The sequence below is a fragment of the Saimiri boliviensis genome, chromosome 9, assembly GCF_048565385.1.
Source record: "Saimiri boliviensis isolate mSaiBol1 chromosome 9, mSaiBol1.pri, whole genome shotgun sequence".
Taxonomy (NCBI): domain Eukaryota; kingdom Metazoa; phylum Chordata; class Mammalia; order Primates; family Cebidae; genus Saimiri; species Saimiri boliviensis.
The window spans coordinates 113,492,701-113,633,896 of record NC_133457.1 but is presented as its reverse complement, the minus strand read 5'-3'; the positions used below and the strand labels follow the sequence as shown (position 1 = coordinate 113,633,896).

Below are 141,196 nucleotides of genomic sequence, written 5' to 3'. Positions count from 1 at the left end.
CACCGCCTGGTAGCCGAGGTAAGCGCGCAGCGCGTACGGGAAGCCCGCCGCCATGCCTGCGCCGCCGCCCGGCGCCCCGGCCTCCTCCTTCCGCTTGCAGTCCGCGGGCTCGAAGCCCGGCTCCGCCTTGAGCTCGGCGGGCGGCGGCGGCGGCGGGGGCGGCGGGTGCAGGGGCGCGAAGCAGCCGGGGTGCAGCGCGCCCTTGGCGGCCCCCAGGCGCCCCAGGCTCACGTAGCCGTACTCGGCTGGCTTCTTGCAGTTCTTGCCCCCGTAGTCGTCGGAGAAGAGGTCGGAGAGGAAGTCGTGGTGCTGCCCGGAGGAGGCGGGCGCGGGGGCGGGCGCGGGCGGAGCCGCCTCGAAGGTGTCCGTGGCCGTGGCGGGCGCCGGGGCCTGCGGCGCGCCCAGCGGCTCCAGGTACGGGCTGAAGTCAATGGCGCGCTCGTGGTCGCCGATGCTGCCCAGCTCGCCGGCGGGGGGGCGCGGCCCGGGTCTGGCCGCGGGGGGCGCCGCGGGGGCCGCCTTGCCGCCGTACGCAGCAGCCAAGCAGTCCGCCTCGTAGTAGAAGTTGGCCACTTCCATGGATTTAAAGGCAGGCGGCGGCGGCAGGGGGAGACATGCTGGGTCCCAGGCCACCAGGCGTTGCATGAACGCGGGTGCCCGGGGAGGGGGCCTGGGGCTGCCCGCTCCGGCCGGCCCGCAGGTGGCGCGGCCTCCCTGCTGTGAGCTGTCGCCGCTGCGTCGCTGCTGCTGCCGCCGCTGCCGAGGTGGCCGCTATTAGTGCGGGGGCTGGTGGCTGGACCCTCGGGTGGGTCCCCTTCCCAGTCCCGTGCGCGGCTCTGACTCGCTAAAGTTTCTCCTGAGCCCGGTTATTTATAAGGGCGGCCCGTAGCAACCGTGCGTCACGCCGGCCCCTCCCGCCGCCGCCACCGGGACGCGGAGGACACGGCCGCGGCCGCCCGAGACCCCCGGGAGGCCGGTGGCGGGGCGCAGCGGAGGAACCGGGCACCCGGAGCGCGTTTTCCGGGGGGTCCCCGGGCCGCGGAGGGGGCGGCCTCACGCCCCCTGCCCACCCGCGCTCGACCGCCCCGGGATTGGGAGCGAGAGGGGGCGGTGCGACCCCGCCCCCGGACCGCCCCTCTGGGCTGGAGGCTGCCCTGGAAGGCGGGGGAATCCGAGGAGGGGGCGACCTGAGCGCCTTCCCCCCCGAGACGCGGCCGCAGCCCGCCCCCTGCTGGAGGAGGCGGAGGTTTGAGGAGGGCCGAGCCGAGCCCCGACGGCCGACCGGTGGCCGCTCCCCGGGCCGCTCCCTGGAAACCCCAGGCCGCAGCTCTAGCTCCTGGAGAAGCGACCCATCCCCGTGGCCCTTCCTCTCCTAAACTCCCACCCCCTCCCCAGGTCCCCGGCTCTAGAAAGGAGACTCGAGGCCTGTGACGACTCCCGTCTTAAGCCACTACCAATATGAGGACCCCGGGGGTGGGGGGGGGAGGGGATGGGGGACAGGGCAGTAGCGCGCTCCGCTGGGGGCTGCACCCTGGTCGACGGCGCCCCGCCCCTGGCCCCGCCCACCGCACCTGCCGCCTGCTCTTGGCTTGGACACCCGGGTCTTCTCCCACCCCGCGCCGCGCCACCCCTCCTGGGCCCTGCGATGGGGGTGGAGTTGGGGGGCGCTCGGCCCTGCCACACTGTGTGACCTTGGGTGAGTCCCTTCACTTCTCCCAGCTGCAGTCCATGAAGTGTGTCCCTACTGTCAGCGGTGGTGGCGTTGTTCCCAGACTCCCAGACCTAACAGGCTTACGTTATAGGCTGCACATCGGAGAGAAAGGAACCCCCACGGATTGTGCCATTGGAGGCCCAGAGGGGGCACAGCATGGCATACCAAGGTCACGTGGCCTCATGTCTCCCATTCATCGCACACGAAATGCCTGCCCTCTCTGGGCCTAAGACCTATTGCCAGCCCCACAGGCCAAAAAGCTTCTGTTTCCGAAGCTGCTGTCAGGGGCTTAAGCCAGGCCTCACGGAGAGGGGTGGCATGCAGGAAAGAGAAGAGATGCCCCTGTTTTTACCAAGTCCCTGCCCTGTGCTCAGGGTAGGCCTGGACCTCAAGGTTCAACTTTTTTCACCCCACCAGGAAGATGCTTCTGCGGCCGCCGTTTCACAGACGGGAAAGTGACAAGCACCTGCCTGGAGGCCCTCTGACCACCGCCAGCCTCTGCTGGGTAGGCTCAGCTCAGAGGGCCCTTTGCCCTCCCGGACCCACTCCTAGGCCACTGGGGCAGCTCCCTGGACCCACCTCTCTGCCAGTCCTAGCCCAGGCTGCCCAGGTAGGAGCTTCCAGCCTGCCGGGGGCTGACCCCCGGCCCACTGACCCCAGCCCTGGCCCCGGCAGGCAGGCGGGCATTGCTCAACCTTCGGTGTTATCTGCCGAGCTGGGGTGACCTCTGCCCTCAAGAGCTGGAGAAATAACATTTCTGGGCACCCTTGGTGGGTAGGAGGCAGGGAGGGAGGGGGTAGAACGCTGGCCCAGCCTGCTGGCTTTCTGGGCCTTCCCAGCAACCTCTGAGCTGGCGAGGGATCGGGGCCCAGAGGGGTGCAGCAGGTTCCTCAGGGCCACCCAGCCAGGCCTTCCTCACTGCAAAATGGGACACTCAAGGCTGAGCTAGAGGCCACGGCTTCCGAGAGGCCCTCTCTGTCCCACCTGCTGGAGAAAGTCCTTCCCTGTCACCAGCCTCCGTTATCCTAGTGGTCTCTCTCAGTCTCCCTGCAGACTGCCACTCGGAGAGGGCTGGCCCACGAGGGACTCCTGGGCACAGCACGCTCAACATGGACCCGTGAATGAATGCATTTGCTGTTCCCAGTGCACCAAGAACACTGTCACCCCACCTCTGCCCAAGGCAACACCTCAGGTCTCAGCCCAAAGGCTGCCTCCTCCAGGAAACAGCCCCTGTCCAGTCTCCCCATGGGAAGCCCAGCCCCTCAGTCGCTCCTCTCACACCCACTGCTGTCGCCATTCTTACCAGGATCAGAATTATCTCACCTGCCCATCTTGCTGTCTGTTCCCGTGGCCTTCACTACTATGTCCCCGGTGCCTAGAACAGAGCCTGGGACACAGAAGGTGCTCAGTGAATGAATAATGGAGGAGGCTGAGAAGAAGGAGAGGTTCCTCATTAGCTGGCTATGTGACCTTAGGCAAAAAGGCTTCCCTCTCTGAGCCGCAGCACTCGCCCACATGCCCCCTTCTGGATTCTGAAGAGATGCAATGAGATTTGGGGAACTGAAGGTAATTGTAGGATCTGCTGTGTGTCCTCAGGCCAACCTTCCACCCTCTCTGAACCACATTCCAAGCTCTTTGCATGTATTAATTCATTTAATCTTCCTGATAATTTGAGGAGGCAGGTCTGTCTTTTTTCTTTTTCTATATTTTTCGATGTTTTGTAGAGATGGGTGTCTCACTATGTTGCCCAGGCTTTTCTCAAACCCCCGGCCTCAAGTGGCCCTCTTGCCTCAGCCTCCCAAAGTGCTGAAATTATGGGTGTGAGCCACTGTGCTGGGCCCGAGTCTTACCATCATCTCCACTTTACAGATAAGGACACTGAGGCCCAGAAGAACTAAGTGTGTCTGCCCCAAGTCACACGGAAGGATGAGAAGGAACAAAATCTGCCCAGCCCGACTTTCCCCCTTTGGGGTTGTCATTACAGGCCTGGCAATGTGAGTCCCACCTTCTGGAGAGGAAAACTGAGGCCCAGAGAAGAGTAGCCCAGAGGGTCTCACGCTGTGGGTTAAGTGTTACTCGGACCCTGAGGGCCAGCCCCCAAAGACCAGACTCAGCCCCGCAGGGGTCCAAGCCCTATGGCCTCCAGCGAGGAGCATGCTTGCCACCCTTCCCCGCCCTCCACCCCCTGCCGGGGATGACCCATCCCTTCTCAGGGCAGGTCCCACCCCGGTGCCACCCCAGGTGTCCTGCAGCAAAGCTGCAAGCTAGGATGACGTAAGCCCTTGTTTTTACAAGGCTGTTGCTCAACAGGCCCTGCCTGCTGCTTCCCTACCCCCAGCCCGGTCCTGTTCAGCCTTTCCTCAGGGAGGATGGTGGGAACTTGAGGGCCACCATCCCGGAGGCCCAGAGCATGTGAGTGGCTGTGTGGGCCCAGGAAGCCAGGATCCCCCTGGTGCCACCTCTCCCAGTCACCTGCCCTCAGAACCTAGAGCCGGAAAAGGTCTCCAACTGGCAGCCAGCAGCCCAGTCAAGACCAGGGATGGGTTCAGTGTGACCCCGGAGTGTTTTGTTTGATGTGTGTGTGTTTAAGTGAATTTACTGCCAACATTTAAAAATCAGGAGATTTCACATCAAAATTCAGATTTCCAGCTCCTCTTTTAAAACCTGAAGATGTGGGCTGGGCCCACGTGGCCACATGGTGGTGGGCAGAAGCCAGGCGGGGGTGGGGAAGGAACAGGCACTTTCCTACCTGGGACACACGTCCTCCTCTGCCCCCAAACTGCTTCTCAGAATTCCTCCTCCCTGTCCCTGCAGCTTTTCCCTAGCCCATTTTCAAGAGGGGAAAACTGAGGCAATTCACCAGGGGGAGACCCAGGGTGGCTGCTTTGACGGAGAGTGCTTTGCTGAGGGGCTTAGAAACCAGACAGCAGCGGCCAGGCACCGAGGCTCACGCCTGTAATCCCAACACTCTGGGAGGCCCGAGGTCAGGCGTTTGAGACTAGCCTGGCCAACATGGTGAAACCCCATCTCTACTAAGAATACAAAAAAAAAAATTAGCTGGGCTTGGTGGCGGGCACCTGTAATCCCAGCTACTCGGGGGGCTGAGGCAGGAGAATCGCTTAAAGCCAGGAGGTAGAGGTTGCAGTGAGCCAAGATCACGCCACTGCACTCCAGCCTGGGCAACAGAGCAAGACTCTGTCTCAGAAAAAAAAAAAAAAAAAAAATTAAAAAAAAGAAACCAGCCAGCAGGTCTGAAAATAAGGCCGAAAGGTGAACCATCAGACCATGAATGGGGGTGTCTCCAGTTGGTGTGGGGCGGGGGTGGCAGGGGATGGCAGGGGGTGGCAGGGGATGGCAGGGGTGGCAGGAGGTGGCAGAGGGTGGCAGGGAGGCAGGGGGCAGGGGGCAGGGAATGGCAGGGGGGTGGGGGGCAGGGGGCAGGGGGTGGTGGGGGGTGGCAGGGTGGATGGCAGGGGGGTGGCGGGGGTGGCAGAGTGGTGGCGGGGGGTGGTGGGGGTGGCAGGGGGTGGCAGGGGTGGCCTTTCATTCTACCTGGGCCGTCCATGCTGTGGCTGTCCAGCCGTGTCTGGTGTTCCCTTGGGCCTCAGTCCCTGGTCGATAAAATGGGGAGATAACATTATCTGGGGTTCTGGGCCTGCTGTTCCCCCTCACTGCTGGCCTTCCCAACACATGGGAGTGAATCACATGTCCCTTTCATTCCACAAAGCAGGCAGATGGGGAAACTGAGGCCCGAAGAGGGTTAGAACTTCCCACTTCACCCTCCAATTTCCCTTTGTGCCCTTGTGAATGGGGACAAGAGCCAGACTTAGCCAGATTCCCTGAGGCCAGTGTTTGAGATTTTCCGAATTATGCCTCCTCTCTGAGGCCTCAATTTCCCCATCTGCCAAATGGGGCTGGCAGAGGTAGATCCCTGAGGGCTGCCAGGCTCTGAGGTTCTGGGATCTAGGATTTTGGAGGCAGGAGGTGCCAGGCCTGGTGGTGAAACTTGCCTGAGTATATGCTGCCACCAGGTGGCAGGCTCTGGGACTGCAGGAACAATTCACATGCTTGAAGACCCACTGGGCACCCTTGCTCTGAATTCGGGGAAGCCAGTGCCATGGATGTGATAGAGGCATACAGGGCGTCAGCAGGCCACCGAGAGGAACCAAAGCATCCAACGAACAGAAAACAGTGCTCAATCTTCACATAGTCTTTCGTCAAATGTTCCTTGGCATATGCCGTAAATCTGGCCCTAGAGACGTATTCATGGACAAGACAAGCAATTCCTGTCCTCGTGGAGCTGAAATTCTCCTGGGGGAAAACAGCACTAAACAAGATCAATGATTACAGTATAGACTGTGAGGCCAGGCTCGGTGGCTCACGCCTGTAATCCCAGCACTTTGGGAAGCCAAGGCAGGCAGATCACAACGTCAGGAGTTCAAGACCAGCCTGGACAACGTGGTAAAACCCCGTCTCTAATAAAAATACAAAAATTAGCTGAGCATGGTGGTAGGCACTTGTAGTCCCAGCTACTCAGGAGGCTGAAGCAGGAGGATCACTTGAACCCAGGAGGTAGAAGTTGCAGTGAGCCAAGATTGCACCACTGCACTCCAGCCTGGGCAACAGAGTGAGACCCTGTCTCAAAAAATAAAAAAAAAGACTTGAGCCCAACACTGTCACGTTAGGTTGATCGGCCCAAAGGGAAGGGAGCGCACAAGCCCGTGCACACCAGGAGGCTGGTCATGGGCGCTGCTAAAGAGGCCGCCACAGGAGGGGTGGGTAGGGCGAAGGTTCACGGAGGAAGACCTATACCCTTTTTTAACTTTAAAATGTTTACCGCAGGGCTGGGTGTGGTGACTCAAGCCTGTAATACCAGCACTTTGGGAGGCTGAGGCAGGTGGATTGCTTGAGGTCAGGAGTTCAAGACCAGCCCAGCCCACATGGTGAAATCCATCTCTATTAAAAATGCAAAAAAAAATAGCCGGGTGTGTTGGTGCAAGCCTGTAGTCCAGCTACTGAGGAGGCTGAGGCACAAGAATCGCTTGAGCCCAGGAAGTGGAGGCTGCAGAGAGCTGAGATGGCCCTATCTCATTCCAGCCTGGGCGACAGAATAAGACCCTGTCTCAAAAAAAAAAAAACAGTTCACCATGGGGCCGACCGTGGTGGCTCACGCCTATAATCCCAACACTGGGAGGCTGAAGCAGGAGGATTGCTTGAGGCCAGGAGTTCAAGACTAGCCACTCAACATAGCGAGACCCCGTCTATATGAAAAAAATCAAAAATTAGCCAGGCATGGTGGTACACATCTGTAGTCCCAGATATTTAGGAGATTGAGGCAGGAGGACCTCTTGACCCTGAGAGGTCAAGGCTGCGGTGAGCCATGATTGCAGCACTGCCCTCCAGCCTGGGTGACAGAGCAAGATCCTGTCTCTTAAAAGAAAAAAAAAAAAAATGTTCACGTGGACATGTATTACCTTATGATTGGTTGGGTCCAGAACATTGCCCAGTGCTGCTTCCACACCTTGGTTGTGCTGTTCACCTGCCTCTCACACCCTTCCTTCCACCCCCAGCTGTAGAGATGCCCAGGGAAGCGTTCCCTGAATGCGCAAGTCCATTACTCTCTCCTCCAGGCTCCACCTGGACTTCAGGCCTCTGGACCTTTGCTGGGTCCAACCTACGGGACTTAATGTTGAGTAATTATCCTCTCCTGGGAACCCCTAAAGGCCTGCACAATCTAGGCCATCTCTGTCCACACACACAATGGGATCACGCAGGTGCTGAGTAGGTGCTCGGTGACTTCAGGGCCCAACCCAGGAAAATACACACTGGAGGGCCAGGTGTGCCTGTAATCTCAGCACCCTGGGAGGCTGAGGTGGGCAGATCACAAGGTCAGGAGTTCAAGATCAGCCTGACCAATATGGTGAAACCCCATCTCTACTAAAAATACAAAAATTGGCCAGGTGTGGTGGTGCGAACCTGTAGTCCCAGCTATTCAGGAGGCTGAAGCAGAAGAATTGCTTAAACCGGGGAAGCGGATGTTGCAGTGAGCCGAGATCGTGCCACTGTACTCCAGCCTGGGTGACAGAATGAGACTCTGTCTCAAAAAAAAAAAGTAAATAAAAAATAAAGGTAAAACAGACTCAGATTGACGAACAAACAGAGGGAGAGCCCCAACAATGCCGCTTTGAGAATCTATCCTGAGGAGCTCAGCATGGAAATAACTCAAGCCTGCTCCACACCACGCTTTCACTTAGGCGGTTTTTAGGTAGGCTCTCAGCAGCCCAGGCTCCAGTGCGTTTGCACCATCACAGCTCACTGCAGCCTCAACCCCCTCAAACTCAGGTGATCTTCTCTCCTCTGCCTCCCGAGTAGCTGAGACCACAGGCACACGCCACCATGCCAGGCTGATTTTGTTGTTTTGTTTTGTTTTGTTTTGTTTTTTGACACAAGGTATGTCACTCTGTCACCCAGGCTAGAGTGGCACAGTCATAGCTCACAGGCTAGTGGCACAGTCACGGCTCACTGCAACCACAGCCTCAAGTGACCCTCCCATCTCAGCCTCCCAAGTAGCTGGGACTACAGTCATATGCCACCACACCTGGCTTTTTTTTTTTTTTTTTTTTTTTTTTTTTTTGCAGATACAGGATTTTGCCATGTTTTCCAGGCTGGAGCTGTTCTCAACTCCTGGGCTCAAGCGATCCACCTACCTTGGCCTCCCAAAGTATTCAGATTACGGGCCTGAACCACCATGCCCAGCCTAAATTTTTTTTTTTTTTTTTTTTTTTTTTTGAGAAATGTGATCTCACTATGTTGCACAGGCTGGTCTCCAACTCCTGGGCTCGAGCGATCCTCTCACCTCAGCCTCCCGAAGTGCTGGGATTACAGACCTGAGCCAGCATGCCCGTCATTTAAACATTTGAATGATGAATACTGTGGAAACCAACTCAGTGCTCAGCGTTGCTGCCATCTCCACCAGAGCACCTGGGGACTCAGCCTGAGGCTGTGGGAGTCTCTGAAATGAAGGGGAAGATTGCACCTGGTCGCATTTGCTTTACTACAGGAAGAATTGTTCCAGCCTTCCTCCGGTTCTCAGGGCCGGGCCAGTGACCCCCACAGAGGTGAAGGCGCCTGGTCAGCTGGGTGCCCACCGGGTACTGACATGCCTACTTAGACCCCTCAAGAGGAAAGGGTGAGGCTGGTGGCTCACGCCTATAATCCCAGCACTTTTGGAGGCCAAGGCGGGTGGAACACGAGGTCAGGAGTTTGAGACCAACCTGGCCAATATGGTGAAACTGTCTCTACTAAAAATACAAAAATGAGCTGGGCATGGTGGTGCATGCTTGTAGTCCCAGCAACTCAGGAGACTGAGGCAGAAAAAATCGCTTGAACCTGGAAGGCAGAGGTTGCAATGAGCCAAGATTGTGCCACTGCACTACAGCCTGGTGACAGAGTGAGACTCCGTCTCAAAAAAAAAAAAAAAAAAAAAAGGAAAGGGTGGCCTCCTCCACCAGGAAGCCAGTGCTGGTCCCGGCCCTGCTGCCTGGAGCATGAGCAGCTGAGCCTGTTTCCTGGGCACTTAACGCTGTGCCAGGCACTGCCCAAGGGGGTCGTTTTTCTTCATGTATTTATTCCCTTCTCTTCCGGTACCTGCCACCCACCTCTTCTCACCCCGACTCGAAGGCAGACCTTCTGTCACTTTGTGTCTTTTTGCTGGAATGTGTCCCTGCAAAACACTTGTGGCTACTTTGTGGCATGAACGCTTGTGTGAAAGGTTTTGTGGCTGTGACTTATCCACGATCCTTTCTGTGTGCAGCCCCAATCTCAGCCGCCCAGTCCCTGGGGCAGACACCCAAGTGACCCCCACCTTCCCCCGCCCACACATAAGGTGAGCTGCCACCCTTGCACCCTCCAGGGCCGGCGTGAGGATGTCTCTGGGACTTTGGCTTGGGAGTGGGTCGTAGAGGCTGAGGGGACTAATTTGACTGAGTACGAGGTGCTCTACAGGAAGGCTGCCACCTGCTGTACCCAAGGGTTTTATATCTCACATCCTCCACCACCCCTTTCTACTATTCACTTTTTTTTTTTTTTTTTTTTTGGACGGTCTTGCTCTGTCACCCAGGCTGGAATGCAATGGCACAATCTCGGCTCACTGCAATCTCCACCTCCTAGATCAAGCACTTCTCGTGCCTCAACCTCCCGAGTAGCTGGGATCACCACACCCGGCTAATTTTTGTATTTTTAGTAGACATGGGGTTTCTCCACATTGGCCAGGCTGGTCTTGAACTCTTGACCTCAGGTGATCCACCTGCCTCGGCCTCCCAAAGTGCTGGGATTACAGGCGTGCACCACCACGCCCAACCCTATTCACCTTTTAAATGATTTTTTTTTTTATTTTTGAAATACTTTCAGACTTACAGAAAAGTTACAAATACTTCAAATATTTCCCAAATGTTTTCATTTTACTACATTTGACCTATCATATTCTCCTTCTCTCTTTCTCTCTCTCTCTCTCCACAGGCTGACACACATGCACACGCTCACACACACACGCACACGCACACGCATGGTGTTTTGTTTGTTCGTTTTTTGAGACAGGGTCTCTCTCTGTCACCCAGGCTGGAGTGCAGTGGCACAACCACAGCTCACAGCAAACCTGACCTGCTGAACTCGAGCAATCCTCCCACCTCAGCCTCCTGAGTCCACCACCCAGCTAATTTTTTAATTATTTGTAGAGTCAGAGATCTCCCTATGTTGCCCAGGTCTTAAACTCCTGGGCTCAGGCAGTCCTCCTGCCGTAGCCCCACAAAGTGCTAGGATTACAGGTATTTCTTTTTGGTTTTGGGTTGTTGGGTTTTTTTTTAAGAGATGAGGTCTTGCTGTGTTGTCCAGGCTGGTCTGGAACTCTAGACCTCGAGTCATCCTCCAGCCTTGGCCTCCCAAATTGCTAGGATTACAGGCATGAGCCACCATGCCCAGCCTACAATTTTTAAAAACCATTCAAGAGTAAGTTGCAGACATCATGCACCTTTATCCCCAAATACCTTGGGGTAGATTTTCTTTTCTTTTCTTTTCTTTTGAGACAGAGTTTCACTATTCTTGCCCAGACTGGAGTGCAGTGACACAATCTCTGCCTCCCAGGTTCAAGGGATTGTCCTGCCACAGCCTCCTGAGTAGCTGGGATTACAGGCATGGGTCACCATGGCCAGCTAATGTTTGTGTTTTTAGTAGAGATGGGGTTTCTCCATGTTGGTCAGGCTAGTCTCGAACTCCCAATCTCAGGTGATCCTCTCACCTCAGCCTCCCAAAGTGCTGGGATTACAGGCGTGACCCACCGAGCCCAGCCCCTTGGGGTATATTTTCTAACAGTAAGGACATTCTTTTTTTTTTTTTTTTTTTTTCCTTGAGATGGAGTCTTGCTCTGTTGCCCAGGCTGGAGTGCAGTGGTGTGATCTCAGCTCACTACAACCTCTGCCTCCTAGGTTCGAGTGAGTCTTCTGCCTCCCCATCTCTACTAAAAATATAAAAATTACCTGGGTGTGGTGGTGCACGCCTGAAATCCCAGCTACTTGGGAGGCTGAGATGGGAATCACTTGAACCCAGGAGGCAGAGGTTGCAAGGAGCCAAGATCACACCACTACACTCCAACCAGGGCAACAGAGCAAGACTCTGTCTTTAAAAAAAAGAAAAGAAAAAGATGTCAGCTGGGACTACAGCTATTCGAAGGATCAGCTGGGCTTAAAGTAGTATTGTCCAAGAGAAATATAATGTGAGCTGTAGGCCAGGTACAGTGCTCACACCTGTAATCCCAGCACTTTAGGAGGCTGATGAGGGCAGATCACGTGAGGTCAGGTTGGAGACCAGCCTGGCCAACACAGTGAAACTCCGCCTCCACTAAAAATACAAAAAATTAGCTGGACGTGATGGTGCACATCTGTAATCGCAGTTACTCAGGAGGCCGAGACACCAGAATCGCTTGAACCCAAAAAGCTAGGGTTGCAGTGAGCCGAGATCACACCACTGCACTCCAACCTGGGCAACAGAGTGAGACTCTGTCTCAATCAATCAGTCAATAATGTGAGCTATAAATGTGAGTTACATATTTAATTTAAAATTTTCTAGACTGACTAGCCTGTGCAACGTAGCGAGGCCCCATCTCTACAAACAATTTTAAAAATTAACTGGACATAGTGGTGCCTGCCTGTAGTCTCAGATACTTGGGAGGCTGAGGCAGGAGGATTGCTTGAGTCTGGGAGTTCAAGGCTCCAGTGAGCTATGATTGCACCACTGCACTCCAGCCTGGGCCACAGAGCAAGACCTTGTCTCTAAAAATAAATAAATCATTTTTAAAGGAAAAAATATAATTTTCACAAATTTTTTCTAGGCCAGGCACAGTGGCTCATGCCTATAATCTCAGCATTTGAGGCCAGGAGTTTGAGATCAGCCTGGGCAACGAGTGAGACTACCTTCTCTTCAAATAAAAATAACCAAGTATGGTGGTGTGCACCTGTAATCTTAGCTACTTGGGAGCCTGAGAGGGGAGGATTGTTTGGGCCTGGGAGTTCAAGGTTGCAGTAGGCTATGATGGTGCCACTGCACCTAAGCTTGGACAAACAGGGCAAGATCTGCTCTCAAAAAATAAAAATAAGGCTGGCGTGGTGGCTCACACCTGTAATCCCAGCATTTTGGGAGGCTGAGGCAGATGGATCACCTGAGGTCAGGAGTTCAAGACCAGCATGGCCAATAAGGTGAAACCCTGTCTTTATTAAAAATACAAAATTTGGCCATGAGTGGTGGCTCACACCTATAATCCCAGCACTTTGGGAGGCCAAGGTGGGTGGATCATGAGGTCAGGAGTTCAAGACCAGCCTGGCCAATATGGTGAAACCCCGTCTCTACTAAAAATACAAAAATTAGCTGGGCGTGGTGTCGCACGCCTGTAGTCCCAGCTACTCAGGAGGCTGAGGCAGGAGAATCACTTGAACCCGGGAGGCAGAGGTTGCAGTGAGCCGAAATCTCAACACTGCACTCCCGCCTGGGTGACAGGGTGAAACTCTGTCTCAAAATTAAAAATAAAACTTTCTAGTAACCACATTTTAAAAAGAAAAAGAAAAAGTGAGGAAATTCATTTAATAGTACATTTTCATCTAACCCATTTCAACATGCTATCAATATTCAAAAATATTAGATACTTGACATTTTGTGTGTGTGTGTGTTATGCTGTCTTTAAAACCCAGGGTGTACATTCCAGCTGGGACGAGCCGCGCTGCAAACGCTCAAAAGCCACGTGTGCTTAGTGGCTGCTGGATTGACAGCGCTAAACTGAAGGATCTACCGCAAGATGGCGCACTCGTGCGGTTGCTGGCGGGAGGCCTCAGCTACTCGCTACTGAACGTCTTCACGGGGCTGCTGAGGGTCCTCATGGCATGGACGCTGTCTTCCCCCAGAGAGAGCGCAAGCAGAAAGCAGAGTGCCTTTGTGACCGTCTTCAGACGCACCGTCACTTCGACCACGTTGTTCTTTAGAATCAAGTCATAAGCCCCGCCCCTTCAGAAGGGGAAATGAACGCGACTCACCTGTTGAAAGGAAGAACGGCTGGGTGCCATGACTCATGCCGGTAATCCCAGCACTTTGGGAGGCCGAGGCAGGTGGATCACGAGGTCAAGAGTTCAAGACCAGCCTGGCCAAGATGGTGAAACCCCGTCTCTACTAAAAATACAAAAATTAGCCAGGCATGGTGGCGGGCACCTGTAATCCCAGCTACTCGGGAGGCTGAGGCAGAGAATTGCTTGAACCTGGGAGGTGGAGGTTGCAGTGAGCCAAGATCATGCCATCGCACTCCAGCCTGGGTCACAGAGCAAGACTCCATCTCACATTTAAAAAAAAAAAAAAAAAAAAAAAAAAAAAAAAAAAGGAAAAACGTCAAACAATCTGCAGACTTGCAGACTTTTTTTTTTTTTTTTTTTTTTTTTTGGCCAGATCTGGCTCTGTTGCCCAGGCTGGAGTACAGCGGTGCCATCATGGCTCACTGCAGCCTTGAATTCCTGGGTTCAAGTGATCCTTCCACCTCAGCCTCCTGAGTACCTGGGACTATAGGTGTGCACCACAATGCATGGCTAATTTTTATATTTTTTGTAGACACGAGTTATCTCTGTCTGTCTCTATTGCTCAATCTGGTCTTGAACCCCTGACCTCAAGCAGTCCTCCTGCCTCAGCCTCCCAAAGTGCTGCAATTACAGTCATAAGCCACCACACCTGGCCTTTGTGGACATATTTTAAAATCACACTCCCATTTATGTGTGTACCTGTTTATATCAGTATGGACTCGGGGATTCTACTTTATCCCATGATTTATAAATCCATGACTACCAGTATTTATGTTGATGCTCAAATTGACCCAGTGTTGGCCTGTATGGGCCCCTCGGGCTGACTCCAGGGTCCTTTCAATGTGTCCCCAACATTCTTTTGTGTTTTGAGACGGAGTTATGCTCTGCCACCCAGGCTGGAGTGCAGTGGGGCAATCTTGGCTCACTGCAACCTCCGTCTCCCAGGTTCAAGCGATTCTCCTGCCTCAGCCTCCCAAGAACAGACATGCACCACAAGGCCCAGAGAATTTTTTTTTTTTCTTTTTTTAGATGGAGTCTCACTCTGTCACCAGGCCAGAGTGTGCAGTGGTGTGTTCTCGGCTCACTGCAACCTCCAACTCCCTGGTTCAAGCGATTCTCCTGCCTTAGCCTCCAGAGTAGCTGGGATTACAGGCATGTGCCACCAAGTCCAGCTAATTTTTGTATTTTTAGTAGAGATGAGGTTTCACTATGTTGGCCAGGATGGTCTCGATCCCTTGACCTCATGATCTGCCTGCCTCAGCCTCCCAAAGTGCTGGTATTACAGGCATGAGCCACCATGCATGGCCCAGGGTTGTTTTTTTTTTTTTTTATTGTGGTAAAATATTTAACAGAATATTTACCGTTTTTAACATTATTAAGTGTACAATTCAGTGGCATTAAATACATTTATGCCAAGCACAGTGGCTCACACCTGAAATCCCAGCATTTTGGGAGGCCAAGGCACGAGAATTCCTTGAGCCAAGGTATTCAAGACCAGCCTGCGTCACAGTGATACCCCCATCACTACCAAAAAAAAATACAAAAAAATCAGCCAGGCACGGTGGCACGAACCTGTAGTCCCAACTACTTGGGAGGCTGAGGTGGATGAGGAATCGCTGGAGTCCGGAAGTCGAAGCGGCAGCAAGCTTAGATTGCACCACTGCAGTCCAGCCTGGGCAAACACGGTAAGATTTTTTCACCAAAAAAAAAAAAAAAAAAAATTAAATCTCAATGCCGTATACTCGTCATCCCTCTCCCTATGCAAAACTTTTCCATCACCCCCAGCATAAACTCCATCCTCATTAAACAGTTGCCCCCCTCTCCAGGTAACCTCTGTTCTCTCCATCTCTCTGAATCTGCCCTCCTACGTAACTCTTACATTTCCTTCTGTGTCTGGCTTCTTTCACTTGGCACAGTGTTTTCTTTTTTTTTTTTTTTTTTTTTTTTTTTGAGACGGAGTTTCGCTCTTGTTACCCAGGCTGGAGTGCAATGGCGCGATCTCGGCTCACCGCAACCTCCGCCTCCTGGGTTCAGGCAATTCTCCTGCCTCAGCCTCCTGAGTAGCTGGGATTACAGGCACGCGCCACCATGCCCAGCTAATTTTTTGTATTTTTAGTAGAGACGGGGTTTCACCATGTCGACCAGGATGGTCTCGATCTCTTGACCTTATGATCCACCCGCCTCGGCCTCCCAAAGTGCTGGGATTACAGGCTTGAGCCACCGCGCCCGGCCTTGGCACAGTGTTTTCAAGGTCCATCCGCGTGGTGGCCTGTGTCGGAATTTTCTTCCTGGGACAAAATGAGACCTGAGTCCGGGGCTGCCCCCGGAACCCCACGCCCACCGCCCCTCCCCTCCGCAGGCCTCCGTGCTTTCGTCTGCAGGAAGGGGAGGGCTGGGGGCCCTGCTGGGCTGGTCGCCTGCCACCTGGCCGTCAGCACCTTCCGGCACGTTAATCACTGTTCAGCCAGGAAACCGAAACCCCTGAACACTGCAACAGGGACGTTGCCACAGGGAACGGGTTACAGAGACAACAGTGGAGCCGAGGCCGAACGGGATGGGGAGGACGCTCCAGGAAAGACATCGCAGCCGCAGAGAGCCACTGCCACGTCTGAGCTGGAGGGGCTGGTGAGGCTGCAGTAGCCCAGGGCCTGTGCCACTCGGCAAAGCGAGAGGCCTAGGGGCCTGTCCCGGGCGCTGGACCACGGAGGAGCCACCACTAGGAATTCATCGGATGAGAGCCTGGGACCGGCAGCTGCGGCTCAGCTCTGGGATCCCCGGAGCAGAGCTGCAGAGGGCTGGAGGCAAAGAGCCCACGCCCCCGCCCGACTGGCCCTCCCTCCCTGGTCAGCTCCCTACCTGGCAGCCCCCACTGTGGCCCCAGCCTTGGCTTCTGAGACCCGGCAGTCCTGCAGCTTCCTTGTGTCCCGCTGGCCTAGGGCGGAGCGCCTCCCGCTGTGGCCAGTGTCTCGGCTCTTCTGCCTCTCGGCTCGGCCATCCGCTGTGGAAGCGATGCTGTCCCTTCTGCTGAAATGCCTGCAGTGGTTTCCCTCTTCCAGACTGGCCCCCAGTGAGACACCAGCGGTCATTTACGGAGTGGCCACAGTGCTACCACGGGAGGTTTGTGGATGGCTGAGTCATGAACCAGGAAGGAGGGCAGAAGGGAAGTGAGATGGGTGCCCAAGGCAGGGCCACTCCGTGGTAAGTGCAGGATCTCAGGGCAGACCCAGAGCTCTGCAGAGACCCCCAGTTCAGCCAGTGGATGGGCTCCATGTGACACTGGGCTGAAGAAACCAGCCTCCACTGAGGGCCTGCTGTGTGCCCACTAGACTCTCATATCGCCCCCATCTCAGCTTTCGGGGCTCACCGTAACAGAGTACTGCAGACTCTGTGGCTTAAACAACAGGAGATTGTTGTCAAGGTATCGGGGGCTGGTTTCTCCCGCAGCCGCTCTCCACAGCTTGTAGATGGCCGCCGCCTTCTCTATTTGTGTCCAAATTTCCTCTTCCTATGAAGACAATAATTATATTGGATTAGGGTCCCTAATGACTTCATTTTTACTTAATTACGTCTTTTTCCTTTTTTCAAGAGGAATCTTCACTCTGTGGCCCAGGCTGGAGAGCAGCGGCGCGATCTCAGTTGACTGTAACCTCCACCTCCCAGGTTCCAGCAATTTTCCCGCCTCAACCTCCCCAGTAGCTAGAATTACAGGTGTGCACCACCATGCCCAACTAATTTTTGAATTTTTCATAGAGATGGGGTTTCACCATGTTGGCTGGGCTGGTCTCTACTGACCTCAAGTAATCTGCCCACCTCAGTCTCCCAAAGCACTGGGATTACAGGCATGAGCCACTGTGCCTGGCCACTTCATTACCTCTTTAAAGCCCTTTTTTCCAAATACGGTAACATTCTGAGGTACTGGGGGTTAGAATCTCAACATAATGATTAAGAAGGGGTCATCATTCAGCCCGTGACATGCCCCAATTTCACAAAGTGAGCATTATTGACCCTGTTTTCCAAATGAGGAAACTGAGGCCCAGACAGTGGCTCACCAAGACCACCCAAGCTGCAATTCCCCAGGTTTAGGGTTTCCCATGCCCCATGCCATGAGCAGCACTGCTGCTCCACCTGCCAGCCCAGGGAACCTTCTGTCACCGTTTGTAATTGCCACAGACCCTGGGAAATGGATTCCCATCCCTCCCTTCCTTTCGCTCCCCCTGATGTGTGTAATAAGATGATCATCCACAGTTTATTGACCCTTTCCTATGTGTGAGGCTCTTCCCACTAGCATTTCACACGCATTCCACATGCACATTGGACACGGCTCGTCTGGGCTCTGCTGAAGCCTCCTCAGAGACGCCCTCTCCACATTCCCCACTTGGAACAATGCCTCCACCCACACCAACACACCTCCTTCTTTATTTCCTTCATCGTGTCCTCAATACCCGAAATGAGGCTGGGCGCGGTGGCTCACACCTGTAATCCCAGCACTCTGGGAGGCCGAGATGGGCAGGAGTTAGAGAGTGGCCTGGGCAACGTGGCAAAACCCCATCTCTACTAAAAATATAAAAATTAGTCGGCGTGGTGGTGTGTACCTATAGTCCCAGCCCACTTGGCGAGCTGAGGCATGAGAATCTCTGGAACCCAGGAGACGAAGGCAGCAGTGAGCCGAGATGGTGCCACTGCACTCCAGCCTGGGTGACAGAGCAAGACTCTGTTTCTAAATAAATAAATAACTGTAATACCTGAAATTGGCCGGGCGCATTGGTGCACGCCTGTAATCCCAGCACTTTGGGAGGCCAAGGCAAGCAGATCACAAGGTCAAGATATCGAGATCATCCTGGCCAACATGGTGAAAACCCGTCTCTATTAAAAATACAAAAAATAGCTGGGTGTGGTGGTGTGCGCCTGTGTTCCCAACTACTCAGGAGACTGAGGCAGGAGAATTGCTGAAAGCCGGGAGGCACCAGTTGCAGTGAGTCGAGATCATGCCACTGCACTCCAGCCTAGCAACACAGTGAGACTCTGTCTCTCAAATGATAATAATAATAATACCTGAAATTATCTTATATGCATACTTATTGGTTATTGTGTTCTCCACACTAGACAGTAAGCTCCAGGAAGGCAGGGCCCAGGCCTCATCCCCTGCTATATCCCTGGCACCTAGATGAGATTGTCAGTCACTGACATCTTAGGTGTGCAGTGTTGTTTCAATAAATGATTCAATGAACTCTTTCACCCAGCCCTCACCAATCATCTGTAACACAGGCCTTAGGATCTTTTATTTTTTTCTGAGATGGAGTTTTGCTCTTGTTGCCCAGGCTAGAGTGCAATGGTGCGATCTCGGCTCACCATAACCTCCACCTCCCGGAGTCAAGCAATTTTCCTGCCTCAGCCTCCCAAGTAGCTGGGATTATAGGTATGTGCCACCATGCCTGGCTAATTTTGTATTTTTAGTGGAGACAGGGTTTCTCCATGTTGGTCAGGCTGGTCTTGAACTCCCGACCTAATGTGATCTGCCCACCTTGGCCTCCCAAAGTGCTGGGATTATAGGCATGAGCCACAGCACCTGGCCAGGATCCTTATTTTATAGAAGAAGAAAGTGAGGCTCAGAGAAAGTCCCAAATCCACCCAGGCTCACCCAGCTAGTAAATAGTGAAGCTGGAATTCGAACCCAAGTCTGCGCTTGCAACTACCACACCCAGGCCACCTCCTTGCCTTGACCTTCCTTCCAAATCTCTCCCTGTTCTGTGCTTTCCCAAACCACCCTCACACAATTGCCCCGAACCTCTCTTATTCTAGAAATTCCCTTGGAAGTAATTCCCTTGGAAGGCCAAGGTGGACAAATCACTTGAGCCCAAGAGTTCGAGACAAGCCCGGTATAATGAAACCTTGTCTCTATAAAAGATACAGAAAAATAATCAACCAGGCACGGTGGCACATGCCTGTAATCCTAGCACTTTTGGAGACCAAGGTGGGCAGATTACTTGAGTCCTAGAGGTTGAGACCAGCCTGGGCAACATAGCAAGACCACATCTCCATATAAAATGCCAAAATGTGTGTGTGTGTGTGTCGTGTGTGTGTGTGTGTGTGTGTGTGTGTGTGTGTGTATGTATCCAGGTGTGGCACACATCTGTAGTTCCAGCTACTCAGGAGCCTGAAGTGAGAGGACTGCTGGAGCCCAAGAGGTCAAGACTGCCGTGAGCCGTGATCACACCACTGCACTCCAGCCTGGGCAAGAGAGTGAGACCCTGTATCAAAAATAACTAGCCTCCAGCCATGAATATTTCTACTGCACCCGGACGTTGCTCCCAGCCAGGCTAAGGCAGAGTCTTTGTGCATGAATCTGTATAAGGGCCTGGATCTTTGGTTATTCAATCCTCCACGTATTCATTAGACAAACCGGAATGGTGGGATACAGGCTTCATGCTGTAAGAAAGGTTCAGATAACAACTGTCTCCTAGTCAAAAGAAAAAGTTTGTTTTCCTCTCTCCTATTAATCTGAATGAAAGCAGTCCAGAGCTGCATGGTGGCTTTACAGTGTCAGGAACCCAGTCTTCTTCTATCTTGTGATCTTTTTCTTCTTGAAGACAACTGGTAGTTTTCATCTCATGGTGCAAAATGGCTGCCCACGGTGGCACATGCCTGGAATCCCAGCACTTTAGGAGGCCAAGGTGGGTGGACCACTTGAGCCCAGAAGTTGGAGACCAGCCTGGGCAACATAATGAAACCTCATCTCTAGAAAAAAAAATTAACCAAGTGTGGTGGCAGGTGCCTATAGTCCCAGCTACTCGGGAGAGTGGGTGGGAGGAACACTTGAACCCGGGAGGCAGACGTTGCAGTGAGCGGCGATTGCACCGTTACATTCCAGCCTGGGCGACAAAGTGACTATGTTGACTTCTAGTCCACGTAGTACTGGTAGTTCTAACCAGAGCAATTAGAAATGAAAAAGAAATCAAAGGTATTCAAATTGAAAGGAAGAAGTAAAATAATCTCTGCTCTCCAATAACATGATGGGTTTTTTTTTGAGACAGAGACTTGCTCTGTTGCCCAGGCTGGAGTGCAGAGGTGCAATCTCGGCTCACCACAACCCTCCGTCTCCCAGGTTCAAGTGATTCTCCTGCCTCAGCCTCTTGAGTAGCTGGGATTACAGGTTCGCACCACCACGCCCGGCTCATTTTTGTATTTTTAGTAGAGACAGGGTTTCATTCATGTTAGTCATACTGGTCTCAAACTGCTGACCTCATGATCTGCCCACCTCAGCCTCCCAAAGTGCTGGGATTACAGGCATGAGCCACCACGCCTGGCCAGTGATATGATCTTATATGTAGAAACCCTAAAGATTTCACAAACTAAGAACAAACTGTTAGAATTAATAAATGAATTCAGCAAAATAGCAAAACAAAATGTCAGCACACAAAAGTCAGTTACATTTCTCTCAACTAACAGTGAGTGATTTGAAACAAAAATTATAAAAACAATTTCATTTACAATAGCGTCAAAAAGAAGAAAATCCTTAGGAATTAATCCAGAAAGTGAAAAACTTGTACAATGAGAACTACAAAACAGGCCAGCCTCGGTGGCTCGTGCCTCTAATCCCAGTACTTTGGGAGGCCAAGGCAGGCAGATCACCTGATGTCAGGAGTTCAAGACCAGCCTGGCCAACAAGGTGAAACCTTGTCTCTACTAAAAATACAAAAAATTAGCCAGGTGTGGTGACACACACCTGCAGTCCCAGCTACTCAGGAGGCTCTGAGGCAAGAGAATGGCTTGAACCTGGGAGGTGGAGGTTGCAGTGAACAGACATAGTGCCACTGCACTCCAGCCTTGGTAACAGAGTGAAACTCCATCTCCAGATAATAATAATAATAATAATAATAATAATAATAATAACAACAACAACAAGTTTTGGTGAGGATGTAGAGAAATTGGAAACCTTGTGTGCTGTTGGAGTATAAAATGGAATAGCCAGGCCAGGCGCAGTGGCTCATGCCTGTAATTTCAGCACTTTGGGAGGCCAAGACAGGTGGATCACTTGAGGTCAGGCGCTCAAAACCAGCCTGACCAACATGATGAAACCCTGTCTCTATTAAAAATACAAAACTTAGCCAGGCATGGTGGCACACACCTGCAATCCCAGCTATTCAGGTGGCTGAGGCAGGAGAATGTCTTGAACCGGGGCGGCGGAGGTTGCAGTGAGCCGAGATCGCGCCACTGCTCTCCAGCCTGGGTGACAGCGAGTCTCAAAAATGAATAAATAAATAAAATTTAAAAATGGAACAGCCACTGTGGAAAACAGCATGGCGGTTCCTCAAAAAATTAAACACAGAAATTACCATATGATCCAGCAGTTCCACTTCTGGGTATATACCCAAAAGGACTGAAAGCAAGATCTTGAAGGAATCTTTGCACAGCCATGTTCATTAGCACCTTAGCAACAGTATTTATGAGAGCCAGAAAGTGGCAGCGACCCAAATGTCCATCATCATCGTGTGAACAAACAAGCCAAATATGGTCCTTCAGCCTTAAAAAGGAAGGAAGTTCTGACTCATGCTGTAATGTCCGTGAAACTTGAGGATTTTATGCTAAGTGAAATAGGTCAGTCACGAGAAGACAGATGCTACACAATTCTCCTTTAGAGGATACCTTGAATGGTCGAGTTAGCAGGCACAGAAAGTAAAATGGTTGTCAGGGCACGAGGGCTTATGCCTGTAATCCCAGTACTTTAGGAGGCTAAAGCAGACAGATCACTTGAGCTCAGGAGTTTTTTGTTTTCTATGTTTGAGATGAAGTCTCTCTCTGTAGCCCAGGCTGGAGTGCAGTGGTGCAATCTGGGCTCACTGAAACCTCTGCCTCCCAGATTCAACCCATTCTCCTGCCTCAGCCTCCCATGTAACTGGGATTACAGGTGCCCGCCACCACACTCGGATAATTTTTGTATTTTTAATAGAGACAGGGTTTCACCATGTTGGCTAGGCTGGTATCGAACTCCTAACCTTAGGTGATCCACCCATCTTGGCCTCTCAAAGTGTTGGGATTACAGGTGTGAGTCATCCTCTCAGGAGTTTGAGAACAGCCTGGCAACACAGCAAGACTCTGTCTCTACAAAAAATACCAAAAAAAAAAAAAATGGAGGTCAGGGCTGCAGTGAGCCATGGCTGTGCCACTGCACTCCAGCCTGGGTGACATAGCGAGACCCTATGTCCCCCCCACAAAAAAAAAGAAAAGTAGTATGGTGGTCGTCAGGGGCTGGGGGGAGGGAATGATGAGTTACTGTTTAATGGAGACAAGGTGTTAGTTTTTCTAGATGAAAAGGGTTCTGGAGATAGATGGTGGGGATGGTTGAACACTGTGAATATATTTTATACCACTGAAAGGTACACTTAAAAATGGTGAAGATGGTAAGTTTTGTGTTGAGTATTTTCCCAAGTTAAAAAAAAAAAAAAATAGGAAAAAGTCGGGGTACAGTAGCTCACGCTTGTAATCCCAGAATTTTGCGAGGCCAAGGCAGGTGGATCACTTGAGGTCAGGAGTTTGAGACCAGCCTAGCCAACATGCTGAAACTCTGTCTCTACTAAAAATACAAAAAATTAGCCAGGAGTGGCAGCACATGCCTATAATCCCAGCTACTCAAGAGGCTGAGGCAGGAGAATTGCTTGAACCTGCGAGGCGGAGGTTGCGGTGAGCCGAGATTGTGCCACTGCATCACTCCAGCCTGGGGGAAAGAGTGAGATTCTGCGCCCCCCCCCCCAAAAAAAAAACGAAATGGCAGCTGCTTTTAAAATGAGTTGAGCCTGAGCCAGGCTTCTAGGAGCCAGAGGTGACTCAACAGAGGCCCCACCCTCAATTCCCAAGGAGAGGCATTCCAGGACAGCCTCCTGCTGACGTACCTTGGCACATAATCACAAAGAGCCAATCACGCGTGAGTCAGAAGCAGTTATGTCCCTAAGTCACAAAGCAGCAGCTAGGCCCAAGATTGCTGGCAGCCTTCCAATCCCACCTCTCCCGCCCTATTTACCCAGGAGCAAAAGAAGTGGAGGGAAGCAACATAGACAATGTGACTCGGTTCTTTATCTGTCTCCTCCCAATGAGCATGCAGGTCGGTTCCGATTTCCAGCCATCCTAAACACACTTGGCTGGACCTCCCTGTGCCTGCAGAGGTGGGATTTTGCAACACAAGTGGGGAGAAATGAATTGCTAGGGTGAATTGTAGATCCAGGGGAGCTCCATTGCAACAGAAAAAGGCCTGTCTCTTTAATTTACTTATAGGTCAGGATTTCTAAACTTGACGCCATTGGCATCCTGGACTTGGTCATTCTTGGTTGTTGCAGGGGCAGGGGGAGACGGTCCTCTGCAATGTAGGATGTTTACCAGCATCCATGGCTTCTACCCACTATATGGCAGTAAATCACCACCCCCATTTGTAACCACCAAAAATTTCTCCAGACGTTGCCAAATATCCCCTGGGAGTCAAAATCACCCCCAACTGAGAACCATTGCTATAACTGTATAGAGCTTATGAGTAGGATTTCTAACCACAGGTTCTTTAAGCGGGTTTTATGTGTTATTGAGTTTCTTCTCTTTGGTCAGAAGGGCATTTTGCCTCCTTAGAAGAGGTGCAATGACATGGGTAGTCACTAGTTTAAGAATGAGATGTCCTTTGCAAGCAGACTCAGAGGAAAAACAAAAGTCGAAGGTCCTAACTGGGATAACGAGATTTGAATCTCGACCATAGAAATTAAATTATAGGCCAGGCGTGGTGGCTCATGCCTCTAATCCTAGCACTTTAGGAGACGGAGGCAAGTGGATCACCAGAGGCCGGGAGTTCTAGAGCAGCCTGTAATCCCAGCACTTTGGGTGGCTGAGGTGGGTGGATCACCGGAGGTCTGGAGTTGGAGACTAGCCTGACCAACAAGGAGAAACCCAGTCTCTACTAAAAATGCAAAATTAGCCGGGCCTGATGACACATGCCTGTAATCCCAGCTACTCGGGAGACTGAGGCAGGAGAATCGCTTGAACCTGGGAGGTGGAGATTTCGGTGAGCCAAGATTGCACCACTGCACTCCAGTCTGGGCAACAAGAGTGAAACTCTTAAAAACCAAACAAAAAAAAAAATTAAATTATAACATTGTATCAATATGAAATTTTCTGATTTTAAAAACTATACAGAGTTCCTGTAAGAGAATGTCCTTGTTCTTAAGAATTACACACTGAAGAATTTAGGGTAAAAAGGCAATATGTCTGAAACTGACTCTCAAGTGGTTCTGGAAAATGGCACACACAGAGACAAAGAAGGATAAATAACATGTAGCAAAATGTTGACAGTTAGGGTATCTGTGGGAAAAGGATGCGAGAGTTTACTGTACTGTTCTTACAACTTTTCTGTACATTTGAAAAAATTTGAATTATTATTATTATGATTATTTGAGACAGAGTCTTGCTCTGTCACCCAGGCTGGAGGGCAGTGGTGTAATCTCAGCTCACTGCAGCCTCCGCCTCCTGGGTTCCATCAGTTCTCCTGCCTCAGCCTCCCGAGTAGCTGGGATTACAGGAGCACGCCACAACACCCAGCTAATTTTTGTATTTTTAGTAGAGACGGGGTTTCACCGTGTTGGCCAGCTGGTCTCAAACTCCCGACCTCAGGTGATTCACTCGCCTTGGCCTCCCAAAGTGCTGAGATTACAGGCATGAGCCACCATGCCCGGCCAAATTATTATTTTTTAAGGGCTTTTTTTTTTTTTTTTAAGAAACTCGCTTATATTTTATTCTAGTTTTGAAAGCATAGCTTTGATCTGTCATTCCCACCTGCTCCCAGGAAAAGGAAGAAAATCATTGTATAATTGTTTCCAGGATCTGAGCATAATTAGGGCACAGTCCCAAGAGGCTTCTGGAAAAGGGTTCTCAGGGTAAATGTGGCAGGCAGGAAGATCCCTTTCGTATATCTGTAAAACTCCTGGAAAGAAATTCCACAAAACATTAACAGTGGGCGGTGATGGTCCTGTTGTTTTTTGTATACCCTGTAACCACCCTGCACCTACCCCTCCCCAGTTTTGTTCAAACGTCCACCCCTTCCCCAGGCAGCCCAGGTGCCTCAGGGAAGTCACCCCATCCCCCACCCCACCTTGAAGGGCCAGATGAGTCAAAAGGTAATCTTATCCCTGTGCTAGTGAGTACAAATGAAGTCTGTGGGCCAGTAGCAAGCAAGGTGCAGTTTCCTGGAAGAAGCCCTGGGCTGGCGTTTGACTTGCTTTGAGACAGAGCAAATGGGAGAATGTGACTTTATGGAACATCTGGGCCTAGGGCTCCTGCATGCTTCACTGAAAACACCACGTACAGAAGCCAGTCTAATCTTCTGGATGATAAGAGCCCAGATGTGGCACTGAGATGCCCCAGCCAATAATTGGCTGTTATCTGAATCCCAGCAGAATCCCATCTGAACCCCATGTCACCATGAATGAGGCCACCTTGGCCCTGCCAGCAAGGCTGAAAGCCAGAAGCAGCTGCATGCTGGAGCCCAGGTGAAGCCCACAGAGGAACCACCAGCCAACACACAGACTCACCAGAAATAACAACTCTGTTTTTAAGCAACTACGTTTAAGAAATAATTTTAAAATGAGCCAGGCCCTGAGCCACGCGTCCAGGGGATGCCTGGGGATGAATGTGAAGGTTCAGTAAGGTTATAACATGGCCTGGCATGCAGTAAGTGCTCAATAAATGCTCACCATTGTTGTTGGTCATGCATTTCTGCTCTCATTCCCTATGCCATTCACTATGAGGGCTCATGATGACAGACAAGAAACAAGTAATTTACTAAGGAAATAACTGGGGAACTCGCAGGAACAGCAAGACAGCTAGAGAGCCTAGGAAAGCAGTTCAGACACTGGAGGCCAAAAAGAAGGACTCGTGTCTGCCACGCGTGCAGCAGAGGCTTCCGAGTATCAACTATTCATAATACTTTTGTTCTTATTGTTAATAGACCCCCAGCTTTTTAATTTGTCTCCACGGAGGATAACTACATTCTCCAGCCTCCTGCATAGCAGAGAGGAGGCCGTATGACCAAGACCAAGTTCTAACCAGTGGAATCAAAGCAGGGAAGTGTTGTCTTCTTTGCCCCTTCCTGCTGGCTGGAATATGCCAGGCACTCTTCTGACAACTATATATGCATTAACTTATTTATCTTTGTAACAACCCTATGAAGCAAGCATTCTGCTAGAATCCCACCCCCCAATCTTTTTTTTTTTTTTTTTTTTTTTGAGACAGAGTCTTGCTCTGTCACCCAGGCTGGAGTATGGTGGTGCAATCTTGGCTCACTGCAACCTCCTTCTCCAGGGTTCAAGAAGATTCTCCTGTCTCAGCCTCCTGAGTAGCTGGGATTACAGGTGCATGCCACCATGCCTGGCTAATTTTTGTGGTTTTAGAAGAGATGGGGTTTCAACATGCTGGCCAGGCTGGTCTTGAACTCCTGACCCCATGATCTGCCCACCTCAGCCTCCCAAAGTGCTGGGATTACAGGCGTGAGCCACTGTGCCCGGTCAGGATGCCTATTTTTACAGGAGGAAACTGACATCCTGAGAGAATAAATAATTTGCCCATGGTCACACAGCACACAAGTGGTGGAGCCGAGACTTAACCTAAGTCTGTGACTGGAAAGGTATAGGTCTGCTTTCAGGTGAAGCTTGATCCAGCCATTCAAAGGTCTTAGCAAGGACATGGTTTCTCTTGGTATCTCTTTTTTGCTTCCTCTAATGTTGAACTCACCCTGCGGCTCATGTCCTCATGGCTGCCAGCAGATTCTGATGAGACTTGCTTCCTTATTCACATCCAAATTCCCTACCAGGATCCTGAAGTCCTCTATGATTGGACCATTCTAAAGTCACATCCTCATCCCCGAAACAATCTCTGCATTCCAGGGGACTGGACAATGTTGCCAGGCTTGTGCTAAATTCAGGGGCTGAGAACAGGGGCAGCAAGAGAGAGTCCTCCAAAAATTCAGGGTATTATTTCTATGAAGGAGCGGGAATGGATGTGGGCAGCCAGAAACGGATATCCACATGCCTGTGACTCACAGGTACAACCAGATGTTTCAAAATGAACATTGTGGGGAAAAGAGGAAGTTTGGTTTGGGGACAGCTGTGCCATAGCCCAGACATGCAACATCTGGTTCTGGTCAGCCCGTCCAGGACACCACCCCAGGGAAGGAAGCCTTCCTGTCCACACCTTCTGCAACAGGGCCAGAGTACTGCCTGGAGCACTTCCTGCTAGGTAGGAGGCCCTGCTGGGGGTGAGGAGTTGTGCTCAGTGACCGGCTCAGGGCGCAGGTGGCTCTGCTGGGCACACACGGCCTCTCAGGAGCCCCCGACATCCTCCCCACTTGGCCATCCCTGCTGCCTCTGAGGCTCTTCTCGAAGCCTGGTATACTCTCTGAGGCCCCCTGGTCCTTCTACCAGGCTATGGCCTGGGTTTTTTAAAATTTCCGTGGGCTCCAAGCCCACTACTTAGCAGCCCACATATTCAGTCTGATTAAAATGCATCTGCAGCCGGGCGCGGTGGCTCACGCCTGTAATCCCAGCACTTTGGGAGGCCGAGGCGGGTGGATCACGAGGTCAAGAGATCGAGACCATCCTGGTCAACATGGTGAAACCCCGTCTCTACTAAAAATGCAAAAAAAAAAAAAAAAAAAAAAAAATTAGCTGGGCATGGTGGCGCGTGCCTGTAATCCCAGCTACTCAGGAGGCTGAGGCAGGAGAATTGCCTGAACCCAGGAGGCGGAGGTTGTGGTGAGCTGAGATCGCGCCATTGCACTCCAGCCTGGGTAACAAGAGGGAAACTCCGTCTTTGAGACAGAGTCTCCATCTGTCACCAGGCTGGAGTGCAGTGGTTCGATCTTGGCTCACTGCAACCTCTGCCTCCCAGGTTCAAGCGATCCTCCTGCCTCAACCTCCCAAGTAGCTGGGACTACAGGTGCCCACAACACCCAGCTAATTTTTGTATTTTTGGTAAAGATGGGGTTTCACCATGTTGGCCAGGATGGTCTCGATCTCTTGACCTTGTGATCCGCCTGCCTCGGCCTCCCAAAGTGCTAGGATTATAGACCTGAGCCACTGCACCCAGCTGCAACAGAGGATTTTTAGGGCAGTGAAACTACTCTGTCTGATAACAACAGTGGTGGATCCATGTCATTGCACATTTTCCCAAGCCTGCAGAATATACACCGAGACTGAACCCTAATGGGAATTATGAACTTTCAGTGATAATGGAGTGTCAATGTAGGTTTGTCAGTTAACAAATGTACCACTCGGCGGCCAGGCACAGTGTCTCACACCTGTAACCCCAGCACTTTGGGAAGCTGGGGAGGTTCACTTGAGCCCAGGAGTTCAAGACCAGCCTGGGCAACATAGTGAGGCCCCATCTCTACAAAAAATAACCAGGCATGGTGCTGTGTCCCTGTAATCCGAGCTACTTGGGAGTAGCTCTCTCTGTTTGTCTTTCTGGTTGGAATACAGTGGCACAATCATGACTCACTGTAACCTCAACCTCTTAGGCTCAAATGATCCTCCTGCCTCAGTGACACTGAAGTCTAGGCCACCAGAGCGAAACTTCATCTCAAAAAAAAAAAAAAAAAGTTAAAAGACAACCGACAGAAAGAGAGAAAATATGTTATAAATTCTATATCCGATAAAGGATTAATATCCATAATATATCAAGAACCCTTACAATTCAAGAAAAATACCAATAACTGAATTTGAAAAAGGGCAAAGGATTTGTTTGTTTGTTTGGGGAACAAACAAACAGGGGCTGGGGAAAGAGCGAAGTAGGGAGTCATTGATCATGGACACGGGATTTCTTTTTTTTTTTTTAATTTCCATATTTGAGCTAGGTATTTAATTTTTTTTTTTTTTGCATTTTAGGTTTTGGGGTACATGTGAAGAACATGCAAGATTGTTGCATAGGTACACACATGGCAGTGGTTTGCTGCCTTCCTTCCCCTCGCCTGTATCTGTCATTTCTCCCCATGCTATCTCTTCCCACCTCCCCCCCCGCCCCTCCCCCGTTTCCCCCCAACGGACCCCAGTGTGTAGTGCTCCCCTCCCTGTGTCCATGTGTTCTCATTGTTCAACACTCGCCTATGAGTGAGAACATGCGGTGTTTGATTTTCTGCTCTTGTGTCAGTTTGCTGAGAATGATGGTTTCCAGGTTCATCCATGTCCCTACAAAGGACGCGAACTCATTGTTTTTGACGGCTGTGTAATATTCCATGGTGTATATGTACCACATTTTCCCTATCCAGTCTATCATCGATGGGCATTTGGGTTGGTTCCAGGTCTTTGCTATTATAAACAGTGCTGCAATGAACATTCGTGTGCATGGGACACGGGATTTCTTTTGGGGCTACTGAAAATGTTCTGGAGCTAGATAGTCATGATGATCACACAACGTTGTGGATATACTAAAAACCACAGCATTTGCTTTAATAGGGTTTGCCTTAAAAGGTATGAAATTTTTATCTCATAAAACAGAGGACATAGGCTGCACGCAGTGGCTCATGCCTATAATCCCCAGCATTTTGGGAGTCCGAGGCGGGCGGATTACAAGGTCAAGCGATCGAGACCATCCTGGACTACATGTCGAAACCCCATTTCTACTAAAAATACAAAAATTAGCTGGGCGTGGTGGTGTGCCTGTAGTCCCAGCTACTTGGGAGGCTGAGGCAGGAGGATGGCTTGAACCAAGAAGGCAGAGGTTGCAGTAAGCCAAGATCACACCACTGCACTCCAGCATGGTGACAGAGCAAGACTCCATCTCAAAAAAAAAAAAAAAAAAAAAAAAAAAGTAAGTCAGATCATGTCATTCTTGTACTCAAAACCCCACAAGGAAAGGACTCCCCAGCTCATTTTAAGTTAGTGGCTCTCCCATGTTTTTTAGGTCTGGGATCCAATGGCATTTTCTTTTATTTATTTATTTATTTTATTTAAAGATGGGGTTTCACCATGTTGGTCAGGCTGGTCTTGAACTCCCGACCTCAGGTGATCCGCCCACCTTGGCCTCCAAAGTACTTGGATTACAGGCATGAGCCACCATGCCCGGCCAATGTCATTTTCTTGAACAGGACTTCCCTAACCTCCACCCACACTTCCCAAAACAGCAAGGATTCTGTCATGTTCCTCTTCCCTGTTGTTTTCCTGGGTCAGGTTGGTGTTTAATACACGTGTTCAGTGAATGAATGAAGAAATGAGCTGTCCCAGGCAGTCTGTCCATCAACCATCTGGTGCTGGCCACTGAGAGAGTCTCCAGATACCAGCAGTAACCAGCCACCTTATCCCGTTTGGAGGCTGTGGGACACAAGCAGAGAGTTTTAGGTGTTTACCTGAAATCTGACACCCAGCGCCCACCAAAGCCACCACCCCCTGCCTTAAGCTCCTGGGTTAAAAACTCCAACTGTTGAATTAACCCAGCTGTTAATAAATCATGCAAGACTAGCCAGGCTCCGTGGCTCATGCCTATAATCCCAGCACTTTGGGAGGCTGAGACAGGAGAATCACCTGAGATCAAGAGTGCAAAACCAGCCTGGCCAACATGGCGAAACTCCGTGTCTACTAAAAATACAAAAATTAGCCGGGTGCAATGGTGGGCACCTGTAATCCCAGCTACTCGGGAGGCCGAGGCCAAGAATTGCTTGAGCCTGGGAGGCGGACGTTGCAGTGAATCGAGATCACACCACGGCACTCCAGTCTGGGCAACAGAGCAAGACTCCATCTCAAAATAATAATAATAATAATTAATTAATAAATCATGCAAGACCAGACAGCTTCACCAGAATTCACCAGGACTGGGGCTGCAACCCGTCCCTGCCACTGGAAAGTAGCTTTTCCTTCCTGGGAGAAAGTGTGGGAGAGAAACGGAGGGAGCATAGCATAAGAAACGCGGGCTCTGATTGGCTGTGGCTGTCCTGGGGGAGAATCTGGATTCTGGAAGGGATTTTACCTCCCCTCTCTGCTCCCCACGGCACCTCTCAGGACCTTCCACAGCCTCTAGGGTGGCTCCTATATGATCATACTGTATGGATTTTTCTTTTTTTCTTTTCTTTTTTTTTTTTTTTTTTTTTTTTTTACAGTTTTGCTCTCGTCGCCCAGGCTGGAGTGCAATGATACAATCTCAGCTCACCGCAACCTTCACCTCCCGGGTTCAAGCGATTCTCCTGCCTCAGTCTCCCGAGTGGCTGGAATTACAGGCATGCGCTGCAACACCCGGCTAATTTTTGTATTATTATTATTTTATTTTATTTTATTTTATTTTATTTTGAGACTGAGCTTCGCTCTTGTTACCCAGGCTGGAGTGCAATGGCGCGATCTCGGCTCACCGCAACCTCTGTCTTCTGGGTTCAAGCAATTCTCCTGCCTCAGCCTCCCGAGTAGCTGGGACTACAAGCGTGCGCCATCATGCCCAGCTAGTTTTTGTATTTTTAGTAGAGACGGGGTTTCACCATGTTGACCAGGATGGTCTCGATCTCTTGACCTCGTGATCCACCCGCCTCGGCCTCCCAAAGTGCTGTGATTATAGGCGCCCGGCCTAATTTTTGTGTTTGTAGTAGAGACAGGGTTTCACCACGTTGGCCAGGCTGATCATAACCTCAGGTAGTCCACCAGCCTCGGCCTCCCAAAGTGCTGGGATTACAGGCTTGAGCCACCCACCGCGCCAGGCCTGTATGGAATTTCTATGCGCAATTATTGTGTACTTTGTTGTCGGTTAGACCTGGGGTAACTCCCTGCTGCTGTCATTTATCTGCTGAAGTATTAAAGACATCTGGCTGAGCCTTAATTCATTCAACAAGCATTGATTGAGCTCTACCATGTTCCAGTCCCGATCCTGACACGGGGCTCAGCTGTCAGCAAAGCTGTTCTCTGCTCTCAGGAGCTTGCTCTCTGATGGGAGAGACAGGGACTGCAAGCTCATCGCCCACCACAAGCGCTGTGAGGACAAAACAGGGTGATGTCACAGTGACTGGAGGAGGGGGCACCTTTGAGCAGTGTGGTGGTGGGGTGCTCTCTGAGGAGGCAGTACCATCGATGTTTAAGGGTCAAAGAAATGTTGCTCGTCTAGCTCTTGGTCGAGCGCCTGACAGATATTAAGCGCTCAGCACATCTCATAGTGACCCCAGCTGTCCTTTTCACAAGTGTACTGTCCTCTCCATCGGCAGAACGTGAACTGGTGGGGAATGCGGGGCAGGCTCGAGGTTTCCCTGTGCGCACAGCACAGAGTTGGCACACAGCTGATGAACACACGGCCACCGAAACCTCTGCACACAGTAGGACTTGATAAACCAGCCCACGACCCTTTGGCCTCCCTAGAGAGCACTGTACAAAGCGCGAGCCAAACACTCCCTGGCCTCGGCCCCCGTCCTGGGCCGGCGCCCTGCCCTCGCGTTCCTTGTACACAGTGGGCGCTTAACGCTGCGGGCTCAAGAAATGCCCATCTCTGGGCCCAGCTTCGGCCCATTGCATGGGCCCGTGAACCGAGGCCGAGGTGGGCGGTAACACGCTGCGAGCTCCCGCCGGGGCTGGACCCGGCCCGGCCGGGGCGGAGCGGGGCAGGCGTGCACGCGCCTCGGCGCCACGCTCCCGCGCCCAGCTGCGTCCAGCTGTGGCCCAGCCTCCGGCTCGCCGCGGTTGGCTGAGGCTCAGCGGCATCCGATTGGCCAGCGCGGCTCGGGCGCGGGCCCCGATTGGCTGTGACGCGCGGCCGAGCGAGGACCCCACCCGCGTCGCCGCCGCGCCCGGCGCTGGGCGGTCATTGGGCGGCGTGATCTCGCCGCGGTTCCGCGGCCCTGCCGCCGCCGCCAGCAGAGCGCACCGGGCGGGTCGGGCGGGTGGCCATGGCGGGCGCCGAGGACGGGCCGGGCCAGCAGCTGGAGCTGGACGAGGACGACGCGGCCTATTGCCGCTGGGGCGCGCAGCACGCCGGGGCCCGCGAGCTGGCTGCGCTGTACTCGCCAGGTAAGACCTCCGAGCCCCCTCCAGGCCTGCGGTCACCAGCCCGGGCTGCGGACAGCGACCCCAGATCGGAGCCCCAACCTCGGGCCCAGATGCCGAACTCCAGCCCGGGCTTCTAACTTGCAAATAGCGCCCCTGAGTCCGGGGACCCCACCCCAGCGTCCCTTCCAAACCCAAGCCAGAACCTTGGCCCCGGCGGTTCCTGACTGCAAAGAGACTCCCCAGATCAAGAAACTACCCTGAGCTCCCCGGGCGACAAACGGAACTCTCTTCGGACCCGCAGATACGGAATCCTAGCCCCGGGGCATTCTCGATTGCGAAGAGGGCTTCTAGACTTAGAACCCCACCTCCCATCCCCCCAGGACCCATTCCAAGCCCAAAGCGGCCCTTCAGTTATAAGCACTGCCCTCCGGCCCCTAAAAGTGACACCTCATCCCGGGTTTCTCAGATCTGGAATCTACACCCTAGTGTCTCCTCTGTGCCCTAGCCCAGGCCCTCGCTGCAAACAGGGGAATGTCAGCCCCTCTGCCCAGGGAACCCTACCTCAGGGGCTCTCAGCTTCAGAGTGCCCCCCACACCCTTCCCCCAAAACCCCATCCTAGTGATAGCTTCAGTGGCTACAGACGGAGATCCTTTCCCCAACCCTCAGTGGGGAGCATCAGCCCTCACCCATATTCCTGGGTCCCAGGCAGTGAGGGGACTGAACGTCCCCCGTGTAAGCTCTCCTATATATAAGCCCCAACTCCAGTTCTTTTCCCTCTCACGCATCCGTGTATTAGCACCTTCCTTAGGACTTGGGACTGGAACCCCCATATTCCCCGTACCGGATCATAAGTTGGAGTTCACGTCTCCCTCAGGCCACGGTTTCTCCTTGGCTTCTTCCTGCTTTGCTCACTGTATATGCTTCAGCAAGCACTCCCCACCCCCATCTTCTCTGACTCCTCTGTGAGCCCTGGCTTTATTGTTTGGCCTCAGGAGGGCCCTGTATCCCCAGGGGTTAAGGAAGTGCCTTTGAGAGCTCCAGATTCAGGTGACTGGGAGGCCCCTCTGCCTGGGTGTCACCATCGATTCAAGCTTTGTTTGTCAAACATTCTGGCATCCTTCCTTTTGCTGTGGGGCAGCCACCAAGCAGCACACACAGCCCTTGCCTGGGGTGGGCCTGGGGTCACTAGCACCTTAGCCTCCTGCCCTCACTGGCTTGGGTTGCATGCTGTCCCTTCCTTAAGAGGCAGCATGACCATGGGCCATTTGTGTTTCCTCACTGGGTCCTAGACCACTCTCTGTATGTGATTCTTCAGGCCTGGTCCGTACCACCATGGTTTCTTCAGGCCTATACCCAAGACACCCAGCCTGTGGACTTAAAACCTCCTCCTCTCCTGGGGGTAGGCCAGGGTGACCATCCTGACTCTGTGACTCAGCTGTGTGACCTGGTCCAAGCCACTTTCCGTCTCTGTTTCCCCTTGGTTTTCTTGCAAATTGAAGTTTACCTGTCCCTTCGTGTCAGGAAGTGGAAGTGAGATGACCCGCTGGTGCAGCGCCTGGCATTCAGTAGGCACTCCCTGTTGTTAATGCAGTCATCTGACCTTTGCTGTGGGGGATCTGCCTCACCTCTCTGGTCCTCAAACTTCCCACCGGGGAATTGAGGGTAAGGATGCAAGGGTCTCCCTCTTCAGTGGCCAGCTCTGCCTGCTCCTGTGAACCCCACCTACTTTCAGGTAGCCCAAATCATTCCCAGGCATTCCCAGCCTCCCCAGGGACTGCCGTCTCCCCACTCCACCACGGCCCATTGCGTATCTGTCCATTTCTGGTTTCCCCAGGTACCCTTCACTCTCTGAAGAACAGCCATGCCTGAATCAGAGTCTGCAGACAGCCTGATGCCCCAAATCTGCAGTCAGAGTCCTTTATCTCTTCCAGACCTGGAGGTGGAAGAGGCAACTTGCCAAACTAGTTTCTCCAAATTTCTTTTCACTGGGCTCTCTGCTTCTGTCCCCTCACTGTGTGATCTTGGGGAAGTACTTGACCCCCCTGGGCCTGAGAAAATGAGAGACCAGGTTCAATGTTTATTGAACACCTATGTTCTAGGCTCTGGGGGCAGAGTGGTGAACAAGACAGAAAAAAATGGAGCTGGTCAGGTGCGGTGGCTCACTACTATAATCCCAGCACTTCGGGAGGCCAAGGCAGGCGGATCACTTTAGGTCAGGAGTTCGAGACCAGCCTGGGCAAAACCCCAACTCTACTAAAAATACAGAAATTAGCTGGATGTGGTGGCAGATGCCCGTAATCCCAGCTACTTGTGAGGCTGAGGCAGGAGACTCACTTGAACCTAGGAGATAGAGTTTGCAGTGAGCCGAGACCACACCACAGCACTCCAGCCTGGATGACAGGGAGAGAGACTCTGTCTCAAAAAAAAAAGAAAAAGCAAAAAAACGGAGCTGGCAGTTTAGTAGAGAGCCAGGCAATAAACTCAGCAGATAACGATCTCACATGCCCAGTGGTGGCAAGCGCCATGGAACAAATGTGTAGCTGGAGAGGGGGACCTGAAATGTCGGGGAAGGGCTGACATTTTAGAGCGGGGGCAGTGAAGGCCTTCCTTAGCAGGTGATATTGACACGGAGGCCTGAAGGGAGGAAGGCAGGAGGGAGGGGGCTCCGAAGATACTTGAGGAAGGGTTGGTCCAGACCAGGGAAAGAGCAAATGCAAAGGCCCTGAGTCGGGAACCTGCTGGGTGCGTTTAGGGAACTTGGAGGACACGTGTAGGCTGGTGGGAAGAGTGGGAGAAGTTCCTGGGTTCTAGGAGCGGAATGTTGGAGATTACTGGGGCCGGAGGTGGTTTGGCACTGTGACAGCTGACAGCCATAGTCATGGCAATCAACACAGCAAGAGTTTGACTGGGCCCTCGCTGTGCTGGGCCTTTTCCTCCCCTGCTCCCAGTGCATCCTGTCTACAACTGTGAGAGCCGTACCCTGATATTAACCCCATCCACAGAGGAGGAGGCTGCAACCCTCCCAACCCCCACCCCATACATGCTCTTCCTAAAGCTCGCCCTGATCGGGGCTAGGCCTGCATCTGCCCTTGCCTGATGGGAAGGCCGGCAGGACGGGGACTGAACCGATTTGGTTTGTTTGAGGTGCTTGGCCCCTCATGAGCACCCAGCGCACCTTTGCCGGAACATTTCCCGAGGCTTAGAAAATGGGAGGGGCTGCCTGAGGTCACAGGGCAGGGCAGCAGCAGGGCTCGGCCCGGAACCCTAGACACGGGGATGGGGCGGAGTGGGGGTGTACTAGGTTTTATGTTGTTTCACCTCACTATCGAAGTCAGCCAGCTGGGGGAGAGTGTGCAGGAGTCCGTGGGGGCAGGTATTCAGGCCATCAGAACAGCGTGTGTGCAGGGCAGGAGGCAGAGAATGGGCCTACTGTGTATAGGGAGCTGTGAGTCGTTGAAACAGAGCGGCATGGGGTGGAGGGAATGGTGACAGGTGTAGCAGGGAAGCGGCCTCTGCCTGATTCCACAGGCCCCAGGTGTCTGGCCCAGCAGTTGAGACCTGGTACAGAGCCACGAAGGGTTCTGTTCTGGGCTTGAGTTTCACAGCAGCAGCCCACCTCATGCCAGATGCTAGGGTTTGTGACAGGCCTGGCCAGCTTGGCAGGCCAGAGGGTGAGGCAGGTATCCAGCTTCCCAGGAGGTCCCAGCTGAAAGGCCATGTGTGTGCCACTTCTCAGGTGCCCCAGGCTTCAAGGGTGGAGCCTGGGGGTCCTTGATCCACCTGTCCCCCACCCAGGCCAACTGGGGGTGCCCCCTGCCCTGGGGATTACAGAGGGTCTTGGCACAGTGGGAGGGAATGGTGGAGGGTGTCAGGAGCGCTGGGCGAGAGTCCTGGCCTGTACTCCCGAAGCTGAGCCTAGGGGTTCAGTCCCCCAAACGGGCCTTCTGGCTGTTTTTTGTTCCTTTCGTCTCTGTTTCTCATCTTTGTTGCTTTTGTTGTTGTTGTTGTTTTCGAGACATGGTTTTGTTCTGTTACCCAGGCTAAAGTGCAGTGGAGCAGTTATAGCTCATTGCAGCCTGAAACTTGTGAGTTCAAGTGATCCTCCTGCCTCGGCCTCCCAAAGTACTGAGATTACAGGTGTGAGCCACCATGCCCAGCAAATTTTTATTTTTGTTTTTGTAGAGACAAGGTCTGGTTATGTTGCCCAGGCTGGTCTCCCAACTCCTGGCCTCAAAGGATCCTCCTACCTTTGCCTCCTAAAGTTCTGGGATTACAGACATGAGCTGCGGTGCTCAGCCTGTTTCTCATCTTCACATGACTCTGATTCCTTATTTGTCTCTCATCTCTTTTTTTTTTTTTTTTTTTGAGACGGAGTTTCGCTCTTGTTACCCAGGCTGGAGTGCAATGGCACGATCTTGGCTCACCGCAACGTCCGCCTCCTGAGTTCAAGCAACTCTCTTTGCCTCAGCCTCCTGAGTAGCTGGGATTACAGGCACGTGCCACCATGCCCAGCTAATTTTTTGTATTTTTAGTAGAGACGGGGTTTCACCATGTTGACCAGGATGGTGTCGATCTCTCGACCTCGTGATCCACCCGCCTCGGCCTCCCAAAGTGCTGGGATTACAGGCTTGAGCCACCGCGCCCGGCTGGTCTCGAACTCTTGACCTCATGATCCGCCCACCTCAACCTCCCAAAGTGCTGGGATTGCAGGCATGAGCCACCTCGCCCGGCCGTTGTATATGTATTTTTTATGGATCAGAATTAAGGTATTGGGTCTGCGGAAGGATCCAGCTTTCCAGAGGCCAATGGGAGATGGAGTTCAGATGGAAAAATACTCAGATTTGGAGGGCTTTTCTCCATGGTGTGGGGAGAGAGCTGGATCGTCTTTGGTTTCAGGACACCCCAAACGTCCAGGCTAACGTGTCTCATTTATGAGTCTGGGATCCAAACCCAGCTCTGAACCTCAGTTTCCTTGTCTATGAGATCACTCAGTTCCTTCCTTGAGGGGCTGAGACTTGAATGAGAGACTGTGCCTCGCGCTCAAAAACTCAGATGACTGCAGGGGCCCAGCCAGGGCCGCCACCAAATCAGGCCACCCAGTGTGAGACCACAGGGAGGGGAGAGGACGAGGGTGAACCTGGAGCTCGTACCCCATCGGATGGGGGTCGCCACGACTGTTCAGGCCTAGGTAGCCTGTGTTCTTGAGTGAAGCAGGAAATCAGGAGTTTTATCTGACTTTTAAATGTAGCTCACTTTTTAAAACTGAAGGCAAAACGTGCCAGAGGAGGCCAGTTTGCAACCACTCCGATATGGGCCACACCCCAGCACATGACAGGCCTCAGGGGCTGTCGGCCGTGGTTAGGGTAGCTGTTAGTTGATTGTATTGCAGTCAGCTCTGCCCACTTCCTGCCCCTGCGTGCTGTGGGGCAGGCGTGCTGATGGAGAGGGCTCACCTGTTCTTTCCTTCTCGCTCTCCCGTGTCCTCCCACCCCACTCGCTCAGGGCTTTCTGCTTCTGAGCCCTGAGCCTTGGCTACAAACAGGAACCAGAAGGGGGAAGGCCTTGTGGGGCCTGATCATGGTGATCCCCAGGCTGGGGCAGCTGCTGGGGCAGTGGGGGTGCTGCATACCCGAGGGAAACAGCCGTTGCCTGAGAATTGGGAAACGGGGAGATCTAGGCCTCTGACCTCTGACCTCTGCTCTGTGACCTCTGTTGAGTTCCTTGTCCTTCCTGGGCTTCAATGTCCTTTTCTGTACAAAAAGGGCCAAGGGGATGTGACCCTGGTGTGTCCCCTCTCCTTTCTAAGCCTTGGTCTTTTCATGGGCCAGGGGAGGATAGCTGTCCTGGTTCCGGTTCAGGATAGGTCAGGAGCAGCTTGCTGCTCTCCCCAAGAGCAAGGCCCTCTCCCTCCCTGAGCCTTAGTTTCCCTGTCAGGACAAATGGGAGCCAGTACTTCTTTCCAAGGTGTGTAGATGAGCAGCACCCAGAGACAAAGCCTTGGAGTCGTCTGGACAAGGCCGTCTCCCTCCCTGAGCATCAGTTTCCCTATCAGGACAAATGGGGAGCCCAATACTACCTTCCCAAGGTGTGTCAGTGAGCAGTACCCAGAGGTAAAGCCTTGGAGCTGTCCTTTAGGATTGTGGTTGGGAATTTGTTCATTCTGCAAGCATTTATGGAGGCAGAGCCCTGGTGAGTGAGCCACCCATGGTTTCTGGGCCTCCCGACTTCACATTTAGGAAGGGGAAGACAAACATAGACAAGGCCACAGGCGTGAGCAATGGGCCTCATGTTGAGGGAGCGTAGAGTCAGAGGAGGCATCGTGGATGGCTTCCTGGGGATGGAGGTTTCCAAGGTGAGATCTACAGGAGCAGTGTCAGGTGTACAGGGAGTGACGGAAGCAGCATGCACAAACCTAGAAAGAAGCAAGGATGGGCCAGGTGTGGTGACTCATGCCTTTAATCCCAGCACTTTGGGAGGCCAAGGCTGGCAGATCACCTGAGGTCAGGAGTTCAAGACCAGCCTGACCAACATGGAGAAACCCTGTCTCTACTAAAAAAAAATACAAAAATTAGCCAGGCCTGGTGGCACATGCCTGTAATCCCAACTACTCGGGAGGCTGAGGCAGGAGGATCGCTTGAACCCGGGGGGGCGGAGGTTGTGGTGAGCCAAGATCGTGCCATTGCACTCCAGCCTGGGCAACAAGAGTGAAACTCCATCTCAAAAAAAAAAAGAAAAAGAGAGGACAGGAGCAGGAGGAGCCCTTCTTACCTGCTCTGGCCCTGACCCCTTCACAGGGACCTGTCTGACCCCCTGACCCAGAATGTCGTCAAGGTGACAGGGTGATGGGGAATAGAGGGAGGGATGAGGGGCAGCAGGAACAGGATGGAGCAGGGTGAGAGCAGGGTCTTAGGAGGCATACCCGCTGGCCGTGAAATTCTGGTCTGTGCTGACTAGTTGGGGTGGCTTTGGGCTACTTCTTCGACCACGCTGTCAGTTTTCTCATCCGCAAACGGGCATCACTTCAGCAGGCACCCAGCAAGTACTAACTGCTCAGTATTTTCAACACTCATGATAAGATTATTGTCATTAAAGGTCTTCTGTGCCTTTTGTAGTAGCTGCCTAGGGCATACCCTAGTCACATGGTCACCCACATGGTGTTTTTTTCTTTCTTTCTTTCTTTTTCTTTTTTTTTTTTTTTTTTTTTTTTTTTTTTTTTGAGATGGAGTCTCTTTCTGTTGCCTAGGCTGGAGTGCAATGGTGCGATCTTGGCTCACGGTGACCTCTGCCGATCTTGGCTCACTGCGACCTCTGCCTTCCGGTTTCAAGTGATTCTCCTGTCTCAACCTCCCAAGAAGCTGGGACTACAGGTGTGCACCACCATGCTCGGCTAATTTTTTGTATTTTTAGTAGAGACGGAGTTTCACTGTGTTAGCCAGGATGGTCTCGATCTCCTGACCTCGTGATCCACCTGCCTCAGCCTCCCAAAGTCCTGGGATTACAGGCATGAGCCACTGTGCCTGGCCTTTATTTCCTTTACTTTTTTTTTTTTTTTTTTTTTGAGAAGGAGTTTTGCTCTTGTCTGTCACCCAGGCTGGAGTGCAGTGGCGCCATCTTGTCTCACTGCAATATCCACCTCCCAGGTTCAAGCGATTCTCCTGCCTCAGCCTCCCAAGTAGCTGGATTACAGGTACCTGCCACCACACCTGGCTAGTGTCAAACTCCTGATGACTTCAGGTGATCCACCCAACTCGGCCTCCCTAAATGCTGGGATTACGTGTGGGAGCCACCGTGCTCAGCCTTATTTCATTTAATTTTTTAAAATTTTTGTTTTGTTTTAATAAAGACAGGATCTTGCTTTGTTTCCCAGGCTGGCCGTGAACTCCTGGGCTCAAGCAGTCCTCCTGCCTCAGTTTCCCAAAGTGCTTAGATTACAGGGGTGAACCACTGGGCCTAACCCCTTTTATTTTATTTTTACTTTAGTTTTTGTTTTTTGAGATGGAGTTTCACTCTGCCGCCCAGGTGGTGCCATCTTGGCTCACTGCAACCTCCGCCTCCTGGATTCAAGCAATTCTGCTGTCTCAGCCTCCTGAATAGCTGGGATTACAGGCACCTGCCACCACACCAGCCTAATTTTTGTTGTTGTTGTTGTTGTTTGGGTGTTTTTTAGTAGAGATGATGTTTCACCATGTTGGCCAGGCTGGTCTCGAACTCCTGGTCTCAAGTGGTCCTCCTGCCTCGGCCTCCCAAAGTGCTGGGATTACAGATGTGTGAGCCACCATGCACAGCCCCCTTTTATTTATTTTAATTTATAATTAAAAGAAAAAAATACGATATGCTAGTACTTTAAAAGGGAATAAGGGAAAAGCCAGTCTTAACTATATAGATTTTTTTTAACATAAATGGCTGCTGTTTGGCACTTTGCTTTTTGCATTTACCAAGATGTCCTGGACCCCTCTCCACGTCCCCTTATAGATAACTGCCCAGGCGTGTTCCCAGCTTCGGATAACGTGGACCGAATTCATTTGGCCAGTCCCCAGGCAATGGCCACTTAGGTTATTTACCAAGTTTTGACACCACAAACAAAGCTGCAGCTTGTGAGTTCACATGCCTTTGAAAAGTATATGGCTAGCTGGGCGCGGTGGCTCACGCCTAGAATCCCAGCACTCTGGAAGGCCGAGGTGAGCAAATCACCTGACGTCGGGAGTTTAAGACCAGCCTGACCAACATGGAGAAACCCCGTCTCTACAAATGTACATAATTAGCTGGGCATGGTGGCGCGTGCCTGTAATCCCGCTACTCGGGAGGCTGAGGCAAGAGAATTGCTTGAACCTGGAGGCAAAGGTTGCTGTCAGCCTAGATCATGCCATGGTACTCTAGCCTGGGCAACAAGAGCAAAACTCCATCTCAAAAACAATAATAAATAAATAAAATGAAAAAAAAAAAAAAAACTGTGGCAATACTTAAACAGATTTCACACCCAAAGCCTGACTTCCGGCTGCTCTTAGGAATCAGCAGCTCTGGCTCCCTGGCTCACACATCAGCCAGATCGTGGCCATCCTTTCAGAAGCCCCACCATCCCCAGAGCCCTGTTTGTCCATGAATTCCTGACTCATTGTCTGGAGCCTGCTTCAGGGAGGCTAGGCAGGGTGTGAGCCACCAGGATTAAAGATTGTTTGTAGCTTCTACCTCCAAATAATTACCTACGAAAGGGGACAGGTGAAACCACAAAGATTCTAGTTTAAAAAAAGAAAAGAAGCTCATTAAAGTTCCCTTAGGCGTCTCCCGAGAGAGCCCAGAGGGGCCCAGGAGACCAGAGTTCTGGTCCTGTCTGTCAAAGAATTGATCTATCAAAGAATTTGGCCCCTCTCTGAAGGGCCCTATTCTTGGTTTAATGCATCCAGCCCCAACTATTTGACCTTGGGCAGGGCCTCAGTGACATCATCTGTGAAATAGGTACAGTCCGTAAGCTCAGCTTGGGGTTGGCACTGTAGACGCATTGAATGCAGTTGTAAAGCGCCTGTAGGGCCCTGCTCTGCCTGGCTTTGACCCTCCACCTGTTCCCTGTCGCCTCTACTCCTTGCAGGCAAGCGCTTCCAGGAGTGGTGCTGCGTGGTCCTGTGCTTCAGCCTCATCGCCCACAACCTGGTCCACCTCCTGCTGCTGGCGCGCTGGGAGCACACGCCCCTCGTCATACTGGGTGTCGGTGAGTGCCCGAGGCACTGCTGCCTGCCTCAACTTCCCATGCATGTGTCTGCCTGCATGGATGTGTGTGATCGTGTCCAGTGTGTGCCTTGAGTACCCCGCCTCCCTCTCTCGGTCGGCGGCACCTCCCTGCGGCCTGTCCATTGGGCCCCAAACCTGAACATGATCCTCAGTTCTTCTCTTCCTCTTACGTTCCACATCCAAACCATCAGCAAACGCTGTTCGCTCTACTTCAGACTGCACGAGGAGTCCAGCCATTGCCCCGTATCCTCATGGGCCCCACGCTGGTCCAGCCACCAGCCCCTCCCGCCTGGGCTGTTGGAGGAGCCTCCTTCCTGGTCCCCCTGCCTTCCCCTTGGGCCTGTGCTGTGCAGTCTCCACTCAGCTAGTGGGAGCCTGCCAGAGCCCCAGGCAGATCATGCCACTCCCCGACTCTCATCTGCGGACACCTGCAGCTGTATAGAACAGCCAGTCCTCAGTGTACCTGCCCCAGTGTCCTCTCTCCACCCTCATGCTGGGTCACCCTGCACCTGCCACACTGGCCTCCTGGCTGTGCCTCCACCACCTCCTCTTGGATGCATTCCTACTTCAGGGCTTTTGCATGTGCAGAAGTTCTCTATGCCTAGAACTCTTCCGAGCAGACACCTACATGGTTCACTCCAGGTCTCTGCTGAGAGGTCACCTCCTCAGGGAAGCCCTCCCTGATTGCCCTACAAAAAATAGCAGCCCTGGCCGGGGGCGGTGGCTCATGACTGTAATCTCAGCACTTTGGGAGGGAGATCACTTGCTCTGGGCAACAGAGCAAGACTCCTGTCTCAAAATAGCAGCCCTGTCACACACTATCCCCTTTTCTGTTGTTACACTGTATCCACGGTGTCTTTATTTGTTTACCATCTATCTCTCCCAACTAAATTCACTGCTGCATCCCTAGCTCCAAGCCCCAGGCCTGGCACACAGCCGGCGCTCAGTGGTGTTTGAATCAGTGAGTGAGTGAATGAGGGAGCTGCTGTTTATTAGGACCTCCTGGCTGTTTTTTCATTGGTCACTCCTTAGGCTAAGGTTGTCATCATTTTCCAGATGAGGAAACTGAGGCTCAGAGAAGGGACCAGCCCAGAGTCACACTTTAAGCTAGAGTACAACATAGTTTTTAGTATGCCGCCTCCACTCCCAGGCCCTGGATGACTCAGTTTCCTTCCTCTCCATGCACCACCCGTCACCTCCGCATCCCAGGCTTCCAGACTGAAGCGGGTGGCTGTGCCCTCGGTCCTGCCTGGCCCTCCCTAAGGGTTCAACTCCCACAATCTCATTAAAAGCATTCTGGCCGCCTAAGCCAATAGTGTTCAGGCCAGCTAATTGAGCCATCTGGGTCTGGTGGGGTTGGCATATGCTGGGGGCGGGAGTCGTACCAGTTGGAGGGGAGTGAAATTAACCTGTCCCTTGCTGAGAAGCCTGGCCTGCAGGAGCCAGCCCGTCCCCTGCCCCCAGGGATGGGAGGGACTTGTACCACCGGCCTTTCTGCCTCAAGCCCCGAATTCAAGGGCAGGAGTATAGACAGCCTGAGCCTTGGAGCCTCATCTGGGGGTGGTTACGAGCAGGCCTCAGCAGAGCTGGGTTCATGTCCCAGCTCCACCACCTCCTGGCTGTGTGGCCTTGGGCAAGTGTCACTGCACCTCTGAGCCTCATTTTCCACGGTGTAAAATAAGGCTACTGGCAGTACCCGCCTCCTAAGGCTGTTGTGAGGACAAAATGCAGGTGTGCCGAGGTGCTGAGAAAGCCAGTGACTAAGCAGGGGTGGGGAGGGGACGGCACCTGCCAGACCACTGATCCAGCTTGCACCTCAGCCTCGCTGGTCGGTTTAGTGATGGGTGTTTTGTGAGCACCTACACTTTTCACTCTGTGCCACCCCAGTGAGGAGGTCGCCATCAGCATCTGAGAGGCCAAGTAAATCACATAACTGGTCCTCCCCCAGGCAGCAGCAGAGTCAGAGATGGCAAACCTGGGCCTGCCTGGCTCTCTAATGCAGACTTCCCCCCAGGGCCTGTATAGCCTCCAGTTAACGTTGGGAGGCCAGGCTGTTCGCGGCAGCAGGCCCAGCCGGGGCAATGGGTGGGCTGGGTCAGAGACCAGGTATGTGCTCTGCAGGCTAGGAGGGTGGATGTCCCAGCAGGTCACTGTCTCTCTTCCCTGGTTGGGACCTGAGCTTCCAGCCACAGCCCAGGAAATCTCTGGCTTTCGAGGCTGCACAGCGCCAGCTTCCTCATCCCACACCTTTCCCTTTGGGCTGATAAGAGCAGACAATCCCCTGATAGTGGTGTTTGCACAGTCCCTGATCGATTTAAATAGCCGCCTGATTTGTGTGTTAACATGTAGACACTCAGGGCACCGTGCCAGCCTGCAGAGCCTGCCCCCTGCCCCTCACTATCTCCCCAGAGGTTCCGTTGTCCCAGGCAGGCCCCAGGAATCAAGGAAGGCTGAAGCATGTAAAGGTGTCAAGTTAGTAAATACAGACACACGTGATGCAACACTGGCACGCAAGATCGAGCTAAGGGAGCAGGCAGGGAAGGCCTCTCTGAAGAGAGACCTGAAGGAGGTGAGGGAGGGGTTGTGCAGAGATCTGGGGGAGGGGCACAATAGGCACAGGGAAGAGCAAACGCAAAGGCCCCGAGGTTGGCACGTGCCTCGTGTGCTTGGGGAGTAGAGCAAGGCCATTGTGGCTGGAGGAAACTGATCAAAGGAAAATTGTGGCAGCCCAGAGAGGCATTGGAAGCAGATGTTGTGGGGACTTGAGGGCGTCGGTCTGGATGTGGGATCATGAAAAGCCACTGGTGAGTTTCCCACAGGGAGCTGACGTCACTGGATACAGAAGGGAAGATGGCCGGGGGTGGGGACAGCCAGGGAGGAAGTGCCTGCCATGGTCCAGCCATGTGAAGATGGCAGCCCAGACCCGAGGGCAGCCCAGACCTGGGTCTGGGAGGTGGTGATGAGTTGTCAAGTTCTGGATGAGCTGTGAAAGGTGAGCTGCCAGGATGTGCTTCCAGGTTGGCTGTGGTGGCGAGAAAGGGAAGAGTTAGCTTGACTCAAGGTTTTTCTCGTAAGAGATGGACGGGATGAAGCTGTCATTCACAGAGATGGAGAGAGGTTGGCAGGGCAGGCCTGAGGGAGATGCTTGAGATGGCCGCTGGTGAGCTAAGGAGAGATGTCGCGCAGCAAACTGGAAATCCAGGTCTGGAGGCAGGGAGAGGTGGCTGGAAATGGCAATCTAGGGGTCCGACCTGGTGCGGTGTTTCACGCCTGTCATCCAGCACTTTGGGACAGTAAAACCCGGTCTCCACTAAAAGTACAAAAATTAGCTGGGCACAGTGGTGGGTGCCTATAATCCCAGCTACCTGGGAGGCTGAGGCAGGGGAATCACTTGAACCCGGGAGGTGGAGGTTGCAGTGAGCCAAGATCGTGCCACTGTACTCCAGCCTGGGAGACGGAGCAAGACTCCATTTGGGAAAAAAAAAAAAAGAGGCCAGGCTCAGTGGCTCACCCCTGTAATCCCAGCACTTTGGGTGGCTGAGGTGGGCGGATCACCTGATGTCCGGAGTTCGAGACCAGCCTGACCAACATGGAGAGACTCATCTCTACTAAAAATACAAAATTAGCCAGGCATGGTGGCACATGCCTATAATCCCAGCTACTCAGGAGGGATTACACTCCAGCCTGGGCAACAAGAGGGAAACTCCGACTCCAAAAAGAATAAAAAAAGAAATCTGGGGGGTCATCTATGTCGAGGTGGACCTCTTCATCTAGGCTAGCTGAGCACCCCCAGGGGCTGAGTCTCCAGGGTTTCCAGGCTGGGGAGGAGGAAGAGCCAGCAATGGAGGCTGGGATGGCACTGCCAGGGAGACCAGGGAGGTCGAGGGAGAACCAGGGAGGGCTTGCAGGGGCCAAAAGAAGAATGTGTTTCCAGAAGTCTTAGGGGTCAACTGGGAACAGCCACCGAGTGGACCAGCAAGGTAGGCAGTAAAGGAACCTTTGAATTTAGCCACGTGGAGGTCATCAGCCCCCTTGACAAGCACCTCATTGTTATGAATGAGTGGGTGAACAAGTGAAGGCCGTGGGAGCCCTGAGCTTTGGTTCCACGTGGAGGAGGGGCGGAAGAGTGTTTGTGTTGTGAGTCAGCCCTTAAAGAGCAGAGTCTTCCGTGGACCTTGGGAGAGGGTGTTCTGGGCAGAGGGCACAGTGAGTTCACAGGTCGGAGAGGGAGTCAGAGAAGTCAGGAGGCCTCGGGTGGCGGCCCACCCTGTGGGTGGAGGTGGCGTCTGGATCTGACTAAGCTGAAAGGCAGTGAAGACAGGACTGGGACCCAGGACCACAGCCCCTGGACTTGCCCTCAGGGCATTCACTTGTGCCCTCAGTCACGCTTTCCATGTCCATGCGAGGCCTTTGAGGTGGGCAGGGAGGGGTGAGGCAGTCCCAGCTGGGTGACCTCTGGGGAAGTGGAAGCCCCCAGGTGCCCAGAGTCTGCCTCAAGGTCCCCCGTGAGTCAGATTAGCCTGGGGTGAGCCATCTCCCATCCCTCTCCTTGTCTCAGTGTTCTGCAGGGAGGGGTGGTAACCAGGCCAAAGCTGTCCCAGGGGGAGCCGGTTGCCAGCTGCTACCACCCCAGAGCTGGGACAAAGAGCCTTCTGTGTGCCTGTGTGCCGCCCCTGCCCCCATTAAAGCAGCCTCGGACAGCAGCCCGGAGTCACTGCCACCAGCAGAGGCCCCAGGATCACGAAACCAGAGGGAGGGATCCTCAACTCCTAAAATAATTCCTGCCTTCTGTCCAAAGCACTCGCCCCTCCCTGCTGGGCAGCCTGCAGGCACCTGGGCCTGGCCATTGGACAGATGGCAAGACCGAGGCTCAGCAGAGAACTCACTGGAGCTGTGTCCGGGGATGCTTGCTGCATCACAGAACCCACCGGGCTCTTTACCCAGTGGCCCGTTTTATTAACTTCTCGTAGTGAAGGGAGGTAAATGTCCCCATCCTCCATTCCTGGGTGTGAAGGCTCCCTAACCCTAACCCTAAGGCTGCCTCATCCGGAATGACTCTAGCGAGTCTCTGGCTACTCACCAGCAGCTCTGCCTTGCCCCTGCCACCGTGTGACCTTGGCCAGTCCTTACCCTCCTCTGGAAGGTCGGGATGGGGTGGGGCCTGTTACTGTGGACATGAAGTGAGATCATGCACTTTTTGAAAAATAGACTTTATTTTTTAGAGCAAGTTTTCAATTTATAGAAAGACAGGGCTGATAGTACGGAGAGTCCCCATAAGTCTGGGCACGGGCTTCCTTCATTATTCACATCTGAAATCTTACTTTAATGGGGCACATTTGTTACAGTGTGCGCCGGTGTTGATACATTTTCCCGCTGGAGTCCGTAGCTTATTCAGACTGCGTTCATTCTTTCCTAACGTCGTCCTTCTGTCCCTGGATCCCACCCGGGGTACCACGTGGCATTTAGTGGTCATGTCCCTTCAGGCTCCTCTTGTCCGTGAGTTTCCAAGACTTGCCTTCTTTTCAGTGACCTTGACGGTTTTGGGGAGTGCTAGTCGGGTGTGTTGCAGGCCGCCCTCCTGTTGGCAGCTGTCTGATGTTTTTCTCATGATTAGACTGGGTTTATGGGTTATGAGGAAAGTTCAGAAGTAAAGTGCCATCGTCATCACATCCTAGCAAAAGTACAGGCTGTCAACATGACTTATCACTGTGATGACTTTGGTCCCCTGGCTAAGGTAGCAGACGTCAGAGTACTCCACAGTAAAGTTATGCTCGGCCACATGCAGTGGCTGGTGGCCTGTAATCCCAGCACTTTGGGAGGCACTTCAGGATTTGTGGGTGGTCACGAGCTCAGGAGTTCACTGCTCAGTCTGGACAACATAGTGAGACCCTTGTCACTACAGACAATTTTAAAAATTAGCAGAGTGTGGTGGCACATGCCTGTAGTCCCAGCTATTCCGGAGGCTGAGGCCCGGAAGGTCAAGGCTGTGATGGCCCCACCACACTCCAGTCTGGGCCACAGTGGGAGACCCTGTCACAATAAAACAAACAAAAAAAGTTACTCTGCTCCCCTCGACCCACCTTTTCTTTTGAGGTGAAGTCTTCCTCTGTCACCCAGGCTGGAGTGCGGTGACTCGGTCACAACTCACTGCAACCTCAACCTTCCAGGCTCAAGCAGTCCTCCCACATCAGCCTCCAGCTAGGACCACAGGCACCTGCTACCACACCTGGCTAATTTTCTTATTTTATGTACAGACAGGGTTTCGATATGTCAGTGTTGAACTCTGGGACTCAAGCAATCCTCCCACCTTGGCCTCCCAAAGTGCTGAGATTATAGGCATGAGCCACTGTACCCAGCCTTCCTTCCCTTAGTTTTTGTTTTTTTTTTTTTTCTTTTCTGTTTTTTTATGAGACGGCGTCTCGCTCTGTCACCCAGGCTGGAGTGCAGTGGCGCAATCTCGGCTCACTGCAACCTCAACCTCCCGGGTTCAAGGGATTCTCCTGCCTCAGTCTCCCGAATAGCTGGGACTACAGGCACACACCACCATGCCCAGCTAATTTTTGTGTTTTTAGTAGAGACGGAGTTTGACCATGTTGCCCAGGATGGTCTCAATCTCTTGACCTCATGATCCCCCTTCACCTTGGCCTCCCAAAGTGCTGGGATTACAGGTGTGAGCCACTGTGCCCAGCCCCCTCTTTTTTGAGACGGAGTCTCACCCTGTTGCCCAGGCTGGACTGTAATGGCACGATCTTGGCTCACTGCTACCTCTTCCTCCCAGGTTCAAGCAGTTCTCCTGCCTCAGCCTCCCAAGTAGCTGAGATTACAGGCCTGTGTCACCATGGCCCAGCTAATTTTTGTATTTTTAGTAGAAAGGGGATTTCACCATGTAGGCCATCTGGTCTAGAACTCTAGACCTCAAGTGACCTGGCCGCCTCAGCCTCCCAAAGTGCTGGGATTCCAGGTATGAGCCCCCATGCCTGGCCTCCCTCTTCCATCATCCTGTGTTCTGTTTGGACGGCTGCTGTACACAGCCCACACTTAAGGAATGGGAAGCTATGCTCCCAGCAGTGCACTTTGTACCACTTGACAAAGCCCCGGTACACAGTGTTAACCCAAGTACTGTTTTCTCATCTGTATCGTTGTTATTATCCTCAGCTTTCTCATTATCTGTGAGGATTAAGTGTTTAGGATGATTAAGGAGATAAGACGTGGCCTAGGCCAGGCCTTAGTGCCACTCAGCGATTAAAGGAAATAAAACATTTAAGGCATTGGCACGAGGCCTGGTAGTTATAAGTGCTCAATAAATATCAGGTTTGTTTTTTTAAAAAATAGTTGACATCTTAACCCAAAGGAAATGAGGGTGGAAGTCCACATGTAGATTTGTACACCAGCATTCATTGCAGCGTGATTCAAAACAGCCCCAAACTGGAAACGGCCCCAGTGTCCAACCGTGCTAGGTGGATAAATGCATCATTGTACGTCCAGATAGTGGGATGCTCATCAGCCCTAAAAATGAGGAACCGCTACTGACCACACGACTGCATGACCCACACCAGAAGCGTTACACTAGTAACAGAAGCCAGGCTCCAAAGAGCACCTACCATATGAATCCGTTTACATAAAGTTCTAGGCAAAATCAGTCTCTGCTGATGGGAGGCAGCTCTGTGGTTGCAGGGAACAGGGTTGGAAGGGAGCGTAGGGGAACGGGGAGCCTGCTGCAGGGCTAGAAATGTTTTCTGTCGGGGTCAGCACACTATGGCCTGAGGACCAAAAATACTTGTAAACAAGTATTCTGGGAATGCCGTTGATGTCTGCCTTCACACTACAGCTGCAGAGTGGGGGAGTTGCAGTGGAGACTGCCTGGCCTGCCAACCCCAAAATATTTACTGTCTGTCTGTCTGTTTATTTATTTATTTTTAAGATGGAGTCTCAGTCAGTCGCAATAGAGCCTGCAGGGCCTGCAAAGCCCAAAATATTTACTGTCCATTTATTTATTTATTTATGAGATGGAGTCTCCATCCATTGCCCAGGCTGGAGTGCAGTGGCACGAGCTCTGCTCACTGCAGCCTCTGCCTCCCAGGTTCAAGCGATTCTCCTGCCTCAGCCTCCTGAGTAGCTGGGACTACAGGTACGCACCACCATACCCGGCTAATTTTTTTGTGTTTTTAGTAGAGACGGAGTTTTGCCATGTTGGTCAGGCTGGTCTTGAACTCCTGACCTCAGGTGATCCACCCGCCTTGGCCTCCAAAGTGCTTGGATTACAGGCGTGAGCCACGACGCCCGGCCTTAGAATCTCTTTCTTAACCTGGGGGGTGGTGGGTGGTCAGACAGGTGTGTCTATGTATGTAAAGGCTGTGAGCTGTGCGAGGCCTATGGCCTTTACTGTTTGTAGGTTATATTCTGTCCCCATCTCACCAGGAGCCCAGAATGCGGGGAACAAGGAACATGGACTCGGAATCCCTTGCAAGGCCCCACCCCTATGACATCCAGTCGCTTCTCCTCTATCCAGTAGCTATTCCTTTCATGAAGGCAGCATTTTTTAATTAATTTATTTATTTTTGAGACAGAGTTTTGCCCTTGTTGTCCAGGCTGGAGTACAACGACACAATCTCAGCTCACTGTAACCTCCGACTCCCGTGTTCAAGCCATTCTCCTACCTCAGCCTCCTGAGTAGCTGGGATTACAGGTGCCTGCCACCACGCCTGGCTAATGTTCGTATTTTTAGTAGAGACGGGTTTCACCACGTTGGCCAGGCTGGTCTAGAACTTCTGACCTCAGGTGATCCGCCCACCTCAGCCTCCCAAAGTGCTGGGATTATAGGTGTGAGCCACCACGCCTGGCCTAAAGGCAGTATTTAGAGATGTCATTAGTCAGAGCTATGGGGACAGGGCTTTGAGATCCTCAGTTGACCTTGTTAAGCAGGTAAGGATGCTGAGGCCTAGATTAGGCACAGTGTCACACAGCAATATGGTGACTTGATCTAGCTCTGTCATAGCTCTTGGCCACATGGCCTCTTGTCCCTCCTGGTAGACAGAGGCAGTGCATACACGGCATCCCAAAGTATGCAGTAGGAGCGCTAATAATGCCGTGGACCTTCTGCAGTGCAGATAAAGGGCATGAAAGGGTGCTGGTAGACAGGCCCCTTGTCATCGCATAGCTGCCACTTGACTGGGAGGCAGTGGTTCTCTTTGTTCATCCAAGAGGTGGGGATTACAAATGAGGCCATCTCAGGGTAAGACACATGCTATGAAAGAAAGAAAGCAGGGGGACTGGACTTGGTGGTTCATGCCTGTAATCCCAGCACTTTGGGAGGCTGAGATGGGCGGATCACCTGAGGTCAGGAGTTCGAGACCAGCCTGAACAACCTGGAGAAACCCCATCTCTACTAAAAATACAAAAAAATTAGCCGGGCCTGGTGGCAGGCACCTGTAATCCCAGCTACTTGGGAGGCTGAGGCAGGAGAATCACTTGACCCCGGGAAGCGGAGGTTGCAGTGACCTGAGATTGCGCCATTGCCCTTCAGCCTAGGCAACAAGAGTGAAACTCCATCTCAATAATCATAATAAAGCAGGGCGATGTGAGCGAGAGCAGCTGCCTGGGAGGATGACTTCAGCCAGGAGGGTTGGCTGACCTTCACTCTGAGTGAGAAGGCTGAGGAGCCAGCACAGGGGATCTGGAGTGGGGGTGAGTGCTGGGTAGAGGAACAGCAAACGCAGAAGCCCTTCTCAGGCTTACACCTGCCTCGCCTTCTACACCCCCTCCCCTGCCCCGGCCTGGATCCACCCTCCCCATCACCAAGGAGCAGGACTGCCCAGACCAGAGCAGAGCCACTGGGTGCCCAGGCTCTGGGGCCTTGCTGACCCCAGACCCTTTCCCTCAGCCCAGCCACCATGCAGTGACACACTTCAGCCTGTCCTTAAGCATCTGTGTGCTAGGAGCTATAGCTGCCACCTGTGCCCACCTGCCCTCCCATCCTCATCACCAGGAACTTGCAGGTGCTTTCGTGAAACTGTGCTGCCCCAACCTCCACCACCCCTCCCATGCTTGGCATCTGTGATGGACGCCACAGGGCCTCTGAAAGTCTTCGTCAAGCGGCTGCCCCTCACCCCGGGCTCGGGCATCAGGATTGCCCATCTACAGTGACTGGCATGCTTACTTTTGTCCCTTCAACCACAAGGCTCACCCAGGAGGCATCCAGGGGCTTTTCTGCAGTCTCCACAGTGCCCCAAGAGCCTGGTCCCCTGTCACCAAGGGGCTGAGGGCACCAGCAGAACTCAGAACCTCAGACAACGAGTTGACACAGACAAACTGAGTCTGGGGAGGGGCGGGAAAGAAGCCCCAGGAGCCAAGGCTGCACGTGTCGTCACTCACAGCTGCCGTCGTCCCCTGCTGGGAGCTCAGTGTCTGACATGTTTCTGTCCCTAGAGCTTAGCACACAGTAGGTCTTCGTAGATTGTTGCTTAGTTGATTGACTGAATGACAGCAACAGTAATATGTCCTGAGAGCCTACTGTGTGCCAAGCACTGCACTTAGTGCACTACTGAGTTCCGCACAGGTGCCAGGAGCCGGGATACAGCCACAAACAAAAGAGACTAAAGCCCTAGCCATGGTGGAGCCGCCATCCTAGTCAGGGGAGAAAATAAACCAGCAGAAGAGCAGTCAGAGATGCTGAGTGCGTGGAGAACAATATACGTAGGAGGTCAGAAATGCTGGAAGATGAGGTGATTACAATTTTCCATCAGGTGTCCAGGGAGGACATTTGAGTAAGCATCTGAAGGAGGTGAGGGAGTGAGCTGTGATGAAGATGAAGATCTGGGGAAAGTATGTTCCAGGCAGAGAGAACAGCAGATGCAAAGGCCCCGAGTTGCATAAGGGTGTGTGCAAGGGAAGGGGATAAGCCAGTAGACCTGGGCTGCAGGGAAAGAGGAGAGTGACGGGAGGCGGCATGGGGTGGGAGCCTCAGTTTCCATCTCTACAAAGTGGGAATAAAAATGCTACCAACTTGGCCGGGCGCGGTGGCTCAAGCCTGTAATCCCAGCACTTTGGGAGGCCGAGGCAGGTGGATCATGAGGTCAAGAGATCGAGACCATCCTGGTCAACATGGTGAAACCCCGTCTCTACTAAAAATACAAAAAATTAGCTGGGCATGGTGGCGCGTGCCTGTAATCCCAGCTACTCAGGAGGCTGAGGCAGGAGAATTGCCTGAACCCAGGAGGCAGAGGTTGCGGTGAGCCGAGATCGTGCCATTGCACTCCAGCCTGGGTAACAAGAGTGAAACTCTGTCTCAAAAAAAAAAAAAAAAAAAAAATGCTACCAACTTATAAGAAATGGTGAGAATTCATCCAGATCTAGCCTGTAAAGCCCTTGTGCCTGGCATTGAGAAAATGCTCATAAATGTTAGCATCATTCCTTTTTTTTTTTTTTTTGGAGACAGAGTCTTGCCATGTCTGGCAGGCTGGACTACAGTGGCATAATCTTGGCTCACTGGAACCTACGTCTCCCAGGCTCAAGCAGTTCTCCCACCTCAGCCTCACCAGTAGCTGGGATTACAGGCATGTGCCACCATGCCTGGCTAATTCTTGTATTTTTAATAGAGATGGGGTTTCACCATGTTGGCCAGGCTGGTCTCAAACTCCTGACCTCACAATCCCCCCGCCTCAGCCTCCTAAAGTTCTGGGATTACAGTCATGAGCCACCACACCCGGCCGTATCTTTCCCATTTTACAAGATGAAACTGGGCACAGAGAGGCTAAATAACGTGTGCAGTGTCACGGCTAGTGACAGTGTCACAGCTAGTGAGTGACAGAACTGGAATTTGAGTCCAAATCTACTGAACCCTCAAGTGAGTGCATGGTGTTGGAGGGAACCCTAATCTGGTTCCGAACAGATTGAGAACAGAAACAAGGAAAAGGCTGCTGGACACCAAATGATCACATATATTACTGATAAAAGGGCTGGGGTGGGGGTGGAGCAGTGAGGCTTCTATCTGCAGGGAAGGTACTTTTTTTTTTTTTTTTTTTTTTTTTTTGAGACGGAGTTTGGCTTTTGTTACCCGGGCTGGAGTGCAATGGCGCCATCTCAGCTCACCGCAACCTCCGCCTCCTGGGTTCAGACAATTCTCCTGCCTCAGCCTCCTGAGTAGCTGGGATTACAGGTGAGCACCACCATGCCCAGCTAATTTTTTGTATTTTTAGTAGAGACGGGGTTTCACCATGTTGACCAAGATGGTCTCGATCTCTCGACCTCGTGATCCACCCGCCTCGGCCTCCCAAAGTGCTGGGATTAAAGGCGTGAGCCACCGCGCCCGGCCGGAAGGTACTTTCTTTCTAACACCAAACCTAGAAGGCCATTGCTCCAGTTCCAGGCAACACTGGTGCAGAGCAGGCTTCCCTATGTTGGGCAGAGAGAAGGGCACAGCCGGCTCCTAATAGGGAACGATTGGGCTGATGTGAGCATGCCCAGTTTATGCTCTTCAGACTCTCCAAGCAGATGAGTCTTGGCATCTCCCCTGGGGCGCAGCAAGTGACAAGCAGGAGTGTTCTGCCTGAGGCTTCATCTTCAGGGAAGATAACATCCCCAGTAGAGAAGGGATACTTTCCCCTCCTGATAAATGAATGAGCAGACAAATGAGTAAATGAATGAGGGACTGTGATTGGGGGAGGTGCAGGGATGTCCCTTCACTCACCCACTTCTTGTCCACAGTTGCAGGAGCTCTCATTGCTGACTTCTTATCTGGCCTGGTGCACTGGGGTGCTGACACGTGGGGCTCCGTGGAGCTGCCTGTTGTGGGGAAGGTTCGTATGTTGACCCAACCATGTCCTCCAGAAGGAGGTTGGGCTATATGGCCTTGGGTAGTCCCCTTTCCTCTCTAAGATTGTTTCCCTGTCTGAAAGAAGGCACCTGTCCCCCACCCCCATCCTGCAAGACTAGAACAGGAGTCCGTTGGGATTTTGGAAGCAAAAGCATCAGGCTTGGGATGGTCCAAGAGTTTAGATATGTGCCTGCCTCGCCAGAACCCCTGAATTTGGGGGCCACATCTTGCTTTTCCATTGTCTCCCTGCTGCTCCTTGCTTTTTCAGCTGCATTTTATTTTGTATTAGTCGGGTTTTGACAGAAAATCTAAACTGGCTTAGGAAAACAAGGATACTGATTCATGTAACTGAAAATTTCAGGGTTAAAGCCAAATTAAGGTATGGCTGCGTCCAGCAGGGCAGACAGACCACATTCTTCAGGCTTATTCTTCTTCCATCTCTGTCTCTACTTTTACCTAATGAGGTGGCCAGTGTGGCTTCTCACTGCCCAGACACGCATCCTTCCAGCTCCTAGGAAAAGAGAACAGTCCTCCTCCCAGGAAAACAGCATTTCTCCTTTCCCATCGTTTCCACCAACCAAAGTCTCATGGCTCACTCCCATTGGCCCAGATTGGGTCACGTTCTGGGCCCTCAGCCAGTTACTGTGGCTAGAAGAGGGGAGATGCTGTGATTGGCCAGGCCTGGTCACATGTTCTTTCTCAGCCAAGGGGCGCGGTCAGCCCAATCAGAAGCGCTTGGATTAAGGAGGGGAGGCTGTTACCCCAGGAGGTGCACGGCGTCCAAAGGGTCCCCATCTGTTAGTTAGAGGGGCCTCCTCAGCTGCCTTGGGGTAGGGAGGAAGGGCAGATGTCTCCAAGCCCCCTCACAGCACAGGTGGGGAGACTGAGGCCCAGAGGCAGATAGTGCCAACCCACGGTCCCTCCAGGGTCATTTCGCTTATCTCCCCAAAGGCTGGATGAGGTCTGTGTCCAGCAGTGGGTGGGGTGGGAATGTTCAGGCCTCCCGGGTGGAGGGAAGTTAGGAGCAAAGGCGGGAGGCGAGCCCAGGGTGAGTGTGTTTAGGGGTCCATGAGAGCGGCTGACCACTGTGGGGTGACTCCTGGGGCTGTGTTCCCCCCAACCCCAGGCTTTCATCCGCCCCTTCCGGGAGCACCACATTGATCCCACAGCTATCACACGGCACGACTTCATCGAGACCAACGGGGACAACTGCCTGGTGACATTGCTCCCGCTGCTAAACATGGCCTACAAGTTCCGCGCCCGGAGCCCTGGTGAGGCGCCCAGCGAGCAGTGGGCCGGGAGGGGGCCGTGGGGGCAGAGGCCCACCCCCAGGAGCTTCCTGGGGCTTGTGTGTTTGGCTCCTTGCGGTGTTTTAAAAGATTTCTCATTCATCGTCTTCATGTAAAATCAGGAAACCTGACATAAAGATCGGGGTTTCCAGCTTCTCTTGCACAATCTGCTCTGGCCCCGCTGGGTCCGTGTTCCCACCTGGCCTCACCGGGTGGGAGCTGAACTGCAGCCACTGCCTTTGACAGGACACGGCTTTCCAGTTTACCACCGTCCCCACCGCTTGCTGCCCTGTACCCGACCCACCTTGTTCATTTGTGTTACCTGCCTGGCAGGGCTTCTGGGTTTTTTTGTTTTTTGTGTTTTTTTGAGATGGAGTTTCGCTCATTACCCAGGCTGGAGTGCAATGGCGTGATCTCGGCTCACCGCAACCTCCGCCTCCTGGGTTCAGGCAATTCTCCTGCCTCAGCCTCCTGAGTAGCTGGGATTACAGGCACGCGCCACCATGCCCAGCTGATTTTTTGTATTTTTAGTAGAGATGGGGTTTCACCATGTTGACTAGGATGGTTTCGATCTCTTGACCCCGTGATCCACCCGTCTTGGCCTCCCAAAGTGCTGGGATTACAGGCTTGAGCCACCGCGCCCGGCCCGGGCTTCTGGTTTTGCTACCATGGCTTAGTAGAAAACATCTAGGCTGCAAAAATAGGCCCTACCTATTTTTAGAGGGACTTGACCCAAAGCAAGTGATTTCACCACTCTGAGTCTCAGTTGCCTTATCTGTCAGGTGGAGGTAAGGTGGGGCCCGGTCCTGTTCCGGCACCTTCACACCCATTGGTTCTTCGGGCAGCCTCCCGTGGGTAGAGTTGCTGAGGATGTGTATGCAGTGGGTGCTGTGGCACCCTACCCATCCCCTTCCCTGGGGGTGCACCGATCCTCTGCTCCCGTGAGTGGTGGCTGCTGACAGCTCCCAGCTGCTCCAAAAGTGGAGCGGAGGTCCTGCCTCTCCCCCTGCGATAAGCCTGGAGCCAGTGACTGAACGGCCTCCTAGGGCAGTCCCTTTCTAAAGAGCCATTAACACCTCGGGGAGCTTCGAGCAGGAACGGCCTGAGGCAGGGCGCCACCCACCTCAGCTTTGCTCTGCTCTGGCCCCGCCCTGTCTGGCTTCCCTCCGTTGATAAATCACAGACACAGGAACCTGTTTCAGGCTCTGCTCGTAGGGAACCTGGGTGAAGGCATTATTCCCATTTTCCTGATGAGGAAATTAAGCCTGTAAGAGGCAGCCACCAGGTGTCCCCAAACTTTTTACACAGGGGGCCAGTTCACTGTCCCTCAGACCATTGGAGGGCCGCCACATACTGTGCTCCTCTCACTGACCGCCATTGAAAGAGGTGCCCCTTCGTGAAGTGCAGCGTGGGGCCGGATAAATGGCCTCAGGGGGCCGCATGCGGCCCGCGGGGCCCGTAGTTTGGGGACGCCTGCTCTAGCTCCTACTGCCAAGAAATGTCGGCAGGGATCGGAACCCAGCTCCAGCTCACTCCTGTCCACTTTCCCAGCCATTATCCTATTGCCATTTCGCCTGCTTCCTGAGCAGGAGGAAAGCCTGAAGCCCAGGGCAGCACCTGAGCTCGCCTGCAGCCCTGCAGGGGGTGGGAAAGAATCCAGTGTGCTTGCACCGTGCAGGAGCCCCCAGGGGCAGGTGGTGAGGGCCGGTAGTGGGGGGTTCCCTGTCCGAGTGACAGCTGTGCCGGCCCTCCCTCTCCCCAACCTGCAGAAGCCCTGGAGCAGCTGTACTACCCCTGGGAGTGCTTCGTCTTCTGCCTGATCATCTTCGGCACCTTCACCAACCAGATCCACAAGTGGTCGCACACGTACTTTGGGCTGCCGCGCTGGGTCACCCTCCTGCAGGACTGGCATGTCATCCTGCCACGTAAACACCATCGTATCCACCACGTCTCGCCCCACGAGACCTACTTCTGCATCACCACAGGTGCGGCCAGCGGCGGCATGGAATGGGCTTTCCCCACCCCAGCCACCACACCATCTTCGAGGTCAGGAGGGCAGAGATCACAGCGGGAGGTCACACAGTCCTTGCCCTCTGGAACGGTCTCTCAGAATGTGCATTTATTGAGCATCTACTGTGTGCCAGGCACTCTTCTAGGTGCTGAGGACGCAGTAAATAAGACAGACAAAGCTCTCTCCCCTGACTTCATGGCATTGTGATTCCAGCCACCCATCATCCTGTATTTATTGAGCACCTACCACATGCCACAGTGCTCTGGGCTTAGGCTCCTGCAGCAAACAAAACAGCAGGAATCAGCCAGGCGAACATCCCAGCACTTTGGGAGGCCGAAGTGGGTGGATCACTTGAGGTCAGGAGTTGGAGACCAGCCTGGCCAACATGGTGAAACCCCATCTCTACTAAAAACACACAAAAAATTAGCCAGGTATGGTGGCAGCTGCCCATAGCCCCAGCTATTCAGAAGGCTGAGGCACGAGAATTGCTTGCACTGGGGAGGCAGAGGTTGCAGTGAGCTGATATTGCACAATTGCACTCCAGCCTGGGCAACAAGACACACACACACACACACACACACACACACACACACACCCTGGGCAACAAGAGTGGGTCTGTCTCACACACACACACACACACACCCTGGGCAACAAGAGTGGGTCTGTCTCACAGACACACACACACCCCCCCTGGATCCTTGCCCTCGTGGCACTCACCGTCTAGTGAGGAAGAGGGAACAAATGAATAAAATATATAGTGTAGCTGATGCTGCTAACTTGCTGTCTGCTATGAAGGAAGATAAAGCAGGGGGCGGGAGAAGGAAGTGGGGGATTTTGCCTTTTAAGTGGGATGGTCAGGGAGGTGACACTTGGCCAAAGACCCAAGGAGCTGAGGGAGAAAGCCGAAAAGACCTCTGTGGGAGTGGCACTCCAGGCAGCAGGAACAGTAGGTTCGAAGGCCCTGAGGCTGGCCTGTGCTTGCTTCGGGTGTTTCCAGCGTGGCAGAGAGGCTCGTGCCTGGCGTGGAGGGAGCTGGGGGCAGAGCAATGGAAGGGGGAAGAGAGAAGCGTGGGAGGGCCTGCAGATAGATGGTCCCAGATGAGAGCAAAGGAAGCAGGAAGCACGCAGGCCGGAGGCAGGAGCGCGCCAGGTGCAAGGAGGGATGGAAAGGAGGCGCACGTGCCAGGCTCGGTTAGCGGCCAGTGCGGAAGAGGCAGGGTGAACCGAGCAGTCTCTCTGGGGCCAGCTGGGCTTCGTTCAAGGTTGAGTGTGTCAGAGGCTGTCAGGTCGGGCCAACTCAGGCCTAACTTGCAGCTTCTCCATATATGTCTGAGGAAACTCACGAACCTCCCTGGGGACCACTTTTCTCCTCCACAAAATATGGCTGAAGCCCCTCCTTCATATAACACCTTCTCGGGGGAGTGGCAAATGCAGTGTTTGGTGTATAGTAGGTACTTGATAAATTACAGCTACTTTTTTTTTTTTTCTTTAAGTCTTTCTGGAAACAGAACTGAGAACCACAAAAAAATATTCTTTTTCATGTCGTCAATTTGTGCTCCTTGGAGCACAAGTGGAGGGGTTAGAATTTAGACTATTTAGGAGATGGGTTAGCTACTTAAGCAGGCCTGGGTTCCAATCCTGGTTTGGCCACCTGCTAACTGGGAAACTCTTCTCTAGCCTCAGTGTGCTCATGTGGAAAATGGGACTGATATTAGTGTCGACCTCATGGTGAGCTGGAAGGCTGTCAGACTGTGAGCAGTATTTATTGAGCACCTCCTGTGTGCCTGGCTGTTATCTAGGTACTGAGGATCAGCAGTGGAAGAACACGGTGTTTTGCATTTTGAGGCTGATATTCTAGTTGGGGATTGGGAGGTAAACAAACTCAGAACAGGAAAATAGAGAATTAACGAAGATGATTACAGGTTATCATACAGGCTATAAAGAAATGAAAGAGGGTGGCCTGTCACGGTATCTCATGCCTGTAATCCCAGCATTTTAGGAAGCCAAGGTGAGAGGATTGAGCCCAGGAGTTCAAGACCAGCCTGTATAAGATAAGACCCCATGACAAGACCCCCATCTGTATTAAAAGTAGAAATAAATAAAGGATAATTCGAGAAACCTGGGGTGCTGCTTAAGTGAGTGATCAGGGAAGGCTTCCTGGCAGAGGTAGCATTTGAGCTGAGTGATAAGGCGACTGCAGTGCCTGGTACGTAGTAAGTGCTCAAATACAAGTTAGTGTGTGGTATATAGTAAGAAAGTAGTTGAATAAGGGGGTTGGAGGCCTGAGTGGCCCCCAGGCCGATTGGTTGGAGGCCCCGACTTCCAGTTCCCTGGTCAGTCCCTGTGTCCTATCCTGTGCAGACTCACTCCACACTGGGCCCCTCCAGCCCAGCGAAGGGCAGCTCTTTCCCAATGTCCCCTTGACTGTTGCTCTCCCATTCAACCTCCCGGTGCCATTTCTACTGCAGGCTGGCTCAACTACCCTCTGGAGAAGATAGGCTTCTGGCGACGCCTGGAGGACCTCATCCAGGGCCTGACGGGCGAGAAGCCTCGGGCAGATGACATGAAATGGGCCCAGAAGATCAAATAACCTCTCCGAGCCTGCTACCTGGCTGCCAACCTTCCCTAGCCCCCAAATCGAAGCCATCTGCCAAATGCCAGCCTCTTCGAGCTAGCCCCTCCAGATGGAGAGGACAGATCCTGGGCTGGGCCCGGGTACCCCCAGCCCCCCTACCATGACACAGTATACTTGAGCCACTGATTTTTCATTTTCTTTTTTCATTTTCTTTCCTCGACCCCTCCTCAGCCACCTGAGCTGTTCTGTCTGCAAGCCTAACTCTGCAGAAAAGGGAGCCCCCACCCTGCCAGCCTCCCCTGCTAGAGAGGAGGTTTACCCACTCCCTGCACGCCTGCCGCCCCTGCCCCGCTGGGCAGTCCTTCAGTGTGGCTGGCGTTGGGGGCCACTGAGTTGCCTCTATCTTTCCCTCCTTGTCTGGCCCCAGTGGTCTGGGGAGCCCCCAGGCACCTGAGCATCTCGGAGCATTTTTCTGCCACGGCCCTGCATACTGACCCCGGAAGGCTGGGCAGGTGGACAGCCCCAGCCTGTCTCCCAAGGATGGCGAAGCTCAGCAGGGGTCTGAGGGCAGCCAGCCAGAAGAGGCTGGCACCTCCTGCCCAAGTCTAGACACCTACTTCTCCGCTGCCCCCACCCTGCCGGAGCTGATGTTTCCAATACCGGATGTCTTCACAGGGTACAGCCCCTATAGAGGGTCTTGGTCATTTGGAAGAGGACACAGTATCCCCTCTGGCCAAAGTATGTCCGAGAAGGAAGAGTAGGGCTTTTTTGTTTTGTTTTTTTTTTTAAAGGTGCTTGCTTGTTTAATGTAAATAATAGAAAGCCTTAATATCTTTTCTGTAACACGGAGTAATATTTTAATGTCATGTTTTGGATGTACATAATATATTTATAACAAAGCAGCAAGAGTCTACTTAACCTTGGCTGCCTCGTGATGTTTCCTGGCTGGGTGGGGTGGGGGGGTATCAAGGAGCCTGGGGCATGAGGCCCCACTCTCACCCTATTCCCAGCTCCCCCCAACCCTGGCCTTAGGATGGGAGCTGTCACCAGAGACAGTGAATTAATGTTGACATCTCCAGAGACTTTTGGAGGGGGTTGGGTGGGTACAGTGGTCTTTTTTGTTGGTCATGATGATGAAATAGTGATGGCTGATCCCTATTTGTGATTTCCTTCCGCAAATATTCACTGGTACCCAGTGTGTGCCAGGCTCTGTCCTGTACACAGGTACAGCGGCAGAGAACCAACAACGGCCTGCCCTGGTGGAGCTGACCTCCTGGGGAAGAGACAATAAACAAATAAATGCACATGGAAATGCAGGTGGTGATTTGTGAAGAAAATCAAACAGGACAGAACCACATCGGAAAGGCAGGGTCTTCACTGCTTTGGCAGGGCAGTCATGGAGGGCCTCTGAACTGAGACCTGGAGGAGGAGATGAGGCCAGCCAGGAAAGAAGTGAGGAAACAGGCCTCTTGATGGGACAGCAAGGGCACAGGCCCTGAGGCAAGAACAAGCTTGGGACTTTAAGAGATGGTGAGGCAGCTACTGTGGCTGGACTAGAGTGAGCTAAGGAAAAATGGAAGACGAGGTTGGGAACACATGGACTTGTGATACAGAGACTCAGGCTGACGTCAGTGGGGAGCTGGCTGGTCGTTTCATTTATTTTTACTTATTACTATTTTTTTAGAGACACGGTCATGCTTTGTCACCCAGCCTAAAGTGCAGAGGTGTGATAATAGCTCACTGCAACCTTGAACTCCTGGACACAAACAGTCCTCCCAAATGGCTGGGACTAGCATGTACCACCACGCCTGGCTTGGCTTTTTTTTTTAAGAAATGGAGTATCACTATGTTGTCCAGGTTGGTCTTGAACTCCTAGCCTCAAGGGATCCTCCCGCCATGGCCTTCCAAAGTGCAGAGATTACAGGTATAGGTATGAGCCACTGCACCTGGCCAGGACATTGTCGACAAATTAGTAATTTGTTTATTCATTGTGCAAGCAATTATAAGGTATCGCCTATGAAATAGGTACTGTGATTCTGTAGTGAACACTACAGAGATAGTCAGTGTCTTGTCTAGGTAGTTTCTACAATATTAGCCAGAAAAAAAGAAAGCCTGTTGGGAACAGGGAGATGCCTAAAAGATTGCAAAGCAATCACAAATAATGACATTTTTTTGAGATGGAGTTTCACTCTTGTTGCCCAGGCTGGAGTTCGGTGGCACAATCTCAGCTCACTGCATCCTCTGCCTCCCGGTTCAAGCCATTTTCCTGCCTCAGCCTTCCAAGTAGCTGGGACTATCGGTGCTAGCCGTTATGCATGGCTAATTTTTTGTATTTTTAGTAGAGATGGGGTTTCAGCATGTTGGCCAGCCTAGTCTCGAACTCCTGACCTCAGGTGATCCAACCACCTCGGCCTCCCAAAGTGCTGGGATTACAGGCGTGAGCCACCAGTCTCAGCTATGACTTAAAAAAAAAAAAAAAACGACCCATAATGCCATTTTTCTTTGCCCACCACTAGACTTTTGATTTGTGACTATGCCTGAGGGGACCAGACAAGCAAGGGTATTAGAATTCAACACCTCATAAATGACAGAAAACTAAAGCAGAAGTTAACAGCTAAAATAATTGTATCAGCTCACAAAACGCTAAAGTCCACAGGTGTTCTGACTTAAGGTTTGGCAGGACCCAGGAGCTCACGTGATTCATCAAAACGTCTCTCTAAGCTCTGTTTTTCTGAGTCGAGACTTACTGGACGAGCTCAGCAATCTCAGTAGAAAGGGCATTTCCAGTAGCTGCAGTGGAAGTCCCAGGGCAGGCTCTCATTGGTCTGGACTAGGCCAATCACATTGGCCAATGGGATGAAACAATCTGGTTGCCCGGGGCTGAAAAATGTCCACCTGGATTTGCAGGATTGCAGTGACCTCTTCCTAAGCCACAGGAGAGAGGGAGGTTCCTAGATCAAAATTAAGGCATTACCGCGAAAGGAAGTCTATAGTGGATGGGACAGGCAGCTAAATTCTTCAGAGGTCAAGGCTCACAACTGTGGTGTTGGTTTCCAGGCCCTACCAATCTGTGTCAGTTCCCCTGGAGCCAGCAAAAACCCTTAGCCTGAATCCAGAGAGGTTAAGTGACTCCCCACAAGGTCCCATAGTTAGTAAGAGTAGGGCAGGCTTCAGACTCAAGACTATTTCACTTCTGAATCCTGGGGGCTGGGGGAAAAAATCCATCTCAAAACCAGAAGAAGGTGTGCATTGGGTCTGAGAGTGTTGGGACCGCTTGTGAGATCAGGGACTTGCAAATAAGTGCCTATGAGGGCCAGACAGGGAAAAATCCTACTTAATATTACTGAGCACTTAACCTTGTGTCAGACTGCAGAGAGCTCTCGCATGGGTCCTGTCAAGCAGTCCCTGCAGCTCTGAGAAGTGAGTACTCTTTGGGAGACTGAGGCACAGAGGTCCTGTAACATGCCCAAGGTCACACAGCTGGCAGGTGGCAGAATCAGGATTTGAGCCAAGGTCCGACCCAAAGCCCATGCGCTTTAACGCTCCCATTGTGGAGAGGGAGGTGAGAAGGGGGCAGGTGGGGAATGTGGCCACAATGAGGCCACTGCAGCATGCCTGAGAATGGGCAGCTGACGCTGGGGACCGGGAGGACCTGAAGCCGTAAGGCCCCAAAGGGCAGCTGCTACTCACAGCAGCTGCTTAAACAGGAGGTGGAAATCTAAACTTTAAAAATGCTGGCTCCATGTTTGAAACGTACTGTGGGCAAAACAAAACGGGTGCATGCCTGCAGCCTCCCTCCCAGCTGGTGCAGGACGGCTGGTTTTAGGTGGGCATGTGCTGCTATCTGGTGGTGGCACAGGGTAGGTGGCATGCAGGGCAAACAGATGGGTTTCCAGCTCCACCGGGGGGCTGCAGTGAACTTGTATACCCCCCTGTGCTCACTATTCTTTAGAGGAGGCCTGAGGACACACCTCGGGGCACTTGCCCCTGACTTCAACTCCATCACCCCGCCTTTTTTCCCTTGAGACAGGGTCTCGCTCTGTCACCCAGGCTGGAGTACAGAGTCATGATCCTCACTCACTGCCGCCTCAACCTCCCAGGTTCAAGCAATCCTCCCACTTCAGCCGCTCGAATAGCTGGGATGACAGACACGTGCCACCACCCCCAGCTAATTTCATTTTGTATTTTCTGCAGAGACAGGGTTTCACCATGTTGCCCAGGCTGGTCTCAAACTCCTGAGCTCAAGCAATCTGCCCACCTCGGCCTTCCAAAGTGCTGAGATGACAGGCGTGAATCACCGAACCCAGCCAACCCCCTTTTGATAAACAAAAAATAATTTTCAAGCTACCCTTTTCTATATATATATATCTCTCTTTTTTGCAATAGGCAGTGTTTGCATAGGTAAAGAATAAGAATCATGTCAGGTACAGTGGCTCATATCAAATAATATAAAAGGGGCTAGAGCAGGTATTAGCTGACCCTGGCCAGTGGGCCAAATCCAGCCCACTTCCTTTTCTATAGCTTAGAAGCTTTTGTGGGTTGTTTATTTTTTTTAGAGACAGGGCCTTGCCGTGTTGCCCAGGCTGGAATACAGTGGCACAATCACAGCTCACTGTAACCTCAAACTCCTGGGCTCAAGTGATCCTCCCACCTCAGCCTACCCAGTAGCTAAAACTACAGGTGCACACCACCACACCCAGCTAATTTTTTTTTTTAGAGAAGGGGTCTTGCTACGTTGCCCAGGGTTGTCTCAAACTCCTGGCCTCAAGTGATCCTCCCACCTCAGCCTCCGAAAGCACTGGGATTACAGGTGTGAGCCACCATGCCAGCCACGAGCAGTTTTTAAGCGGGGAACAACATTTCCTAACACAGGAAATTCAAATTCTAGTTTGTAAAGCTGAATTGGCACACAGCCCTGCCCCTCATTTACATATCGTCCAAGGCTGTTTTTGCAGTGCAGCAGCAGAGTTCATAGTTGCATCAGAGACCAAATGGTCCACACAGCCTAAAATATTTACTATCTGGCCCTTTCCAGAGAAAAGTTACCAACCCCTCCCTGGTCTAGAATGAAGAGTAAACTGCTCCCAGTCATGTTCCCTGAAGTACTTAGTTCCCCTCCTTAGAGGCCATCACTTTGACAAGACACTTGCAGTCCGTTATGCAGGCGAAGAGGGATGTGTCTGCCCCATTCCTTTTCACACAGTATGTCGGATATTATGCACACGGTTCTGCACCTTGCCTTTTTTCACTTAATATATTTTGGAGACAGTGTTATCATCAATGTTCACAAAATCATTCTTCTTCTTATTATTATTATTTTTTTTTGAGACGGAGTTTCGCCCTTGTTACCCAGGCTGGAGTGCAATGGCACGATCTCGGCTCACCGCAACCTCCATCTCCTGGGTTCAGGCAATTCTCCTGCCTCAGCCTCCTGAGTAGCTGGGATTACAGGCACACGCCACCATGCCCAGCTAGTTTTTTGTATTTTTAGTAGAGACGGGGTTTCACCATGTTGACCAGGATGGTCTCGATCTCTCGACCTCGTGATCCACCCGCCTCGGCCTCCCAAAGTGCTGGGATTACAGGCTTGAGCCACCACGCCTGGCTCTTATTATTTTTTTACAGCTGCTTAGTGTTCCACCAACTTCAGGATGGAATGGACCTTTCTTTTCTTTTTTCTTTTCTTTTCTTTTTTTTTTTGAGACAAGGTCTTGGCTCTGTTGCCCGGGCTAGAGTGCAATGGTTCAATCCCAGCTCACTGCAGCCTCTGCCTCCTGGGTTAAGCTATCATCCTCCCTTAGCCCCCCATCCCAGGTAGTTGGGACTACAGGTGCATGCCACTATGCTCAGCTAATTTTTTTATTATTATTATTCGTAGAGGTGAGGGTCTTGCTTTGTTGCCCAGGCTGGTCTCAAACTCCTGTGCTCAAGTAGTCCTCCCGCCTCAGCCTCCCAAAGTGCTGGGATTACAGGTTAACACCACCACACCTGGCTGAATGTGTTTTACATTTCGATAGTGCATACCAAATTGTCTTCCACAGAGGCCATGCCCATTTAAGTTCACAATTTTCAGAGTCCCTGTTTCCTCACACCCTTGTCAACCCAGTGTGTGATCAAATGTTTTGTCCTTTGCCAATCTGATAGGTGGTTGTAATTTGCATTTCTCTTACTGTATTTCATTGAATCCGAGATGTCACTGATTCTAAGATGCATCCTGATTTCAGAGATGTTTAAATGTAAAAATGTGTATCTTAGAATCGCTAAAATACAATATATTGAGTGAGTTTAAAAGGCATTTGCATTTCTTCATCTGTTCATGTCCTCTTCCTGTTTTTCTTGGAAGACAGGGTAGTAGTGGTTAACAGAGTAGGGTTCAAATCCCAGTTCTGCCACTTACAAGCTTGTGACTTTGGGCAAGTTACTTAACCATTCTGTGTCTCATCTGTAAAATGGGGATAATAATGGTACCTACCTCATAGGATAGGTGTGAAGATTAAATACATTAGTATATGCAAAATACCATGTTCTTAGAATATAGCAAATGCTCAATAAATATTTGCTATGACTATCTTTCGAGTTCTTTTTTTTTTTTTGAGACAGAGTCTTACTCTGCAGTGGTGCGATCTCGGCTCACTGCAACTTCTTCTGCTTCCCGGGTTCAAGCGATTCTCCTGCCTCAGCCTCCCGAGTAGCTGGGAGTACTGGCACATGCCACCACGCCCAGCTAATTTTTGTATTTTTAGTAGAGACAGGGTTTCACCATGTTGGCCAGGCTGGTCTTGAACTCCTGACCTCGTGATCCACCCACCTTGTCCTCCCAAAGTTCTGGGATTACAGGCGTGAGCCACTGCGCCTGGCCCAAGTTATTTTTTCTTAATGAGTTGCAAGGGCTTTTTTTTTTTTTTTTTTTGAAACGGCGTTTCGCTCTTGTTACCCAGGCTGGAGTGCAATGGCGCAATCTTGGCTCACCGCAACCTCCGCCTCCTGGGTTCAGGCAATTCTCCTGCCTCAGCCTCCTGAGTAGCTGGGATTACAGGCACACGCCACCATGCCCAGCTAATTTTTTGTATTTTTAGTAGAGACGGAGTTTCACCATGTTGACCAGGATGGTCTTGATCTCTTGACCTTGTGATCCACCCGCCTCGGCCTCCCAAAGTACTGGGGTTACAGGCGTGAGCCACTGCGCCCAGCGCAAGGGCTCTTTATAAGTTGAGGAAACATCTTTTTTGTTTCTGCCCCAAACCCCTAGTTTTCATTCCTTTTTCCCTGACCACAAAAGTAACATATAATGCAAAATTCAGATATTACAAAAAGTGTATCAGAAGAAGCCAGTGGAAACAACTCAGATGTCCACTGATAGAGTGAGTTATTGAAGTGTACTAAAGACCCCCTGCCCACCCACTCCCACTTCTTTTTGACTATATATTTCAGAAACTACATCAGACATTAAATAAGATGTCTCAATGCAATGGCTAGACACACCTTAGGGAGCCATGACTCCACATATGTGCCACAGAATTTCACCAGCAAATGTATCACACACCCTGTTTTGTTTTGTTTTGGTTCTTTTGAGATGGAGTCTCGATCTGCTGCCCAGGCTGGAGTGCAGTGATGGCAACCTCCGCTTCCCAGGTTCAGGCGATTCTCCTGCTTCAGCCTCCCAAGTAGCTGAGATTACAGGCATATGCCACTGCACCCAGCTAAGTTTTGTATTTTTAGTAGAGACAGGGTTTCGCCATGTTGGCCAGGCTTGTCTCAAGCTCCTGACCTCAGGTGAACCACCTGCCTCAGCCCCCCAGAGTGCTGGGATTACAGGTGTGAGCCACTGCGCCCAGCCTCATCGCACATCCTGTTAACCACACATCCCTTCCCAGGGATTTTCCTGTGTTCAGCAAGTCCACAGCCCTTCCTGTCAACAGTTTGTCAGCTTTACTTTCTGTAGCTTGTGTTATAAAAACTGTAGCACAAGGTTGGGGTTTTCCCTTAACTATAAATAGGAAATATCAAGGTTGTGGATAACATTATATATAATTTTTTTTTCAACCTTCAAATATACTTTTTCTAAGTCTATTCGTGCCTTTTACATCCCAGAGATTCCAAACCAGCCCGATTGTTTTCCCACTTGAGAACAGAGTTCATAAATGAACACTGCAGAACAATCAGGTCTATTTGTCTCTCCACTGAACCACCGCATCAGCTTCCTGTATCTATTAGGTATGCTTTCTGCGGTAGGTAGCAAAAACCTACCTTTAAGAACAGCTTAAGTTAACAGGCACATTATCTCACGTCTTCAGAAGTCTGCAGGTGGGCGGCCCGCGATCCCTTCAGCAGCTCAGCCACATCACCCAGGCAGCCCCAACCATCACAGCCTCAGGAAGGGATCAAAAATAGGCTTTTTCTTCAGCTTGTTTGTTTTGTTTTGAGACGGAGTCTCGCTCTGTCCAGGCTGGAGTGCAGTGGGGCGATCTCGGCTCACTGCTACCTCTGCCTTCCTGCTTCAAGCGGGTCTTGTGCCTCAGCCTCCTGAGTAGCTGGAATTATAGGCGCCTGCCGCCACGCCTGGCTAATTCTTGTATTTTTAGTAGAGATGGGGTTTCTCCATGTTGGCCAAGCGGGTCTCGAACTCCCAACCTCAGGTGATCTGCCCGCCTCGGCCTCCCACAGCGCTGGGATTACAGGCGTAAGCCAAAGGAGGGAAAGTTTCCAAACACCCACCCTGCTATGTGGGGACATGGTGACCGGACTGGCAGTAAACGGTACCCAACACACCGCTGTGGGTTCCCTGCCACCAATATTGCTGCTTTTCAGTTGGGTGTCCTCGCCCTGTCTCCTCCTGACAACCAGGATGCACTTTGTAAAAACATAAACCTGCCCACATTTTGCTTAAAACCTAGGCTCCGCTTCCCTCCTCACAGGGGAGCCAGCAGGTGACACAGGGTAAAAAGAATTGGATTCCAAAACTGATTTTACTCCTTCCTTGTTGTGTTACCTTGGAAAAGCCAGCTAGCTCCTCTGTGCCTCAGTTTTCTCATCTCACAAATGGAAATAACAGCTACTTTGCAAGGGTCACTGAGGATTAAGTAATAATGGTGGCTAATACTTATATTACACTTAGTGTCAAGCCCTCTTCTAAATTCTCTCGTTCTATTAACCATTTTAATCTTCCCCAAAATCCGATAAAACAGGACTCTTATCCCGATCAGCGGAGTTTATCAGCTCAAGCGCAGAGCAGAGATCAGGTGCAGGCGCCAGGAGGACTCCCGCTCTGGGGACCGGCTGTGACGTCCAGGGACGGGGCGGAACTTCTCCGAGGGAGCGTGTGCGCAGGATATACTACAATTTGCAGCAGGCATCGCGTCACCGCTAGACTACAATAACCAGAATGCCTCGGACTGTCCCGCCTAACCTCTGCTTCCTGCGATGCGGTCTGCGCTGAAATTCTTATTGTCAATTTTACTTGCAAGAAGTTTTCTACAAGAGCCAAAGAATTCGTGCGAGTAAACATTTACGGGCATCATGGATAAAAGGCTTGTGTTTTAATCCTCATCCTCCACCTGTTAGCTTTTGTCTCCGCTTTCTCATCTCTAAAATGGGGATATTCCTAGGAGTTGCTGCATCAAGTTGTGAGGATTAAAAGCTGGATGTAACAGCTTGATAAATATCAGCTCTTCTGGTGTCCCTTCCTCCTCCCTGTGCCAAGGAGTTTTAGGAAAGTATTTTATATCCACAGAAATCCCATGAGGTTGATACTACTATCCTCATAGAAGGGGAAACTGATGCCAGGAGAGGTTCAAGCGTCTTACCTGAAGTCACAAAGCAAAATGAGTGATGAAGGAAGGCTTGAACCCAGAAAATTTCACTGCAAAGGTGAGTCCACCTTAGGAAACCAAATGCTTCCACTTGCTACCGATGCTTTACAGTGACCTCAAGTCCAGGGCAAGTATTTTCTGTGCTCCCCAAAGCAAACTTGTATCACGTGATACCCGAAAAGTCAAGTTGCTTCACTTATAGCCAGTGCTGGCAACGAGGAACACCTGGCACTTTGAGAGCTAATTATAGCTGAATTTGATGTGGTTGGAGGAATCGAGGAAGGCTTCCCTGAGGGGGTGGTCCTGGATCTGAGAACTGAAGAGTGGGAACAACACAGACAAAGCCCCTGAAGTGGGAGAGGGCATGTGTTCAGGGGCCTTGCACTCCCGAACTTCTGACCTCAGGTGATCCACTCGCCTCCACCTCCCAGAGTGCAGGGATTACAGGCCTGAGCCACCATGCCCAGCCCTGGGGTGCAGATTTTAAGAAGGCACTCACCTGCAGGGTTGTGTAAGTGCAGAGTTAGGACCGGAGTGAAAGCCTCCTTAAATCTGATGGCCCCATCCTAGTCCCAGCCCTGGGTGCAGAGCCTTGTGCACATGTGTCCAGGCATCCTGGTTTGCCCTGGAGAGCCCTGGTTTCCACTTTTCCTGGTGAGATTATAATCGGTCCTCTTTTAATCTGATGAGTCACCTCATTAGGTGATAATTCTATGGTCACTCAACTTGCAGTTTGTAGTTTATCCAGAGGGAATGGGAAGCCATTGAAGGTTTAGTTGGAGGGTGTTCTGAGCAGATGTTGGCTGCCATAGGGAGAATGGACCATGGAGGAGAGAATGGAGGCTGCTGGGCTCTTCCAGCTTGCCCTGAGTGAAGAAGTGAACGGAGTGGAGAGATGCTGAGTGGGCCTTGTTGTCAGAAAAAGGTGACGAATTGGATGAGCTGGGTGAGGACTTCCAGCTTCCTTGTCCCTCTATAGCGAGAGTCCTGGTCCTTCTGCCAATATTTTGCTCTGTGACCTTAAGCCTGTCCCTTCACTTCTTTCAGCCTCAGTGTCTATATCCATATAAGGGCTTCTCAGAGACAATTTCTAATAAAGGAGGAGTAACTTCTTGGGTTTATCATTTATTTGCAGATACGTTTCCTGAGGGCCTTTGCACAAGCTGTTCCCTCTATCTCCTCATTGTTAGGGTCTCTGTTGAAATATGACCACTTTAGGAGGCCCTTCCTGACCATCTGCTGCTGCTCTTTTCTTGGTTTATTCTCTATCAGACTTATGCTTTCCTGTTTGTTTACTTGCTGTCTGTCTACGACTAGAATGTAAGCCCCTGAAAGCAAAGATTTGGCTCTTCAGAGATGTCTATCCATCCCCAGCGCCTAGCACAGTGTCTGGTACATAGTGTTTAATATTTGTGTTTGGTTGGCTGAATGAATGAATGGATTGTGTCGATGGTTAGCAAATGCTTTCCCTGCCATCTTAACGTCCCTAAATCATTTAGCTGCACCACTCCAAGCCTTCTCTGGCCAGGGAGCATCAATCTTAGAAGCAGGATCATCTGACCGGGAAGGTGGTGATTCAAATTCAAATCCGAACCCGGAGGTTCAAATTCGGTCTGTCTCTGCCACTTAACAGCTGGGTTTAGATAAATCGCTTTTTCTCGGCTTCATTTTTCACATGAATCCTGAACTTGTGGAGCTGTGGTGAGGATCTAGATAGGAACTACATAGGAAAAACCCCAAGCGAATTCAGCGCTTTTGTTTTTGAAGCGATCTTTTCTTTTTCTTCCACCATCGCGCCTTCCCAAGCCTCGTCACCCCTGCCCTTCTCATCAGAACGTCAGTACCTCCCTCGCAGCCGATCTGGGGGGGCTCGCAGGTGGCCGAGCCCCGGAGCACGCAGACACTTCCTCTCTCTAAAAGGGAAGGAGAAGAGCCTCCCCGGCCGCGGGTCGCGCCGGTCCCGGGAGCGGGCGTCAGCGGCGGCGTCCGTGCGTGCCCGCGCGCCTGCGCGTCAGGACAGGGGACGGCGGGGGGTGAAGAAGGGGCCGGCCTTCAAGCGACAGCGACGCAAGATGGCAGCCACCACGGGCTCGGGTGAGCGGGGGCGCCGGGCTCGGCCGGCCGAGGGGGCGCGGGCTTGGGCCGGGGGCCGGGGACTCTCAAAGGCTCTTGCGGCGGGGCCAGGGTCCCCGCGCCGCCTCTGTCCGCTGGGCTCCGCGACAGCCACCCGCGCGGCGGCCTGACCGGGGGAGGAGGAGCAGGCGGTGGCCGGAAGCACGGGCGGGGGCCTGAGGGGCCTGTGGGCGGCGCGGCGAGGCCCTGAGGCTCCCCCGGGAGGCGTGAGGGCCCCGCTGCGCTGCCGGGGGGGAGCCGGAGTGGGTGAGGAGCGAGCTCCGAGGCACTCCTGAGGATACCGGGGCTGGCGATTCCTTAGAGGCGATAGAGGGGTCCCCTAGAGAGGGAGGCGCCCCACAGCGGATGGACGTCCCGTACTGGGTGCCAGGGGTGCGGCTGAGCGGGGCCTGGGGATGTCTGGAGGGGACATCAGAGAAGCCCCTTCGGCTGGATGGGAGGAGGAAACGGGATCCTGAGGGGGTGACTTGAGAGGATCCCCTATTGGTGGAGGGGACGGCCCCGGCGTTAGTTGTAAGAGATGGGGTTAGCTGAGGAAATACCTGGGCTGACTAGAGAGGAGGAGCCTTGGAGCGGCTGCATTTGGGGAGAATGAAGGGGATCGCCGCAGAATAAAGTGAGAGGGAAGAAAAGGATTCAGATGCCAAAGGGACCCGATTGGAGTGATGGTGAAATGACCCCATCATTACCAGTCCCCTCCCTGTTCGAGGAGACAGACGGATGGCTCCAAGTGAGGTTTCAGGGGGCAAGGTCCAAGTGGGGCCCTTGGTGGAAGACTCTGATATTGGATGAGGAAGAACTGGTGAATTGAGAACCCCGAGGGTATCTCTTCGGGAGTGGGGATTCAACTGAGGGAAGCCCCTGAAATGAGTGTGTGGGAAAAGGTCGGGTTCCAGAGATGTTTCTTGTAAAGGAGAAGTCTCCCCTTCTCGAATTGAGTGAGGGAAGCGTATCCTAGAAGTGTCTTTTCTGTGGAGACGCTCACTCTCATCCACTCCTTTGATAATTGGGACAGATACGTGGCTGATGGGAGTAGGGAAATGAACAAATGAAATGGGAACTCTTGGGTGGGGCTGCACCCTCAGGTGCCTGGCAGTGAAGTTGGCCAAGGAGGCTCTCTCAGATGGGGTGAAGATGGGTTACCTCTGATGGAGGAAGCAAACAGGGCCACAGTGTCCCCCACTAGGAGCCTGCAGGGACACCAGCCTGCACTTGGACACTGCTGTCTAGTGGAATACAAGAGCGCTTGGGGTGGTTTAGATAACATAGAACAGGCTTTGAGGTGCCCGAAAATGGACTTCCCAAAATTCTTGTGTCTGTTTATTCAACAGATATTTACTGAGGGCCTATTGTGTCCCATCGTGGATAGCAAACAAAATGGACACAGTCTCTGTCCTTCAGAAGGCTGTTAAGGAGTTAATAATAAGACAATTTCAGATAGCAGTAAGTGCTACGGAGGCAATTGCGTGAGATGGTAAAGAGTGTATGGAGAGCCGGGGTACAGCCATCATTGGGGCATTTTAAGGCCACAGCAGCAGCTTCCCACAGTGTTGGGAGGGAATTGGTGATCCAAGGGAAATAGGGGGAGGGGAATTCTTTGCAAATGTTGCTCCTCTGTGGTCTCAAGGAGCCTCACGTGTCGGATGGTTGGGGTGAGAATAAAAGAAATTGAATGTAGGGGATCTGACTGAAGTGATGCACCACAAGCTGCCATTTGCATTTCAAACAATGGGGTCTTCTTGCAGCACGGGGGAGACCATGAATCCTTTAACTCGCTTTTGGTTTCAGCTGGAACAGTGCTGAGTCAAGTCATTTACCATTACCCAGGCACTCCCAGAAGAGGGAATCGGAGTCAGTCCAGACTGCTGGGGAAACTTCTCACCAGAATAACACTCCTGCCCAGTGGTAATGAAACGAGAGGCCCGGTGTGCTGGTGGTAACCGGCAATAAGGTGCCGTTGAAGCTCAGCCCTGTTTGCAGTCACTCGGGTGGCTACCTACAATCTGGGTTCATAGCTGCCCAATTCTAACTTCTTGAGACCCTGACAGTTGAAGAGCGAGTGCTTCACAAATAGCTATGGTGACCAGATAAAATGTCAGCTGCTGTCTAGTGGAATCCAAGAGCACTTGGGATGGTTTAGATAATGTCGAACAGGCTTTGAGGTGCCTTAAAAGGGACTTCCCAAAATTCTTTTGTCCATTTCTTCAACAGGTATTTACTGAGGGCCTATTGCGTCCCATCGTGGATAGCAAACAAAATGGACACAGTCTCTGTCCTTCAGAAGGCTGTTAAGGAGTTAATAATAAGACAATTTCAGATAGCAGTAAGTGCTACGGAGGCAATTGTGTGAGATGATACACAGTGTCTGGAGAGGTGGCCAGGGAAGGCTTCTCTGAGAAAGTGGCATTTCAACTGAGGCAAATAATGGAAAGAGCCAACCTTACAGTGTCATAGGCAGGAGAGAGGGCGGACTGTGAGTGCAAAGGCCCTTTGGTGGACTGAGCTTGGCATGTTGAAAAAACAGAATAAAAGGCCTTAATGTGCAAGCAAGGCTTGTTGAGGAGATGAGTTGGAGAGACTTGGCTTTGGATTTTGCTTGGTGTGAGGGGAAGCCATCAAACAAGTGGCGGGTATGAAGTAAGCACTCAGTAAATATTTGTTGAATGAATGAATAAGAGTCTTAAAAAGAGGGGTATGACAAGGTCTGACCTTCCTCTAGGCAGTGAAAAGAGTGCCAGGTGCTGAGTGAAGCAGACCTTACCTGGGTTAAACTAAAATGAGTTATAGGCCTCTTCGCTTTCTAGCCCTGAGAAGTCTTCCGGGTGTGGTCAGGGGCCCTGAGGCCTTCCTTAGTCAGGTTTAGAGTGGGGCTCTTGATTAATCTGTGCCTCTGGTTGCCAGGAAACAGCTGTGAAGCCTTTGAGTTCCTGTAAGGGCTGAACTTAGTTTTTTATGGTCACTGCTTTCAGCTTTTGGCCACACCACCTTCCCACTTCCTTTGGTTCTGCAATGTGTGGTATCTGCATATGTCTTAGAGGGTGGAACTGTGAGAAGCCCACCACAGATCCTCAGAATGCCCGTGTTGTGACAGGTGACTTCCTCCTGCCTCGGCCAGGATTGCAGCACATCAAATAGTGGCCCTTGGTTGCCAGGCCCTTCCTCTCGCTCAGCAGCCCATGGGCTTGCCTGACATTTAATCAGAAAGTAAATGCCAGAGGGGTAAGCCCTGGTGGGGCTTGATTTTAAATTTGCATACACTGAAGTGACCTCGTATGCACATTCATCTTATCAAAACTTAACCATGTGGGCGGCGGAGATTAGTCTTCCCATCTATTCGGGAGTCTTCTCCAGAGAGAGCTGGAAATGAATGAAAACTCATAGTCCTTTAGTTGTTCTCAGTTCCCCTGTGTCTCTATGTGAGCACCTTATGCCAGTTGGAATTAAGTGCCTTTTGTACAACATGGGCACTACTCTCAAGAGAACAGCTTCACATTGTGCTCAGCCAAAGAAATAGCAGCCTGCCCCAGTGATGGAGGGGAAACTGGCTTTGTTGGAGTAGTATAAGCTATTATTTTCTTAAGGGATTACCAAGATTAATTTTGATGATCATAATTTCCCCCTCCACATTCACTTCAAACCACTCTGTTTCCCTCACCATGTTCTCTTTTCTCTTCATATTTCTGTCCCTCCCACCTCCTCCCAAAATGTAGCTCTGTAGTAATCTGATAAAAGTTGAATACAAAATACGAAGTCAGGAATCCTCTGCCCACCTCCCCGCAAATTGTAGCTCTATAGTAATTTGATAAAAGTTGAACACAAAATACAAAATCAGGAATCCTCTGCTTAATTTTGTTTGTTGTTGTTGTTATTGTGGTTAGATAACAGCACTATAGGAACTTTGGGCTCTGCTTAATTTTGAGGGGCTGCAGTGAAGTTTAGAGCAGCACATTTGACGAAGTAAATATTTGAATACTATTACTTTTATATTGTGGATAGTGCTTTAGAGTGCCCCACAGACTTTGACTTACCTGTGATGTTGTCTCATTTAACTCTCCACAGCCCAGTCACCAGCCAGGGGGCCGGTATCCACCCCACAGGATTACTGAGGGAAGAGCCAAAAGCCAGGAAAGACTGGTGATGCTCCCACTAGGGCCCAGGCTTTTTTTTTTTTTTTTTTTTTGAGATGGAGTTTCACTCTTGTTGCCCAGGGTGGAGTGCAATGGCTCAATCTCAGCCCACCCCAACCTCTGCCTCCTGGGTTCAAGCGATTCTCCTGCCTCAGCCTCCCCAGTAGCTGGGATTACAAGCATGCACCACCATGCCCAGCTAATTTTACATTTTTAGTAGAGACGGGGTTTCTCCATGTTGGTCAGGCTGGTCTCAAACTCCCGACCTCAGGTGATCCGCTCACCTTAGCCTCCCAAAGTGCTGGGGTTACAGGCATGAGCTGCTGCACCTGGCCCTCAAGCCCAGGCATCTGTTACTCTGGTTCCCTCCCCAGCCTGCTCCACTACCTTAAGAAGGAAATAGAAAAAGCGTGGATTTAGGGATATGTTCTTCTTAGGTCTTGGAGTGTTTAATCATGGAGAGAGAAAGGGCTTTAATAAAAAGTGTCAGGAACCCTTTTATAGCATCTCTGGCCACTATTTGTCCTCTTCTGGGTTATATGCTATTGAAGGAAAGAGAGGTCCATTTTTAAGGAAGCATTTGCTTACATTTTATACTGAATAACTCGTACCTCTTGGGCTTGGAGCCCCATCACATCATGTACAACGTAGTTCCTCATCCTTATATACAGGCAAGCCATCAGACTTCTTCTCAAGTTGCACTCCTAGGGTTTAGTAAGTGCCAGACATTGTATTAACTACATGATCTCACTTGTCACAGCAACCCATTGAGGCAGGTATCTATTGTGCAGGTGAGGAACAGGCCAGGAGAGAAGTGACTAGCCTGAGGTGCAAAGTCGGGATGCCAAATTGGGACAGTGATGCTTATGGTGGCCTTATGATTGTTCTCCCAGCCCCCAGGGCCTATTCTCCGAGGTAGGCATCTCAAGCATCTTCGGCCACTGGGATGTCTGTTATTACTTCTGCCTCGGCTGATCCGTTTATTCATGGGTGGATAGCAGTGGCCTCTCAAGTAGTAGTCTTTCCTCATCTTCACATCCACCCTGTCACAAGTCCAGTAGGTACGACCTCAGAATAAGTGCCAAACCCTCCTTTCTGTCTCCACTCTTGTCATCCTAGTCTTACCAGAACCATCTTTCTCTTGCCTGGAAGATGGAAAAAGCCTCTTGCTTTCAGTCTTGCCCTTTCCATTTTCTATACGGGAGACAGAATGATCTTTCACAGACATAAAACAGAAACTGGCACTCCGCTTCAGAAAGCCCTTCCCACTGCTCTTATTATGGAATAATTCATCCTTTTTCCGTGGCCCACAAGGCCCTGCTGCCCTGACTTCATGTGATATCACACACACCTCTGATACTGCTGCGTCCCCAGATCTTCATGGGCCTGACTGCTGTAATTCAGGTCACAGCTACCCAGAAAGGCCATCCCTGAGCACTCCAGTCAATAGAGCTTTTTAGTCATTTTCACGGCTTGTTTTTTTTCTCTTTCTCCAAAGCACTTAACCTTACCTAAGGTGTTATTATTTGTTTCGTTGCATATTTTCTATGCCTTTTCACTGGGGCAAGATTGTGTCTCCTCCTCTGCTGTGTCCCGAGCACCAGCACAGTTCTGGATGAAATAGTAGGTACTCAATAAATATTTGTCAGTGTTGCAGTGAGTTAATTCAGGATCTCTTTGATGTATCCAAATGGATACATCTGACATTTGTAGAGAAACAATGTGTCTAATAGGGCAGAGGCAAAAGTGGCTATTCAGCCTTTCAAAAAACTAAAACTTTTACCCCTGTTAGGTGGCATTTATAGAGGTACTTGATGATAGAATTAATTATCCTCCCCTTCCCCAGTTGTCCTGACTCATTTCCTACATCTTCTTCTTTGTTTTCCCTCTTGTCAAAGAAAATCTGATGCTTGGCCTTGGTCATTGACCCTAACAGCAGAAGAACACAGGGTCTTACATTCTGTCACCTGCTGTTGTCAAGTTGTTGGACTGTAAAGAATGACAGGTTGTAGGCCAGGCATGGTGGCTCATACCTGTAATCCCAGCAATTTGGGAGGCCAAGGCAGGTGGGTCACCTGAAGTCAGGAGTTCAAGACCAGCCTGGCCAACATGGTGAAATCCCCATCTCTACTAAAAATACAAAAATTAGCCAGGCATGGTGTTAGGTGCCTGTAATCCCAGCTGCTCAGGAGGCTGAGGCAGGAGAATTGCTTGAACCTGGGAGGTGGTTACAGTGAGCCGAGGTTGTACCATTGCACTCCAGCCTGGGCAACAGGAGTGAAACTCCATCTCAAAAATAAAAAAGAAAGAAAGAATGACAAGTTGCTACTAATTCTTCCCCTACAATTCCCGTAGAGCAATGGGTCTCAAACTAGTGTACTTCAGAGTCACCTGGAGGGCTTATCAGATTCTTAGGCTCACCCTTGGAGTTTGAGATTCCGGAATTCTGGGGTAAGGCCTGAGAATGTACATTTCTAGTGAGTTCCCAAATGAGGTCCAGGCTGTAGTATGGGGACTAACTTGGAGAACCATTGCTCTAGAGAAGGAGAGAAAAAGATCTGGGCAGCTAACTAGACAGCCAGACTGCACTTGGCCGGTTGCTCAGAAATAAAAGTTACCTCTTTTTGACTTTATATCCAGTTTTCAGGGATGTTGAATCCCAGTGCATCACCTTCCAGACCTCCTCATTTTCTGAAGTGGGAGCAGCATCAGATTTCTAGCTCAGTTCCCTGTCTTCCCTGACTCGGCAACCAAACCAGTTTGAACTAGCAGCTTTCTTTTCAGGAGAAACCTCTGAGGTTCTACCATTTTAATTCGAGACCTAGGCCAGAGTTTTCCAAGATTGACATACAGTGGTAGCTGCTGCTTGGTGGCCGTGATTTTCCCAGAAGATGTTTTAAAGGACTTCAGAATCCTTTTTATGCCACAGACATTTTAATATGTTGCTGTGTTTCAGATTACTGCATTAAATGTTTTACTGTGAAATGGTTTAAAGCTCTATCAAATATTCATGCTTTTTCAACCTGGTTGCCATATTTTGTTTGTAATATCCTGCAACTGCTGACTTTTCAGTTTATATTTAGCTAAGAGAATAACCGGCTGACTTTTGATACTGACACAGATCCAGGAAAAAGCCTTCTGGAAAGAATAATTCTGCAGTAATAGGAACAAAGATTTTCTTCAAAAAGTCTTGGATTACTATGATATTTTAGCACCTTGGTGATGTTTTCTTAACATTTTCATGGTTTACTTTTTAATAGTCTATTTGATTATACTTATCGTTAGCTATAGAATTTCCTAGCTATTATAGAGCCTGTAGGTCTCTTGGTTTTGCAAGAGTATAAGAGCCTTCCCCACCCTCCCCACACCCCACCTCCGAGTCTCTGTTGTCCAGGCTAAAGTCCAGTGGCATGATCTCAGCTCACTGAAACCTCCACCTCCCAGGTTCAAGTGATTCTTGTGTCTCAGCCTCCCGAGTAGCTGGGATTACAGATGTATGCCACCACAACCGGCTAATTTGTGTATTTTTAGTAGAGATGGGGTTTCACCATGTTGGCTAGGCTGGTCTCAAACTCCTGACCTCAGGTGATCTGCCTCCTCGGCTTCCCAAAGTGCTGAGATTACAGGTATGAGCCACCGAGCCTGGCCTGCAAGAGTCCATTTTTATGTCCTCCATATACTTAATGCTGTTTCTCCAGCTGCTTTTTTGGTGTCAGATTCACAAAGAAATATTGGGAATCTTAAAATTTATGTTGGTTCAATTGATTAAAATGCCAGAGGATCAAAACATATGTTTGAGTATTTTGGGGTTTTCTCATCTGCTGTACTTCTGTTCTTTGGCATATGTGGGTTTAATTTTTTAATATATTCATTAAATGCTTTGTTTAATGTATCATGATTTTGAACTTAAACTCTATTTAGGATAGGATGAACTTCTCACTCGTCACTGATACATCCATATGTCTGCGGGATCTCTGAATTCCAACAATATTTGTACTTCTGTCCCTGGAGTAGACCCTAAAGTTCTATAACTAGAGTGTGGTTAGGCTATTTGGAATTAAATGGTCTTTTGTTTTGTAGAAAATATTGATGTATTAACTTTGTATGCAGTTTTTAAATGGTTTGAAGTATTAGTAACTCGCTTTCATTCACATTTTGTGAAACAAAGTTCATGAATTCTTTCACTTCAGTGTTTGGGTGGGAAGCCAGTTTTCCCTCATTAAAAAAAAAAAAAAAAAGGTGTACGTTTCCCTAAAATTCCCATTCATTACAAATAAAACTAGGCTGGGAGCAGTGGCTCATACCTGTAATTCCAGCACTTTGGGATGCTGAGGCAGGTGGATCACTCGAGGTCAGGCATTTGAGACCAGCCTGACCAACATGGAGAAACCCCGTCTCTACTAAAAATACAAAAATCAGTTGGGCATGGTGGCACGCACCCATACTCCCAGCTACTCGGGAGGCTGAGGCAGGAGAATTGCTTGAACCCGGGAGGTGGAAGTTGCAGTGAGCCAAGATTGCACCACTACACTCCAGTCTGGGTGACAGAGCAAGACTCTATCTCAAAAAATAAATAAAAATAGTTATCAAATTTTACTTATCTCAAAATAAAAACACCTTAGGTATGTCATTTATATGGTATCAGTGTCTAATAGGAAAGGAAGGAGATATTGCCATTTCTTTTTTTTTTTTTTTCTTTTTGAGATGGAGTCTCACTCTGTTGCCAGGCTGGAGTACAGTGGTGGCTCACTGCGACCTCCACCTCCCGGGTTCAGGTGATTCTCCTGCCTCCGCCTTCTGAGTAGCTGGGATTACAGGTATCTGCCACCACACCTGGCTAATTTTTGTATTTTTAGTAGAGATGGGGCTTCATCATGTTGGCCAGGCTGGTCTCGATCTCCTGACCCTGTGATCCGCCTGCCTCAGCCTCCCAAAGTGCTAGGATTATAGGCTTGAGCCACTGCGACTGACCCGATACTGCTATTTCTTCAACCAGAAAACATTTATTGATATTGAGTACCATTATAAGTCAGACAATATACCAGATTCTGGGGAGGCGGGATTGAATGAGTCACAGCTCTGACTTGAGAAACTTAGAGTGAGTCAGTCAATAAAAAAGAAAGAAAATGTGAAGAAAAAGTACAGCACAGGCCTGTGTGGAAGTCGAGGTGTATGGGACAGTGGGCTCTGGGAATGCCTCTCCTGACTGCCGGGCTTCTAATTAAGCTTTATAGCTTTTAAAATTATTATAGTTGTCCAGGCACGGTGGCTCACATCTGTAATCCCAGCACTTTGGGAGGCTGAAGTGGGTGAAGCATAAGATCAGGAGATCAAGACCATCCTGGCCAACATGCTGAAACCCTGTCTCTACTAAAAATACAAAAAATTAGCAAGGTATGGTGGCACACAACTGTAGTCCTAACTTCTCAGGAGGCTGAGGCAGGAGAATTGCTTGAATCAGGGAGGCAGAGGTTGCAGCGAGCCAAGATCATGCCACTGCACTCCAGCCTGGGTAACAGAGCGAGACTTCATCTCAAAAAAAAAAAAAAAAAAAAAATTATAGTCAAGCCAGGCACGATGGCTGATTCCTGTAACCATACCTTGGGAGACTGAGGCAGGTGGATCACTTGAGGCCAGGAGTTTGAGAACACCCTGGCCAACATAGTGAAACCCCGTCTCTACTGAAAATTAGCTGGATGTGGTGTCAGGCACCTGTAATCCCAGCTACTTGGGTGACTGAGGTACAAGAAACACTTGAACCCAGGAGACAGAGGCTGCAGTGAGCCAAAAATCATACCACTGCACTCTAGCCTCGGTGAAAGAGTGAGACTCTGCCTCTTAATATATAATTTTTCTTGCCCTTTAAAATTCATACCAAGCCCCTTTGCTAATCCTTATATTAAACTCCCTATTAATGATGTTGTGAATATTGCCCTCTTGTATTTTCAAAAATAAACCAGAATTAGAATTTTGTGACATTAAGAGTTGTTCATTCTGAAATACTATTACTAGCTAATATGTAGCCATCATTCATTCTTTTTCTTTTTCTTTCTTTTTTCTTTCTTTTTTTTTTTTTTTTTTTTTGAGATGGAGTCTCGCTCTTTTGCCCAGGCTAGAGTGCAGTGGCACAATCCCAGCTCACTGCAACCTCTGCCTCCCGATTACAGGCATCTGCCACCATGCCAGACCTATTTTAGAGAAAATTCCTTATCTTTTAGTGGAGGATTAGACCATAGACCAAAGATCAAGTTCTGGCTCCACAACTCTCTAGCAGTCTAGCTTTGTGCCTGAGCAAGTCACCTTGAACTTGAGTCAAGCAGGAATCACAGCACGCCTGCCTCCACAGGTGGCAAGGGAGAATACATGAGGTAAGATCTGGAAAGCCCTTTATAGAATACCTGGCACACAGTAAGCTTGCTGCTGAATCATCTCCATCAGCAAATTGTATTATCCATCATAAAACAGAAAAACCTTCACCCTATATCCCCCTCCAGCTACTGTCTAATTTCTTTGTTGCTTAGTAGCAAAAAAAAAAAAAAAAAAAAAAAAACCACACACTTCAGAAACAGCTGTCTAGACCCCTTGTCTGGATTCTTCACCTTACCTGCACCTATTCCCATCAAGCTATTCCACCGAGTCACTCAGTCAGGGCACTGAGGAGCACCCTCTAAATCCCGCAGTCAATTCTCAGCTCCCAACCTAGTACTGGAGCTTTGGGCAGCATCTGATCACTTCTTTTATTCTTGCTTCCCTGAGCCTCCGCTTCTCTTCTCACCGGCTGTTCTGCCTCACCTCCTGGACCTCCAGACTCTGGTGGCCAGGCCTCAGGGCACAGTCCACCTTTGAGGTCTTCTGTCTGCTCCATTCTCCAAGGCTCTGAGTAAGCTGACAACTCTCCAATTTATATTCCCAATCAACTGCCTCTTAGACATCTCCATTTAGATGCCTAATAGGCCTCTCACATTTAAAACACCTCCAAGACAGAATCCCCTTTCACTCTTCCTCAAAAAAAAAAAAAAAAACAAAAACAAAAACTACCCACTCCTCAAGCTCAGTATATGGCACAAATACTGCTCTGGCCAAAAATCTTGGAGTCTTGACAAGTCTTTCCCTTATGCCCCATATCCAACCCATCTCCAAATCTATCCAACATCTGGGCATTTTTACCATCTCCTCTCAACCACTGCTCCCAGCCTCATTCATTCTTTCAATAAGTATTCAAGTGCTTACTCTAGAGGGCAAAGCACCTGAGGCACTGGAGAGTTGGCAGTGAACAAAACATATGAAGTTTTACTCTCATGGAGCTTAAGTTCAGATAGGAGACGCAGTAAACAACTAATAAAGTGGAAATGAATGTATTTACAATGTCAAGTTGCAGTGAGTGCTATGAAGAAAAATAAAGCAAGGTTAAGGGGATGGACAGTAAGGGCACCAGTCAGCCATTCACAGCTCTGGGACAGAGAATTCCAGGGTGAGGGACTAGCAAATGCAAAGGCAGGAAGTAGGAATGTCGCCTCAGAAACTTAAAGAAGGACTGGTGGCCGGAGGAGGATAGGGGAGCAAGGCAGAGTGGCACAAAATGGTGTTGGCAAAGCAGGTGGGGCTCTGTTGGCCAGGTGACAAGTTTGGGGCTGCAATGGGAGGCCAAGAGTGGGCTTCCAGTAGGAGAGTGAGGGTGCCTAGTTTAAGATCATGACTGGCTAAGGGCGGTGGCTCTGCCAGGAGGTGGAGGTTTCGGTGACCTGAGATCGTGTCACTGCACTCCAGCCTGGGTGATAGAGTGAGACTCTGTCTCAAAAAAAGAAAAAGAAAAAAATACACATATAGGAATAGAGCATTGCAGTTGGAATACATGCCATAGTAAACTATGTGCGTGTCCAGGGAGATAGAGGAAGACAAGAGGTTCTGTATCCTTACCAATTCTGATATGTTTCTTAAGATGCCACTTATCATCTGTATGAGTTTGCTAGTGCTGTCATGACAAGATGCCATAGACTGGGTTGGGGGGGCTTAAACAAATTTCTCACAGCTCTGGAAACTAGAAGTCCAGGACAAGATGTCAGCAGGTTTTGTCACATTGTGAGGTACTGGGAATTAGGACTGCAATATATAAATTTGAGGGGGATACAGTTGAGCCCATAACACCATCTATGAACAGGTACCTCAGTCATCAGCCTCCCTAACAATATGATTCTGTGCTCTTTTGATCTTCATTTTTATTTAGTGCAGGCTTATAAATTAACCAGTAGTAATGCACAGTGACTCCCCCCCACCAGCCTAATTAGGATTATTAAATATTTAGATTGAACTCTTTTGAATAATAATTGTGTAGTCTGGCTTTTTGCCTATAATCCACCACTATCTTTCAGTTTTATGTTTGCAAGAGGAGACTTGATCCAGCAGAATTGAATAATCCAATTGGCTACTCTGCAGATGAAAATGACAAGTAATTTCCAAACAAGCAATTCAAGTATGCTTGCAGGTTTTTGCTGTTTCTTTTCAAATGCCGCGTGTAGTACTATTTAATATTTTTCTTGCAGTCAACTGGCTCTCTTGCTTACTTTTTTTTTTTTTTTTTCTGAGACAGAGTCTTGCCCTGTCACCCAGGCTGGAGTGCAGTGGCATGATCTTGGCTCACTGCAACCTCTGCCTCCCAGGTTCAAGCAATTCTCCTGCCTCAGCCTCCCGAGTAGCTGGTACTACAGACACCTGTCACCACACTCAGCTAATTTTTTGTATTTTTAGTAGATACTGGGTTTCACCTTGTTAGCCAGGATGGTCTTGATCTCCTGACCTCCCGATTTGCCCACCTGAGCCTCCCAAAGTGCTGCGATTACAGGCCTGAGCCACCGCGCCTGGCCACTTACATTTATTTTAAAAGGAAACTTTTACCATTATTATAAATGGGAAGTTAGTATATTACTTACCCTAAATAAGTTATTCTTAAACATACATGACTATAAAATGAAGTGTTCAATTACATACCACCTAAAGTGGTCTAATGTACCTCTACCAACTCTGTCCTTAAGTTGCTCAGACCAAAAACCTTTTAGCTATAGTTGACTCTTCTCTCTTACACCTCACAGACAACCTGATAGCAAATCTTGACAGCTCAAACCTCTAAAATGCCTAGAATTATGCTGTTCCACACCCTTTCCTGCTATCACCCTGGTCCAAGTGGTATTATCTTTTGCTAGAGTTACCGCAGCAGCCTCTTAGCTGCTTCTGCCCTTGCTCCCTTCACTCTCTTCCTCACACAGCAGTCTGAGGGATCCTATTAAAAACAAGTCAGATCATGTCACTCAGTAACAGTTGGCATCCTTAATCTGCTCTTGCTTGCTCATCTTCCTCACTTGATTTGAGCTAAATTGGCCTCCTTGCTGTCCTTTGACACCCTAAGCAAGCTTCTTTCTGTTTTAGACTTTGCACTTGCTATTCACTCTGTCTCAAAGACTTTCCCCTCAGCTATCCATAAATCATGCCCTCTCACCTTCTTCAGGTCTTCCGTTATGACACCTGATTGCACTCTTCCTTGATCCCTCCATTTAAAATTACAGTCCCTCCCCTATTACTCCCTGCTCCAGAACACCAGGATCTGTCATACTACATAATTTACATATTGATTTTTGTCCACTATATATCTCCAACTAGAATATAAGCTGCATGAGGGCAGGCATTTTTGTTTTATTCACTGCTTGTTCTTCAGTGCTTAGAAAAGTGTCTGATGTATAATAGGTGCTCAAATGTTTATTCCAATGGAATTAATGGCATGTATCCTACACTTGGGGAAATACATATACTGGCAACACCTCCCACAACCTGGGGTCCCTTCAGTGAGACTCTTCACAGTCACATGGTTAGTCCTATTTGTCTCTGAGAGTCTGGCCAATTGAGAACGCAGCATTTAAGGCAGAGAGCTTGAAACTCAACTGGATCCTGAGTTTTTTCTAGAGAAAATAGTGCATATGCTGAGGAAAATGGGGGAGGAAGGAGAGACAGGCAGGATTGGTTGGGAGAGCAACCCTAGGAGAGATTACTTGTTCCCCAAGCACAGGAAGAAAGTTCATCTCTCTCCCCTACCATACTCCCCTCCCTTGTCTGGCCCTAGTACCCAGGTTCTGTTCTGGAAGATGCCTAGAAATGGCTCAAGCCTCAGCCTGAACCCGGGACTGTGGCTTGAACCTATGAGATGTTTTCATGCATTGCTTTCAAGAGCTACTTGCCAGGCTTTGGGATTTTTGGAAACAAATTAGAGAACCAGCTACTCCCTTTTAGCTTTTTTGTAAGTTAAAAGGTAAACTATTGCTTAAATAACTGAAAAACAATAGAAAATTTTATCCTTCGTACCTTCAGTTGACTCTTAGTTGATTAAGAGGATACCATTTTTATTTGCCATATCCATGGCGACTATTCCTCCTAAAGGCTGTTTGAGAGTCATGCCAGCAAATAGTCATACTCTTAGTCACTTGTCTTGCAGGGTGCTTTTGTTAGCACTTGATATTGATGGTTTTCATCTCAAACTGGTTGACCCCACTTAATCGACATTTAGACATGTAAGCCCCTTACGAGATTTGTCCAAGGGGTGGCAGTGGGTTTCTAAGTTTGGTTATCTAGCCCTGGTCACTTCACCTGTCACAGAACCATGTGCTCTTTCCCTCTGGTTGTGCTGGTTGATACTGATAACTTTATAAGTGGCAAGTTAGAGGTGTGATAACTTTCCATGATTTTGCATGTCAGCATCTTTATTCCCAGGGAGTGATAATGAGCAGCTAGCTCTAGGCTTACAAGTTCCCCTGGAGTTGCTGGTATCTTGAATTTCTTTCCATTTATTTTAGGAGTAAAAGTCCCTCGCAATTTCCGACTGTTGGAAGAACTCGAAGAAGGCCAGAAAGGAGTAGGAGATGGCACAGTTAGCTGGGGTCTAGAAGATGACGAAGACATGACACTTACAAGATGGACAGGGATGATAATTGGGCCTCCAAGAGTAAGCGTCGAGCTACGGCTATAAATGTCAATGTCTTAAATTCACTGTGCCTCCTTTTAAAAAATATTAGCCTTATCACGGCAAAAAGCTCACCAATGGTATATTTTCTGAAATGTGGCTATTCTTTTTTGACCAGTTTCAGTTTATATATTTGAACCTCCTCTGATGCTGTTTAACCCCTCTAAATGGTAAGCAAAACCTGTTTAGACTCATAGTGTGAATTTATATGACAATGTAGACAGTGAGGTGTGAGGTCATTGTACCCTCAGATGTCATTCAGAACAATTTCTGGGCTAACCAAATAACTAGGTCTTAGGTACAGCCAGTGTTCCTCAAGCCGGTCTCCAAGTGAACTCTGGAAAGCCTTCCCACTTGTGGTTTTTATTTGCTGTCTCCCAGGTCTGCCGTGCACCTGTATCCTAATTCCTTGGGTCATTCAGCAAAGGTCCGTTGCCAGCCTGTCAGCTCCTGGTCTATTCCAGGCACTGCTAGACCCAGAGGCCTTTGCAAAGAAGACCAAGACAATGAGGATGGGGAAAAGTGACCTCTTTTAGAACTTCCTGATTTGTGAGAGTTCCCAGTCTTCATAATGCCAGCCAACTGTTTTCTGAGGACACACAGTAAACCCTCAACAAATGTCACTTAATTCTCACAAGACCCTATTGTTAGGTGCTGCTTTTGTGTAATTGCATTCCATTTTACAGATGAGGAGACAGACTCAGAGGAGTGAAGTCTCTTGACCAAAGTCACATAGCTGGTAACCCCAAAACCAGATCTGTCTGACTCCAGAGCTGTGCTTTTAACCACGGTGCCATGGTGTCTCCCTTTTGTTTACATTTTGAGTTTTCATTTGTTACCATTATAAAAGATACTAATCAAGTAGCAACTTGATGTAGGAGTCAAGAAATTGATTTCCATACTGTGACACACACTTCAGAGAAGCAGCAAGAGCTTCTGCCTGGATGTAGCAAGACCTGTCCTGTGTCTGTTGTGTTTAAGGATGATGACAACATTCATTCATTTGATTATGTGCAAGACTCTGCACTAGGACTGTGGGACTAGAAAGACATCTAGGGCGTGGCCCCGGCTGGAACAGGGACAAGTGACGTGTTCGTTAAGTGTTAGGACGCTAATGTTCACCTCAGATGGTCATCAACACTCATGGTGAATGATTGGCTTTGCCCTTTAATATTGCTTCTTGAGTCATTTTGTGACCCGATAGTTTTGTGGAGTTTTTAAAATATATACATTCAATCTGTTTTTACTCACTTCTTTATCCTTTTTTTCCTATGAAAACCAGAATTTTCTGTCTGTTAAATACTGGGGAAAACCCAGTCTAGAACTCCTGTTTCTCCATGGAGATCGTTTTCTTTGCTGTCTCTGAAGGTCCGTTATATGCTGACGTCTTCGCTGCATGTCTTCTCTTCCTAAGAATGGTTTGGGTTTCTTGAGGATGAGGACTGTGCTTCCCTCCTTACTTCCCCGAATACCTAGAAATGACTCCTAATGGGGTATTCAATAGATTTGTTAATCAACTTACTGATTTACAGGTTCTAAAATGTTGAGAATTGAACCAATATACCAATTGTGATACACTAATACCACTGAATTGTACACTTTCAAAAAAACACACAAAACAATGAACCAGTAAGTTCTGTTGAAAATATTTTATCCACCTAAAACAGCTTAGGCTACCCTGAGTTTTAGCTTATCTCTTTCCAAAAGAGGCTTTGGAAGTTGTAATGAGTAGCTATGGTATGCCAGGTGTTTTCCTTATATTTGTTTTTAGTAACAGCTTTATTGGGATAGAATTCACCCTTTTAAATGTACCATTCAGTGGTCTTATCATATTCAGAGTTGGGCAACCATCACTAATTTCAGAACATTTTCATCACCTTAAAAAGAATCCCCTGGGCTGAGCACTGTGGCTCACACCTGGAATCCCAGCACTTTCAGAGGCTGAGGTGGGTGGATCAGGAGTTCAAGACCAGCCTGGCCATTATGGTGAAACCTCATCTCTACTAAAAGTACAAAAATTAGCTAGGCATGGTGGCGGGTGCCTGTAGTCCCAACTACTTGGGAGGCTGAGGCAGGAGAATTGCTTGAACCTCGTAGGCAGAGGTTGCAGTGAGCCAAGATCGTGCCACTGCACTCCAGCCTGGGCGACAGAGCAAGACTCTGTCTTATAAAAAAAAAAAAAACTCGTTGGTAGTCACTCCCCATTCTCCCTCCCTCATCCCCCACTTCCCATCTTTGACAGTCAATCTACTTTCTAGCTCAATGAATTTGCCTTTTCTGAACATTTATTATGAATGGAATACTACAGTATGTGGCCTTTTGTGACTGACTTCCTTTACTCAGCGTAATTTTTTCAAGGTTCAAGAGTAATGTAGCATCTATCAATACTTTATTCTTTTTATGGCTGAATAATATTCCATTGTGCAGATATACCATATTTTGTTTATCCATTTGTTAGTTGATGAACATTTGGGTTGTTTCTACCTTTTGACTATTATAAATAATGCTTGCTAGGAACATTTATTTAGAGGTTTGTATGTGAATATATATGTTTGTGTGTGTGTGTGTATGTGTGACGGAGTCAGGCTGGAGTGCAGTGGTGTGATCTTGGCTCACTGCAACCTCCATCTCCCGGGTTCAAGCAATTCTCCTGCCTCAGCCTCCCCAGTAGCTGGGACTATAGGCGCATGCCACTATGCACAGCTAATTTTTGTGTTTTTAGTAGAGACAGGGTTTCACCATGTTGGCCCAGATGGTCTCAATCTGTTGACTTTGAGATCTACCTGCCTCGGCCTCCCAAAGTGCTGGGATTACAGGCATGAGCCACCATGCCTGGCCATATTTTCTTTTTTTTTTTTTTTAGCTGTACCTGCTGGAATGGGATGGGCATAGTTTTTTGTTTTTGGCTACCTAATTTGTCTTCCTTTGAAGATGGACATAGGTTTTTTGTTTATTTGTTTGTTTGTTTGTTTGGTGACTCACTCTGTTGTTGCCCAAGCTGGAATGAAGTGGCGTGATCTCGGCTTACTGCAACCGCCACCTCCCAGGTTGAAGCAATTCTCTGCCTTAGTCTCCTGAGTAGCTGGGATTACAGGCACCCACCACCACGTCCAGCTAATTTTTGTATTTTTAGTAGAGACGGGGGTTTTACCATCTTGGCCAGGCTGGTCTTGAACTCCTGACCTCATAATCCACCCACCTTGGCTTCCTCAAGTACTGGGATTAAAGACATGAGCCACTGTGCCTGGACAGACATACATATTTTCAGTTCTCCTGGGTGTATACCTAGGAGTGGAATTGCTGGATCATATGGTAACTATGTTGAACATTTTGAGGAAATGCCAAACTGTTTCCTAAAGTGACTGCACCATTTTACATTTCTGCTAGCAATGCATGAGAATTCCTGTTTCTCCACATTCTCACCAACACTTGTTAACTATCTTTTTTTTCCATTCTTTCCTTGTTACTATCTTTTGACCTCTGTAGTTTTTATTATCCTGGTTCCCCAAGGTTAAAAAGTAAGTCATAAAAGGAACTATCTGCTTGTAGATGCTTCCTGTGACCAATCTTTTATGATTAGCATATGAGCTGTATGCTGTATAACTGGAATATCCACAGTTATTAAAGCATCTAAATAGAGCACTTGAGTAACTCATCTCCATATTATTTTTTTTATTATTATTTTACTCAAAAATTTCCATCAAAATTTCAAAGGTTTGTATCTATGATCCAGGAATTCTTCTAGGAACTTGCTTTCCAGTTTCCCTGGAATGTATAGCCCAGAGGCAGTGAACAAAATTATTTCCTGCAGCAGAATGTTGGAAACAACGTTATTGTCTTTGAGTACACCATATTGTGTCCTGTTTAGCTGTTGAACAATGAGACAGATGTATGTGTGCTGGAATGGAATGATCTCCATGATATTGTGAAAAAGTAAATTACAAAGCAGTAGACAGAGTATGCTGCCAGTTGGAGTGGGGGGCAGTGGGCAGAGGAAGAGGTCATCCATACACTTGTGCTGTGTGCTTAGAATACCTTTGGAGGAACAGGAAAGAAGCCGCTCACAGTGGTTGCCTTCTTCAGAAGGGAGCTGGCTGCTTTAGGGCTGGAGTGGAAAGGAAACTTACTTTTTACCATATACCCTTCTGTACCCTGTTTGAATAGTGCCCCCCCCAACCTTTTTTTTTTTTTTTTTAGAAAAGCAAATCCTCCAAGCCTAAAAACAAAGCTCTGACCCAACTACTCCTTGTACAATTCTGGCAAATGTCTGGCCGTCCACAGCATTAGACATGGAGTATTTCTGCTTTGACCACAGAAGTACTAACAATAGTCAAGTTATATAGAGCAGGGTTTCTCAGCCTTGGCATATTGGGCTTCCCTTATTCTTTGTCATGGGGGTGCTGGGCCTGTGCATTGGAGGCTGTTTCGCAGCATCCCTGGCCTCTACTCACTAGATGCCAGCAGTACCCCCTGCCTCCATTGCAACAACCATGAATGTGTCCAGGCAATGCTTGATCCTCCCTTCCCCTTCCCAGCAGAGGGCCAAACATTGCCCTGGTTGAGAAGCACTGTTGTGCCTCTGGGGTTCTCCAAAATAGTGTTTTTTCTTTTTCGAGGTAGAATCTTGCTCTGTTGCCCAGGCTGGAGTACAGTGGCCTAAACTGGGCTCACTGCAACCTCCACCTCCCAGATTCAAGCCATTCTCCTGCCTCAGCCTTCTGAGTAGCTGGGATTACAGATGTGTGCTACCACACCCAGCTAATTTTTTGTATTTTTAGTAGAGATGAGGTTTCACCATGTTGGCCAGACTGGTCTCAAACTCCTGACCTCAGGTGATCTGCCCACCTTAGCCTCTCAAAGTGCTGAGATTATAGGCATGATGAGCTACTGTGCCAGGCCAAAATAGTGTTTTATGTATGGGTTAGAGCCTGGATGTGCATTTATACGCTTACTTACCCTGAGTACTGGTACCCATGCTTCAGAGGAACCGAACATAATTACAGGGATGTATGAAGTAAAAGGCAAGTGATTCTTTCTCTGATTCATTGTGCTAACCATCGAATGAAAACTGTTAAGTTGGTGTGTGGTGTGTTTCTACTCACTTTTTCTGTGGGTATGCAAATGTAAATATATTTTAAGAAAAATGGGATATTCCTATGCATAATGTTTTACAACTTAATTTTTTTCACTTAATAGATGGTGGACATCTTTCTATATGAGTGCATATTGACCTCTTTTTTTTAAAGCTTTTAGTTATATTGACTGATTAATGAATATATTCTTGTAAAAATTTTCAATGACAGAAGGCCAGGCGTGGTGACTCATGCCTGTAATCTCAGCCCTTTGGGAGACCAAGACAGGTGAATCACTTGAGGTCAGGAGTTCGAGAACAGCCTGGCCATCATGGTGAAACCCCGTCTCTACTAAAAATACAAAAATTAGCCGAGTGTGGTGGCGCGCTCCTGTAGTCCCAGCTACTCGGGAGGCTAAGGAGGGAGAATTACCTGAATCTTGGAGACAGAGGTTTCAGTGGACTGAGATCATACCACTGCACTCCAGCCTGGGTGACAGTCTCAAAAAAAAATTTTTTTTTCCAACAATACAGAGTATGTAGAATAAGAAGTTAACTTAGTGCCACTTTAACTGTTTGTGTCAGTCAGGAAAAGAGAAATCATACCAGGTAATTTTTTTCCCAGCTTTATTGAGGTATAATTGATAAACAAAAACTCTATATATCTAAGGTATACAATGTGATGATTTGATCTACATATACATTGTGTAATGATTACCACACCCAAATTAATCAATGCATCCGTAACCACACATAGCTACCTCGTGTGTCTGTCTGTGGTAAGGAAACTTAAGATCCGCTCTTTTACCAGATTTCAAGTAAACAATCCAGTAGTATTAACTGTAGTCACCATGCTTTACATTAGATTCCCAGAACTTACTCATAACTGAAAGTTGTGCCCTCTGAGCCGTGTCTCCCCTTACACGCCAGTCCCTATCCACCACTGTTCTGTTCCCTGCTTCTGTGAGTTCTACTTTTAGATTCCACATGTAAGTGAGATCATACAGTTTTTGTCTTTCTGTGTCTGGCTTATTTCACTTAGCATAATGTCATTCAGGCTCATCCATGTTGTCATAACTGGCAAGATTTATTTTTTATTTTTATTTGTTTGTTGTTTTTAAGACGGAGTCTTGCGGTGTCACCTGGGCTGGAGGGCAGTGGTGCCATCTCAGCTCACTGCAACCTCCGCCTCCCAGTTTCAAGCAATTCTCTGACTGGCAGGATTTCTTACTTATGGCTGAATAATATTTCATTGTGTGATGTATGCCATATTTTCTCTAGGATACTTACGTTTCAATATGTTGGACGTTGTGAATAATCGTGCAATGAGCACAGAAGTGCGCATTTCTCTTTGAGATACTGATTTAATTTCCTTTGGATCTATATCCAATACTAGGCAACAGAGATAATTTAAAATAAGAAGTTGATCAAATAGACATTGGACTGAAAAATCACAAAAGGCACACTGTGGGAAAACAGAGATACTGCTGCGGGAGCAGTAAGCGGCCCTGGGTGTTGGGAGGCTGGGACAGGCAGCTCAGGCTGTCGGAACGTAGCACTTGGGAGAGAGGTGCCCTCTGCTGCTGCTGGCACCCATGGGGCAGAGAGCAAGGCTGGTTGGGGGAATGCGAAAGACACTGAAGCTCAGAACCAGCTCTTGCTGCCAAGGTGAGGGGCTCATACTGGGGAGTACCTCAAGGAACAGCAAGCAAATGTGAAGGAGCAAATGCCTCCTTCACCTTTTTATTAGAATCGTGTGGTTAATTTGACCATTCAGTTTGAGTGCCACCCAAATATTCTACAACTAGAGAAGTGAAAATGTAATATTGCCTAGAGATGAGCCCTGTGCTCACTCAGAGGATACCAGGAGTGTTGAGAAGAGGGGTAGTCTCTGTACAAAGGGTGAATGTGTCTCCCCGCTGTGCAGAGAGGTGCCTGTTTGTGTTGGTTAGGAAGCTCCAAGCCCGCTTCTCTCTGCTCTGCTTTGGATGCTGGGACTGCGACTCTGCACGCTACACCTTTCCTTTGTCAGCTGGCTTCCTCTTAAGGTTCCACCGGTCAGGGACACAAGAGAGAGCCTGAAAGGCATGGGGAAGGGAAAGGGGATTTGCTGCGTCCTGTTTGCCTGTTTGTTCTGTCTATACCACCCTGGCATCAGCAGTGGGTTTCAGCCTCCAGCTCTTTGGGGACGTTCACAAAACCAGCCTCATTACCTCCCCCCAGTTCCCCTCCTTGGAGGTTCTAGCAGCAGCCAGGCAGGACCCCCTCCTCAGAGATCCGAGGTCAACTCTGCAGACCTCTCCTCAGCCTCCAAGCCTGGTGACAAACTCCAGCTTAGCCCTTCGTTCCCCGCCCTTGAGAGTTTGCATCCTGCTTCATTTCATGATCACTTCCGTGTTAGCTTAGATTCCCTTTTCACATTCTCAGTCCACTGATGCCTGTTTAACCAATATCTTATATTAAATTCTGTTATAAAATCTAGTGTAAAGTCTTTTTTCCTGACTTATCCCTAACTGCCATATCCCCACTCTTCTCCCCAGCAGTAGCTGTGGTCTGCATTCTAACATAGCATGTACCCACATTGTACATTAAACATAATTTGTATGTAACTACATAAGATTTGAACTGAGTAGCAGGTGACTGGGTGACCTAATGTTTCCTTTTTGTATGTTTAGATTTTGTAATTTTCTTTGCCTGTTTTTGTAATTAATACCTTATACCTTTTTTCACCTCCCTTACTTTTTTGCGTGTGTGTAGTGACACAATCACAGCTCACTGCAGCCTTGACTTCCTGGGCTCAAGTAATCCTGCCTCAGCCTCCCAAGTAGCCAAGACCACAGGTGCACCACCGCACCTGGCTAATTGTTTTTACTTTTTATAGAGATGAGGTCTCGCTTTGTTGCCCAGACTGGTCTCGAACTCCTGGGCTCACATAGTCCTCCTGTCTTGGCCTCTCAAAGTGCTGAATCTATAGGCGGGAGCCACCGTGCCTAGCCTAGATCACACATCTTTAAAACAAATTTTTTTTTCTAACGTACAGGCTTATAGAAAAGTTGCAAAGGTAGTACAGGAAATTCCCCATGTACCACACCCACCACCGCTTTCCCTGTCACTAGCATCTTACGTTAGTATGGTACATTTGTCACAACCAATAAACCAATATTGATAAAGTTATTATTAACTTAAATCCATACTTTATTCAGGTGTTCTTAGTTTTCACTTACGTCTGTTTTTTGTTCCAGAATCCCCCCAGGATACCATGTTACACTTAGTCATCATATCTCTGGCTCCTTGTGGCAATGACATTTCTCAGGTTTTTCTTGTTTTTGATGCCCTTGGCTGTTTTGAGTAGTACTGGTCAGGTCTTTTGTAGAATGGCTGTCTATTGGAATTTGTGGTTGTTTTTTTTTTGTTTTTGTTTTTTTTATGATTAGACTGGGGTTATCTCATATGTATACATGTGGCCCTGGAAAAGTTTGTAATCTCTAGGCTCTGGGCCTGCTGTGCTTAATGGACAAAATAGTTTGTGTGCACACAAATACATCCAGAATTGGAAGAAAGTGTATGTCTGCTTTTATAGGTTCTACATATGCTGCAGTGCACTGTCTGTACCTGGTGCTGTGTTCTGCAGTCCTTCCCAGTGTCAGTGTGCCTGAGGAGCGTCCGCTGGCCTTTGAGACGGATACAAAGTCTCCGGATTATATGAATATGCCATGTTCAGATAGTCCCTTCCAAATAGATGTTTAGATTGTAGTTATTTTTGTTATTGCAGACAATGCTTCACATTTTGTGCACGAGTATGTGTCTCCCCGAAGGAAATTGCTAGAAGGGGGCCTGCTGGTCTGAGCATGCCCATTTCACATGTTGATGAGCACTGCCAAATGGCCCCACAAAGCATGAGCCATATCAACAAAGTGGAAAGTGTTTGTTTCATGATCAAATAATGAATCTCAAGAGCAATATTCCTCACAGACACAGAATGTTCCAGCAATGCTCCTTCAGGCACATTTCCTTTGCTGAAACCTTTTTAGCAGGTCCCTGGAGCACTCATGAACAAAATAAAAGGGGAAAAAAACCCAGAAACTCTGTTTTCTATTAAGTCTAGCATGGGGCTCGTTTTTTGTTGTTTTTTTTTTTGAGACGGAGTTTTGCCCTCATTACCCAGGCTGGAGTGCCATGGCGCGATCTCGGCTCACCGCAACCTCCGCCTCCTGGGCTCAGGCAATTCTCCTGCCTCAGTCTCCTAAGTAGCTGGGATTACAGGCACGCGCCACCACGCCCAGCTAGTTTTTTGTATTTTTAGTAGAGACGGGGTTTCACCATGTTGACCAGGATGGTTTCGATCTCTCGACCTCGTGATCCACCCGCCTTAGCCTCCCAAAATGCTGGGATTACAGGCTTGAGCCACCGCGCCCAGCCCGGGGCTCATTTTTTGAGATGAAGTCTCACTCTGTCACCCCAGGCTGGAGTGCAGTGGCACAATCTTGGCTCACTGTAACTTCCACCTTCCAGGTTCAAGCAATTCTCCTGTCTCAGCCTTCCCTGATAGCTGGGACTACAGGCGCATGCTTCCACGCCCAGCTAATTTTTGTATTTGAGTAGAGACAGGGTTTTACCATGTTGGCCAGGCATATCTCGAACTCCTGACCTCAGGTTATCCACCTGCCTCAGCCTCCCAAAGTGCTGGGATTACAGGCGTGAGCCACTACGTGTGGTCTTAGCTAGGGGCTTTTAAATGACCCTTCAGGTGTGTGTGATCACTTGACTTGAGGCTTTTTTTTTTACAGTGTTCCAGTGAAATTACCAGATGAACATCAGTGGTGAGAAATTCGATAGTTCTTTTTTCTTCTTCTTCTTTTAAGAAATTAGTCATGCCATGGATGTCTTTAAATGTCAACAGTAATGTTAAGACTTAATCTATGTAATAATCAGAATCCTCTTACTAAGCTGCCTACCTACTTAGCCATTTTGACATTTTTTTTTTTTTTTTAATTTTTGTTTGAGACAGAGTCTTGCTCTGTTGCCCAGGCTGGAGTTCAGTGGTGCAATCTCGGCTCACTGCAACCTCTGCCTGCCGGGTTCAAGCAGTTCTGCCTCAGCCTCCTGAGTAGCTGGGATTACAGGCATGTGCCACCACACTAGCTAATTTTTGTATTTTTAGTAGAGACAGTGTTTCACAATGTTGGTCAAGCTGGTCTTGAGCTCTTGACCTCCAGTGATCCACCTGCCTTGGCCTCCCAAAGTGCTGGAATTAAGGCATGAGCCACCACGCCTGTCCTGACACTATTATTAATAGATAGAATGATCAGTGAAATCTCATCAGCACTGATAAGCTGTAAAACATGCCAGCAAATGACTTAGTGCATCCCAGCCTCCAAAATATGTCACCAAAGATTTTGAGACTAAGTTTGGTAATTACCATGAGTCCATGCCCCTCAGAAGAGACTTTTTAATGTAGGAAATTTCATCCTTGAACTGTGTGGCAAAACCAGGGAGCAGGATTTTGCTCCATTTGGGATCCATCAGTCAACAGATACTTATTGAGTATGTAGTTGATGGAGACTATGATAGGTTCTGCGGCTGGATCTCTTACCACATTTTCCATAAATCTGTGTGTGAGTCATGCCCTTATTTGCTTCCTACTTGTACTGTTTTCCTTTTTTTTTTTTCTTTAAGGAAACGCCTTAATTGCAATGAGGTGTTCATTTTATAATATAAAAATGTGAAGAGAAACATTCAATAAACATTTGAGTATTAATTCAGTTGAGGGTCCCTGTCAAGGCCCCCACCCTCTTTTTTCTGTGTTTAATGAGGGGGTCCGATGCATGACCGAGCCTCAGTTGGGAGGGGCTGAGGGGATCGGGAGGACTTCCGATGGGGAGCAGCTGGTATGAGAGCTCCACGGTGGAGAGAACTTGGCAAGGCTGAAGAGGAGTGGCGGGCAGGGGAAGGAGAAGAGCGAAAGGAGAGGAGGTGAGGCTGCCCCGGTCAGTCTGGAAACTTCAGCTTCCTCTTCAGGTCACTAGGAGCCATCAGAGGGTTAAGCCAACAGAGACAGCTTCCTGTTTTTAAGAGGTCAGTCTGGCTGCTGTGCTGGAAGCAAGAGAGAGAGAGTCTTGGGGGAGTTCCGAAGAGGAAAGTGGTGGCGGAAAGTGGAGTGATACCGGGTATCTTACAGAGGTAGAAGCAGTGGGACCTTCTGACCATTGTGAGGTGGTGGAGGGTAAGGGAAAAGGGAATTGCATGCCTGCTAGGTTTTTGCTTTAGCTAACGGGGTAAATGCTGATGTCACTTACTGAGGAAGAAGAGGGCAGGTTGAGGGTAGGTGGAAATCCACAGTTTTGGTTTGGTTATAGTTTGGGATCCCTGTGGACAAGAAGTTTCTGTGGGTATATTATGAATGCCTTCTCAATTAAGCAAGGGTTTAAATCACATCCTCTGATTTATTCTCCCCAAAGACCACTAGATGCCGCTGTTTACACAGGTGCAATTACTTGTGCAGCACAAGACTCCTTTACTGAGGAGAGGGCACTGATGCCTGAGAGGAACAGATGTATCAGTTCTACAGTCAGTGATACATGGGGTTTCACAAGCTCTACCTTTTTGAAGTGACTTCACATGGGACAGAAAGCTAGGGACACTAGGTGGTGTTTGAGCTGGGTCTTCAGGGTAGCAAGGCATTTCAGGTGGGGCAGGGTGCTCCAAGCAGAAGGAACAGCCGGGCAAGAGAGCACATCTCACTGCTCATAGGGTAGACGGTACAGTGAAGAGGTTATTGGCATAGGGGTTTGGAATTTTTCAGTGTTTCTCAACAAACGCACAGGTAGACTTTTAAGAAGGACTGTCCCCTATGCCACCTCACCCACTGAATGCCAGTAATCTCTCAGGTCAGACTACCAAAAAAAATAAAAATAAAAAAAAATACTGCAGGGAGGGATGGAACACCCCAGTGGAAATCCCTTACACAATGCCTAACCCCAGAGTGATGGAGAAGGGGGAGGCAGCTCTGGGTCTGCACCCCTCCCTCATCTTGTCTTAATTTTGAGGTTCTCTAAAGCAGTGGCCTGTTTTGTGCTTTGCACATAGTGGTATTTGATTGGCTGATGATCCTGGTGAGTGGACATTTAGCATGGCTTCCTAGAATAGAGAATGTCTCTTACCATTCCCCAGAGAAGGACTGCAAGGTAGAGAAATTAACGTAGAAACGGGTCCCTCTGATTATTAGACTTAATACTAACTTAAAACTTTATTGGTACTTGCTTAAATGTTCCATCTTCTTTTTATTCCCCCAAGGCCTGGAAGTCATATAAACTAGTATAGAACTACTCACCTACCACAGAACAAGTAGACTCCATGCCGGAAGGAGATGTATCAGTTCTACAGTCAGTGATACATGGGGTTTCACAAGCTCTACCTTTTTGAATTCTTTGTAATTGCGTGACATCTCTGTACCCTTTTTTTCCAGACAATTTATGAAAACCGAATATACAGCCTTAAAATAGAATGTGGACCTAAATACCCAGAAGCACCCCCCTTTGTAAGATTTGTAACAAAAATTAATATGAATGGAGTTAATAGTTCTAATGGAGTGGTAAGTTGTTTTTTCTGCCCCCACTTGTTCCTTGGGGTTGACATTGCTTTGTCCTTAACATCAGGAGCTTTTGGACTGGGCCGGGTTCCATGTGTTCTTTGGTTATTTGATGATAAACTATCACTGTGCATAGGAGCCCAGATTTGGGGTGGGTCCTGTTTCCCAGTTATATCTGACGATCACTCATACAGCACTTACCCTGGGCTAGCTCTGTGCTGGTCGCTTTGAGATATGAGCTCTTTAAGTCATCACGTCACCCTGTGAGGTAGAGATGAGGAAACTGAGGCACACGTGAAAGGTCTTGCCCCGGGCAAGACCTTTACCCTCTGGGCCTAATTTTTTTTTTTTCCTTTGATGGCCTTGCTTTTTTATTTTTACTCTCATAAATGGAAAACCTGTCTCAGTTGTCATAAGTGGGCAATAACGGCACAGTCGATCTTACAAGACCAGAGCAGTGTTAATACCACTTTACTCCGTGTGTTGTTTGCCAAAGGCTTTGAGCCTTTGAGACCTGCTCTCCTGTTCAAAGGGGAGAGCAGGTGTTGAAGGGGTCTTCCACATGTTAACATCAGCCAGGCCTTCGTCCTTGAGATACTCTGAAGACTGGAAAATTGAAAAGAGATGAGCCTCGTTACAGTGTGTTTGGTGTTTAATCCTGAATCTGAGTTCCACCTGAAGTCCTGAGCCCAGAGCTCAACCCATGCTTTGGGGAACTTATTTTGGGAAATGCTGCCCTAACCTGAGAGACGCTGGCTCTGTGGCAAGCCCTTGTCACTAGAGTGCAGGTCCCGGCCACCCTTTGCCTTTGCTCTCCGTACTGTCCTATGTGCACATTTGTCCCCCCTGACCTGGGTGCAGTGAAGAGGACAGGCCCTGAGCCTGACAGCAGCCAGCCCAGCAGTGGCCATTGTTGTGGAGCCAGGTAGGGCTGGGTTGATTCTCACGAAGCACGAGTACCACTGTTTCCTTATCCCAGATAGTAAGCGTTCTGGGCGCAAAAGGGAAAGGCAGGCTGACTAGAGGGAGGGACCCATGCAGGTAGGTATTCTGCATGCCAGGTGTTATGACTAGCAGCAGGTTCAGCCTGAACCTTAGCTTAACCCCGGCATATAGCTATTTTGTTTGAGTGTCTGAGAGTAATTTGCTTTTGTTTGCCCTGTTGTAGGTGGACCCAAGAGCCATATCAGTGCTAGCAAAGTGGCAGAACTCATATAGCATCAAAGTTGTCCTGCAAGAGCTTCGGCGCCTAATGATGTCTAAAGAAAATATGAAACTCCCTCAGCCGCCTGAAGGACAGTGTTACAGCAATTAATCAAAAAGAAAAACCACAGGCCCTTCCCTTCCCCCCCATTCGATTTAAGCAGTCTTCATTTTCCACAGTAGTAAATTTTCTAGATACGTCTTGTAGACCTCAAAGTACTGGAAAGGAAGCTCCCATTCAAAGGAAATTTATCTTAAGATACTGTAAATGATACTAACTTTTTGTCCATTTGAAATATATAAGTTGTGCTATAACAAATCATCCTGTCAAGTGTAACCACTGTCCACGTAGTTGAACTTCTGGGATCAAGAAAGTCTATTTAAATTGATTCCCATCACAACTGGTGGGGTACATCTAACTCAACTGTGAAAAGACACATCACACAGTCACCTTGCTGCTGATTACACGGCCTGGGGTCTCTGCCTTCTCCCCTTACCCTCCTGCCTCCCACCCTCCCTGCAACAACAGCCCTCTAGCCTGGAGGGCTCGTTAGAGTAGATGTGAAGGTTTCAGGTCGCAGCCTGTGGGACTACTGCTGGGTGTGTGGGGTGCTTTGCCTGCACCCCTGGTTTCTTTAAGTCTTAAATGATGCCCCTTCCAAGCCATCATCCTGTCCCCACCCTCCTCTACTCCTGCCCTTGGCCGAAGCATAGATTGTAACCCCTCCGCTCCCCTCTGAGATTGGCCTTCGGTGAGGAATTCAGGGCTTTCCCCACATCTTCTCTCCCCTACCTTTATCGAGGGGTGCTGCTTTTTCTTCCCTCCTCCTGAAGTTCCTTTTTGCACCACCACCACCCAACACCTTCCATGACACTTCCTTGCTTTGGCCAGAAGCCATGAGGTAAGGTTGGAAAGAGTCTCTGACCTCCCTTGTTTAGTTTCAGAACCATACTTTTTCACTCGCCACCAGCCTGGGAAATGAATATTGGGTCCTCAGCCCTGCCACCCTCTGCTGTCATCAGCTGATGCATTGTTTTTAGCTCAGGTTTTGATAAGGTGAAAAGCATAGTCACCAGGGTTACTCAGACTTGCCAGCTCTCAGAGTCCTTGGTGGTTGAACTCGGAGAAAGACCACATGAAGACACTTGTAAGCACACATGATCCCTCTGAATTGTTTTACTTTACTGTAATTGCTTTTGCTTTTAAAAATTGAAGAAGTTTTAAACAGGGCTTTCATTTGGCCATCCTTGCAATCCATGGGGGTCTAGTTTGGAATCTGACAACTGGAACAAAAAGAACCCTGAATCCGGTGCATGCCTTGGTTTTGGTGCTGCTGCTTCTCAAGATCCTCAGCAGGGATTAAGAAAGAACCCGGTGTGCACAGCAGATCCCCGAAATTGGCGGGCTTGACCTCCTGGCAAATTGCTGCGTCTTTCCACTTTCTGTTCAGGACCACTAAACGCTGAAATGTGGATGCATACTGAAATAAAAACAATTCATTGTGTACTAAAGTTTTTTTTTTTTTTTTTTTTTTAATTTAGTATTTGTGTAAAACCACCTTTTGAAGCAGCAACTATCAAGTCTGAAAAGCAATTGATGTTTCCATTGATCTTTTTCCGGGGGAAAACCTTAGTTCTGAGGATTTAACATCCTGTAAGTGAAGTTTAACCTAACAGTATTCCATAAGCAGCCTTTTTATTGTCAGACCATTGCCTGATTTTAATATAATAAAAAAAAAGTGTGCATTAATATTTAAAAGGCTGTGCTCTTCTTCCTCTTGGCATATTAGGGACAGAATTTAATGTTTTAGATGCTTTGGGATTCAAGTTGACATCCTAAAGCAGGGGTTGTCTGCAAACTTTTTCTAAAAGGGCCCAAATTAGTAAATACATAGGGTTTGCAGCCCAAGAGGCAAAATCTCAGGACATTATGTAAGTGCTTATATATGCTGAGAGAAAACAGATTTCCCCAGATTTTTAGCTGGTGAAATTCAAACTAGAGTTGAGTTTATTTGTAATGTTACTGGCTCACTAATGTGAGGACTGGGGTTCTTTTAGTCGATAACAGTTTGTTTAATTGGAATTCATTAGTATTCCCTGTCATCAAGTTTCTTGCAAATGTTCAACTGTAAAAATCATTCTTCATGCGAGAAGCCATACAGAATCAGGTGGGGGGCTAGATTTGGCCCACAGATCACAGTTTGCCAACCCCTGCCCTAAAGACGGTAGGTTTTTGTTGTTTGTTTTGAGACAGAGTTTCCCTCTTGTCGCCCAGGCTGGAGTGCAGTGGTGCAATCTCGGCTCACTGCAATCTCCGCCTGTGAGTTCAAGCAATTCCCCTGCCTTAGCCTCCCGAGTAGCTGCAATTACAGGCGCACTCCACCACATCCAGCTAATTTTGTGTATTTTAGTAGAGATGAGGGTTTCACTGTGTTGGCCAGGCTGGTCTCCAACCCCTGACCACAGGTACTCCACCCACCTTGGCCTCCCACAGTGCTGGGATTACAGGCATGAGCCACCGTGCCTGACCCAAGATGGTAGTTTTAAAAAGGGCTCTTCCTTTGGTTTAAGTAGCTTCAGAGGTCTTGGGCTATCAAATGTCCATTAGAAGCACTTTATTGGCTTGACTTAGTAGTCTTTTCAGAGAAAAAATAATCATAGGATTGTCACATGTATTTCTGATGTTTGAAACAAGAATTTCTATCTGATGATTAACGATTTGTCTACCATCTACTGCATAAGCAGTGGGAACATGTCTCATTTTTACCCAGAGCTTGAACTTCCTGCTGTGGTCCCAGCTACACACAAGTGCCACCTTGGTGGCAGGAGCAGGCCAGTCCCTCTGGCTGTTGAAGCCAGCTCAGGTGTCAGAAGAGCCGGCTGTAAGGAAAGGGCCGGGTTCTTCCCAATAGGCCGTGCTCCAGAAAGCCTTGCCCAGATTTCTGCCAATGGTCTTTGGAGTCCTCTGGAGTGGACTGCTGCCCTTCGGTTCTGAAAGTCCATGCAGGCCAGGGGCAGCTGTGTGTTCTTCATCCTCAGTCAGCTCTCCCAAGGGAGAAGGACAGGAGAGGTTTCAAAATCATTGCAGGGTCAGACATGGTGGCCTATGCCTGTAATCCTAACACCTTACGAGTCCGAAGCAGCAGACTCACTTGAGCCCAGGAGTTTCGAGGCCAGTCTGAGCAACACAGGAAAACCCCTGACTCCAAAAAAAACGAGCCAGCATAGTAGTGCGTGCCTGTAGCCCCTGCTGCTTAGGAGGCTGAGGTGGGAGGATCACTTGAATCTGGAAGGTCGAGGCTGCAGTGAGCCATGATGGTGCCACTGCATCCAGTCTGGGTTACAGAGGGAAACCCTGTCTCTAAAAAATAAAATTTCAGAATGCTGCTGGAGAATCCCAGAACAAATTCGTGGTTAAATCCAAAAGGTGGCGTCTTCTGTGCTGAGTGACCCCGAGAGGAAAACAAATCCTGCCTGAAATCCTTGGGTGTGCACTTTTTACCTTATTAGCAGGTTGGCTGGACCTGGCATAAGGCCTGTGAAACTTTAACACTCCAAATCTTCTGAGACAGCTGTTTGGATCTGTGATCTTGTGGGCACTGTGTCCCACGTTTGTGTCATTTGCTCTTGGTGGTGAGTTAACAGATGGTCTGAAGTTTATGGACAGAGTTTAGGCTTATATTGAGGGCACACAGGAAGTGCTTATGGGAGGTTCAGATGTTGCCTTTTTTTTTTTTTTTTTTTTTTTTTTTGACATGGAGTCTTGCTCTGTCACCCAGGTTGGAGTGCAGTGGCATGATCTTGGCTCACTGTAACCTCCGCCTCCCAGGATCAAGAGATTTTCCTGCCTCAGCCTCCTGAGTAGCTGCGACCTATAGGCACGAGCCACCACACCAAATTAATTTTTTGTATTTTTAGTAGAGACGGGGTTTCTCCATGTTGGCCAGGCTGGTCTTGAACTCCTGACCTCAGGTGATCTGTCCGCCTCGGCCTCCCTAAGTGCCGTGAGCCACCACGCCCAACCAGATGTTACCACTTTTGCCAGGTGGCTTCTCTGGGTCACACCTCCAGTCCCGAGCCCATGCCAGGTTTAGGCACCAGAGGGGATGTGTCCACTGGTAATTTTTACTGTGTGGAAGCTTGGAGTGTGGGGAGTCATCTGTCGCTACCTGGCGAAGCTAGGGGAGACAGCGGGTGTAGAAAGCATCCTTCTGGTTGACCCACAGCAGCAAGCCAACCGTGGGGCTCCGCTCCCCTGGATCTCTGATGGACTGTGGTCTTGGTGAGGGGCGAGGGCCAGTTCCTTGGGCTGCTTCTCCACTGGAAAGTTCTCGAGCCCTTTGGGTGAGAGCGCTGTTGGCTGCACCGCACCTTTAGTCGTGGTGTGGCATAATGATGTGGATGGTGTCACGTAAACGGAGCAGCCCTCGCCTCTGCGCCCCTTTCCACCCAGCCTGTGGATCCCTGCTTGGTCTCTTGCACGTCCCCTCAGGAGGACCTTGGGAAGCCTGGGGACAGTCACATTTCCTCTCTTGGCCTGCCCCTGCTTGATGTCACTCCCACATCAAGGAGCCCCATGACAACGTTCAAGATACAGCACTAGGAATTTATTTAGTCGGCACAGGAGGAAATTCCTTTAAGAAGAGGCAGCTTAGGCCAGATGCAGTGGCTCCTGCCTGTAATCCCAGCACTTTGGGAGGCCAAGGCGGGTGGATCACCTAAGATTGGGAGTTCAAGACCAGCTTGACCAACATGGAGAAACCCTGTCTCTATTAAAAATACAAAAAAAAAAAAAAAAAAAGACGGCTGGGCGCAGTGGCTCACGCCTGTAGTCCTAGCACTTTGGGAGGCCGAGGTGGGTGGATCACCTGAGGTCAGGAGTTCAAGACCAGCCTGGCCAACATGGTGAAACCCCATCTTAAAAAAAAAACAAACAAAACAAAAAAAAAAACAAAAAAACTAACCAGGTGTGATGGTGCATGCCTGTAATCCCAGCTACTCGGGAGGCTGAGGTGGGAGAATCACTTGAACCCAGGAACATGCTACTGCACTTCGGCCTGGGCAACAAGAGCAAAACTCCATCTCAAAAAAAAGGCAGCTTACGAAAGCTTCATTCTTTCCAGTTTGCAAGAAAACTAGCTGCTGGGGTGGGTGGATTGTACAGAGCTCTGAGCTCCAGATGATAACAGATCAACCTCAAAGATGTCCTTGTGAGACCTGCGCAAGGTCACCTGCTAGATGCAGTCAGCTGTCACACATGGGCCAAGGTGACCTTGGGAGAGGGGAGACCTCAGGCTAGAGCTGCCTCATTGCTGCTCATTGCCCTGTCACCATGAGAATGAGGCATGGGCCACATCTTTGGGGTTCTGACATGTGTCTGATGTCACGCAGGTGGGTGGGGACAGGTGAGTTTGAAGGTGTTACTAAGTACTGGGCACATGAGCTGAGTGAATGCCAGATCTTTCTTATTTTCCAAGGAAGCTATGAATGCAGATTTTTATGTGAAATCTCCCCACATTTATGTTTCAATTGACAGAGTTGGCCAGGGGCAGTGGCTCCTGCCTGTAATGTTATCATTTTGGGAGGCCGAGGCTGGCAGGTCCATTGAGCCAATGAGTTCGAGACCAGACGGCAATATGGTGGAACCCTGTCTCTAAAAACAATTTTAAAAATTTGCCAGGCATGGTGGCGAATACCTGTAGTTCCAGCTACTCAGGAGGCCGAGGTGGGAGGATCACCTGAGTCCAGGAGGTTGAGGCTGCAGTGAGTCATGATAACGCCACTGCACTCCATTCTGGGTGACAGAGTGAGATCCTGTCTCAAAGAAAAAACAAAAACCCACAACAAACAAACCTTTCCTACTCCATGTAGAACATAAACTCATTCATAGCCAGGTGCAGCACAGGCCACTGATGAGACTGCTATATATGACCCTCTGTCACCAGCTGCTCCTGGTCCTCCCAAGATGGTCAATATGCTGTCCCTTTGACCTTTAGGAGGCCTGTGGTTCTGGCAGCTCTGCCCAGGGACATGCTCAGAGTCCGGGAAGCAGCACCTGTGTTTATGGGAACCAGACCCACAGGTAACTTTGGGCTTCCAAACCTGCTGCAGGATGCAGTATTGGTTTATGTACCATCAAGAAAAAAATGCTTGGCACAGTGGCTCACTCTGTAATCCCAGCACTTTGGGAAGCCGAGGCGGGTGGATCACTTGAGGTCAGGAGTTCGAGACCAGCCTGGCCGACATGACGAAATCCTGACTTTACTAAAAATACAAAGATTAGCCAAGTGTGGTCGTGGACATCTATAATCCCAGATACTCAGGAGGCTGAGGCAGGAGAATTGTTTGAACCCAGGAAGTGGAGGTTGCAGTGAGCCAAGATTATGCTGCTGCACTCCAGCCTGGGCTACAGAGCAAGACTCCATCAAAAAAAAAAAAAGAAAGAAAGAAAAAGAAAAATGCTGCCAATTGTAGGTGTAAGACACTCTAACTGTAAGAGATGTTCCAATTCCAGAAATGTGAAGATGTCCATTTTAGAGTCAGTGGAAGGCAGGGTGGGTTTGTCAGTTGTGACAGGCAATGAGCCATGCTGCCGGTGGAGGCTGGAGACCAGGTTAAAACCCTGCTAAGAAATGAATCTGCCCCTTACACTAGCAGGGGAAATTCCGAGCTGAAGAGTCCACTTTTATTTGTATTAAATAGTGAATACATGATCCTAGAAAGGATTTCAAACTACAGAAAGGAAATAGAGTGGCCGGGCATGGTGGCTCACACCTGTAATCCCAGCACTTCAGGAGGCTGAGGTAGGTGGATCACCTGAGGTCAGGAGTTTGTGACCAGCCTGACTAATGTGGTGAAACCCTGTCTCTACTAAATACAAAAAAATTAGGTAGGCATGGTGGCACATGCCTGTAATCCAAGCTACTTGGGAGGCTGAGACAGGAGATTTGCTTGTACCTGGGAGGAGGTTGCAATGAGCCAAGATTGAGCCATTGCACTCCAGCCTGACCACCTGTCAGGAGTTTGAGACCACCCTGGCCAACATGGAGAAACCCCATCTCTACTAAAAATATAAAAATTAGCTGGATGTGGTGGTGCGTACCTGTAATCCTAGCTACTCAGGAGGCTGAGGCAGGAAAATTGCTTGAACCCAAGAGATGGAGACTACAGTGAACTGAGATCACACCACTGCACTCCAGCCTGGGCAACAAGAATAAGACTGTCACACACACACACACACACACACACACACACACACACACACACAGAAAGAAAGAAAGAAAAGAGGAAGGAAGGAAGGAAGGAAGGAAGGAAGAGAAAGGGAGCAGAGTGCAGAGTAAAGTCTCACCTGACCCCATTCTCCCAATGCAAACCCCAGTGCGTGGGCCTCTGAGAAGGCACGGGTGGCATTCGAGCGCACACATGTGCAGCCGGTGCTGCTCCGAATTCTTTCCCCTCCCCTCGTGCACCTTCCCCTACTTCTTTACGCAAATAGGAATGTGGTCTCCACTTCGCTCCTCCCCGGGATATTCTTCCCAGAGCCCTGCAGAGCAGCATCCGGGATCTGCCCCGCAGTTTTGCACCGCTGCAGCATACTCGGGACATGAAGGGCCACCACGGTGGTGGCCAGGCCTGTGCTGCTGGGTCTCAGGTGGTCTCCGCTGCTCTGCTGCCCGCTGGCCTCAGGGCGTGTGTGTGCGTGTGCGTACGTCTGTAGAACACAGTTCTAGGAGCAGATTTCTCCATTCAAGGATATAGGCATTTTATTTTATTTTATTTTATTTTATTTTATTTTATTTTATTTTTTGAGACAGAGTCTCACTCTGTCACCCAGGCTGGAATGCAATGGCATGATCCTGGCTCACCCCAACTTCCACATCCTGGGTTCAAGTGGTTCTCCTGCCTCAGCCTCTTGGGTAGCTGGGATTACAGCTGCCCACCACTATGCCCAGCTAATTTTTGTATTTTTAGTAGAGACAGGGTTTCACCATGTTGGCCAGGCTGGTCTTGAACTCCTGACCTCATGATCTGCAACTCCTGACCTCATGATCTGCCCATCTCAGCCTCCCAAAGTGCTAGGATTACAGGTGTGAGCCACCGCGCCCAGCCAGCATTTTAAATTTTGACATTTTCAAGTTCCCAGCAAAGAAGGGTGGCCATACTCTCCCACCAACGCTGCAGGCCACCTGGTCCCTCCCTTTCTCGCACGTGTCATGCCTGCCCACGCTGAACGTGGCACTGCATGATTTTCACACGGACAAGGCTGCGTGTCCTTCCCTGTGGCAAAAAGCCAACTCTGTTCTTCGCTCATCTTTGTTATTTTTCTTTTTAAATTTGAGATGGGGTTTTACTCTGTCGCTCAGGCTGAGTGTACGATCACGGCTCATTGTAGCCTTGACCTTCCTGGCTCAAGTGATCCTCCCACCTCAGCTTCCTAAGTAGCTGGGATTACAAGAGTGCGCCATCACACCCAGCTAATGTTTTTTATTTTTTATACTTGATCTTAGCCAAAAGCCGAAAAGCATTCAGGTTTTTTTTTATGTTTTGTAAAATGGGGGTCTCGGCTCGGCGGTTCGTGCGAGCGGTCGTGGGTGCAACGTTCTCTGGTCCACGCGTGCAGGTCTCGACCTCTGTGCTGGGATGAGCCATGCTCCCGGTGGAAGCAAGGGGCCCAGCGCAGCCATGGCCAGCACGTGGTAGCAGTCGGACTGACCTTTGCAGCTGCAGGATTTGCAGGCCTTCAGTGCTGGCTATTGCAGAGGTGACAAAACGGGACAAAATGACAAAACGAGAAGCAGCATTAACACTGGGTGTAAGCCCACTGCCAATAAAGGGAAAATAAGAGATTCTCATTGACAAATTAGGCTTTTAACTCATCCTGACAAAGGAGGATCTCCTAATATAGCAGCCCAAATCCATGAAGCTAAAGATTTACTAGAAGGTCAAGTTAAAAATGAAGTAAATGTCTGATGAATTTTAAGTTCATATTAGTTTATGTATATGAGTACTACGTTTTTATAATAAAATGCCTCAGAGCTACAAAAAAAAAAAAAAAAAAAAGATGGAGGTCTCGCTATGTTGCCCAGGCTGGTCTTGAACTCCTAGACTCAAGTGATCCTCCTGCCTCAGCCACCCAAAGTGCTGGGATGACAGGCGTGAGCCACCGCACCTGGCCTTTGTTACTTTTTCTCACTCACCTGTAAGACTGCCTTACGTAAAGGAGTTCTCACTGTCTAAGACTGTCGTTGAGAGCAGAAACACATGACTGGGATGGCTTGGCGGGCCTGGCCCACTGGTGGCCACCTTCACCAGCTGCTGTGGAACAGGCACGTGGGTGGCTTTGTGCAGTCAGATTGGAAGCTTCCCTTGTGGTCAGTTGGGAACATTTTCAGTTCCTCCCTCGAAAGGCAGGAAAGTGGCCTCTGCCTGTCATGGTCTCGTGGATGAAGAGGCGTTGAAAAGGAAGCCTGGCAGGCTGGCGTGGTGGCCACAGCTTGCCCGTGACCAGGGCGTGTCTTCACTGCTTGGCATGCGTTTGTGCTGTCTCCAGCCCAGGGCGGTGATTTGAAAGCACAGGCCTCACACCAGCGAGTGGGTGCTCCAGGCTGACACAGCAGAAAACTACTTCCAGCCCAGGCGCCGTGGCTCACACCTTCATCCCAGCACTTTGGGAGGCTGAGGTGGGTGTATCACTGAGGTCAGGAGTTCGAGACCAGCCTGGCCAACACGGTGAAACCCCATCTCTACTAAAAATACAATAATTAGCCGGGTGTGGTGGCGGGCACCTGTAGTCCCAGCTACTTGGGAGGCTGAGGCAGGAGAATCACTTGAAGCTGGGAGGCCGAGGTTGCAGTGAGCCGAGATCGTGCCACTGCGCTCCAGCCTGGGCAACAAAAGAAAAAAGAAAAAGAGGAAGAAAACTCCTGCTTCCAGAGCCAGGTCTCAGTCTACGGCTGCCTTCGAACCCCACGTCACTGTCACAGCTCTGGGCGCTCGGCCACACAGGAGAGGGATTCCGGAGCCTCGCCCCACCCCCACCTTTGCACCTGCACTTCTCCCTTCCCAGAATGCTCTTCCTGCTCCCCGGGGCCCTCCATGGCTGCGTCCCAGCCCCTCCGTGACCACTCCGGTGTCTCCTCCTGAGAGAGGCCCTCCCAGTCCAGTGTCAAGTGGCTGCCCCCAGTCCTCTTTTAACCATCTCATTCATTGCGGTAGTTATTCCTTTTTTTCTTTCTTTCTTTTTTTTTCTGAAACAGTCTCACTCTGTCACCCATGCTGGAGTGCAATGGCGTGGTCTCGGCTCACTGCAACCTCCGCCTCTCAAGATCAAGCAATCCTCCCGCCTCAGCCTCCTGAGTAGCTGGGACTACAGGCACATGCCACCACACCCGGCTAATTTTTGTATTTTCAGTAGAGACGGGGTTTCCCTGTGTTGGCCAGGCTGTCTTGAACTCCTGACCTCATGATCCACCCACCTCGGCCTCCCAATGTGCTGGGATTACAGGCATGAGCCACCGCGCCCGGCCTGCAGTAGTTATTCCTTTGTCCCTCTTCCAGGGGGGCACCTCATCTGGCTTCTTCACTGCCATGAACCCAGTGTTAAAAACAGCGTCAAAGGCCAGGCACAGTGGTTCAAGTCTGTAATCCCAGCACTTTGGGAGGCCGGGGCGGGCAGATCACCTGAGGTCAGGAATTTGAGACCAGCCTGGCCAACATGGTGAAACCCCGTCTTTACCAAAAATACAAAAATTAGCCAGGTGTGGTGGTGCCTGCCTGTAATCTCAGCTACTCAGGCGGCTGAGGCAGGAGAATCGTTTGAACCTGGGAGGTGGAGGTCGCAGTGAGCCAAGATCATGCCATTGCACTCCAGTCTGAGTGACAGAGCGAGACGCCATCTCAAAAAATAATAATCATAGACTGTGCTCACGCCTGTAATCCCAGCACTTTGGGAGGCTGAGGCAGGTGGATCACCTGAGGTCAGGAGTTCAACACCACCCTGACCAATATGGTGAAACCGCATCTCTACTGAAAATATAAAAAAGTGTGCTAGTGGCCGGGCATGGTGGCTCAAGCCTGTAATCCCAGCACTTTGGGAGGCCGAGGCGGGTGGATCACGAGGTCGAGAGATCGAGACCATCCTGGTCAACGTGGTGAAACCCCGTCTCTACTAAAAATACAAAAAATTAGCTGGGCATGGTGGCTCGTGCCTGTAATCCCAGCTGCCCAGGAGGCTGAGGCAGGAGAATTGCCTGAACCCAGGAGGCGGAGGTTGCGGTGAGCCGAGATCGCGCCATTGCACTCCAGCCTGGGTAACAAGAGCGAAACTCCGTCTCAAAAAAAAAAGTGTGCTAGCTTCGGCAGCACCTATACTAAAATTGGAACAATACAGAGTAGATTAGCATGGCCCCTACGCAAGGATGACATGCAAATTCGTGAAGCGTTCCATATTTAAAAAAGGAAAAAATGAAAAAGAAAAAGAATAATACAAAATATTAGCTGGGCATGGTGGCGCATGCCTGTAATCCCAGCTACTCAAGAGGCTCGGGCGGGAGAATTGCTTGAACCCAGGAGGTGGAGGTTGCAGTGAGCCGAGATCATGCCATTGCACTCCAGCCTGGGAGACAAGAGCAAAACTCCATCTCACAAATAATAATAATAATAAATAAAATAAAAACAGTGTCTAGGCCAGGCACGGTGGCTCATGCCTGTAATCCCAACACTTTGGGAGGCCAAAGTGGGAAGATCACTTGAGGCCAGGAGTTTAAGACCAGCCTGGCCAACACGGAGAAACCTCATCTCTACTAAAAATACAAAAATTGGCCAGGAGTGGTAGTGCGCACCTGGAATCCCAGCTACTTGGAAGGCCGAGGCAGGAGAATCACTTGAACTCAGGAAGTGGAGGTTGCAGTGAGCCAAGATCACGCCATTGCACTCCAGCCTGGGTGACACAGTGAAACCTTGTCTCAAAAACAACAACAAAAAACACTGTCTAGCACAAAGTCAGACTGTGTTTACTGAATGATTAACTCCCCAGGGCTGGGCCTGGCCTTCCTCTCTGGGTGGGTCACATGGGCCTCTCAGGCCATTGGTGGTGAAAACGGAGGAGTCTCAGTGGCCCCAGGGGGCCTCCTGCTCCCTCCACCCTGCGTGCAGGGAAGCTGGGTGGCTGGGTCGGGGGGACAGCAGATGGACTGGCTCAGAAGCCTGGCCTTTCCCGGCAGGAATTTTGAGAATCGGGTCTGAGCAAGTGCCCCTTAGACCCACTGCTGGCCATGACACAGAGCGGACGGGGGTTCCATGATGCAGTGTGGTCCACGGTGGGTAGGGAGCTCAGGTGGAGGCCACTGCTTTCAGATTGCCCAGAAGGCCGGCACCTCAGGTTCTGCAGGGTCGCCAACAGAATCCAGAAAAGGCACGGGTCACAGTGGCCGGGGGGAGCCTGGAGAGGCTACCCACCTTCTTCAGAAGCTGATGGCACCTCTGTTCCCGAGGCCTGGCCCTGGGGCTGGCTTCATCTTAGGGTTCCCAGGGGCAGATTCCAATGCCTCTGCCAGGCCCCAGAGGAACTGAGGTCGCATGCCAACAACATTAATATAACAGTGATGTCAATACCTCAACCTCAGTTCAAGATGCTGTCTGATAGGCGACAGCTGATACTGGTTGGCTAGGTGTGGTGATGTGAGATTTCCCTTTTTTTTTTTTTTTTTTTAGATGGAGTTTCGCTCTGTGGCCCAGACTAGAGTGCAGCGGCACGATCTCGGCTCACTGCGGCCTCCACCTCCCAGGTTCAAGTGATTCTCCCACCTCAGCCTCCTGAGTACCTGGAACTATAGGTTCTCACCGTCAGGCCCAGCTAATATTTTAATTTTTAGTAGAGACAGAGTTTCACCATACCGAGATTCCCTTTTAAAAATACACTTTAGCCGGGCGTGGTGGCTCAAGCCTGTAATCCCAGCACTTTGGGAGGCCGAGGCAGGTAGATCACAAGGTCGAGAGATCGAGACCATCTTGGTCAACATGGTGAAACTCCATCTCTACTAAAAATACAAAAAATTAGCTGGGCATAGTGGTGCGTGCCTATAATCCCAGCTACTCAGGAGGCTGAGGCAGGAGAATTGCCTGAACCAAGGAGGCGGAGGTTGTGGTGAGCAGAGATCGTGCCATTGCACTCCAGCCTGGGTAACAAGATCGAAACTCCGTATCAAAAAAAAAAAAAAAAAAAAAAAAAGCCACTTTGGCAGCCAGGCGTGGTGGCTCACACCTGTAATCCCAGCACTTTGGAAGGCCCAAGTGGGCGGACCACCTGAGGTCAGGAGTTTGAGACCAAGCCTGAGCAACATGGTGAAACCTTGTCTCTACTAAAAACATCAAAGTTAGCCAGGCATGGTGGTGTGCGCCTGTAATCCCAGCTAGCCGGGAGGCTGAGGCAGAAGAATCACTTGAACCTAGGAGGTAGAGGTTGCAATGAGCCGAGATCGTGTCACTGCATTCCAGCCAGGGTGACAGAGTGAGACTGCATCTCAAAAAAAAACCAAAAACCTAACATTTTGGCCTGACACAGTGGTTCATGCCAGTAATCCCAGCACTCTGGGAAGCCGGCGTGGGCAGACCACTTGAGTCCAGGAGTTTGAGACCGGCCTGGGCAACATGGCAAAACCCATCTCTACGAAAAATACAAAGATTAGCTGATCATGGTGTTGCATGCCTGCATGCCAGCTACTGGGGAGGCTGAGGTGGGAGGATTGCTTGAGCCCAAAAGGCGGAGGTTGCGGTGAGTCATGATTGCACCACTACACTCCAGCCTGGGCAACAGAGCTAGACTCTGTCTCAATAAATAAATAAATAATAAATAAATAAAGATACACTTAAGTAAAAACCAATTGTCTAGGAGCAAATGCCAAGTAAGTCCCAGTGCAGGTAAGGCTCAGATGCAGCAAAAACCCTGCTGGGGTGGCTGCCTGAGTCACACCGGAAGTCACACAGCTTTATCCTTTGGCCTCTGGCCCAACTGTTAATGATACAGTTATGTTTATTATCTGCCCCCTCCCCATCCCACTAAAATGGCCTCAAGAGGGCAGGGGCGCGGCTGTGTTCCTGCCATCTCACACCATGTCTGGCCTACAGCAGATGCTCAGTGAACACTCGTGAATGGGTGAGTGGCTGGAAGGACATGATGAATGAGTGCGCGCAGCTGAGACCTTCCCATCCTCTCTCCGCCTCGGTGGGTACCAGTGCAGGCCCAGGAGTCAGGCTTTTCCACTACCAGCTGTGTGACCCCAGGCAGGCTCCTTGACCTCTCTGTGCGTTTCCGTAGCCACGTCGCCGGGTTATTCTAAGGATTACGTGTGGTTTTACATGGTGTGGGCTTCTCGCAGTCCTCGGCACAGAGCACCGCCTTCGTAAACGTTAGTTCGCTGTCGTTCTTTCCTTTCCTTCCGGTATATTCTGCTTATGGATTCGCTACTGTTCTTCCCCATCTCACCGACGAGAAGCGTGAAAGTCCACGCTCTCCCGGCGCCCGGCTTCCCGGTTCCGGCTCGGGCCTGCGCGCCCGCCTTGGGCCAGCAGAGGGCGCTCGTGCGCTAGAGCTCAACGCGCCGGCTCGGCGGGGCCACGCGTCACCTCCCAGCTGGGCTGGTGGAGGGGACAGGCGTGACCGCCGGGCAGGGGACCGGGCATCTGAGTGTGTGCATTTGGTACAGCGGGAAACCGCGGGAGACCCCCAGAGGGGAGTGCGCAAGCTTTTTTCCCAGTACCTATGTTTCCAACCCTTTTTCTTTTTCTTTCTTTTCTTTTTTTTTTTTTTTGAGACGGAGTTTCGCTCTTGTTACCCAGGCTGGAGTGCAATGGCGCGATCTCGGCTCACCGCAACCTCCGCCTCCTGGGCTCAGGCAATTCTCCTGCCTCAGCCTCCTGAGTAGCTGGGATTATAGGCACGCGCCACCACGCCCAGCTAATTTTTTGTATTTTTAGTAGAGACAGGGTTTCACCATGTTGACCAGGATGGTCTCGATCTCTCGACCTCGTGATCCACCCGCCTCGGCCTCCCAAAGTGCTGGGATTACAGGCTTGAGCCACCGCGCCCGGCCTTCTTTTCTTTTTCTTTCTTTCTCTTTCTTTATTTTTCTTTCTTTCTTTCTTCCTTTCTTTTCTCTCTCTCTCTCTCCTCTCTCTCTCTCTCTCTCTCCCTCCCTCCCTCCTTCCTTCTCCCTCCCTCCCTCTTTCTTTTTCTTTCTTTTTTCTGAGACAGGGTCTCTCGTCCAGCCTCGAGTGCAGTGATAAGATCACAGGTCACTGCAGCCTCCAACTCCTGGGCTCAAGCAATCCTCCAGCCTCAGCCTCCCGGGTAGCCCGAACTACATGTGGGTACCACCACGCCCAACTAATTACTTATTCATTTAGAGACAGGGTCTCACTCTGTCACCCAAGCCAGGGTGCAGTGCTATGATCAAGGCTCCCTGCAGTCACGACCTCCTTCATCCTCAAGCGGATCCTCCTGCCTCAGGCTCCTGAGTAGCTGGGACTACAAGCGCCGGCCACTGGCCAATTAAAAAAAATTTTTTTTAGTAGCGATGGGGTCTCACTGTGTTGCCCAGGCCAGTCTCAAACTCCACGGCTCAAGTGATCCTTATGCTTTGGCCTCCTAAAGTCCTGGGATTACAGGCGTAAACCACATGCATGGCCTCCAACCCATTTTTTGCTAAAGACCAGCCGAGGCTCAGAAACGGTTTTCCAAGGTCACCTAGCAGGTGTGGTTAGTGAGGGTCGAGCTGTGAATGCACGGCTTTGAAGCTCACCTCCCTCAAGGACCCAGTGGAGGCTGTCGTGAACACAGGACCACCCACATTTTGCCTTGAGAATGCTGGCCCATGTGGCCAAATCTTCCAAGTCTTCCAGAGAGACAGGAACATCAGGATGTAGTAAAATGTCTTGATTTTTATGGTAGCAGTTAATTAAAGTCTTCATTTGTTTTTGTAGAGCCAGGGTCTCATTATATTCCCCACGCTGGTCTCGAACCCTTGGCCTCAAGCAATCCTCCCGTCTTGGCCTCTCAAAGTGCTGGGATTACAGTCGTGAGCCACCACTCCCAGTGTTTTTTATTTTTAATCACCAGTTTCTACCTCTGAGCAAAGTTAGAGATAGTTCACCTCTTCCTCCCACAGAGGAAGGTGTTTTGAAACAAAACCCTCTCCCTGGTTTCTTCACCTGCCTGCCTGAGCTTCTTTAGGCTTCAATTTCCCGGTGACCTTCTCCAGGGCACCTTCGCCATCTGGGTTAGGAGCCAGGTGCCAGCCCTGAGCTTCCCCAGTAGAGCTTCCATTCGTTCGTTTGTCCATTCATTCATTCAACAAGCACTTAATAAGTATTTACTGTGTGCCAAGCCCTGTGCTAGGGACATGCAGTGATGAAAGAGATAGAACCCTGCCTTCGAGGAGCTGACATTTGAATGGAGGAGTTAGATAAAGGAGGAAATGCACAGTGTTCTTTTCCAGGCTCTCAGCGCATACCCAAGGAAAGGAACAGAGGGCAGGAAGGCAGCAGTGGGCGGGGAACCTTTTGGAGGAGGTGACTCCAAGTGAGGAGGAGCCGCCAGGCCTGGGATCTGGTGGGTCGGCAGTCCAGGCCGAGGGACAGCAAGAGCAGAGGCCCTGGGCAGTGAGATGGAAGTCACATTATCACATTAAGTCTACAGCACAGGGCCGGGCGCGCTCGCTCACGCCTGTAGTCCCAGCACTTTGGAAGGCCAGGGCTGGTAGATCACCTGAGGTCTGGAATTCAGGACCAGCCTGGCCAACGTGGTGAAACCCCGTCTCTACTGAAAATGCAAAAATTAGCTGGGCGTGGTGGCCCATGCCCATAATCCCAGCTACTCAGGAGGCTGAGGAAGGAGAATCTCTTGAACCCAGGAGGTGGAGGCTGCAGTGAGCTGAGATCGTGCCACTGCACTCCAGCCTGGGTGACAGAACAAGACTCTGTCTCAAAAAAAAAAAAAAAAAAGTCTGCAGCACATGGCACATAGTAGATACTGTGTAAACGGATGGATAAATGGAGGCAGGGATGAGCTTGTGGCCGCAGCAGCCCCCTCTCTTGGCTTGGTTGCCCACATCTGACCCTGAGGGTGGACCTGGATGTCGCCTGGCACGAGGACGTGGCACAGCCAACTCCGGGGCTGCCTGAGCTGCACCTCAGCCCAAAGTGGGGGTCTCCCTCCCACAGCAGCAGGAGCGTGGACTGGCTGCCATGCCCCAGCCATTCGTCATCTGGGGAACATTTCCCCTGATCCTGCCCAAATCCCAGCCCTCCAGGGTCACCCTGACCTACAGACCAGACCACTCTGAACCTCAGGCGAGGCCACCAGATGGTGGCCAGCCCTGTCCCTTTCACACTCTTTCCTGCCCCCCAGTGGTTCAGGCACCCAAGCCATGGGCTCCTTGGAATGTAATTCTTTATCTTCCCAGATAATTCAGGCCAGAAGCCGGGCCGTTCACTTCCGGCCACACTGCTGTTGGTGCCTTCCTGATCCCTTGCTTCACAAACGACACGGGAGCCAGAGGCCTAAAGCTGGAGCCAGCCACCCACTGGCCTCCTCATCATGCCATCTGCACCCTGTCTTGGGACTGTAGACACCAGGACCGTCCGCTGCCCATTTCCCACAAACCCTTGCTGGGAACATGCTGACCCAACTGTGCCGTCCAAAGGGCACTGCCCTCTACAGCTTACAGGCTGATTCTAAATCCTAGAGTTCCCACTTCACCAGAGGCACGTCGGCATCCACACTCCAGAGCTGCCCATTCCACACAGATCGAATGAGCAGCTACTGTGTGCCCAGCACTGCCCCAGACCCAGCAGACTCAGCAGGGAACCAAAGTCAAAAACTCGGCCCTCGTGAAATGGATGTTCCAGGAATGGTGATGGGCAGGGCAGGGGAGTAGGGAGAAACAGTAAACAGATGAAAAAGTAAATGATGTGGAAGATGAGATCGTGATACATGCCGTAGAGGGAAACAAGGCGAGGAGGGGGATAGGGGATGAGGCGGGGCAGAGGTGCCACTGAAAATTGGAATGGGGGCAGGTGCCTGATGCTTGAGAAGCTGACATTTGAGCAAAGACCTGGAGGAGCTGAGGGAGTGAGTCATGTGGACATCAGGGGGAGGAACGCCGCGTGCAGAGGAAGCAGCCAGTGCAAACGTCCCGAGGCAGGAGCATGCCTAATTTGTTGGAGAAACAGCCAGGAGGCCAGTGCGGCTGGAGCAGTGTCCAGGGTGGCAGAGGGAGGAGGAGGCCCAGGAGACAGGGCAGGGGAGGGGCGGTGGTGGGCAGAGGCGGACCCTACAGGGCCTTTCAAAGATCCATCTTTTCCTCCAAGGGAGATGGGAACCATTGCAGAGGAGGAACAAATGCGCCCCAGGTTTTTACTCCTAACTTCCCTCGAGCTTCCTGCAGAGAACAGACCTTCGGGGCGTTGCTGTAAGCAAGGAGGTGACTGCAATAGCCCAGAGGGGCAGAAGATGGCGCTGGACCTGGTGTTCCAGAAGAGGTAAGAAGTGATCAGTGGCCTGGACAGGGGCTCATGCCTGTAATGCCAGCAGTTTCGGAGGCCAAAGTGAGAGGATCACTTGAAGCCAGGAGTTCAAGACCAGCCTGGGCAACACAGTGACGGAGTGAGACTCCAGCTCCCGCATTTCCTTGATTCTAGGATGCATACCTTTCCTGCGGCCTCTCAGATTCCATGAAACGTGAAATACTCAGACCAGGGAGCCCACAGGACTCAGAAGTGAGGGGGTGGCCTGGTGTGGTAGCGCACGCCTGTAATCCCAGCACTTTGGGAGGCAGAGGCAAGTGGATCACCTGAGGTCAGGAGTTTGAGACCAGCCTGGCCAACATGGAGAAATCTCATCTCTACTAAAAATACCAAAAAAAAAAAAAAAAAAAAAAAAAGTGAGGGGTAAGTGGAAGAGAGGCGCTAGGGGACCCGCAGGCTCTGGCCTAGCCCGGGGAGGCTGAGGGAGAGCCCGTTCATAGGGGCCTTCTGTGCTGGCGGGAGTGTGTAAAACCACGATGCCCGTGAGGCCTTCAGGTGAGGAACTCAAGGAGGCTGGCCAGTCCAGAGTGACCTGGGGACAGGCACCAGCGTAGCCCCTGTGGAAATGGAGTTTAAGGTCTGAAGCTGCGCTCCCAGGGAATGGTATGGTTGGAAGAAAGGAGGCCTTGGCTGAGATTAGGAAAAGTTCTGCCCTCCTGCAGGCACGGCCCACCTGAGCAGACCACGTGGGAGCCATCACCCGCCCACCTCTCCTGGTGGGCACAGCCCTGTGCCAGGCATTGGGTACAGAACACATCGCTGACTGGATGCCGAGTTACACTCAGCCCTCACTGTACGGTCCTGGGGTTTTCTGATGTCAACAGGATAAAACTTAGGCCCAGAGAGGCCAAGTGGCTTGCCCAAGATCACACAGCTTCCAGCCACAAAGTGAGATTCCACTCTGATCCCTGTGCCCTTGAGCCGGTGACCTTGGTTGCCTAACCCCTGAGGCTCGGGGGGGATGGGGGGGTTGCACTTGTCCAAAGGCACACAGCTGCAGAGTGGGCTGCGGGGGGCTGGAATGGGGTCTGAGAGATTTGGGATTCTCTGCTCTCAGCTGGGCTGCAAACCAGACACAGCTGCTGCCATGCCGGGTCTCAGAGGGCCCTGGAGACAGATGCAGGGGTCCTTGAGTCTGGGGGAGCAGCTGCTACTGCGTGTGTGCGTGTAGGGGGGGGGGTGTGTGTGTGTATGTGTGTGTGTGCACATATGCATGTCCACAGGCCGTATAAGACACTGAATGAGTAAAACAAGGATTCCAGAGCAGGCAGTCTGCATTCAAATCCCAGCCCGTGACTTACTGCTGTGTGACTTTGAGTAACAATCCAACCTCTGGAAGGAGAAAGGGCGGTCTTCGTTTAGATTAGGGAAAGGTTCCCCTCCTGCAGGCACGGCCCACCTGGGTAGACGACCTGGCAGCCATCACCCTCCCACCTCGGAGGGTAAGCGTCCGCATTTATGTAATGGGAATGAGCGGCCCCTCTGCGTGTTCCTGAGAGGAAGCTGTCAGCTGGGGCCTGGCCCTGCAGCCCCTGGGCCTCCCTCCCCCAGCAGAGTCCTGCCTGCAGTGGCTGCTGCCCGGGGCGGTGGGCGCAGGACCCCTTCCTCCCACCCCGCCTCCCACCCTTCCTTTTTAAAAAAAAATTTTTTTTAAAAAGAAATGAGGACTGGGCACAGTGGCTAAAGCCTGTAATCCCAGCACTTTGGGAGGCCGAGATGGGTGGATCAAGAGGTCAGGAGACTGAGACCAGCCTGACCAACTGGCAAAAACCTGTTTCTACTAAAAGTACAAAACAATTAGCCGGGCATGGTGGCGGGCGCCTGTGATCCCAGCTACATGGGAGGCTGAGGCAGGAGAATCGCTGGAACCCGGGAGGCGGGGGCTGCAGTGAGCTGAAATGGCACCACTGCACTCCAGCTGCCTGGGCGACAGAAAGACTCCATCTCAAAAAAAAGAAAAGAAATGGGCTCTTGTTCTGCTACCCAGGCTGGAGTGCAGTGGCACGATCACTACTCACTGTAGCCTTGACCTCCTGGGCCCAAGTGATGCTCCCACCTCAGCCTCCCAAGTAGCTGAGACCACAGGCTCATGCCACCACGCCTGGCTAATTTTTGTATTTCTTGTAGAGTTGGGGTCTTGCTCTGTTCAGTCCAGGCTGGTCTTGAACTCCTGAGTTCAGGCCATCCTCCTGCTTTGGCCTCTCAAAGTGCTGGGATTAAAGGTGTGAGCCACTAGGCCCAGCCCCTCACTTCCTTCCCACCTGCCCAACCCCCTTTGATTCTTTCTCCTGCGCTCAGGGGTCCCTGGGGTCAGAAATGGCCTAGACAAGGGGTGCCCCAAGGTGCCACGGGGGCCTGACTCAGAGCCCCTGGGACAGCATCTGCAGCCCTGGCTGTGGAGCCACATGGGTTCCAGAGGTTTACTCCTGGAATTCTGGAACTCTGTCCACTCTCTCAGCCTCAGTTTCTCCATCATACAATGGCAAAGATGGGAGAAAGCCCCAGTGAGCCTGTGACAGCTCCTGGCTCTGGCTCGCAGATGCCAGCATCACCCCATAATCACTCATGGTCCTACTCTCTCTCCTTCACCCCAGCCTGAAAACATGGATTCACCTACGTTCAATGCATGTGGGATGTCAGCCAGCTGTATTTTTAATGAGAAAATGCTAAAAAATATGTATAATAAATAATTTTTAAAAATTCTTCCTGCTGACGGGTCAACGTTTTCGTTGTTGTTTTGAGATAGAGTCTCGCTCTCTCGTGCAGGCTGGAGTGCAGCGGCACAGGCTCGGCTCACTGCAGCCTCTGCCTCCTGGGTTCCAGTGACTCTCCTGCCTTAGCCTGAGTAGCTGGGATTACAGGTGCCCACCACCACGCCCGGCTAATTTTTGTATTTTTAGTGGAGATGGGGTTTGGCCATGTTGGCCAGGTTGGTCTCAAATGCCTGACGTGAGGTGATCCACCTGCCTCAGCCTCCCGAAGTGCTGGGATTACAGGTATGAGCCACTGCGCCTGGCCCAGGTCAACAAACATTTTTAAAAATTAAAAAATAGCTGGGCAAGGTGGCTCACATCTGTAATTCCAGCACTTGTAATCCCTCGGCCTCCCAGCTGAGGCAGGTGGATCATGAGGTCAGGAGTTTAAGACCAGCCTGGCAAACATGGTGAAACCCCATCTCTACTAAAAATACAAAAAATTAGTTGGGCATAGTGGTGGGTGCCTGTAATCCCAGCTGCTCTGGAGACTGAGGCAGGAGAATCATTTGAACCCAGGAGGTGGAGGTTGCAGCAAGCTGAGATAGCACAACTGCACTCCAGCCTGGGCAACAGGGTGAGACTCTGTCTCTAAAAAAAAATAACAAATAAAAAAGAGAAAATGCAAGCCACACAACAAAATGCCTGTCTTCCTCAGTGTGTGTCGTCAGGAAAAATATCCAGAAGGAAACACTCCACCATTTCAACTCCAGCACTTCAGCCCAGTTCTCAAACAGGGACTGCCCCTGTCCCGACACGTGGAGGAGACATTTTGGGGGGTCACACTCTGGGGGCCCTCCATAGGCCTTCTGTAGGCAGAGCCCAGGGCACTGCTAAGCATCCCACGGTGGACAGGGCAGACGGCCCCATTGCAGGGACACACTAAGCCCAGAATGTTGTTGACGTTGAGAAACCCTGTTCTCAGGAGGCTCAGTGGCTCACACCTGTAATCTCGGCACTTTGGGAGGCTGAGGTGGGAGGATCAGAGGATCTCTTGAGTCCAGGAATTACAGGCTGCAGTGACAATGATCATGTCACTACACTCCAGCCTGGGCAACAGAGCAAGACTCTGTCAAAAAAACAAAAACAAAATCAAAGAAAAGCAACCCTGCTCTCCCCGTGTGGGCGGGGGGGCCATTGCTTTCCTCCCCCTGCCTCTCCATGTTTCCTAGAGGAAAGTGACTCAGAATGTGGACTGAGCCACCAGAAGGCCTGGGGCTAGAATCCTGGCCCTGCCTTTTACTGGCTGTGTGCCCCGGGCAGGGGTCCTGACATCGCTGATCATCTGCCTGGGGGTGCATGGCTTGCCTCCGGCAGCTGTCGGAAGATTTGGTGAGAGAGGAGGCCTGTGAAGGGCCTGGGTCCCTCAATTCAGGAGAAGCTGTTCATGTCTATAGAAAAAATACCGGTAACTGGGCAGGTGTGGTGGCCACACCTGTAATCCCAGCACTTTGGGAGGCTAAGGTGGGAGGATCGTTTGAGGTCAGGAGTTGAAGACCAGCCTGGGCAACATAGCAAGACCCCATCTCTTAAAAAAAAAAAAATGCTAGTAACAGTGTCAGTGGCTGAGTGCTTGTGATGCCCAGAGGCTGGGCCAGCAGGGCAGGTGACGTCACTGTGGTCACACTGACCGCAAGCCTTTGAGGAAAGGACTGGTATCAGGCCCACTCAACAGGGAAGGAAACGGAGGTGCAGAGAGGCTAGGCGATATGCCCAACGTCACACAGCAAGCAAGTGGCAAGGCAGGGACGAGACCCCTAGCTTCAGGGTCCAGGTCCACACAGTGCAACCACTGGGTCCTCACTGTCTCCAGCCCTCAATAAAGGGAGTTTTTCCATTGAGTTTTCCCATTTATCTTCTCTAAAACTTAGAGAATTTTTTCCCCCAAAAGTCTGTGTTGGAATTTGGGTCATTGCTAAAATGGCAGGTACCGCCTGCACCCAGCCATTAACCTCCTGCCAGGGGCCCCAGTTTACCCGGAGAGGGGCCAAAACAACCAGGAATTTCACGCCCCTCCTGCCCTAGGCCAACTTCAAAACAGCTCCATGTCATAAGCCCTGCTTTGATTCCAGTCATTTTATGAGCATGAAATCCAAGCCTTGGTCCCTCCGAGGGTGTCAAGCTCCTTGGGAGACAGGGTGGCCTTGTGAGGCCACTGGATAGGCCTCAGGGAAGGGATCAGGGCTTTCAAAGGATCTGAGGTTGGGAAAGCCGGGGTCTCCCTTTAGGACTCAGTGTTGTGTCTGGAGAGGGGACTCGGGCCGTCTTCTCCTAGCAAGCACCTACTGTGTGCTGGGTGTTCTGCCAGGCTGTGTTGGCCTCCACTCCCCACAACAGCTTCTGCAGAGCTGGAAGATATTCCCCCAATTACCGATGGGGAAACTGAGGCTTGGTCAAGAGCAGTCACTCCAGTCAATGGGCAGAGCAGGGATCTAGGCTCTTTCTCTTGAGTCCTGCTGCCTCCTGACTTCGAGAGCCACAGCAAGAGGGACAGGGGGGGAACTTCCCTCCCAACCCCCTGGGCTCTGGGCTGTAGCTAAAGGTGACGAGAGTCACTTGAGTGGACCTTCTGAGGTGCATTCAGGACTCGGGGATAAACATTGGCTGTAACTTATCTGCAAGGCACCAGGTGGGAAGACAGACACCCGAAATCTCGGCTGTGGGTGACCAAGCTGGGTGTGGACATGTGCTTGTGGGGTTAGGGGTTCTGCAGAACCTGATTTCCTGGTCACCTCCATGAGGCCGGGCCCCTGACAGCTCCCCACATCCCCCACCTCTCTGGCTGGATGGCATCCAGCCCCCACCACAGCCTAAGCAACAGCTCTGAAATGCAGACCCAGCCCGCTCCTGGCTGGGACCCTGCCAAGGCTCCCTATGGCCCTCGGGCAGATGCCTGGCCACACCCCGTGGGCCCTGCCTGGCCCACAGGGGCTCTCGGTTCATTCCTTCTCTCATTCATTCATTCACATATTTATTCACACAGCTAGATCTGAACCAGTCTTCCAGGGGGCCACAAACTTGGTGGCTTAGAAAAAGAGAAATATTAGCCTGGGCAACATGGCGAGACCCCGTCTCTACAAAAAATACAAAAATCCGCTGGGTGTGGTGGTATGTGTCTGGAGACCCACCTACTCCAGAGGCTGACGTGGGAGGATCGCTTGAGCCTGGAGCGGTTGAGGCTGCAGTAAGCTGAGATTGCACCACTGCACTCCAGCCTGGGTGACAGAGCAAGATCCTGTCTCAAAAAAAAGAGAGAGAGGGAGAGAAATACGTCCTCTCACAGTTCTGGATGCTAGAAGTCTGAAATCAGGGCATCGCAGGGTGCGCCCCTCTGAAGCCTCCAGGTAAGTACCCGCCTTGGCTTCTTCCGGCTCCCAGTGCTCCCAGGGTCCCTCGGCACCCCCGGGCTTGTGGCCCCACCTCTCCAGTCCCCGCCTCTGTCTTGTGCCTCTCTGTGTATCCTCCTCCTCTTTTTTTTTTTTTTTTTCTGGCTCTGTCATCCAGGCTGGAGTGCAATGTCATGATCACGACTCACTGCAGCCTCTACCTCCCGAGTTTAAGCAATTCGCCTGCCTCAGCCTCCTGAGTAGATGGAATTACAGACATGTATCCCCACACCCAGATCATTTTTGTATTTTTAGTAGAGATGGGGTTTCACCATATTGGCCAGGCTGGTCTCAAACTCCAGACCTCAGGTGATCCACCCACCTCAGCCTCCCAAAGTGCTGGGATTACAGGCGTGAGCCACGGCGCCCAGTCCCCGCTCCTATTCTTATAAGGCTACCAGGCATTGGACTTCAGGCCCACCGAAATTCCAATATGATTATTTATTTATTTATTTATGAGACTGCGTCTTGCTCTGTCACTCAGGCTGGAGTGCAGCGTCATGATCTCGGTTCACTGTAACCCCTGCCTCCCGTGTTCAAATGATTCTCCTGCCTCAGCCTTTCTAGTAACTGGGATTACAGGTGCGCGCCACCACGCCTGGCAAATTTTTGTATTTTTTTTTTTTTTTTTTTAGTGGAGATGGGGTTTCTCCATGTTGGTCAGGCTAGTCTTGAACTCCTGATCTCATGATCCGCCCGCCTCGTCCTCCCAAAGTGCTGGGATTACAGGCGTGAGCCACTGCGCCCGGCGTCTAGTATGATCTTATCCGGAGATCCCTATCTAGTTAATCAGCCAATGACTCTATTTCTGAATATGGTCACATTCTGAGGTTTCCAGTGGACACGAACTTCGAGGGAACACGACGCCATCCCCATAAGCACCTGCGGTGTGCCCCAGGCCCAGGAAACGTGGCGGATGAGGCAGACAGGATGGGCTCTGCCTGCCTAGAGTTCCAGTTCAGAGGTGGGGCGGGCGGGAGGGAGACAGAAACATAATTACGGAAACGATGCTTTCATTACAGCTGCAAGAAGCCCCATCAAGAGCATCAGACACAGGGACTCACAGGGCAAGAGGCCTCACCTTCCACTGAGCTGCGATGGGTGAGACCATCAGCGCCCACCCCACCGGCCCGCCTCAGCCAGGCCCGTGCAGCAGCCTCCCACGGGGCTCCTTCTTCCCACCCAAGTTCCCTCTCATGCTTCCTGGGGTCTTTGCCCGGAACTCACTCCCTCCTGGAAGCCTCTCCCAGCCCCACAGCCTATGTCGGATGTGTCCTCTGGGGCTCCCAAGGCCCCCTGAACTTCCTCCTATCCCTGGTAGGTGGTATGATTGTATTTTTTTCTAACTTAGGATTTTTTATGTTTTTAAAGACAGGGTCTCGCTCTGTGGCATAAGCTGGAGTTATGCAATCACAGCTCAATGCAGCCTCTACCTCCTGGATTCAAGCAATTCTCCCACTTCAGCCTCCGAGTAGCTGGAACTTCAGACATGCACCACCATGCCCAGCTAATGTTTTGATTTTTTTGTAAAGATGGTGTCTCCCTACGTTGCTCAGGGAGGTCTCAAACTCCCTGGCTCAAGTGATCCTCCCATCTTGGCCTCCCAAAGTGCTGGAATTATAGGAATGAGCCACTGCTCCCGGCTTCACTTGGGAATTCTTGATGTTTATTTATTTATGAAAAGAATGCTTTCTGTTAAAACAAAACACAGCAAAACAGCATTGATAGAAAAGTGCACTCTCAGCCAGGCACAGTGGCTCATGCCTGTAATCCCAGCACTTTGAGAGGCCAAGGCGGGTGGATCACCTGAGGTCAGGAGTTTGAGACGGGCTTGGCCTACATGGTAAAACCCTGTCTCGACTAAAAACACAAAAATTAGCCAGGTGTGATGGCAGGTGCCTGTAATCTCAGCTACTTGGGAGGCTGAGGCAGGAAAATTGCTTGAACCCAGGAGGTAGAGGTTGCAGTGAGCTGAGATCGAGCCATTGCACTCCAGCCTGAGTGACAGAGTGAGACTCTGTCTCAACAATGACAACAAAGAAAAAAAAAGAAGAAGAAAAGTGCACTGTCTTCCTCCCCTCCCTAAATCCACTGTCCAGAACTTCTCTCTCTCGGCATGTACTCAGCAGAGTCACTGGTACACAGCAGGTGCTCTAGAAATGTTTGAATCCATGTGTAGCCAGTGCTGAGCCCTAGGGACAAGAAGACAATGAAGTCACCACCCCTGGTCCCCAGGAATTCACTGGGGTACAATTTCTATGCGGCACAGTCCAGAGTGGGGTACACAGTTGGTGCTCCCTAAATGCTGGCTGGGGAGTTACCCTTGGTCCCCTCCATCTTTGCTGCCTTTGGTGCAGTCAGGGCTGGACCCTGTGTGGAGTGGACCCAGGGGCTGGTGGAGTGCCCGCTGGGACAGCTGGGGCCAGGCTGCCGGGGTCTGGGAGTCCCTGCTTGCTTGTTTCAGACACCTGCTGTTTTCTCCGAGCCTTGACTCTGGTGGTCGGCTTTTGGCATTCAGGTTTCCTGCCACCAGCCACTGCCCAGACTTCAGGACCTTGGTGGAGGAGAGCGGGTCACCGGGCCACCCATTAGCATTTATCACGTTCCTCCCATGTGCCCGGGGCTGTGTCCCATGCCAGCATGGGGAGCGGGAATAAAATGCCAGTCCTCACTGTGGGGGGCAAGTCAAGGGGAAGGTTCTGGATTCAGCTGCACAGGTGGAGAGGCAGGAGGAGGACACATCAGAGCCCCCCTCCTTTTTATGAAACCTTCTGCACTGGGCCACTCCTGTACCCGTGTGACCTTCTGTGATTCTCACAACAGCCTTTCGAGTCTAGCACCCTTGGGTTCCCAGTTACAGATGAGGACACAGGGGCCCAGAGAGTTTGAGACTTGCCTGAGGCCACACAGCAAGGCAGGCATGGGGCTAGCAAAGACACCAGGCAGCTTGCCCTGAGGCCCAAACCCTGGTCTCTGTCCAGCCCCTAGAGGCAGCCATGTGGGGAGGAGGGAGGAGACCCTATTTTCTAACTCCGCAATTCTCTGTATTTTCTGAAGCTTGTTCAATGGACGTGTTTCACTTTTGCAATCAGAAAGAAACGAAACCAAGAAAGGGTTTATTGGTGTGTTGTTTTAGTAGAGATTCCTTACGAAGCTGTTTTCTCTCACCCTTCTGAACAGCTGACTGTCCCTGTGCCTCAGTTTCCCTTTCAGCCACAGTGCTGGAGGGACAACAGAGGGATACAAACTTTGGGGAAAGCAAATGAGCAGTGGCTTTCAGAGGAGGAAAGGTGCCCACCCTGCGGCTCTGCTTCTCAGAATTGACCGTGAGAGTCTAGACAACACCTGCCTGAGCCCTGGAAGACTCGGCCACGGGCCGCCCGCGAGGTCCGCAGTAGTGAACCTCAGGCAGCAACCTGCATCTTCATGGACAGCGGCCTGGAAAACAGTTCGTGGTGCATTCCCACGGAGGAATACCACACAGCTGAAAACAAAGACCGCTGCAGAGAAGGCCAGGGTATATTGCTAATTGAAAAGAGCCAGGTGCGAAGCAGCATTTTTTTTTTTTTTTTTTTTTTTTTGAGACAAAGTGTCACACTGGAATGCAGTAGCAGGATCTCAATTCCCTGCAGCCTCCACCTCCTGGGTTCAATCGATTCTCTTGCCTCAGCCTCCCAAGTAGCTGAGATTACAGGTACCTGCCACCACACCTGGCTAATTTTTGTATTTTTAGTAGAGACCGTTTTCACCATGTTGGCCAGGCTGCTCTCAGACTCCCAACCTCAGGGGATCTGCCTGCCTTGACCTCCCAAAGTGCTGGGATTACAGGCATGAGCCACTGCGCCTGGCCTATATTTTGATACTATTTGTAAAACCAAAAACAAAACAGGAAAAAGAATGTATCTGGATTTTCCCGTGAGTGCCCAGACAATCTCTAGAACGCATTAGAAGCCATTGTTAATTAGAGTAGGGCTGAGGGTCAGGAGCAAGGGAAGTCTCGGGTTTTTTCTCTTTTTTTCTCAGTTATTATAATGTATTACTACAAAATAGTGCAGGCCACTGAATAAAATATAAAGAATAGCATTCCTGGAGGCCAGGCACAGTGGCTCCCACCTGTAATCTCAGCACTTTCGGAGGCCAAGGCAAGAGGATTGCTTGAGCTCAGGAGTTCAAGACCAGCCTGGGCAACATGGCAAAACCCTGTCTCTTAAAAATAAAAAATTATCTGGGCGTGGTGGTGCATGCCTGTAGTCCCAGCCACTTGGGAGGCTGAGGTGAGAGGATTGCCTGAGCCTAGGAGGTCAAGGGCTGCAGTGAGCCAGAGATGGCACCACTGCACTCCAGCCTGGGTGACAAAGTGAGACCCTGTCTCCAAAAAATAAAAATAAAAATAATAGCACCCCACACACCCACCTAAGAAAGAAAATACTGGCCGGGCTTGGTGGCTCACGCCTGTAATCCCAGCACTTTGGGAGGCTGAGGCGGGTGGATCACCTCAGCAGTCAGGAGTTCGAAGCCAGCCTGGCCAATATGGTGAAACTCCATCTCTACTAAAAAATACCAAAATTAGCTGGGCGTGATGGTGCGCGCCGGTAGTCCCAGCTACTCAGGAGGCTGAGGGCAGGAGAATGCTTGAACCTGGAGGCGGAGGTTGCAGTGAGTCAAGATCTTGCCACTGCACTCCAGCCTGGGTGACAGAGTGAGACTCTGTCTCAAGAAAGAAAAAAGAAAGAAAGAGAGAGAGAAGGAGGAAGAAAGAAACAAAGAAAGAAAGAAAGAAAAAGAAGAAAGAAAGACTGCAGAGAAAATACAGCCCCTATGAACCCTCCCTACTTACTCTCCTGCCCCCGTAAGAACTGGCTCTCTGAATCTGCAATTTCTCCTTCCTACCAGTGTCTGCACTTTGACGTCTCACCGAGCACCCCCTGTATTTTGATGAATTCTGCACTTTTCTTTGTGGGTTACCTCTACCCCCCAGGAATGTAGAAAAATCAGCGCGGCAGGAGGGTTCTGGCATTGTCACGCCTCCCAGACTGCTCCTGCAGCTTCAGTTTCCTGGCAAGGGGGCTGTCCCTTGCCTGGGCCCCCAGGGGACCTGAGGCGAACAGAGAAGCTGGGCCGTGGAGCACACGAAGACCCGGGCACAAAAGCCCAAGTGCGACTGGCCTGGCTTCTGCAGGCCCGGGGCTCAGAGCCAGCAGGCTGGAGCCAGGCGGCCTCCTGGGCCTCCTCACAGCCGCTTTTGATAAAGCCCCTCTGTGCGTGGGGTGGGGGGGCCCGGCCGGCTGGAGCCAGCTCACATCTGGAGGCCAGCACAGGCCCGGGGCAGCCGGCGCGGCTGACAGCGGCGCCACCCCGAGCCACACGCCAGCCCTGGATAAACACGCCTGCGCCCACCCAGCCGCTCACCTTTCGCCCACAACGCTGCCTTTCTTCTCGGACCCAGGCTGGGGCCACCATGAACATTCCTCCCAGGCACAGGGCAGAACGGGCCTCTGACCTCAAGGCTGGGCCACGCAAAAGAAGCACCTACTACCTGCCAGGCGCTCCACGTGGTTCAGGCTCACCGCTACTCTGGGAGCAGGGACGTGGGGGCAAGAATGTGCCCGCTGGAGCTAGGAGACCTGAGTTCAAATCCTAGCTCCAGCTGTGTGACTTCCGGTAAGTCACTTAACCTCTCCCAGGCTCCATTTCCTCATCTGTAAACTGGCAATAATAACAGCCCCCTGAAGAAGTTACTCTGGAAAGTTGCTTGGAGGGGTGCCTCACCACGTGCTCAAGACCGCATTCAACAAAGCAATACTGAGGCTTTTCTGTGCCAGGAACGAGGATTAAGATGGTGAAAAATGGGGACTCAGACCTTGAGGAGCTGTGTCCCTGCCCAGCTGAACAGGAAGGGATGATCATGAGGGAAACCCACAGAGCAAATGGCTCCCCACACCTGGTCCTGCTGCTGGGACAAGGCTACCCCCCAGCCGCCACCCAGCCAGGTTCCAGCCCAGTTTGGAGACAGGCAGATGTGGGAGCAGGTCGAAGCTCCTTATCCCTCTCCCTGGGGTATTGTGGCCCAGCACCAGACTGAATCTTCTCCTCCTGTGCCAAGGTGTGAGCCCTGGGGTTGGTGGGTGTGGTAGGAGAGGCAGCCGGGTCACCTGACGCTGTGCCAGGTTCTGTGTGACCTTCCGAGGCAGCTCCAGGTGCACACTCGGCTGCATTTTCCTGATGACCTCCACACATCCATCCCATTGTCTCCCTGGCCCTCTGTCTCCTCATCTGCAAGGGGCGGGGTCCCCAACAGCACTGGGTACCAGTTACCTCCCTGACTCTGTTTCCTTGTTTTCAGAAGGACAGAGCGTCAGGTGCCAGTTGTGCCGAGGAGAGATCCCGTGAGAGAGGCCGTGGGAAAAGCACAGTGCCTGGCACAAAAGGAGAGGTCTGAGTAAAAGTCAAGGTGGCTTCCTGGAGAAAGCCACTGTGCTCTCTGGTGGCCGGAGAAGAGGGAATAGAAGGAGTTTCCGGAAAAGGAAGAGGGAGAGGCTGTGCTGAGCACCTGCTCCATGCGTAGCTGGCCAGTGCGAGCCGTATCTGCAGGAGCTGCGTCACTGAATCTTCCAGCAATCCTGTACGCCAGCCAACCCCATTTTACAGATGAGAAAACTGAGGCCCAGAGAGTGGAAATAATTTATTCACTAAGGGATTAAAAGCTGGAGCCAGAATTTGAACCCAGCAAGTAATGATGTTCCCCTTCCTTCCCTCCTCGGGTCTTTACGGCGTCCTCACCATGTACTGGATTCACAGAGGTGAAGCAACCTAGCATCAACCTCAAGGAGCCCCCTGGTTACATCTCTGTCTATCCCCCCACCTTGAGCCCCGCCCACCTTGCCCCTTCTGGGCCTCAGTTTTCCTCCTCTGAGCAATGGGCCCTATTTCTGCTGCCCCTTCTGGCCCAGGGTCCCCAACTCAGGGCGGGATGGAGGCGCGGCAGCCGAGGCGGCTGGTGGGGTGCGGGTCCTCCACCTGCTGCCACCCCCAGACCCCCGTGAACCTGCTCGCCAGGCTGGAGCCAGCCACCATCTGGAGCGGACGGGCTGTTTATGGAACCTGGCGGCGGCGGCCCTGGCCCTGACCCGGCCAATCTGGAAGCGATTAGCAGCCGGGGCTGGGGAGCATTTGGAGTTCTCATCAGTCAGCCGGGAACCCCCTCCCCAAAGCCCCACAACCCTGGCTGCCCAGAGCCAGGGCCACTCTGGGGGACTCCGAGGAGCCCCCTTCCTCGCAGGGCACTCCGGCTCGGACCTGCTCCAAGGCCGGGAGCGCAGAACACCAGCAGCGGCTGGAGCCCAGACTGGGCCACCCACAGGCCGGGACGCGGGGGCGGGAGGGGGCGGGGCGGAGAGGGACGGCTTGGGGCTTTCGCTGGGGAAGGAAACCTCTTGCAGAATTTCTCTCTGTAGTGTTTATAGTGAATATTCACACAAGTGGATACTCAAAACAATCCACGGGGAAAAAAAGGACAACTGAAACAGCGTGGAAGTAGACGAAGAGCGCAGGGTGGAAAGCTGGGGTCCCCACTCCCGCACCACTGCCGCCAGTCTCTTGGGTCTCTGGAGCTGGTGTGAGCATCTGCGCACGCATCCATCTGGTCGTCTGTCTACCTTTTTCTACGAGTCGCGGCTCGCTTTCCCTCTGCCTCACCCCCTCCTGGTTTCTCCATTGGATTAATCCATGCTTCTACTACTGCTGCTAATGCTTTTATTTTTTTCAGTTAATTATTTATTTATTTAAGAGACAGGGTCTCACTGTGTCATCCAGGGTGAAACGCAGTGGTGCAATCAGAGCTCACTGCAGCTTTGACCTCCTAGATTCAAGTGATCCTCCGGCCTCAGCCTCCTGTGTAGCTGGGACTACAGGTGCATGTCACCACACCAGCTAATTTTTTGTTTTTCTAGAGACAGGGTTTCACTGTGTTGCCTAGGCCGGCCTCTAACTCCTGGGCTCAAAGGATCCTCCTGCTTCAGTCTCCCAAAGTGCTGGGATTACAGGTGCGAGCCACCGTGCCTGACCTAATGATAATGTTAATAATAATCATGGCAACGGCAAGGTTTCCCTAGGGGTTACTCTGTACCAGACAGAGCTCTGAGGCTTTATATCCGGGCCCACAACCCCTGGGCTGGAGACAGGTACCCATTTGTGGCCTGTTAGGAACTGGGCCACACAGCAGGAGGTGAGCATACGGGAGCGCATTGCCGTCTGAGCTTCGCCTCCCATCAGATCAGCCACGTCATTAGATTCTCACAGGAGCTAGCACCCTATTGTGACCCGAACATTCAGGGGATCTAGGGTGTGCGCTCCTTATGAGAATCTAACTAATGCCTGATGATCTGAAGCGGAACAGTTTCAACCCGAAACCATCCCCCACACGGTCCCCAACCCCTTCCATGAAAAAACTGTCTTCCATGAAACCAGTCCCTGGTGCCAAAAAAGTCGGAGGCCACTACTTTATATGGATTAACTCATTAACCACAGGGTGGGCTGAGCCTATCATGAGGGTCTGTGGTGGTTTTTTTCATTTTTGTTTTTGTTTTTTTTGAGATGGAGTCTCGTTCTGTTGCCCAGGCTGGAGTGCAGTGGCGCGATCTCAGCTCACTGCACTCTCCGCCTCCTGAGTTTAAGCGATTCTCCTGCCTCAGCCTCCCAAGTAGCTGGGATTACAGGCATCCGCCACCACAACCGGATAATTTTTGTATTTTTAGCAGAGACGGGGCTTCACCATGTTGGCCAGGCTGGTCTCAAACTACTTACCTCAGGTGATCTGCCCGCCTTGGCCTCCTAAAGTGATGAGATTATAGACTTGAGCCACCGTGCCTCTTGTGTTGTGTTGTGTTTTGTTTGTTTTGAGACAAAGTCTCACTTTGTTCCCCAGGCTGGAGTACAGTGGCGTGATCTTGACTCACTGCAACCTCTGCCTCCCGGGTTCAAGTTATTCTCTTGCCTCAGCCTCCCAAGTAGCTAGGATTACAGGCCTATGCCACTACACCAAGCAATTTTTTTTTTTTTTTTTTAATTATTAGTAGAGATGTGGTTTCACCATGTTGGCCAGGCTGGTCTTGAACTCCTGATCTCAGGTGATCTGCCCACCTTGGCCTCCCAAGTGCTGGGATTACAGGCGGGAGTCACTGTGCTGCCTGACCAAGGGTCTGTTGTTATCATCATCCCCATTTTTTTTTTTTTTTTTAATGGAGTCTTGCTCTGTCGCCAGGCTGGAGTGCAGTGGTGCGATCTCGGCTCACTGCAACCTCTGCCTTCCGGGTGCAAGCAATTCTCTCCTGCCTCAGCCTCCTGAGTAGCTGGGATTACAGACACCTCCCATCACGCCTTGCCAATTTTTTTTGTATTTTTTAGTAGAGACAGAGTTTCACCATGTTGGTCAGGCTGGTCTTGAACTCCTGACTGTGTGATCCGCCTGCTTCAGCCTCACAAAGTGCTGGGATTGCAGGCGTGAGCCACCGCGCCCAGCCATCATAATCCCCATTTTGAAGATAAGGTAACGGGAGCGCAAAGAAGCAAGGCAGCAGCCCCACGCCACACAGCAATGACGGGAGAACTGAGATTCAGGCCAAGCCTGTGCTCCAAAACTCCGCCCCATCCTGCCTGTCCCGAGACTCCAAAATATTCTGCCATCTGGGTGGATCCCGGTGGATTTGATGAGGCCTTGGGTGATGGATACACCATTGGGTTGTTTTCATCTGGGGCTTGTGGGAGCGATGCGGGGAACACCCGGGTGGGGCGTCATTGCCTGGGGGTTGGGGTGTGGTTCCATTCCCAGAAGGGGCCTGGCTGGTCACAGGACTGAACAGCCCTCGGGCCCAAGGCCATTGCCCAACTGTCCTCCATGGGGAGGTGCTGACGCCCAATCCCGTCCCCTGCGAGGACAGTGGAAGCCCTGGCTCCCACATCCTGGGCCTGTTTCTAGGGAACTCGGGCCACGTCTGGCACGGCGGGGGTTGCGTATACCTCTGCGCTAAGCCTAACTCCTCCGGCACACGCTTCTGCTGCAGCCAGAGTCAAGCACGAAGAACCCATATCCAGTCTGGCCTCTGCCAGCTCATGTGCCCCCATCACCCTCAGGATAAGGCCCAGCCCCCTCTCCCTACTCTCCTCTCCCTCAGGCCTGGGTCCCCCAGTGTCATAACCGTTGTCTGATGGCTGGCTCCCCCGACAGGTGTCAGCTCCACTAGGATAGAGATTTTTTGCCTGTATTATTCATTTCTGTGTCCCCGGAGCCTAGAGCAGAGCCTGGCGCATAGTGGGTCCTCAAAACATTTGTGATTTTTTTGAGACAGGTCTCACTCTGCCACCCAGACTGGAGTGCAGTGGTACAATCCTGGTTCACTGCAACCTCTGCCTTCTGGGTTCAAGCGATTCTCAAGCGACTCTCATGCCTCAGCCTCCCAAGTAACTGGGATTACAGGCATGTGCCACCACGCCCAGCTAATTTTTATGTTTTTCATAGAGACAGGGTTCTTCCATGTTAGCATGGCTGGTCTTGAACTTCTGGCCCCACGTGATCTGCCTGCTTCAGCCTCCCAAAATGCTGGAATTACAGGCATGAGCCACCGCTTAAAACATTTGTTGAATGTGAGCAGGCATGAATGTATAATTATATGAAAGAATGAATGAGTCAGTGGGGAGCCCAGCCTGACCACCTCGGAGGGCTCTGTCAGGATGATGGCTGCCTGAAGGTAGGGGAGTCCAGGCCCAGCCCTGGGGGAGGGGGAGAAGGGGTCCAGCTGGGAGAGGAAGAAATAAACAAGGGTTCATAAAGCATCTACTGCACAGCAGGCACCCTCTCCTTCCTACAGCCTGTAAGACCCATCACACAGATGAGGAAACTGAGTCCCCTTCATTCACTTCAAAAACCCATCCTTGGAGTTTCCAGGGCTGAGGTGGGGGTGATGGCAGAGGACGAGCCCGGCACCGACCCTGGTTTTTCAGAACTGATCAGGGAGACAAGCCCAACAGGAAGTAAAAAAATAAACCAGAGCTAGCACCCAGCTTCTGTGTCATGCCACTCCGCAGCCAGCCATCCTGGCACTGCCATGGATGAGCTTGTTTAAGGGGTTGTTTGAGAGGTTGTGCCGTGGCTCATGCCTCTAATCCCAGCACTTTGAGAGGCTGAGGCAGGAGGATGGCCTGAGCTCAGGAGTGTGAGACCAGCTTGGACAACATAGCAAGACCTTGTCTCTATTTAAAAAATGGCTGGGCATGGTGGTGCACACCTGAGGTCAGCTACTTGGGAGGCTGAGGCAGGAAGACTGCTTGAGCCCAGAAGGTCACCGATTCGGTGGCTGTGGTTGCATCACTGCACTCCAACTTGGACAATAGTGTGGGTCTGTTTCAAAAAAAATAAAAGTTGTATTCTTTTTCTTTTCTTTTTTTTTTTTTTTTGAGACGGAGTTTCGCTCTTGTTACCCAGGCTGGAGTGCAATGGCGCGATCTCGGCTCACCGCAACCTCCGCCTCCCGGGTTCAGGCAATTCTCCTTCCTCAGCCTCCTGAGTAGCTGGGGTTACAGGCACGTTGCCACCATGCCCAGCTAATTTTTTTGTATTTTTAGTAGAGACGGGGTTTCACCATGTTGACCAGGATGGTCTCGATCTCTCGACCTCGTGATCCACCTGCCTCGGCCTCCCAAAGTGCTGGGATTACAGGCTTGAGCCACCGCGCCCGGCCATCTTCTTGATACAAGTGACATCCATCTGCCCCACCTCTGTTCTGGGTGTCCAGCAGCAATACTGGCTACCACATAGCGCCAGGCGCCCATCGAAGTGCTTTATACAGATGCACTCATTTAATTTTCAAGACTCTTCTGACGTGGGGACTATGAGTATCCCATCCTCCAGCTGAGAAAACTGAGGCTCAGAGAAGATAAGTGACTTGCCCAGGGACACACTAGGTGTAGATCCAGGAAAGTAACACTATGAAATCACACACGGAGTCGGGGATGTCAAGTTCAGGATGACGTCACCTCTGGAGGGGGCGGGGAGGGGATGAGAGCAGAAGGATGCCGGGAGCCTCCCACGGTCACTGCCATGGTTAACTTCTCTCTTGGAGGTGGGAGCACGTACAGAGACTCAAGTACCATTTCTTTCTTTTTCATTTGTTTTTTAACACATTTTTTGCACCATTTCTTTTTGCAAATTGAAAATGGTCCAGAACAGGAAGTAGCTGTGTAGCCACGTCATGGAGAGTGGGGAACAGTGGACACAGGGCAGGCCTTTGACCAGTTCTGTCTGCTTCGGGTGTAAGGGCCCCTGCCAGACCCCCTCAGCCTTGGGGCCCTCCCAGCTCTCAGTGACGCAGCTGTGGTGGCGTTTGGCAAGCCAGGCTGCCCACAGCTACGAGAGCCGTGTGCATCTGCCAGCTGGGGGCAGGGGGAGCCGGGGCCTGTCCCTGCCAGCTGAGCCCTCTTGCCGGCACCTAGCCCAGGTGTCCTGCCTTACCTTGTGGGTGAGGGGCTGTAGACAGCATGTCGGGGCACCCTTTGCACCGCTGGACCTGACAATGGTTCTCACTGACCAGAAAGTCGGTGCCTTGCGGGCAGGATTGTGTCTGTGTCTGGCACCACTCTCTCCCCAGAACTAGCCCACAGTTGGTGTCAGTAAGTATTTGTGGAATGAACACATGAAAAACTGGGCAAATAAATGGCAACGTCCCCTTCCCTGTCCCTTTCCCTTCTTCTTTCTCCCTCTCTCCCTCGCTTTCTTCTTTCCTTCCTCTCTCCCTCTCTTCCTCCCTTCCTTCCACAGATAGTTATTAAGCACCTACTACGTGCCAAGCACGTGCAAGGCACTGGGGACACAGCAGTGCCCGAAACAGACAAATGTCCTGTCCTCACAGAGACAGCATTCTAGAAAGGGAGTTAGACAATGAAATGACCCCACGGGCTGGGTACAGTGGTTCCTTGCTGTAATCCCAGTGCTTCGGGAGGCTGAACTGGGAGGATCGCTTGAGGCCAGGAGTTCAAGATCAGCCTGGGCAACATAGCGAGACCCTGTATTTACAAAAATTAAAATAATAATAATAATAAAGTACTGGCCAGGCATGGTGGCTTACGCCTGTAATCCCAGCACTCTGGGAGGCCGAAGCGGGTGGATCCCCTGAGGTCAGGAGTTTGAGACCATCCTGGCCAATATGGTGAAACGCCATCTCTACTAAGAATACAAAAATTAGCCAGACGTGGTGGCAGGCACCTGTAATTCCACCAATTCAGGAGGCTGAGGTAGGAGAATCGCTTGAACCTGGGAGGTGGAGGTTGCAGTGAGCCAAGGCCGCGCCATTGCACTCAAGCCTGGGTCGCAAGAATGAGACTTCATCTCAAAAAAAAAAAAAAAATTAAAAATAGGCTGGGCACTGTGGCTCACGCCTGTAATCTCAGCACTTTGGGAGGCCGAGGCAGGCGATTCACAAGGTGAGGAGTTCAAGACCAGCCTGGCCAACATGGTGAAACCCCCATCTCTACTAAAAATACAAAAAATTAGCTGGGCATAGTGGTGAGCGCCTGTAATTCCAGCTACTCAGGAGGCTGAGGCAGGAGAATCGCTTGAATCCGGGAGGTGGAGTTTGCAGGGGCCAAGATCGCGCCACTGCACTCCGACCTGGGCAACAGAGCGAGACTCTGTCTCAAAATAAATAAATAAATAAATAAATAATTTAAAAATAAAAATAATTTAAAAATTTAAAAAGTACTTCAGGTCTTAAAAAAATCAAAAGAAATAGCTCCATAAACCAAGTGCAGAATTGCAGCTGGAGAAGATTCAGGGAGAGAGGTGCTCGGTGCCACCCACGCCTG

General features: G+C 50.7%; 3 protein-coding genes and 1 non-coding gene across 7 annotated transcripts in view; 3 read left to right on the top strand and 1 right to left on the bottom strand.

The window, feature by feature from the left end:
* Positions 1-1,108, bottom strand: part of CEBPB (CCAAT enhancer binding protein beta) — a 2,108-nt gene extending 1,000 nt beyond the window's left edge. The window contains exon 1 of the mRNA XM_039479669.2: positions 1-1,108. This exon is cut by the window's left edge and continues 1,000 nt beyond it. Within this exon, the coding sequence (XP_039335603.2) occupies positions 1-645 (645 nt within the window). The 5' untranslated portion in view covers positions 646-1,108.
* A 31,976-nt stretch (positions 1,109-33,084) lies between these two features.
* On the top strand, positions 33,085-71,231 carry PEDS1 (plasmanylethanolamine desaturase 1). 2 transcript variants are annotated; one of them, XM_039479766.2, is made up of 6 exons: positions 33,085-33,302; positions 42,866-42,985; positions 55,708-55,799; positions 56,943-57,087; positions 58,875-59,090; positions 70,877-71,231. In XM_039479766.2, the coding sequence occupies exons 1-6, from the start codon at positions 33,182-33,184 to the stop codon at positions 71,056-71,058; spliced, it is 876 nt and encodes a 291-aa protein (XP_039335700.2). In that variant the 5' UTR covers positions 33,085-33,181; the 3' UTR covers positions 71,059-71,231. The 2 variants fall into 2 exon arrangements, with proteins under 2 accessions (XP_039335700.2, XP_010341552.3); XM_010343250.3 differs by lacking the exon at positions 70,877-71,231 and adding an exon at positions 61,585-68,259 and having other exon boundaries at positions 33,086-33,302.
* Positions 71,232-71,315: 84 nt separating this feature from the next.
* UBE2V1 (ubiquitin conjugating enzyme E2 V1) lies at positions 71,316-104,383 on the top strand. 3 transcript variants are annotated; one of them, XM_010343114.3, is made up of 4 exons: positions 71,316-71,558; positions 88,596-88,744; positions 101,299-101,424; positions 102,590-104,383. In XM_010343114.3, the coding sequence occupies exons 1-4, from the start codon at positions 71,468-71,470 to the stop codon at positions 102,734-102,736; spliced, it is 513 nt and encodes a 170-aa protein (XP_010341416.1). In that variant the 5' UTR covers positions 71,316-71,467; the 3' UTR covers positions 102,737-104,383. The 3 variants fall into 3 exon arrangements, with proteins under 3 accessions (XP_010341416.1, XP_039335701.1, XP_039335702.1); XM_039479767.2 differs by lacking the exon at positions 71,316-71,558 and adding an exon at positions 73,495-73,594; XM_039479768.2 differs by lacking the exons at positions 71,316-71,558; positions 88,596-88,744 and adding an exon at positions 88,881-88,932.
* Positions 104,384-113,969: 9,586 nt separating this feature from the next.
* On the top strand, positions 113,970-114,076 carry LOC120367951 (U6 spliceosomal RNA). Its single transcript, XR_005582191.1, has one exon. It is a non-coding gene; the product is annotated as a U6 spliceosomal RNA (small nuclear RNA).
* The last annotated feature ends 27,120 nt before the right edge of the window (positions 114,077-141,196 follow it).

Bases quoted from the DNA above. Each gene is read 5' to 3' on its own strand.
- PEDS1 (XM_039479766.2), top strand. From the start codon at position 33,182: ATGGCGGGCGCCGAGGACGGGCCGGGCCAGCAGCTGGAGCTGGACGAG. The intron at 33,303-42,865 runs GTAAGACCTCCG...TACTCCTTGCAG, and splicing joins GGCTGCGCTGTACTCGCCAG to GCAAGCGCTTCCAGGAGTGG. The intron at 59,091-70,876 runs GTGCGGCCAGCG...CCGATAAAACAG, and splicing joins CTACTTCTGCATCACCACAG to GACTCTTATCCCGATCAGCG.
- UBE2V1 (XM_010343114.3), top strand. From the start codon at position 71,468: ATGCCAGGAGAGGTTCAAGCGTCTTACCTGAAGTCACAAAGCAAAATG. The intron at 88,745-101,298 runs GTAAGCGTCGAG...CTTTTTTTCCAG, and splicing joins TGATAATTGGGCCTCCAAGA to ACAATTTATGAAAACCGAAT. The intron at 101,425-102,589 runs GTAAGTTGTTTT...GCCCTGTTGTAG, and splicing joins TTAATAGTTCTAATGGAGTG to GTGGACCCAAGAGCCATATC.